Raw genomic sequence first — 126,866 nt, 5'->3', positions numbered from 1 at the left:
TCTCCCAAACCCCACCTCCCTGCCCAACAAATTCCTTTCCTAAGATCGCAGGAATACAGGCCTCTACAATTTCTCCAATTAAGAACACAGCAGTTAAGATCTAGCCCCCTTCTCCCTTAGATCCAGGAGTCTGGGTCCCAGACATTTTTCTCAGGACCACAGACAAAGCCCACAGTCCTTTTCACTAAGACCCAGGAGTCTAGGCCGTCTACTCTGCTCCCCAAAGATCCTAGGTCTGGACCTTTAATTCCTAGGTTAAGGATCCATGAACCAAAGCCTTCAGACCCCTTGTTTAAGGATAACCTGAATCAGACCCCATACTCACTCTAAGGACCTACCCTTAACCTCTGTCTCCCTGCCTTCTCTTCAGGACTCATTGCTTTGTCTCCTCTAATGACAGTGTAGAATTCTGTCCTCCCCAAGCTGAATGGGGCGGCCCTGTCCTGTGTGTGCATCCATAGGTGTATGTTTGTGTAGATGCGTATTAAAGAGCCTGAAGCTCTGAACAAGTAGCCAGGGGCTGGGAGGTGGCTTACAGTTTTGCTCCTACAGCCACTTCATAGCCTAGGGTTAGAAGAAGGGCCCTGGGGCAGGTTCAGTGGATACTTTCCTTGATGTAGAGTAATAATGTGAGGAGAATCCTTAAAACACATTCACTGCTCCACTTTTTTTTATTAAACATAAATATTTTCATCCCCAGATTCCACCCCAACACACACACCTGTGACAGTTCTCACCCTATTTTTACTCCTTGAGCCCAATTCTTCCAGGGCCTTTAGGAGGTTGGAAGGAATCAAGATTGTAACTTGCCCTCTTGACTTCACTTCCATTGGCCAAGCAAATTGCACCTCAGGGAGAACAGGATAGGACCTGGTCTAGCTTCCACCTTCATCTGCCCTATGCTGCCTCTCTTATTAATGCAGGTGGTGATCCTGAAATATCTTCTTTCAGTGTCTGAAAACAACTTCCATTCCTGCCCCTAACACCCATCACCCCATGTCCCCATCCCTCTGCAAAAAGCTCATTTGTCATCTTGAATATCTTTTGCATAGGAGAATAGGTGGGCACAGTGGCCATCTTGCTCCCACTTGGGGCATCCCCTTAGCTGAGCTCACTGTAAATCAAGGATCCAGACAGTTGTAACGATCTTTCCCTCCCCTCAATGTTCAGTTTTGGAGAAATAAGGTTACCAACTTGTTCTGGTTCCTCAGAAATCAGGACAGTCCATTATGGCAAGCTGAAGATCTCAGGACTCTTCAGTCACACATGAGTCTGGAGACGTGGGTGGCCGGATGTGGGGAAGGCAGTATATGGGAAGGGGGGAGTCCTGGGGGCTAGATCTGGGGGCCCAAAGGATGTGGGTTTCATGTAGCTGGTAAAAGCTCGAGGATGAGGTGTGGTGAGATAACCTGCCCGGGCTCTATACAGTCTGCAAGGGGGGACCATGCCCAGGTGTGGGTTGAAGTCATAGAAGGTAGGGGTCCCTGGAGGTCCAAGAGGGGAGGAAGGGGGCAAGAAGAGGCCTCCTCCAGGGGCTTCACCAAGGCTCAAGCTCACACTGACTCCTCGGACCTTGTAGTAACCATTGGTTGGGTCCTGAGGGGACAAATGGGACATGTTAAGGAATGTGGAGAACATGGGGAGTGAGGGTCACTGATAGAGAGACACACTGAGATAAAGTCAGACCTAGAGAGAGATTAAAAGACATAAACAGGAGCAGGCAGAAACCCAGAGGTAGAGAGACAGACATATAGACTGGTAGGAAGACAAAGTGGGACAGAAAAATGAGAGACAAAGGGCCAGAAGGAGATGGGCAGAGAAAGGCAATAACAGAGGGATACAGGCCTGCTGAGGGGTGGTGGTGTAGAAGGAGATGCAGAGGGAAGAAGAGAGAGATTCTTCTTGAGACTAAGACATTCATTCATCTTCACAACAGTCCTGGGGCTTTGATTCTGTGTCATGTCCTGTGCAGTTGCTGAAGGCATCTGTCACTAGAAGACACTGGCCCTGTCCTCACGGAGCCCAGATTCTCAGAGTGAAAATGGCAAATCACCTGAGCCCAGAAGGGTCAGGTTGTGATGGAGAAGCACAGGCAGGATTTCAGGCTGTGACAGGGGAGCCCAGGTCAGAGTGGTGCTGGCTGTGACAGGGGAAACTGATAATTAGGGCTGTGAGGAGGGAAGCATGGGATTTCTAGAACAAGAAATGATAGAGCTGAGACCAGGGGGTGAAGAGAAATAGGTAGGTATGGGAAGGAATGTGGAAGTATTTCAGGTCAAGAGAATAGCATGTGCCAGCTACAGAGGAGGGATAAGGGATCTGGACTGGGGACTGGGGTCAGTGGGGCCCAAAAGAGATGGAACCCCAAAGAAGCAGCAAATCTGGAGAGGTGCGAGGCCAGTGTGGGATCTGGTAGGTGGCCTGGCCATGGGGGAGGCAGCAAGGGAGAGGCATCCTGGGATGCGACTGTGATGGGGAAGGCACAGGCAGAGCTAAGCCTGGTCTGGAGCTCAAGAGGGAGGCCAAGGCTGGGACAGATAAGTGGGAAGAGTCACTGAGTATGCACCCAGGCAATGGAGGTGGGTGAAGCAACCCAGAAGGCAGGGAGAAGAGGTAGAGAGGGCTAGGTCCCAGCTGTGGGGCAGCAGAGTGAAGAAAAGGGGTGGGGGACAGAAGCAGGGAGAGAGTTGGAGACAGTGAAGGGAGCCCTTCCCAACACTCACCTTGGTCTCCAGAGCCTCCTCCTCATCCAGAACCAGGTCACTGTGGTCCGTGTGTACGATGGGTCCCTGGGGTAGGGTGCTTAGTCAGAGGGAGTGGTCAGAGGGTCCTCCTGCCCCAGTGCTGGACCCTAAGGACCCTCAGCTGGACAACTGATGCAGGCAGGGGGGATCAAGAGCACTGAGTAGCTGGATTCAGGAGAGTAAGGGCCCTAGGGACACATTTGGTCTAGGGAATAATTCAGTCAGGAGCATATTTGAACTTGGGAGACATTTGGGTCTGGGGTCACTGTTGGGACTTGGGTTTTATATGAGTTTGGGGGCCCTGATGGGAGCGTAGTTGGGACCAGGTTACAATCTGGGGTCTAGAAGCAAAGTCAGGTATGGGGACCCTGACATCCTACCTGGTCCTTGCCACTGCCGGTCTCCTCCTCCTCTGGGCCCCGTGAACTGGAGCCATTGCTGCTGCCTGGGATTCGCACCAGGTTCTTTTGCTTGGAGAAAGTAGCTGAGGCCAAGGACAGTGAGGGGATAGGGGTAAGTGATGGGGCAGGATCACAGTGTGGAAACCAATAAGCAGGAAGAGAGAGGGCTGGGCAGGACAGGATCAGGAGCCTGGGACCCAGTGGGAATGCAGGAGTGTGACCCTGAGAAGGTGCATTAGGGCATGAGGGAGCAACCAGGGCCTTCGGGTGAGCCCAGCCTCTTGGGGCCAGAAAGGTGAGACTGTGCCAGGTCCAGGCCAGGCCAGTCAGAAGTGGGCAGTGAGAGTGTGGGGTGCATGTGGAGGGCCTTAGGCACTGACCCTTGCCATGGCGCCAACAGCAGAGAGCCACCCCTGTGATGACCATAAGGAGAGTTATGGCTGCAGAGGCCACTCCAGCCATAATCCGCAGTGTGGGCAGCAGGTCTGCAGGGAAAAGAGGGGACATTCTGAAGAACTGGGGAATGGGATCTCAAGGTTTGGGTTGAGGTCTCTGGGTTCAAAAGGTCACCAAGTTTGTAGTCCCCTGGCTTGGGGTCCCTGGGTTTAAGGGCTCATTAATTTAAAGTTCCACAAGTTTAAACTCTCTGGCTTTAGGCAGCCTTAAAGCTTGAGGGGTTTTTAACTTTGCAATTCCCCGTGTGTGGAGATTCTCTTCTTTGGGGGTGCCTAAGTGTGAGGGGGAGGGTCTCTCAGTTTAGGATTGTGTACTTGAGGGAATTTATTGTTTCAGGATCTCAGGATTCAAGGGACTCATGGGTCTGAGACTCCCGAGGTTTGAGGATCCCTACATTTGGGAGTCCACGGGTTTAGGGATTGCGGCGTTCTGGGGATTTGGGATCCTCAGATTGGAGGTCTTCAGGACCAGGGTCTCACCTCTACGGCCCAGGCTGACCCGGGTGCCTCCCTCACCCAACCGGTTCCGGGCACTGCAGTTGAAGCCCCGGCTAAAGTCGGACTCCTGGGTCCCCGAAATGTGTAGCACAGAGATCACGCCCGGGCCCTGTTCCCCGAGGTCCTCCGGGGCTGGGAACGTCTCCACCAGGAACCGACCCCGCGATCCGGCCGCCAGGAAGCCCTCATCCCAAGACCAGACCTGGGGGTACAAAAGAGGGAGGACACTGAGGAGACTGGAGAGGGAGGGAAGGGGCGGGCAGGGTGTCAGAGGTGGCCATAGCTGTTTTGCGGGTCCGGCTGAGAGCCGCGACGTTTCCTTACCACGGCTTCAGGGGCGGGGGAGGCGAAGACTAGACACTGGAGGCGGGCGGGGCCCCTCAGGAAGGCGGGAGCAGAGTGCAGGGCGGTCACTCTCGGGGGAGCTGTTTCGGAGATTGTGGGCCAATCAGAGGAGAGGCCCCGCCCCCTCAGGACCGCCCTCACTGGGTCCGGGTCCCACCCGCAAGGCCAGCCATGTGAAGGCCACGCCTACTCGCATTTGGACCTCGCCACCCCTGCCCCGTAGTATCCCAGCACCTGCCCGATCCTCCAGGAAGCACTGCTTTCTCACCGTTCACAGTCAACCTGGCCTCCGCAGCGCCGCCCCCCAGGCCCGAGAGCCCCGGCTCTGCCCTGCACACATAGTCGCCTGCATCCTCTGGCTCCACCGACAGAAGACGCAGCGTGCTCCCGGAGCCCAGCACCTGGGATAGGGAAAGGGGGTCAGGGGTAGGGCCTTGAGAGGAAGACAGGTCCACCGCCAGCCACCGCCACAGGCCCCAAACTCCGCCTCACCTGAGCGCCTCCGCGGCGGGTCCAGGTTACCCGTGGGGTCGGGTTCCCGCGCCAGGCACAGCTGAAGGAGGCATCTTCTCCGACGTCAACTGACACGGGTTCAGGTCTCGCCTGCAGAATCGGCCCGACTGGAGGAGAAAGAGGAGAGGTCCCATGACAATGGAGAAACGCATCTTCTGACCCAGGATCAGTCACTCAGAAACGACACCTTCCAGGGTCCCAGAACAGGCTCGCAGCCACACATCCCGTCCCCGCCCTCGCTCCGCCCCTGCCCTCGCCCCTCCCCTGCCCCGCTTTGGCACAGGCCCAGCACAGCCAAACCCTGCCTACCTCCGATTCCCGTCCCACCTCCTTCCACAGCCCGTTTCAGCCACGCCCCATTTCAGCCCGCCCCAATTTGGCCACGCCCCGGCTCACACTGCACGTCCAGCGCGGTGCTGCGGTTGGCGCTCCCCACCGCGTTGCTGACCTCGCAGGACACTGGTTCAGTCAGGAATGAGGCGTCCGCCACGACCTCCAACACTGGCCCGCGGGCGCCGAGCACCGGGGAGCCCCCCTTTGCCCACCTGCGGAGGTGGTGGGGCTGTTAGGTGTTGTCCCAGCCTGATACTTCCCCAAGCCTGTGCACCCGGCTGGGGAGAGGTGACCTTCGTCCTCACCTATAGCCGGTGACAGGAGGTTGGGCCGTGGCCTTACACAAGAAAGTGACTTTCTCTCCCTTCTGCACAGTCTGTGGTTCTGCAGACAGTGTAACCACTGGGGGGTCTGTAGAGGTGGGGCAATTGTTAGTGGTGGGCAAGGAAGGACCTGGAACACTTCCACTGATGAGCTAAGATTCTAGTTCCCAGCCCCTTCACCCCAGGAGTCTGGATCCCCAGTCTCCTCTTCGCTTTGAGCTCAGAGTCCAGGCCTCCAGTTTCCAATTCCCCCAGAGCTTTGGGTCCACAGTCCCCCACTTCCTCATGCCCTGGAGTTTAGACATCAGCTCCCCTCTTTCTCCAAGGATCTCAGGCTTAAGGGCCAGTGTCCAACTGCACTCACACTGCAGGTTTAGTGTGACAGCTGTATCCTTTCCCGAGGGCAAGGCCTGGCTTCGGGCCCGGCAGACCAAGGTGGCTCCATCATCGTGGCTGAAAGGGGTCAAGAATAAGATGCTCTCCACTGAACCAGTGGTTCCTTCCTTCAGCAGGGTCTGGAATGAATAATAATGATGATTTTGTCTGCCCCTTATATAGCACTTACTGTGTGTCAGGCACTTCTGGGTATTTATAGGTATTACTGTATTTAATCCTCACAATTACTCTAGGAAGTGCATACTACTCTCGTCTTCATTGTACAGATAAGCAAACTGAGGGACATAGAGTTTAAGGTATTAGCTCAACATCAATCAACTAGTGAGTGACTGAAATAGGATTTGAACCCGAGTAGTTTGGCCCCGGAGTCCTTATCCTTAATCACACACCAAGGGTCCCAACCCTTAAATTCCTACCTTCCCATATCCTTTTCTCCTCTGGATGAGAGTGTTGTCTGAGTGGACCCCAAATTTTGCTGAATGGGCAAGGCTGTCACAGAGACTAGGACCTGACCTGGTGGAAGGTGGCTCCATCCAGCCGGACCCCATCTCGTAACCACAGCAACTCAGGGGTCGGGTGGGCATCCCCACGGCTTCGGCAGGTCAGATTTGCAGGAACTCCAACAACCAGAGACACAGAGGGAGCACCCAGCACCTGGGGGGCTTCTGGGGGCACTGTGGGGTGGATGGGGGTCAGAGCTGGACCCTGGACCCAGAGACCCTGATCTTCCTAGTTCTAATTGACCACCCCTCTGGGCTCTGTGGACTCTGATACTCTCAGATAACACTGGCTACCCCTGGGCTCTCTGGGGGAAAATGGACTGGATCCTCACCCAGCACATGAAGTTGGGCTGGTCGAGAGCGGAGGCCTGCTTGTGTAGCCTGACATTCATAAGATGCTTGATCCTCTAGCTCCACAGGTCTAATGTGGAGGTTATGCTGGCCACTGGCTGCATTCCCTGATATCCAGTACCGAGACCACCCTGGAGTCAGGGAAGATTCAGACACATCATAGTTCTGAGTTCCTGGCCCCAGGCCTCCATCCCCAGATATCCCACACCAGAAAGACACTAAAAAGTGGGTGCTGGGCCAGAGAAACTCTAACCACCTCTCAATCCAGAGTTGCAGGAAACATGGGGGTAATCAAAGTCAGAAAAAGCAAGAAAACAATTGCCATAAAAGTCAGATTAGAAATACCTGTGGGGTGTGGAGGAGAGGGCTATGTTAGGGGAAGGGGATACAGAGGGCTTCTGGGGAGCTGGCAATCACCCTAGGGAGTGGTTACATGGGTACCTACTTTATAATTATTTGGCAAATCTTCCATCTATGTTTTGTGTGCATTTCTGCATTTATGTGATATTTTACAATAAAAATTAAAATCCCCAAACCCTATGGGTCAAACCCCAATAAGACGCTAAAAATTCAGGATTCCCAAATGTCTGAGTCCATCATATTCCCAAAAGTTGAAAAATATCAAAATAGGAACTTCAGGTACAGACTAAGCCCAGCACCCCCACCTTGAGCCAGCCCCTCCCTGAGTAGAGAGAACAGACTCACCTGGCAGGTCCCTTTCACCCCCTAAAGCCAGCCCATCCTTAGTCCACTGAACCAGCCCCCTGTACGCTCCCAGTGCACAGGGTAGCCGAGCCTCATCCCCCAGCAGTACCACCAGGTCTTCGGGCTGTTGCAGGAAATGGGGCGACAGGCCTAGGACAATGGGGGCGGGAGGCAGCACAGCAGAGCTTAGCACATTCAAGAACTCCCCCATTCAGGATCCAGGAGTCCAAGCCCCAGGTCTTCTTTCCTGAGACCAGAAGCCCAGGCTCCCAGAGTTTTCTTTCCACAGACCCAGGAGTCTGAGTCCCCAGTTCCATCCATTCTAGTACAGTGGCAGCTGGCAAACAAACCTCCCCCACATTTATTTATCCCCACCCTCGCCCTTCCAGGTACCTGCACGCCCTCTGAAGCAGAAGAGGAGGACGAGAACGGCGGGGACCAGCATCCTTAGTGTGTGTCCCCCAAGATCTCGCAGACTTTTTGCAATGGCTTCTCTGCCAACTCCTTCCTCAGCAGCACACCTCCCACCACCCTGGCCAGAGTCCCCTTAGCGCCCGACTTTTCGTCCCAAGCTAGAGGTCTCCCTGTCTCTGGGCTGGAGTTCCCCAAGTCTGCCAGACGCAGGCTCGGACTCTGAAACGCTGGCCAGTTCTGCGCCTTTGGTCTTGGAGAGACCCGGGGAGGGCTAGATCCCACTCGCCCCGCCCCGCTCCGCCCCGTTCCCTCAGAGACCTGCCCTCTTCCCATTCAGAAACTCCCGCGGCCTCGGTGCTGATGAGTGGGGGCGCACTAGGCGGGGTTCCCTCTCCAGCCGGCGTCCCAGCCCAACTGGGGTCTGGGAGCCGAAACACCTGGGTCAAAGGAGGGGGTCTCGGCTGGGTTGGACACCTGCGTCCTGCCGGGGTTGGTGGGAGGCATGGGGAAGAGGAGGAGGGACGGGAGTGAGTGGAAGAAACTTGCTCAGCTCAGGTCCTGGAGGGACCGCGCTGGGTGGAAACCGAGCTATTAATGGGAGCCCCTGAGGCCTCGCTAGTTTCCGCGCCCTGGGGAGGCGGGGCCCAGGGCTCCCCTGGGCCTACGGGTCAGAAAGGGGGCACCTGGGTTCCGGGGGTGGGGGCGCCTGAGCCCCGAGAAGAGGGGGTTCATTTCTCCCCTCCTCAGTATCCTCTGCCGCCTTGTAGCCGCTGCAAGCCGTAGCTCGTCCTAAGATCCAGGAATCCAGGCTCCCAGCCTCTCCTTTCCCAAGACCCCTCAGTCTGGGCTCAGCCCCTCGGCCCCCCTGGCTGCGGTTGCCGGGCGACGGCTGGGAGGCGGCTGTGCCCGGGCTGGGGCAGGCAGGGAGGCTGGGAACCGCGCAGCTTGTCCTGAAGGCTGCATGCCACCCAGCTGGGGCGTTCCCACGCTGCAGGCCGGCCGGTGCGTTGCGCAGCTGGCTGGCAGGTGGGCGGGACCCCGAGCAGACTGAGGGAGGCCTTGGTCTGACATTCCTGAGCCTGTGGGGACTGGGGGTCCACACTCAGGCTCCCCGTTGTTCCTGAGCTCAGATTCTTGTATCCCTAAATAGTAAGGGCTTGGACTCCCAGTATGCTGAGACTGGGAATTCAGACTTCTGTTGACAGAAGCTAACTGCCTGAACTCTGAGTTTCTGAGGAGTTGGGGGCTCAACTAGGTCCCCCGCCTGCAGCAGGGTACAATTGAGAGAGAATAACATGGGGTCAGAAAATCTCTTCTTAAGTCCTAGAGTCAGTGGATTTAACTACCAATCTCTCTCCCACCCCCCCACAGGCCCAGGAGGATTTGAAAATCAACAGACAATAAACATCTGTCCTAAGTCCTGTGTGTGTGTGTGTGGCCAGGGGTGGGGGGGCTCCTGAACTCCTGGGTCCTTGGGGAGAAGGAACTTTGGGCCTGGACTCCTGAGTCTGAGAGGGGTGGGTCCTGGGGCCCCAGACTCTTAGGTCTGAGAGCCTGAACTCCTAGCTTCTGTTTTGGGGACCTGATGCCTGGATTTTGAAATAGGATGAGACTGGGGGAACTCTTGTCTTGTGAGAAGAAGTCAGATTTGTATCTTGGAGAGGAAGTCAGGTAGTAAGGCTGTTTTTCTGGACACCTGACACAGCTTCCCTTTCCTGGATCTCTGGGGCCACATGCATGGAAAGATAGAGAACCTGCGGTCCCAGGAGCATCCAGAGAAGGAAAACAGCCAAGGTGGAGGGTGGAAGGTTTATGCTATTTAAAGGTCCCTGCAATTGACAGCTCTACCTCCTGCCCTGAGGGACACCAGCTGGTGAGGTCCTCTATGGCAGAACTTCCAGCCCATTCCCCAGGGAGTGTGGGGGCAGTTGTCAGAGGGAATGGGGGAGGAGGACAAGGAGTCAATAATGGGAAGGAAGGGGAAAGACTGGGGGAACATCTAGGTGGAGCTGCAGGGGCTCAAGCCAGATGCCTGTGCTTGTTCCTAGAGGAGGACTAGGTGGAGGGGCCATAGGGGGAGAGACAGAGAAAACGAGCAGTTTCAACTCCTGCAGGAGATAAGCAGGCAGAAGAAGCTTATCCCATGGAATCCCATGTGTATGCACACACTGGGGGCGGGGAGGGCAGACCAACAAGCATATGGTTATAAAATTCAAAGACGTGACAATCGAGAGGACTCAGGGATGGAGAAATAAATAAGACAAAGAGGCGTAATCAAAGGTCGACTGAGAGCAAATATTTATCGAGTTCCTGGTGTGTGTGAGAGACAGAGTATGGGGTTGGAGGGAGAGATGGAGATGAGAACAGAAACAGAAAGACAGAGAAGCAGAGACATGTAGAAGCATACGGAGAGAGAGATGGTGAATAGGTAAAGGCTGACTGAGATGTAACTGTCTAATGGAGAGAGAGAGGGAGAAAGACAGTGAAACAGGGAGAGTCTCAAAGGGATGGAAATTAAAACGGAGATTCAAGGTATAAAGATTAAATGGAGATGGAGAGATGGAAGGAGAGAGACAGAGACACAGAGGAGGAAAGAGGAGATGGGGGTTGGAGCTGCATGAACCAGAACTCCCAAGGGCCTGGCCTAAGGGTTCCCGTGCTGGGCTGATTGCTATTCACACACAAAGCACTGGTGGTGTGGGACCTGGCCTTTCCCTCCCACCCACTCTGACTGCCCAGCACCCTGCACACTTACACCTTAGATGCTCTTACAAACTCACACACTCTGCACACACCCTCACAGGTCACAATTCATTCTCACCTTCCCCATGCTACCAAGCACGCTCTCACACACACACATCCGCACCGGCATCTGCACTCTCTCAGGCTCTCGCATGCTCTCTTGTACACTCCCCAGCAGAGATCCCTGAGGTCACTGAGGGAGTGCTGTCTACTTAGGGAAGGAAGGGACCTGCCAAGTTCATGTACCAGGGCAGGGGAGGAGCTGGGGAGTCCTACCCCCACCCTGGACTCAGCTCTTTGCTCTCCATGCTGGGCTGGGACTGCGTGGGACTGACCTGCTCCCCCTCATCCCTGACCCAAGCCGGGCCCTTGGGATCACAGGGGCTTGGGAGGCACTGAGGAATGTGCCTGGCATGTGCTGACAGGGGATTTCATGCTTCAGCAGGGGTGGGAGGAGCCTGCTAAGCAAAGGCCGGGAGCTGGACTCTCAGGAGTGTGCCTGGGGGAGGAAGCATATGTGAGGACAAGATCAGGCTTGGTCCCAGAGGGGGCCCAACTCTGCCACTGACCAGTTGGCCTCATGGCTCTCTTGGGCTCCTGGGGCCTATGGGACTCTGAGCAGCGGGTCCTCCCTCAGTAGCTGTGAGTGGTGGTGAAGGAGAGCAGGGCTGGAAGCAGCTGGGGAAAAGAAAAAGAAATAGAGACTGCCTAAGAGGGAGATAGAGACTCAGAGAGGGAGTGCGCCTTAGACTGGGAGAGAGAGATTGACAGGGAGACAGAGGGAGGAAGGGAGGGGCGGAGGGTGGGGGAGAGGGAGAAAGACTGGGTAGGAGGGGCAGGAGGAGGGAGGGTGGGGAGAACTTAGAGCAGGAGCAGAGACAGAAAGACAGACGGAGGGAGAGGGGGAGAGGGAGAGACTGACTCACGGGAAGAGAGGAAAACAGAGAAAGAGAAGGGAACAAATAGAAAAAGAGAGGCAAAGAGAAAAGAAAGAGTCAGAGATATATAGAGAGAGACACAGGAGGACAGAAGCACACGCAGGAGGCAGGCAGGGGCACTGCACTAGCCACAGGCAGAGGCTGGGGGATGGCCTTGGGGATCCCCATCAGGGCTTCCCTGCTCTTCATGAGGCTGCTGACCACAGGTGAGTGGGGTCCTGGCCTTGGGACCCAGAGCCAAGTGACCCTCATTTTCCATCCACCTCCAGAAAGAGCCTTTCTGCCCTCTGCTGCTGCCCTCTCCTCTCCTACTCTCTCTCTCCCTGTGTCTCAGGCCTGGCCCAGTTGCCTATTCCTGCCTCAGCCCCCCGAGGCTTCTGGGCTCTGCCAGAAAATGTGACAGTGGTGGAGGGCGCTGCTGCTGAGCTGCGGTGTGGGGTCCGGGCCCCTGACAGTGTGGTGCAATGGGCCAAAGATGGGCTACTCCTAGGTCCTGATCCTAGGATCCCCAGCTTCCCAAGGTACCACCTTGAAGGCGACCCCACTAGAGGTAAGAGATCAGAGCCTGAGACTCCGAGCCACCAGCAGAGGCTGACTGTGGCTCTGACCTTGGGTCCCACCCACAGGTGAATTCCACTTACATATTGAAGCCAGTGACCTCAGCGATGATGCAGAGTATGAATGCCAGGTCGGCCGCTCAGAGACAGGCCCAGAGCTGGTGTCCCCCAGAGTGGCCCTGTCCATCCTGGGTAAGAACCCATAATCTGGGCTTCTGGGCCTCTCCTACCCCAGGGCCCAGGGTTCCAAGCCCCCAGGCCCTCCTTCCTCAGACCCAGAGCACAGAACTCATTTCATGAACAATGAGACTCAAAGCCCAAAGCCTCATACTTTCTGGGTGGCGGTAGCTTACCCCGCACCCTTTCTCACCAGTCCCCCCTAGGGTGCTTCAGCTGACCCCTGAGGTAGGGAGCACAGTCACGTGGGTAGCTGGGCAGCAGTACGTGGTCAGCTGTGTGTCCGGGGACTCAAAGCCAGCACCTGATATCACCTTCCTCCAGAGTAAGTGTGGGGCAGCTGGTGGGGCAGTGTGAAGCCCCAGTGCTCTCCTAGGGACCCCAGAAAATGACAATCCTGAGATGGGGCAGAAGCAGGCTTGGGGAGATGCTGAGGCCAGTGTGGGATCAGCAATGGGAGAGGACATCCAGGGAAAGGCGCCAAGGAGATCATAAGACTGCTAGCCTGGGACGCAGGGAGAGGCTGAGGCCCCAGACAAAGACATGGGTGTCATCATCAGTGCAGAAGCCAGAAGCTGAGGTGATAGTGGGGCGTGGGGGTGGAGGTTGTGACACAAAGACCCAGCAAGAAAGGGATGGGAGGGGAGAGGCCCAGGACCCAGCCCTGAGGGCTCCAGGATTCAGGGAGGCTTGAATGTTGAAGGGACGGAGCTCGTCTTTTCCTCCAGAACCAGGAGGGTGGGGGCAGTACGTACACCCTGAGGACTTCCAGGCCATGCTCCCCAGGATCTGTGCTGGGGAAACCTGGCACCCCTCCAGCCCTCTTGTTGTCCCAAGGTGGACAAACAATTTCTGACATCTCAGCCAGTGTGAACGCAGGGTCCCAGGAGAAACTCTTCACCACAGAGGCCACAGCCAGGTATGGAATTTGAGATGCCTTCCCTCAGCCTCATGCCCCCATACTTCTCCACAAAACCCCATATCCCAGGGATTCAAACATGGAAACCCTGGGTCAGGTATGAAGATCGGGGACCCAGTTCTTCAATCTGACACTCCAAAACTCCTTCATGGGAACCCCTGTTCCAGAATATCAAGTACAAAGATTTCAGCCATTTGTGGGCCTCTGGGACCCCCAATTCTCACTACTGACCCTCCAAATCTCTTCCATGGAACTCTAGATCCTAGAGGAAATCAGCAGAGAACCTTAGACCAGGTGTGGGAATCTGGGATCCCCACTTCTTCACCTTGACTCCACAAATTTCAGATGATGACTCTGACTCCAGAACCCCAACTTCTCACCCCAGGGTGACACCTCAGAGCTCAGACAATGGGCAGTTACTGGTCTGTGAGGCATCCAGCCCGGCGTTGAACACCCCCATCAAGGTTTCAGTCACCATGAATGTTCTGTGTAAGTGGGGAGCTGAGTCAGCAGGAATTGGGCTTCCTGGAGGAGCACAGGGATAATGGAAGGTTTGGGCTCTCAGGGATAAACATGGGGGTTCAGAGGCAGTTGTGGGGCCTGGAAAGAGTGGATGCCCCCCAGGCCCAGTGAGTGATTGCTGCTCCCCAGTTCCCCCAGGACCCCCTGTCATTCAGTGGCCAGGCCTGGACGAGGGGCACGTGCGGGCAGGGCAGAGCTTGGAGCTGCCATGCACCGCCCGAGGTGGGAATCCGCCAGCCACGCTGCAGTGGCTAAAGGTGAGGGCAGAGGCAGGCATGGGGGTGGGGGAAGGGGGCATTGGAAGCTCTCCCTGAGCTGGCTCAGGCCTGTCCCTGTCTCCAGAATGGCCAGCCCATGTCCACAGCATGGGGCACGGAGCATACTGAGGCAGTGGCCAGCAGCATGCTAGTGATGGTGGTGCGGCCAGAAGACCATGGGGCAAGGCTCAGCTGTGAGGCCCACAACAGTGTGTCCACAGGGACCCAGGAACGTGGGGTCACGCTGCAGGTCACCTGTGAGTCCTAGTGCCGACTGCCCATCTGTCAGCCCATGCTCCAGAGACCCATCTTGTTTGTGCCTCTGAATCATGCCTGTCTGATACCAAACACCCAGTCATCTGTCCCCAGTCCCTTGTCTATCTGGGCTGGTCTGCAAGACATCCAGCCAAGCTTAGTGTCTCCCCTCTGTCCATCATCCCTGCAGTTCCCCCCAGTGCCCTTACCATCCTGGGATCTGCATCGCAGTCTGAGAACAAGAATGTGACGCTCTCCTGCATCACCAAGTCTAGTCGCCCGCGGGTCCTGCTGCGATGGTGGCTGGGCTGGCGGCAGCTGCTGCCCACAGAGGAGACTGTCATGGATGTGAGGCGGGGGCCAGGCTCCTGGATCTGGGAGAGGAGGGTTCTTGCAGCCTGGACACTCTGGTCCTTGGGGAGCATGAACAGGGCCCCAGACCTCCTGGGTCTGACAGAGGAGCGGGTGGAGATGTTTCATGGGTCCCCGCTAGGGTCTGGGGTGGGCCCAGGCCTCTGGTACCATGGATGGGGGTGCTCTAGTCCCCAAGTCTGAAGCTCACTTCCTGTCAGGGCCTGCATGGTGGCCACATCTCCATGTCCAACCTGACGTTCCTGGCACGACGAGAAGACAATGGTCTGACTCTCACGTGTGAAGCCTTTAGTGAGGCCTTCACCAAGGAAACCTTCAAGAAGTCGCTCACCCTGAATGTGAAATGTGAGCCTCCACCCTCACCTGGGGGTGCCTCATGCTTTAGAGACCCCGCCCTCAGGCCCCAGCGCAGAGAGAACAGCCACGTTTTCTGGCTCTTCCTTCAGATCCTGCCCAGAAGCTGTGGATAGAAGGCCCTCAAAAGGGGCAGCACCTCCGGGCTGGGACCCGGGTGAGGTTGGTGTGTTTGGCCATTGGAGGCAACCCAGATCCTCCCCTCACCTGGTACAAGGTCGGTGCCAAGCAAGGATTGCAGGAATATGGTGGGAGGATGGAGCCCCTTCTCTCTTCCAGAGTCTTGGGAAATCTTGGAAAAACAAGAGTTTTTGGAAAAACACAGGAGATTTTAAGTTATGGCAGGGAATTGGAAAAGACACAAGAGGTATGAGAATTAAATGGAATCCTAGGAAAATTCTGCGAAAATGAAGAATTCTAGGATGAAAGAAGGAATTGTGGATCAGCATTGGGAATTCTAGAGAAAAGGCAATTTCATTAAAAGTAAAGGAAATTCTGGTGAAATCTCAGAATTCAGGTGAATTGGCAGAAATTTTAGGGAAAGTTTAAGAATTCCAGGAACAAATACAATGATGGGCAAAATTTGCTAGACATTCTAGGGAAAAAACTAGTAATTCTACAGAACATTTGAAAATCCGTTCATATTAAACTGAATTCTTGGGATTTGGGAGTAAGAAATAAAATTCCTTTAAAATTAAAAGAAATTCTGACAGAATTCTAGGAAAATCCTGAGAAGTTAGGGAGTTAGTGGAAGTTCCTGGGGGGAAAACTAGGAATTATGGGAATGAAATAGAATACCATTTAACTGGAACGAATTCTAGGGAAATGCCAAGAATTTGGGCAATATGAAGAATTCTAGTAAAAGACTAGGATAATAAGAGAATATTGGGAAAGGATTAAAAAATGTGTGGAAAAACAATGGATTTAAGGGAAAGAGCAAAGGAAATCTTTGGGGAAAGTGGGAATTTTAAGAAAAAGAACTAAGGATAAGAAAAAATGAAGGGATTTCAAGGGAGTTTTCTGGCATATAGTGTTTGTTAAATGTAGCTGGCATGGATTGTGAGGAATGGGGCTGAGGGTCTGCAGGCCTCCAGAGGAATGGGACAGAGAAGGCTGGGTGGGGGGCAGCGTGGGACTGGCCAAGCGATCAGGCAGCCAAACCGCCTGGGCGCAAGGGGCGCCGGGTAGGCGGGAGAGACGCCAGCGGGGGAGGGGCGGGTGGATGCTCAGTTATAGTTCCCACTCCTCCACCTGGCCGGGTGTCCGCAGGAGGGAGCGCCTTTTGCTCTTCATACAGAGGCTTTATCTGGGCGGGCTTCAGCCAACCCGATAGGGGCGTCTCAGAGGGGAATGGCAAGGCGACCCGCGACCCCCCAGTCTGTCTCTGCCCTCAGGACTCGCGCACTGTGACCGAACCGCGGCCGCCCCAGGAGCCGCGGCGGGTGCAGCTGGGAAGTCTGGAGAAGTCGGGAAACACCTTCTCCCGCGAACTGGTGCTGGTCACGGGTCCGTCGGACAACCAGGCCAAGTTCACGTGCAAGGCGGGCCAGCTTAGCGCGTTCACGCAGCTGGTGGTGCAGTGTGAGGGCGCGCACGGCGGGGGCCTGGGGAGGGCTTGGCGGCGTCTTGGGGGACAGTGGATGCCGCAGAGCTGGGACGCGGGGCCGGGCGGGGCCTGGGGTCAAGGCTGGGCGGAAGGAGCCCGGATCTCCTCTTCATCTCTGAGCCTCCTTCCTCTGACCTGTTCTCGAAGTTCCCCCAACTAACGTGACGATCCTGACCAACGCGTCGGCTCTGCGCCCCGGGGATGCCTTAAACTTGACTTGCGTGAGCGTTAGCAGCAACCCTCCTGTCAACTTGTCGTGGGACAAGGAGGGGGAGGGGTGAGTGGTTCTGGTGGCGCCCCCTTGCCGTGCGAGTCCCGTCTCATGCCCCCTGCCATCCTGCCAGTTTCTAGCCCCCTCTGGCTCTGGTACCACCCTCGCGGCAGCCCAGACCTGACCCCACCACGCTCTGCGGGTCCACAGGCTGGAAGGCATGCCTGCCCCGCTCCGCAGCGCCCCATTCAAAGGCTCCTACGCCGCCAGGAGCGTCCTTCTGAGAATGTCATCCCGCGACCACGGCCACCGAGTGACCTGCCGCGCCCACAGCACCGAGCTACAGGAAACCGTGAGCGCCTTCTACCGCCTCAACGTGCTATGTATGTCCACAGGCCGAGAACCCCTCTTAATCCCTCCTGACCCTTTACTACTTGGTTCTTCACCTTGATACTGTCCTTGAACTGCATCCTAAATCTTGAAACTTTCCTGACCTTTATCCTGACCCCAGGCCCTGCACCAACTCCCATCCTGCCCAATCTTGCCTTTGTCCTCTACCTTAACCCCTGACCTTGACCCTCATCCTGAACCCTCTATCCACTCGTAGACCTGACGCTGGTCTCTTTTTCCTAAACTGGATCCTAACTTCTATACTGAACTTAACCCCCACCTCGGCTCTGATCCTGTTACCTTGCTGCTTAAATCTAGTCGTGACCTTGACCTTAAACCCTTTATAACTATTGGATCTCAAATCCATCCCGGACCCCAAACTTAGCAATCATCTTGACTCCTGGTGGCGCCCCCTCCGCAGACCCTCCAGAGTTCTTGGGGGAGCAGGCGCTTGTGGTGACCGCAGTGGAGCAGGGCGAGGCACTACTGCCCGTTTCGGTGTCTGCCAACCCCGCCCCAGAGGCCTTCAACTGGACCTTCCGCGGCTACCGCCTCAGCCCAGGTGTACGGAGTGGGCATGGAAGGGGATGCAGGTCTCTGGGGACAGGGGGGCCTGACTGACCCCTCACCCTTACCTCCCCCAGCTGGTGGCCCCCGGCATCGCATCCTGTCTGGTGGAGCTCTGCAGCTATGGAATGTGACCCGCGCTGACGATGGCCTCTATCAGCTGCACTGCCAGAACTCGGAGGGCACCGCTGAAGCGCTACTGAGGCTGGATGTACACTGTGAGTTGCATCCCCTCACCTCCTCATTACCCTAAGAAACTAGGGAGTGCTGGAGGTCCCACACACCCAGGGAAACTTGACCACTGTGGAGTCCCCTTGTTGCGGAAGCTCTGCCCACTCAGGATTATCCACCCATCCCACTCTGGGAGCCCAGACTGTGGTGGAGCCACGCCCACTTTGGGAACCATGCCCACTAGAGAGACCCAATGGGATCTCTGACCATTTAGGGAGTCCACCTCCATAAAAATTACTCCCATCAGAAAACCAAGCCTGCTGTGGAAAACCCCACGTCCACACAATTCTGGATGTCCGCTGGACCTACTTTTGTCATCACATAGGCACAGTAGAGGGTTCGAGAACTTTACTCCAAGTGCTCTGAATAAGTGACAAACAGTATTATACCTATAACTTTCCCTGGTCACCTCTAAGACACCTCTCCCACCTCTCTGACCGTGGACTGTCTGGGCCCAAATGCCTTCCCCAATCCCTGCCTTCTCCAGATGCTCCCACTATCCGAGCGCTCCAGGACCCCACTGAGGTGAATATTGGGGGTTCTGTGGACATAGTCTGCACTGTCGATGCCAATCCCATCCTTCCAGGGATGTTCAATTGGGAGAAGCTGGTAAGGAACTGTCTTTGGCAAATGAAAGTGCAGGCTGGGGATTTGGTTTCTTGACTGTGAGGTCCTTGGGAGGAAGGGTCACATCTATATGACCCTGCATAAATACATACTTGTCTGGGTATGCTCCAAGGACTGACTGCTGAATGGCAGATGGGTGGTTGGATAAGTGGTTAGATAACCAGGTGAGTGGATGGGTAGGTGGTTGGACATATGTGTTGATAGGTAGAAGAGTGGCTGAACAGGTGGATAGATGAATGAGTGGATGGAAAAGCAGATGGACAAATGGACAAGTAAATAAATGGATGGATGGAAAATGGATGAAAAGATGTGTAGCTAGATGATTTAATGGGAGAAATTAGTAGATAAATGGCTACAGTAGATGAATGGATACATATGGCATCAGTGGGAAGATGTCTGTAGAAGGATGATGGATGGGTGGATGGATAGGTGCATAGGTCAATGGAGAAATGGAAAAATAGGTATCTGGATAACTTGATGAACAGATGTGTTTATGTATGGGTATGTGCATGTCTGAGTGAACATATGGGGTAGATGGGTGGAGAGATGAAAGGGTAAATACAGGGTTAGAAGGAAGACAAATGGTTGGATGAATGAATGGGTGAATGGATGAATAAATGAAGGAGAAGTAGATGGATGGATGGATGGATACATGGATGAATTAGTGAACAGATGGGTGGTTAAACAGAAGGATGGATGAGTGGATAGATGGTTAAAAGCATGAATGGCTAGAAAAATAGATGGGTGGATGGATGAAGGGAAGAATTTTTTCTTTGCTAGCCCTGTATAGGGTGATTGTGGTTGGGAGAATGAAACTACAGAAGGGACCCAGTTTGGGGGATAATGGAGCTGGGGCCAGACATAAATCCTGAATCTTGGGCCTCTAGGGAGAAGAGGAGGAGGACCAGAGCCTGGATGACATGGAGAGGATGTCAAAGGGGTCCACTGGGTACCTTCGAATTCACCATGCCAAGCTGACCCAGGCTGGTGCTTATCAGTGCATTGTGGACAATGGGGTGGCACCTCCAGCCCGAGGGCTGGTCCGTCTTGTTGTCAGATGTGAGTAACATCCAAACCCCTGACTTCAAGTCCTGCCACTACACCCACCTCTCTCATCTCCTTCCTCGTACCTCATATTGACCCCCAACCCTTCCTAGTTGCCCCCCAGGTGGATCACCCCACTCCCTTAACTAAAGTGGCTGCAGCTGGAGACAGCACCAGTTCTGCCACTCTCCACTGTCGTGCCCGAGGTGTTCCGAACATCGCCTTCACTTGGACCAAAAATGGGGTCCCTCTGGATCTCCAAGATCCCAGGTGAGCCAAGGCCCAGCCAGGTAGCACTCCAGTGTGGTTCCCCAACCACAATACCTCCCATACCTCCTTTCCAGGTACACAGAGCACACATACCACCAGGGTGTGGTCCACAGCAGTCTCCTGACCATTGCCAACGTATCTGCAGCCCAGGATTACGCCCTTTTCACGTGCACAGCCACCAACCCCCTTGGCTCGGACCACACCAACATTCAACTCGTCAGCATCAGTATGGTGGGAGGGGACTCTGAGGGTGCTGGGAGGGTGCTCCCTGGGTCAGCTCCAAGTATCTGGTTGGCCCAGAATGGCAGTGTTCCTGAAACCTGAGAAATATTTACGAGTGAGTTTGGAGTTTTTGCCTGACCTGAAAATCCTTATGGAAACTGGATCTTCAGGGAAACCCACAACAAAGGAAAAAGGTGGGAGGTGGGGGAGGTAACAGTGACTCAAATACCTGAAAAGTAGACTTTCAGGAGTCACTGGAACTCTGATGGGAGAGTCCTCAAGACATTCAGCTGCATCAAGAACTCTCTGTTTCTCAAATCTGCTTTTCTCTGTGTTGGGTTTATTCTAAGGCTCCTCATAGTGGGCTGTTAGTCTTCTCAGGGGAAAAGAATTTTTCCAGTTCCTAACAGCAGTATGAAGTTCCTAGAGTTAAGATTCATTGGCTCTACTCAGCATCCAGCCCGTTCCTGAACCAAGCATGTGGTCAGGGGCAGGTGACACTCTGGTTGGCCAGGCTCAGTTACACGTCCATCCTAAAAGAAGCAAGAAGCTATTTAAAATGGTTCCCAAGCATAGTGCTGGAGTGCTGTCTAGTGTTCCTAAGTGTTCTGTGATGTGCCTTATGGAGAGAATACTTCTGTTGGACAAGCTTTGTCGAGGGTTATATGAGTTATAGTACTGTTAGCTGTGAGTTTAGTGTTAATGAATCAATAAGATATATTAAATAAGGTGTATTTAAACAAACACATAAAACAAAATCAGGTATTGATTGATTGATGAAAATGTGAATAGAAGCTCATGGGAATCTACCCCTGCATTTCCCCTATGAGCTAAAGTTTGGTATCTGCTAACTCAGTGTTCATGGTGACTTTATAGAACATAGCCACCACCAATAACATGAATCGATCATATATTTAAAATCATTCTTAGGAAAAGTGTGGAAGGAATCTTCCAGAACCCTTCGTATCCTCTGACTACTTCCCCCATCCTTTTCCTCAAAGGCCGCCCTGATCCCCCATCAGGATTAAAGGTCGTGAGCATGACCCCATACTCAGTGGGGCTGGAGTGGAAGCCTGGCTTTGATGGTGGCTTGCCACAGCGGTTCCAAATCAGGTGGGCCTCTGTCAAATCAAAAAGGATGGCAGCCAAAAGGGCTGGCCATCTGTCTAAATGACTGGTCTCCCTCTCATGCAGGTATGAGGCTTTGGGGACTCCAGGGTTCCTCTACATGGATGTGCTACCTCCCCAGGCCACTACCTTCACACTGACTGGGCTGCAGCCTTCTACACGATACAGGGTCTGGCTGCTGGCCAGCAATGCCCTGGGGGACAGCGAACTAGCTGACAAGGGATCCCAGATCCCTATCACCACCCCAGGTGGGAAGAAACAGTTTTGGCCAGGTGGCAGAGTTGCCCAGAGGGTTTATAGGGTGATAAAGTGAAGTAGATACTATTATTCCCCTTTTACAGATGAAGGAAATGAGGCCCAGAGAGGTTAAGCAAATTGTTGAAGCTCACACAGCTAGAAGGAGGCAGAGATGAGATTGAAACTCAGACAGGTGTACTCCAGATACCAATTTTTAGCCTCTAAACTATACTGTCTGAATATGCTTAAAGACACAAGAGAAATTAGAAGAGAGTTGGAACTGAATGAAAATGAAAACATGAAAATTTTTGGGTGTAGCTAAAGCAGCACTTAGCAGGAAATTCATAGCATTAAATGTTCATATTAGATAAAAAAGGCCTCAAACTGATGCTCTAAATTTCCATCTTAAGAAGCTAGAAAAAAAGAGCAAATTAAACCCAAAGTAAACAGAAGGAAGAAAATAATAAATGTAAGAGCAGAAATTGATGAACCAGAAAATAAAAACAATAGAGTAAAATCAATGAAACAAAAAACTACTTCTTTAAAAAGATAAATAACATTTATAAAGCTAATCAAGGCAAATGAGAAAAGACACAACTTAGCCAATATTGGGAATGAAAAGGGATATTACTAGTGAAAGGGGATCCTCCAGACATTAAGGGGAAATTAGGCAATACTATGAACAATTTTATGCCAACAAATTCCACAACTTTGGTGAAATGGACAAATTCCTTGACTAATGAGAACATTTTGACTCTAACAGACACTGCAGTGCAATGGTTAATCACACAGAAACTGGTTCAGACAAGGCTGCATTCAAGTACTAGCCCTGCCACTTCCTAGTTGTAGGATCTTAGGCAAGTTACTTAACATCTCTGAGCCTCAGTTTCTAAAAATAAAGTATATCTCAGATCTCTGTGCCTCAGTTTCTGAAAGTAAGATCATTCCAGACAGTTGTGAGAATTAAATAAAGTGATGTATCTAAAGTGCTTAGAACAGAGCCCCGTGCAAAGTGCTATGTAAACTAAATTAAAGAAATGACCCTTCTCACCTTCTGTTTACTTCACCCTCTGAATGCTCCCTCTTCTTGTCTTGCCCTTCCTGACAGAGCAGCCATTTTCCTCGTGGAAGTAAGGACCCTTTCCCATCCTTACAATCTTCCTTCCTCCTTTCCCCCTACCATTCCTGCTTTCCCTTTAAGCACTAAAGCATAAAGTACTATATTTACTTCCTTGCTCTAGAACTTACACTTCTATTAAGGCATCCTGAGAGCCCATCATTTTTTCTGATTAACCAAAACATTGACAATTCAGGTTAAAAAGACCTTGTACACAAAGCTCTCATTACTAATTTGTTGTTATTATTGGCATTAGAACAGCTGTTAATAACATTGCTATCATTATCAGCAATTTCCAGCTCTCTGAAATATTCCCAACAAGCCATAAATCAGCCCCTATGAGTCTCCAAATGGGTTGAAAAAATTAATAGGAGACTGAGAAGTATTTAGGGCTTATCCAGGATTCTTGATGCTAATCACAATTTCTATATCCACCACCCAGGTCTTGATCAGCCTTCTGGAGAACCTGACTACCAGCTGCCCACAGAGCAGCCTTCAGGCAAGTTCTCAATCCCCTGAAGACCCTTCTCTCTCCTGAGAACAGAAATTTCTGTTCTCTAACCCTGCTTCCTCTGTCTTGTGGACAGCCAAGATGGCTCTGTCTCTGTGGGCTCTCACCCATATCCTTAGGTCTTTCTCTTGCCTGGATTTGATAAATTTTCTCTCTTCCTAATTCTGTTTAATTTGGAAAGAATGAACTGATCCCATGCTCTGTGCAGAGCCTGTATCACTTGGCTTTTGCTTCCTGACAAACCACTCCAAACACGGGCATTTAGAGCAACAAATCATTTCTCATGATTCTATTATGAGGGGCTGAACAGTTCTGGTCCAGGCTACAGTCAGCTGGCAGCTCAGCTGGGACAGGCTGGTCTGGGATGGTCTTCTCATGTGTCTGACCATCTGCGTCTTGGTTGGGACAGTGGAGGTAACTGGGCCACATGTCTCTCCTTGGCTTGTTCACATGGAGATGGTCACAGGAGTCCCAAGAGCAGCAAGACAGAGCCAGCTCCAATTTACAAGCGCCCTTCAAGCTTCTGATTCTGTTGCATTTGCTCTTGTTTCATTGGCTGAAGCAAATGGCAAGGCTCCACTCAGAGTCAGTGTGGATGGGTGGGGAGACAGGGAGATAATTATGACCATTTTGCAAACAATCCCCTTACAGAGTCTGAGAAGGTTGCAAGTGACAGAAATTCAGCTGTCATTGGCACTAAAAAGACTTGTTTGGTTTGTGAGACTGAAAATTCAGGCACTCATAATTTTCACCCGGAAACTATTTCTTGCTCTCTCAACTTTGTTGCCTTCATCTCTGATGGCTACCTTCTCAGGTTCTTCTACCAAGAGGGCAAAGAACCCCCTTCCCCCGCCTTTCACTTCACTTCTTAGGAACCAGCTGAGGAGTATCCTAAATATTCTGGTCACATGCCAGTCTCTGAATTGATCCACTGTGGAAAGAGGGATGCCTGAGCTTATTGGCCAGGCTGGGCCTCCATGGAGTCCTGCCCACTCATTCAGACTGAGAGCAGGGGAGGGACTATTTCTTCAAAGGAAAAGAGTGCTGTTAGCAGAGACCAGGAAAGGAAGGCTGAGCAGACGTCTACTTAAAGGGACTTAGTCTCTGGGATATAGCACAGGAGTCTGATACCGTCTGATGTGGAAATCTGTGCAAAGAGGAAATCATATGAGATGGAGTTGGAAAAGTGAATAGAAGTAGAGAAAAAAGGAAGAACATTTAAAGATGAACACTTGACAATTCCAAGGCTGAGGGGTGTGGGTTTGCCTCGTGATTCTTGAAACAGCCAATAGATAGTTTGTGTGCCTGGAGAATCCAATACCAAGGTATATAATTGGTGGGCAAGGCTGGAGATGTGGGAAAAGGCCAGATCACAGAATGTCTTGGATGCCCAGCTGAGGAGCTAAAGCTCCCACCTGACTCCATACACAGGTTTCAGGCAAAAGTAGGACCCACTGCGGGTGGCTTATCTTGAGAAAGGAGCTACTTACCCTGGAGTGGCAAGAAAGAATGGACATGGAAACCCCTGTCCATCTGCTTCCCTGACCTGGGAGGAGGGAATGGGCTCCCTCATAAAACTCCATTTCAGGCCTAGAGCCAGTTGTTTGGGCTCACTGAGGGGCACCTTCTGCCTCCAGGACCCTCGGGGCTGCCCCAGCTGCCTGTGCTGTTTGCCATTGGAGGTCTCCTGCTGCTTTCTAACGCCTCCTGTGTTGGGGGATTCCTCTGGCAGCGGAGACTGAAACGTCTTGCTGCAGGTGAGGAGAGACCCTTCTCCTGCCAGGATGGAGGCCGGAGGCCAAGGGTGACTGGGAGCCCTGGGACTGCTGCTGGTTGAAGGTCTCTGAGAACCAGGTGGACTCGAGGTGGAGTGCCTATGACCCTTTTTTCCTACTCCCCTTAGGCATCTCAGAAAAGACAGAATTAGGGTAAGTGGAGATATTTTTCTGAGGGAAAATAAAGAAGGCTCTGAGGGAGGAGGTTTGGGGGTGACAGGTGTCAGAGGGTCAAACGTAACTGCCCTCCATACTCCATCCTGGAAGGTCGGAGGAGGACAGAGTCAGGAACGAATATGAGGAAAGCCAGTGGACTGAAGACCGGGACACTCGAAGCTCCACAGTGAGTAGGGTGCTCCTGTCAACCCTACTGACAGGGAGCTGATGGCGACTAAAATGCCACTGTTAGCTTTAGGTTAATCACTGCCCTTTTCAGGAACTACAGAGTCAGAGGTCGGAAAAGACTATACACTTTTCTTGTTGGGGGGGATGGTATTTGACAGGTTAGCACAGCAGATGTAGAACCATATTACCACTCCATGAGGGACTTCAGCCCCCAGCTGCCACCGACGCTGGAGGAAGTGTCGTATCCCCACGGTGAGTCAGGCCCATATCAGAACTCCCACCCATAGATACCCTGACACCTGGGCCCAGTTCCCTGATCATCCTTTCCTTCTGCTCCAACTCCAGGGTTCAGAGGTCTTGAAGAGGAGGATATGGACCCTCCTGGGCACTTGTATGATGAGGTGGAAAGACTGTATGCGCCATCCGGAGCCTGGGGACCCCTCTATGATGAAGTGCAGATGGTGAGGAGATTTGTATCAGCAGAAGTCTTTCCTGGCTAGTGCTAGAGACCCACCTTCTACTGCTTGTATTAGTTAGGGTAAACTAGCTGCTATAAGAAAAAGGCTTGGCCATAGTCTAGTAGTCCAAAGAAGTCTTCTTCTTTCTCACATAACAGTCAGAGGTGAGTGGCCCTGCTGCACCTGATTATTCAGAACCCAACTTCTCTCCATTGCATTCCTCTGCCATTCCCTAGTGCTTTGTCCAAGTTTGCATGCATAAGTCAGGTCACTGGGGGTTTCAACCACTGGGAGAGGGAAAAAGGTAGTGTGTGGAGGCACAACCCTGCCTGTTGTCCAGGCCCAGAAATGGTATTCTCTACTCGTTCCCCTGGTGAGGACATGGCTACACTGAACTTCAAAGGAGACTGAGAAATGTAGTCTAACTTGTCTGCTATATGCCTCACTACAGCTTTATTATTATGGAAGAAGGAAGGTATGCATTTTGGGGGATAATTAGTCATTTCCACTACACTGGTTAAGCAGAGAAATATAGAGAGAGAAACAAGTTTTTGGCCTACTCAATTGAAAATTCAAGGGATAGAACTGTCTTCAAGCCCACCAACCTAGACCCAGAATTTCCTCTCTAACGGTGCCCCTAGAAAATCCAGGTTAATGTACTAGTAGCACAGACAATTTCAAAGAAAGAGAATGCCTATTCCGATAGTTCCAATGCCCCAGTGCTGACACTTACTCATCTTGTTTGGGTCACACTCATCGATGAACCACTGAGGCAGGGGATAGAATATGCTATACATGACATCAGGGAGCAGAGACCAGTCCCACTCAAGACTGAGAGAGAGAAGGGAACAGAACACAGAGGGAAGTGAAGATGGTGTCTGGGCAGGCAGAAACTACAGACAGGCACTTTGATCATCAGCTAATCCCACCTACTGCCCCACAGCAAGGGAGGTGGGTGGTGGGGGCAGAACCTTTGACTTTCTGTGTGGCTTTGGCTAATGCTCTGGCCCCTCTGAACCAAGGATTTCCCTCTGTAACATATCTCAGATAGGGTAATATTCTGTCTCACCATCTGCATGACAATAACCGGCATAAAAAATGCTGTCCATGGTGCTGAACCATATGTGCCCTCTGAAACACAGATACAAACTTTTTTGTAAAGTGCTAGACAGCAAATATTTGGGCTTTGCAGGACATACTGTCTGTCTCACAAGTCCTCAACTCTGCCATTTTTTTTATTTTGGTATCATTAATCTACAATTACATGAAAGACATTATGTTTACTATCTGCCATTGTCATGTAAAAGCAGCCATAGAAAATACATAAATGAACGAGTGTGGGTAAGTTCCAAAAAACTTTATTTTTGGACATTGAATTTGAATTTCATACATATTTCATATGTCACAGATAATATTCTTCTTTTGATATATCACAGCAGTTAAAAAATACAAAACTTTTTTTTAGCTCTTGAGCCATACAAAAACAGGTAGGAGGCCATCTTTGGCCAATGGACAAATCTGCTTTGCTTTAAGAGTTGTTGAGTGAAAACAACCATTTTCTCCCAAATTTAGGGCAAAGCACATCCCTAGTAAGGACCACCCTACATGGTCTCTTTTCTCTTCTATTTTGATGAGAAAATGTTTGGAAATTCATAGGACTAACAGGATCATGACTCACATTCCATTGTAATCATAGTTGATGTCATGGACTTTTAAGTTTCCTATTTCTGACATTTAAATTATTTTTCTGACACGAAATCATGCAATATCTTGGACTTGATTAAAAATAATACAGTTAGTGGGGGTTGAGAGAGAGAAGATAGAAATACAGACAAATCAAGATTGACCAATGATTGATATGGTTGGAGCTAGGTGATGGGTACATTGGGGTTCATGGTGGGAGTTCATTATAATCACTCTTGTCTTTGTACATGTTGAAATTTTTTTCACAATTAGAAGTAAAAGCATTTTTTCCCGGGAAGTTGAGTGCAAGTGTGAATCTCCCAGAGCTGCAATGATGACCCACTGGGCATCTCTCTATGGTTCTAACTCCACCTTTGCTTGTCAGAGTCCCTATGACCTCCACTGGCCTGAGACAAAGTATGAGGATCCAGGAAGAATCTATGATCAGGGGGCAGGAGAATTGGACCCTGTGGAACCTGATGTTCTACCTTTTGAGCTGAGGGGACACCTGGTGTGAGAGCCTTCTCAACACCCTCTTCCTACACTTACAGGACATAATATACAATGGTCCTCTTCATTTCAGCCTGGGCTGAGCTTGTTAGGTGAGTTCCATGAGATACAAAGGGATTGGGTTTTTTCAGGAAAGGACACAGAGGAGTGTGTACGTGACCAAGGATGATTCAAGCTGGTGTCAACAACTCCTCCTGGAATTGGCTTTAGAAACTAAACTTCCCCAAAGGGACACAATAAATTGTAAAGGACATCTCAATAACTAAAAGCTTTTCTGAGGGTCTTTATGCTCAATATTTCGAGCTATGAGTCTATGCTGTATTTTTTAAAGTAAAATTTTTCAGAAGTAGGAAAAGACATCTTAAAAAACTCAGTTCATTTTGAATTCAACTACATTTTGATTTCAACTACATCTCAATAGTAAGTTGAACTTTTGAACTATTATTATGTCCTCTTTATTATTTTTGACAGTTATCTAAAACATGACGTATAGACTATGACATATGTAAACATAAGTAGATTCTATAGAAAATAAAATAAATTCTATTATAACAAGGTAAATGCAAAAGAATAGATACTGTATGAGTTCACTGATAGAAATTGTAGAACAGGCAAAGCTTATCTATGGTGGCAGAGCAGATCCATGGTTGCCTGGAGCCATGAGAAGGGAACGGACTGCAGAAGGGCATGAGAGAACTCTTTGGGGGGTGATGGAAATGTTCTAAGTCATGATTGTAATGGTGGTAACATGGGTGTATAGATTTGTCAAAACTCATTGAACTGTACAATTAAAATGGGTGCATTTTGTGGTATACAAATTATACCTCAATAAAGGTGATTTGTAAAACAGGCTTTATAATAAAGCAGCCCAGCAAGAGAATTCTTATTTCTTATATTGAATATCAGGAAAAGACAACTGAGGAATCTGCCTATTTCCATGGAGAACATAATATAGTTAAGTATAATCTTTATTTAGGCCTCCACTTCTACTTGATTAATCATATTATCAAAACTGTTTAGTTCAATGAAGGATTTATCTTGGCTGTGCTTTTCTCTGTGTTGACTTCATTCTCAAGTAGACTGCTCATTTAAGAAGCAAAGATGACCATTTACCATTCTAGGCTTGCATTCCACAAGCTCAGCACCCAGAGTGCCTCTTTTGCCAATAGTTCTGGGAAGTTCTGGGACTGTTTTCATCAGCTCATCTTCGGTCTTATGCCCATCCCTGAACCAACCACTGTGGTAGCCAGAATATGTTGATAATTCAGGTCCTGGGTGGCTCAGCAGCACATGAACCACTTGGGTAAGACTCTCCAGAAGAACCCCAGGCTGTGGTTGGATCTCTTCATGCCCTTCCTCCTTCCTCCTTGCCATTGTGTGAATCAATCAGATATCTCTTACTGATGATTGCCCAGGACCTGGTCCTTTTTAATTTATATAGATATGGATGAATGAGACAAGTTCCTGATTACACCAAGCCCCTGGATACAGCTGTGCCCAAAGTCAGCTGCTCCTGGACTAGAAATTCCCCTCCCCTTTTAGGTCAGTCTGGATGGGGTCTTCAGTTAGTTACAACCATAAATTCCCCTCTACCTTAAGCCAGTTTGAAAGGGTGGTTAACTGATCTGTAGTTAACTGATACAGAAATCGATAATTTGCAAGGGGTAGAAAGTCACTCAAGGTAGTAGAGCTATGAAGGGGAAATAGTAATTTCATGGAGGAGAAAACCTGACAGATGCTACCTGAACCAAATGATGAAAGTTAACACCACCAGTCATGAGATGCAATGGCATCATGGGTCTCCTGATGTGAGATACTGGAGATTCAACAGTATGTCAATGATATCACTGCTAAAATGCATAACCTGAATCTAATCATGAGGAAAATGCAGTTGAAACTGAACTAGAAAGTTTATTGCTACCAGAAACTGGAGACAACTCAAGTGTCCATCAAAGCAGAATAGACAACTAAGTTGTGTGGTCATCCAACGGATACTATGGCAATGAGGATAAATGAACTAACTACTGATACAACAACGTGGACAATCTCACAAACATAATATTGAATCAAAGAAGTAAGACCCAAAAGAGAACATACTGATTTCATTTGCTTAAAGTTAAAAAACCAATTAAGAGTAAAATTAATTTGTGGCATTAGAAGTCAAGTGGTCATTTTTGGGGAAGAGAGAGATCATGACTGGAATGGGGCATAAGGAGGGTTTCTAGAAGGATGATAAAGTTCCTTGACCTGGGTGCTAGTTACAAGTGTTGTCACTTTCTGCAAACTTTCCATACTGAACACTTGTGATATGAGCACATTTCTTTCTATGTTATGTGTACATCATTAAATTTTTTACATTAGATCTCATAGGTGGCATTATGGTTGGAATTGTGATTTCCCTATACAGTGAACAAACAACACTTGTGCCGTTCTGAACAAAAAAAATTAGTCTTCACTCCATATGCATCATAGCTTCAGTTCAGAAAAAGCATATTTCAAACCATACCAAAAATTGTCATACCTTTGTATATGTGTTATGTTAATAATTTCAGATAATTTAAAACTATTCTTTCCCACATAAATGCCTTTAAGGACATTTTCAATTTGTTCAGGAAGCGGAAGTAGTGTCCACCACCATTCTTGGTCCCTGACCTTAATAAGTCTGTAATGCCCGCCCACCAACTGGCCAAAATGTCTGAGCAAAATTTCAAAACGCCCACCAGGGGGCCGTACCGTCCCGTTTGAGAAGAACCAATTCAGGCCGAAAATCTAAATTAGCGGTTATATATTGGGTATTGGAGATAAAAGCTTGGTGGTGGTGGGAGTGTCCTCTGTGTGTTAAGCGGTCACGGAGCCCCAATATTACAGGCTAAGTGGGTGTGCAGGGCATCAAGGCATACGTAGAGCAGCGCAGAGTGGGAGGGATTTTCTTAAAATTGTTCCTGGAGAATTGTCAAGGCAAGGACTGATAGGAATTAAGACTAGTGAGATGGGCTAGGACAAATCACGAAGGTCGTCTTACGGTGTTATTCATAAGGGTGAGAGGAAGCCATTGAATAGTTGAAATATCAGCTACAGACAGCATTTCTGGGCTGTTTCCACATGCCAATCCCTATTCTAAATTTTTTAAATGTGTTCTCTCCTGGAGCGACCAGAGCCACTCATGAGCCCAACTGTTCTGTCATCTAGTGCCCATTCACACTTTTCCATGGTGTCTCTAGGGAAGCGCTTCAGGTAAAAGCGCTTTTTGCATTTTATCTAGCTCACTCCACCAGGGGCTCCAGCCTTATGTGTATCACTCAGATCTGGCCAATCAAAGTAGCTTATTCTCTACCCCCAGTGATTGGCTTAGGGTCATCAGTGACCCAATCTGAACCAATGAGAATACTCTGTTCTTGCGCTTGGAACTTTGCCTCTGCGCTAATATTAAAGACCTTTTCTTCTCACCACAAAATGGGTAACTACCTTCAGAAGGGTCATCTGGGAATTTCATCCAAGAACCTTCCATGGCTACTCTTGAGCAGACCATTGTGTTCTGCCTTTTCTGCCAAGCACTAAGATTCCCCACCTAGTCTCTCACCATCCCACACTGTTGTTTCAACTTCACTTTCCCCCAATCCTAGATTTACGCTTTGGATAGGTCAAAAGAAACGCTTTCTTCTCTATGTACCATAGCTGTCTTTACCTCCTTGCCTTTAGGCTGTCTGTGCCTTGACTTGGGATGCTCCTTCTTTCTGTTCAATAAGAATTTGTGGAGCGTCCAGCCCATGCTATACTATGGAGGATGCAGAGATTATTATATATAATAAATCTGGTTATCTTCAATGTTGTGAAATCAATTTCATTTTGATGTGCTTAGGTATGAGGAAATGGGATTTTCTGACCAGGATTTTCGCCTGACTTATTAGCATTGTGTATATATTAAAAGCCCATTTGCACATTTATTGGACGTTTACCAGGAACAGAGCTGCTGGTCAGTCATGGGAGCGCTGGCCCAGGGGAGGTGTGGAAAGGAAACACCCATTCTCTCCTCTCCCTGTGTTCCAGGTAGTTAATTGGCCAGGTCTCTGCCTGTCTCCAGAGACTGCCCACAGAGTTGCTCCCTAAGTGTGGGAGCAGGGAGCCTAGTGCAGCCAGGCAGAAGGGAGAGAGAGCCTGGTGCTCCTGTAGAATCAAGCCTGAGCATGGAAGCAGGGAGTGGAGGGAGAGGAGAGATGTAGACCTACTGTCCAGAGGATTAACCTTGTGCCGGGGAGCAGTACCTGTAGCTGGCCTGGGGAGCGCATTTGAGCCAGCCCCTAGTACTGAGTGCCCTTGCTTTATTCGGCCTGATCAAATTCATAGCGAACCTGCCCAGGGCAGGGAACCCCTCCTCCTCGAACTTAATTAGGCAAGAATTTATTTTTACTTATCTAGTTTAGGATATGCTGAATCTGAGGTGGCTTTGGGGGTACCCAAACGCAGGGGTGATTAATGGTATATACCTCATCAGGGGCACAAGCACCAATGAGACTGTGCATATACAGACCTTAATGATCACAGCCAGTACTCAATGAACACATATTGTGTACCAGGCTGTGTGTGGCCGTGAACTCATTGGACCCTCATAACAATGCCCTGATACTGATACTATCATTAAATTTTTACTTTTATTTTATTGTGAATTGTACATTCAGGGGTATAAAATAGAGATGTATGGCTTTAAAAAATATTTATAATGTGAACAACTGTGAATCATCAGCAGGTTAAGAAAAAACACAGAGCTCCCATGAACCCCTATCCAGATACAACTCCTCCCATCCCCTGAGGGAACTGCCTCTCTGACTTCTGTGACACTAATTTCCTTGCTTGTCTTTTCTTTATAGTTTGGCCTCTCATGTATGTATCACCAACACTTTATTATAATTTCATTTTCCCTGCTTTCAAGTTTATTGAATAGAATAATACTGTGTGTCTTGTTTTCTGTCTGGCTTCTTTCATTCAACATTGTGTGTGTGAGATTTATCCATGTGGTTGTATGTATCAATAGTTCATTTCTTTTTCATTGCTATATAGTATTCTGTTTTATAAACATACTACAGTGTATTTATCCATTCTCCAGCTGATGGAAATTTGAGTGGTTCTCATTTGGGGTTATTACAAACAAGGCTTTTATGAACTTTCCTACTTGTACATGTTTCCTGATGCCCATGTTCAAGTTCTCTAGGGTACTTAGTTTGGAACAGCTGGATTATAGATTATGTGCACTTTCAAATTTATTCAGTAACACTACACTTTCCCATTTTAAGATGAAGCAATTGCAACGAAAGGTTAAGTAATTTTCCCAAGATCAGACAGCCAAACTACATTGAACCCAGAGCTCCTTGCTCCAGAACTTGAGCTTTCACTTAGCACCCACTGGCACATGGTGAGCATGTAATAATTGAGAACTCTTATACTGAGGGCTGTTGGGAGATGTTATTGGGGGTTTCCTTTCTTGTCTCCCGTTATTTTGAACTCTGGTCCCATCCATTAATGATTAACTGCCCCCCAAGGAGCCTGTGATCCTGAAGATCTGCCTTTCCCTGGCTGCTGTCTGGTTAATCAGTCACTGCCCCTGGCCAGGCAAGGGACACTTTGGTAGATCTGCTGCCCCCAAAGCCCCTCTACTGGGTACAGAAGTGGCAAAAGGGGTTCATGATGCTCCGGACTTGTCATGTGCTCTGTTCCCAAGCCAGACCCTCCGCTGGTGGTTGGAAGCCCCTGAGCTTTGATGGTGGGGCCTTTCATCTCAAGGGCACAGGAGAACTGACACGGGCTTTGCTGGTGCTACGGCTGTGTGCCTGGCCCCCTTTGGTCACACATGGCCTGGCGGTGAGCAGTGACCCCAGGGACTGGCCTAGGGGATTCCCAGGGCTGGGCGCTGAGCCCTCACTCCCTTTCACCACAGCTCCAGGCCTGGTCTCAGCGACTCCTGGGCTCCTGGCTCTCGGGGGCACTTCTCCGAGCATCTGTCTATGGGCAGTTTGTGGCTGGTGAGACAGCAGAGGAGGTGAGGGGCTGTGTCCAACAGCTCCAGACCCTAGGCCTCCGGCCCCTGCTGGCAGTGCCTACTGAGGAGGAGCCGGACTCGGCTGTCAGGACTGGGTGAGTAGGGGCTCAGGGCCCAGGGCAGCTGGGAGGGTGGCAGGACGGGCGTGAGTGGGCTCCAGGACCTAATACCTGCTGGCTGCGCAGTGAGGCCTGGTATGAGGGGAACCTCAGGGCTATGCTGCGGTGTGTGGACTTGTCACGAAGCCTCACGGAGACCCCCGTCCCGACTGGGAACATCCTCATGCAGCTGAAGGTGACAGCGTTGGCCAGCACCCGGCTCTGTGTAAGGGACTGGTAAGGTGGGGTGGAGGAAGGGGTGGCCGCCCACCAGGTCCCCTCACCACTCAACCCATCACTCCACTGCAGAAGGAGCTAACCTCGTGGGTCAGAAGGCCAGAGGCTCCCTTGGAGCTGAGCCCTGAGAGACTGGCAGAAGCCATGGACTCGGGGCAGGTAAGGACCTCAGGCTGGGGGAGATGAATGGTGGGTGGGGAATGTGGAGGGAGCAGAGTCCTCTGAACTTGGGTGTAGGAGGCACCTGCGAACGGGATGTTTAAACGGTTTCCTGCTGCTTCCCAGGCTTAGGAAAATCAGAATAAATGAGGCTACATCCCTGGGGCATGGTCAGGACGGACGGAACATGGCTCATTCGGGGGGTCTAGGGGAGAGGACTCCGGGCTGCAGCTCTCACAGGACTGAGTGGGGTAGTAGTTCTATGCTAACTAGAAGAAGCTAATCAACATTTTCTCAACCGACTCAGCTGTGCTCGTGTTGCTGGCTGGCTGGAAGTCCCAGTTAGACCAATGGGATTTTGATTCTTTCACTCCTTCACTCCTTCATTCCTTCATTCCTTCATTTCTTTTTACTTCCATATACTATTTCTACCCTCCCTGTCATTGGCAACCACTCCATCCTGTAAAACTTGTATCTGTCTTTGTTATTGTGATTTTATTTTGTGGTGCTATGTGGCATGTTTTTCCATTTCATTATGAAAAATTTCAAACATACAGAGAAGTTGGAAGAATTTTACAGTGAACTTCCACATACCTGCCACTGTTAACATTTACTTACTTGCTTTTAAATCACATAATATCTGTTTCTTTATCTGTCCATCAGTCCATTTCTTTTTTATGCATTTTCAAAGTTGCAGACATCCCCCCAAATGCCTCAGGTTGCATATCATTCATTAGAGCTCTGTAGCTATTACAGTATTTTATTTCTTTTGAGGTAAAATTTCCATACAATTAAATGTATAAATTGTAAATGTATCTATTGATATGAATTTTGACAAATACACACACCTGAGCAGTCAAATCAAGATATTGAACATTATTATTGCAGAAAGTACCCTTCTTTATCAATCTGGGGGTGTCTTTTTAAATGTACACAAATAGCATCATTATCTTTCTCATTCTGTGTCTTACTTTTTGTGCTGAGTACTGATTATAGGGTGCATCCAGGTTTCTTTGTGTACCTCTAATCCATTGCTGCTAATTGCTGCCTCTAGCCTGATGATTTACCTCACCCAGGATGGACACCGGAGGCCTCTGAGTCACCCCAAACAATGCTGCAGGAGACATGCTGTTGTTTATTTTCTTAATTTTAATTTTTTCTGAATTTCTAATTTAAAAACTTACAGAACACACAGAAGCAGGATTTAATGTTTCAGAGGATTGGCCTGGGAGGATAATAAGTTTCACATCTTTATGAGCTTTAGCTTTCTCATGTGGGGAACAGTGATAGCAGGGCAGGTCCCTGCTGGGCTGTCATTTGACATCAAGGTGGACAGAGGGCCCTTCCTCTTTCTTATGTCTCGTGCTTCCTTTGGCATCCCCAACACCACCACATCTGGTTTTGGTTTTCCATCTCTGCTGGCTCACTCTCGTCTTTGTTAGGCTCTTCTCTGCTTGTCTCTTAAATATAGAGGTTCTCCCTATTTATGGTCCTGGCTTGCTCCCCCTCACTCCTTACTTCCCCGGAAGGGGCCTACTTGCCTACCCTATAGACTCTGTTTCCCCACTCAGTACTAGGAAGGTCCAGTTTCTGTCTCTAGCCCCAGATTTTCCCTGAGCCTCTGGACATCCCCCAGTCCTCTCACACCCACTGGCTTCCACACTGGCTGCAGCATCTTCTCCAACCTTCCCCTCCTTCCTGTCCCCATCTCAGAGGCAGCACTACCATCTTTGTCTCAGATTTGAGCCCCCACCCATCCTTGGTTTCCACAGCACAATTCATAAATGTTCTATTCATTGCCATATTGCCAGCCCCTAGGACCTACACAAGATATGATCAATCTTATATTAAATGGTGAGTGAATGAAGCAAGTGATTTTTAAACAGTAAGTTAATAGTGGAGAACTTACTGATCACTTACAACATGTGTTGTCCTAAGTGGTTCATATATGGAGAATTTACTGATCACTTACAACATGCGTTGTCCTAAGTGGTTCATATATGGTTGACAGAAACATTTACTTTTTGCCTGTGAGTGGAAATGTAGAGTGACGGATAAGAACTCAGGGTTTGTAGAAGCTGAGGTTCAAATCCCAGGTCAAGCTGTGTGACTTTGGACAAGTGACTTTACCTCTCTGTACCTCATTTTCCCTCTCTGTAAAATAGGGATGATAACAGTTCCTGCCTCAGAGGATGGTGAAGATTAAATGGGTTGAATATTTAGTACCTGAAATAGCACCTGGCACTGAGTAGGCCATCTATGAGGGTGGCCGTCATGTATGGGGGCTCCACCATCTGCTAACACCCTAAAACTCCCCTGAGACTATGCCCCAAGCCAAGGGGAGACAATTCTCTGGGGGTAAAGGTAACTGGGCAGGTGCCCCCAGCTCTGCCCCTTCCTGGAGAGAGCTTTCCCCCAAGAGTGGAGGGATGGGGCTTGCCGGTTCAGACCAACCTGCCTCCAGGGGCAGGTCCATTAGCAGGTCTAGGCCTGCCTTGTCCATATCAACCCTGTTAGATGTAATGGAACTAAGTCCTACACATTCCTCTTTCTTGAACTCCCTGGATTCCTTGATCACCAGCAGCTCATATTCACCTTTGAATCCCCATAACAGACTGTGAGTCAGGAAAGTTTATTATTTCCTTATTACAAACGTATTAATTCCTTAAATGTCTACTGACCACCTACAGTGCATTAGGGGTGGAGGAGAGACCATGACCGAGACAGACCAACTCCCTGCCCTCGAAGCACTTCCTTGCTGGTTCCGTAGGAATAAGCCTCATAGGGAAACATAAGGCTGGTGAAAGGGAAGGGAAAGGCCCAGACAGAAAGTTGCAAACTGAAACCAGGGAAAAGCTCATTGAGGTGACATTGGAGGAAAGACCCAGAGGAAAGGCAGGAGTGAGGTAAGTGGACATCTGGGGAAAGAGCATTCCAGGCAGAAGGAACAGCCAGAGCAAAGGCCCGGGTGGGGAAGGTGGCTGGCATGTTGACAAAATAGAGAGGCCAGTGTGGCTGTAAGGCAGTGAGTGAGGCTGAGAGTGGCCCCGAGGAGGTGAGAACAGGGAGGCAAGACAGGCAGAGCCACGTGGGCTGCAGTGAGGACCCTGGCATTTCATGAGAAATTGAGGTGCTAAGACACTAAAGTGAGGTGACATCTATAGCGATTAGCATGAGCTAGCTACTGTTCTAAGCACTCTTTGCATGTTAATTCCTAGTCCCTTCACTCACTGAGGTTCAGTCTTCTCACTGGAACATGGAGTTTGGAATAACTCCTGCCATCGAGGATCATTGTGAAGATTAAATAAATAAGAGTATGCGCAGTCTCCTATTATTATAATAATGACAACATGTATTGAGTGCTTACAATGTGCTGGCACTGTCCTGTCCTTATTATGTCCAGGCATATTTCACATTTGACCCAATTTTATCCACACAGCAACTCCATGAGTAGATACTATTATCACCTAGTAGTTGAAAAATTAGAGAAACTTGAGGCCCAAAGAGGTTGGTTATATGACTTGTTTAAGGCCACACAGGAAGTGATGGAGTCAGGATTTGAACCCAGATTCTGGGGTCTTAACTACGGCATTATACCTCAGTAAAGAGTATCTATGTGATATAGCCAATTTTCATACTTCTAACACTTCCTAAACTTATTTTCCCTCCCTGGTGGTGGGGGAGAGGAGACATAGCCCTGGAATGATCCAGTAGCGTTGAGTTGTTCTTGCCTCCCCTGCTACACCCCCAGGATCCCCAGGTCTCCTGCCTCAGTGCTGAGCAAAACCGGCATCTCCAGGCCTCTCTGAGCCGCTTGCACCAGGTGGTACAGGTAATAAACACCTTCTGCCACGGTCTGGTTCCTCTGCACGTGCTGGGCACCCTGGGGCCTGACCAAGTCTCTCACCTCAGCATGCCCGGGCCCGGCACGTGAGGCTCCTTGTGGATGCTGAGTACACCTCGCTGAACCCTGCTCTCTCTCTGCTGGTGGATGCCCTGGCCATGCGCTGGAACAGCCCTCAGGAAGGCGGGCCCTGGGTGTGGAACACTTACCAGGCCTATCTGAAGGTGTGTGGTGCACCCTGGGACACTCTGGCCTGGTATCCCAGTGCCCTGACCCAAAGCTGCCTGTGTGCTCTGCCAGGACACGCATGAGCGGCTGAAGCGGGATGCTGAGGCTGCAGACAGGGCTGGCCTGGCCTTCGGAGTGAAGCTGGTACGGGGGGCGTATCTGGACAAGGAGAGAGAGGTGGCCCGTGTCCAAGGGACTGAAGATCCCACTCAGCCTGACTATGAGGCTACTAGCTGGAGGTAGGACTGCACCAGGCCAGCCTTTGAGATGAATACAATAACATCCAACCTTTAATTAGAGTTTGCTACCCATGTTTTTGAGCATCCTATGTGTGTCTACATATTACTCTCTCTCCCTGGTCCTGGACACCATCACTTCCCAACTGAACAGCAGCCTCCTCGGACTCTCTGTTCCCGCCTCTGTCCCCACTGCCCAGTCTGTCCCCAGCACGCAGCCAGAGGGAGCCTGTTAATACCTAAGTCAAATGGTGCCCCTACACAGTTCAAAATTGGTCCATCACTTTCATTGCACCTCCACGAAACCCCCATTCCTTACAGCAGCCCAGAGACCCGACATGATCTATTCCTGTAGCCCTTCTATGCTCTCCCCTTCCTGCACTCCAGGCACACTGGCCTCCTTGATGATCCCCAGTGCCTTTGCACTTCCTGTCCCCACTGCCTAGAATGTTCTTCCTCCAGACAGCTGCATGGCTCAATCCCTCACTTCCTTAGGTCTTTATTTACTGGTACCTTCTCAGGGGACCTTCCCTGCCCTCCCTATCAAAAACTAGAACACCCACACCCACTCTTCCTGGGTTTATCTTTCTCTTTAGCTCTTAGGGCATCTGCAGTTCGGTACAGCTTTGTATTCAACTGTGCACTGTGTATCTCCTTAGTTACTAGCATGTGGGCCCAGGAGGGTAGGGCTTCTGATTTGTCCACTGCTGAACCCCCAGTGCTTAAAATGGTTTCTGTCACAAGGCAGGTGCTCAGTGAAGATCTGTTGAATGAATGAATAAATATCCAAACTGGCAGATACTATTATTATCATCCCCATTTCACAGAGGAAGAAACCCAGGCACAGAGAAGTAGAATCACTTACCCAAGGTCACATAGCTAGTAAGTAGTAGGGCCAAGATTTGAGCCCCAGCACACAGGCTCTAGAATCCCCATTCTTACCCACCTCAAATTACCCATTCTGGGGGAAAAGTATGGGTGAGCCCCTTGGAGTCCCATTCCATGGCTCTGGAAAGAAGGAATCAATTCCTTCACCACATCCCTTCTGACCACCTGATTCAGGTCAGACCCTGGTCCCAGGAGCAGCCAAGGTGGACCCTAGGCCCTGTCCTCAAGGAGCTTGCAAAGGCCACCTCCATTTCATGGTGGGCCAAGGAGAGGTTTGCAGAGGTGCAGGGACTTACCTAAGCTTGCAGGCAGGGCAAGTGGCCAAGCCATCGTTAGAATCCGGGCTTGCATCCAAGACCCATGCGGGCTCCTAGGCATGTTGGTGTTGTATTGCTTAATCACTGGAACCATTACTTTAAAAAAATTTTTTTTTTACTGAGATATAATTCACATACCATAAAATTCACATTTTAAAGTGTACAACTCACGAGTTTAGTGTAGTCACAAAGTTGTGCAGCCATCACCACTGATTCCAGAACATTTTCATCACCTCAGAAAGAAACCCCACATCCATTAACAGTCCCACCCCCTTCCCCGACTCAGTCCCTGACAGCCACTCACCTACTCTCTTATCTGTGTGGCCTGGGAACGAGAGAGTGAGCTCTTGCAGCGTCAGTCTTTCCCTCTGTAAAATGGGGAGAGCCAGACCATGTAACTCACAGAGCTGATTTGAGAATTAGATGAGTGAATGTATGTGTGTCAGGCAGGGTCCCAGATGAAAGAGAATTCCATGCAAAGGGGTTTGACCAAAGTAAATCTAGTGCAGTGTACTCCATTTCTAGAGTGTGGGCAAGGTTAGGGGAAGCCACAAGGGACGTGGAGGCCCCCAGGAACCCACAGGAGCAGGAAGCTGTTATGACCCTGCACTGCAGCTGAGGAGGATGGGGAGGAGGTGTGGCCACACACAGAAGTCAGGGTAGGCCAGGGAGGGGGCTGAGGGGCAAAATACCCTGAGCTGTCTCTTCTTCTGCCCTCTGTTCTCCTGCCCATGACTCCATGGGCATTGCAGGATGTAAGTCATCTTTCTGAGGGACCAAGAAGGGCAGAGAACAGATCTAGGGGGCGATGGAGAAGAGCCAGTGTAGCCTGTGAAATCAATAGGGTGACACCCGGCCTATGGCAAGCGGGGAAAGCACTGGCCAGTCCGTTTGCCTGTCGGTGTCAGCACCCAGAGAGCGTCCTCTGTTCATTTCTCCAGCGGTACGGCATGCCCCTGCATGCCATCGCCCACTTAGGTAGTCCCCACTGCTGGGCATTTGGGTTGTTGCTGATCATGTTCTGTAGACAGAGCTGCATTGAATGATCTTGGGTAGATGTTGTCTGTGCATGTCATGTGGCCCTTGGCTGGGAGACTACCATTACGCCAAAGGTTTCATGTACACTGTCATCTCTCTCCCTCCCCAAAAGCACTGTTAGGTGAACTTGCATTGTTACAAGAGAGGAAAAAGGCTCTGAGAAGGGCTATTCCTTGAACCTGTGCAGATGGAATGGGGGTACTTTTTGACGCCAGAGTAGTTGCCTTCAGGAGCCCCCTAGGGACAGGAATCCCCTGTCTCCTGGCCTGACCTTCACTCACCAGGTGCCATAAGGTGAACGGGACCTTTCCCTTCAGTTACAGTCGCTGTCTGGAGCTGATGCTGACTCGTGTGTCCTACAGTGGCACCAGGTGCCATCTCATGGTGGCTTCTCATAATGAGGAATCTATTCGTCAGGCAACTAAGCGGTATGAGGTGGGGGAATGGGAGGCAGGTGCCCACAGGAAGACCCCCTCTTTTCCTCTCTATTGCTTACATGCCAGAGATGGGCAGAGGGTGGTGGAGGAACAATGTGGGGCCAGTAGTTTCAGAGGGTTCTATGGAAGATATCCAAAATATTTAACCCCTCCTACATCTATAGGTCCTGTAGGCCCCAGCTGAACAAGGCATAGCTGAGGCATGAGGAGGTCCGAGGGCTCTAGGGAAAGAGCTGAGACTCACTGAGAAGCTTTTCGGGGGCTGAGAGCACAGGTTATTTATTATTGAGTTTGGAAGTACTTCAATATTTGAATAACTGGAACAGCTATATGGGTATATGGGTATGTAATGGCTGGAACAGCTATATGGGTATGTAATGGCTGACCTTCAGCTGTGGATCCAGCCACTTTTAGAGTGATGATGAGGCCTTTTCTGCAGCATGTGGGAGCTGGGCATTCCTCTGGATGGGCCAGTCTGTTTTGGACAGCTTCTGGGGATGTGTGACCACGTCTCCTTGGCACTGGGTATGTGAATGGCCCCTTCTCCCATCTCCAGGCCCCATGCAGGTCCCACCCAGCCCCAGGACTCCCTCCCTCCCAGCCAGAGCCTTTCTCCTAGTCCCAGCCAATGCCTGGCCAGGCTCCCACCCAGAGCCTGCAGCTGGTGTAGCTGCAGTACCCTTCCGGATGGATCCGCTGTTCCTGGATCTGAAGGCCCTGCAGGTCTGTGTCTCTGGGCCTGTTGCCTGTTGTTTTTTGCTGCTTCTTGATCATGGTGTCTTGTTTTATGTGAGCTTTGTTACCTTATTGCATTGCTTCTCAGGGTGTGAAACCAGAAGATTTATGTTTTATTCTGCCAGGTGCTAAGGGGTACAGAGCCACTTTACCCTAAATTTACAGCGTGCAGTTTCTTGAGCTATGCCAGTGTGCAGATTTGGGCTACACTATGTGAGGGCGTGAACCCATGGCCTCAAACTCTCAGAGACAGATTTCTGTTTTCTTCCCTGATCTCCTTATCGTCAAGGCCATTCCTCACGCACAGGGGAAGGTGGGAGGGTAGACTTCTTGATAATTCTTACTCCGAGGATACGGATTTTTGGGTTCCAGCTTAACTTGGCGGAAGTTCTCCTTTACAACTCTCACTCGTCCAGACTTTGGGCCTTGATTTCCGTATCCCCTTAACTCTCTGAAGTCATCAAAGAGCAGCTCAATTTTGCCTTCAAGGCAGAAGTGCTTCCTTTGCATCCCTTCCCTCTTTGGGTTCTCACTGTCTCTTAGTTCTTGGATAAGTACATTCCTTATTCTCTGTAGCATTTTAATAACTTTAAGAAGATTTTTAAAATGCTTACTGCAGGAGTTTTAGTTTTTTTAAGTGGGAAATTTTGTCCCACTCACCTAGTCTGCCATGTTTTAGAAATGAAAGCCTCTGATCCAGGTGGAGTCCTGGGGGAGTCTGTCCCAAACATGAGCCACACCCTGCCAACACTCTCCCCACAGGGCAGGCTGGCTATGCTGTGTATAAGTCCATCCCCTACGGCTCCCTGGAAGAGGTGATCCCCTACCTGATCCGGAGGGCCCAGGAGAACCGGAGCGTGCTGCAGGGTTCCCGCAGGGAACAAGAGCTGCTCAGGCAAGAACTTCGGAGGAGGCTGCTGGGACGGGGCCTGAGGGTACCCCATTAGCACCTGCAGGGGTCATGTGGTCAATAAAGATCCTGAACCTTTGCTCTGGTTGCTGCCCTGACCACACTGAAGCCACTCCCTTTGGGAAGGGCTAATCTCAACCTCAGCCTGCCTAAGTTAGGGGCCTCTGCAGCTCAAGAGAGACCTTTAGATGACTGCAGAGCATATAGCAAGGGCATTCATCAAAGACTAATGAGGCCTCCCTTCAACTCTGAGGCAGTCTATCCCGCAATAGCCCTGGGGTCAGCTCTACTCAGCCGGTCAGTGGCTGACGCGGGAACTTCACTTCAGTGGACGCCCAGATGAAGAGCAGACACTGAGGCACTGAGGACAAGAGGTGCGCTAAGGCCGCCATGGAGAGAGGGGCAGAGGGAAGGGGCACACAGTCTCTCATTTAATAAGAATTGACAGAGGCCACCTTCTGAGCTAGGAGCCAAGCTGGGAACCCAGGGAAGCAGGGCAGGAGATCCCGCCAGGCAGCGGGAGCAGCGTGCGGCTACAGTGAAGGGTGTTGGTGGAAAGGACAGTCAGGAGGTCGAGTGGATGGACATTGGGGCCGGTAGGCTGGATGGGAGGGGGACATTTAGGAGAAACCCAGGGGTCTGGCTGGAAGAGGACAGTGGGGCCAACCCTGAGATGGGGATCTGGGAGGAAATATGGTTTGGGGGAGATGCTGAAGTCAGTATGGGAGCCAGTGGGTGTAAAGGTCCCAGGGGACGTCCAGGGGGAGGTGTCGAGGACACTGGGGGTGCCCAGGTCTGGGGCAAAGAGGAGACGATGGGGTAGAAACAGTCCTTGGCATTGGAAGAAAAGCATGGGGAGATAGCCAAGGAGAGGGATCAGGGTCCTGCCACCTCAAACAAGTCCTGGGATTGGGGGTAAAAAAGGGGTGACAAGTAGGGCACAGTCGACAGCTCTGTGGCAGACTTCTGGGTCTCTCCTCTCCGGTCATGTCAGGGACTGACTGACTCTCAAAAAGAGAGGCTACTGCACAAGTGCAAATCTGGCGGGATGCCACTGATGCGCATGTGCCTAGGCTTCCTGCCCAGACCTGCAGGGCTAGTCACGCCTCGGGGTCACGTGGCAGCCACACAGTCCTCACTGTGCGAGACCAGTGGTAGGTGCGAAACTTCCCAGACTGGTGTCTGGGACCGAGAACCTTCCTAGAGCTTACTGGGCCCAAAGCTCACTCCCAGAACCCACCCTCAGACCTTCCCCTCCCTCATATTCCCTTCGCACCCCTCCTACCCCTCAGACCCCACCCGGTTATCAGCCATTCACTCAGTCCCACAGACCCTTGCCCCAGCCCACAGATCCAGTGCCCAGGAGCCTTTCAGTCTCTCTAGCCTAGCTCACATACGCTCCCTGTTCCTTAGTCCGCACCCTGACCCTCAGACACGATTATGGCCTGGAGACCCAAAGTCTTCCCTTTCCCTAGACCGCAGACCCTGCCCCCAGGCTGTCCTCCTCTCTTGGATCCCCTTGCACACCCTGGAACCCCCATCCCCTCTCAGGTCCTAAGCCTGCAGCCTCTGTAACTCCAGCCCCTCTTCCTGCAGACTCCGTTCCCCGGGCCCAGATCCTATCCCTGTAGCCACAACACCCACTCCCACAGACAGAATGCCCAGCCCTCAGATTTCCTTAGATTCCCAGTCTTACGGTATGTCAAACTCCCAGAATCCACCATTTTGCTCATTTACCCACTTTCCAACAAATCAGATCCCTCTTGAATCCCTGTCCTTTCTCAGACTGCACCTGGGACTTCCAGCCAGCTCTGTTTTTATTGGTCTGTTTTTAGAGGTCCCATCTTTCATTTTCTCCTGCCATCATGAGACCTCCTAGCTGATCTCTGCCCAGGAGCTGCCTAAATCCGGACCCACAGGTGCCCTCGCTGTGCTCCCACTTCCCGGTGGAGCTGGGTTCCGTGGGGGGGTTCAGAAGCCCAGGTGCGCCATCTGCACTGCCTGGCTACGGCTGGGCGCCCACACTGTAGCCTCATCTGGCTCCTGCGGAGAGGTGAGAGTTTGGCTGCTGGAACTGCCTATGAGGGCAAGATCAGGGGCTAGTATGGTGTGACTATGAAGGTGTGACTTCACTTGGCCAGTCAACAGCTGTGTGCCAGGCTCTGTTGTCTGTGATGGGTATTCAGGGGTGAACATGACTGAGCCATTGTGAATGAAATCTATTATGGGAATTTGAGAGAGTGATGAAGAGGAAGTAGGCATACTGAAAAGGTTGGCCTTTTGGATGGGTTGATATTTGAGCCCCACAGGGTAAGAGCCAATCATGCAAAAACCTTTGGGAAGAGCACTTCAGAAAGATGGAACAGCCAGTGCGGAGACCCTGAGGTCAAAACAAACTGCGTATGTGTAAGCAGCAAGGAGACTCAGGGAAAGGACCGAAGCTGAAGAGGCAGCAGGTGCAGACAAGAAAGGGACTCAAAAGGAGTGTGAGCTTGTTGGATTTTGTTCTGTGCGTGATGGGAAACTATTGGAGGTGTAAGTAGAGAGTTAACATCCAATTTACAATTTCCATTTTTCATTGATTTTGGTAAGTTGATTGTGTTTCTGGCCACTTTCTGAACTTAATATAATTGTTGATTCTTTACATGTTTTGTTATTTGCATGTGGTGACAATTGGGTCTCAGACCTTTCATCTTTATACTCTAACTTCTTTTTCTTGTTGTAAGATGTTGGCAGGAACTCTCAGCCTTGTTGATGGACATCTCTTTCCTTGCTGATATTAAGGGGAATGAGTGTGTGTTTCTGCCATAAGCATCATGTATGCTTTTGTGTTTTGGTCTATAATTTTTAAGTAAGGAAGTTCCCATTAATTCTTAGTTTTCTGAGGTTTTTCTTTTTTTCCCTAATCATAAGTGTTGAATTTTATCAGATACTTTTTCTGTATCTACTGAGTTAAATGTGATTTTTGTCCTTTGATCCATGAATGCATTTTACTACAGTGATAGATTTTCTTATGTTGAATCATCTTTTCTTTCTGGGAATAAGTCAATTGGGTTATCCCTTTTGCTTATTTAGAGGTTTTTGCATATATGATCAGAAATGCAATTGATAATTTCATTTCTGATTCTGGAAACTCTTGTCTGGTTTTGGAATTAAGGTCATACTAGCCTCATAAAATCAGCCTTACAATTTTTTTCTATTTTTCTGTTTTTGGAACAATTTGTATAAGATTATCTATACATGAAATGAAATGATTATCATTATAATGAATAGCTATATCATGCAATGATTTAAATTTAAGAAGATCCTCTGCAGGGAAAGACAAGTACAGAAAACCAGGTAAGTTGCCCCTGCAAAAGAGAGTGGGTCACTGAGTAAAATAGAATGCAATAAATGTATGTTCAGAGGTTCCTAAAGGACCATATTTGGAAGGACTTTATGGCAGAGACCAAACTGGGTTGGACCAAGTGCGTGATTAGCCCTGTGTGCCAAGGACATAGGAGTGCAAAGACAAGACTCCATGCGTTTGCCCTCTTAGTGATATGGGCTGGGTTCTGGAGGAGGAGGACACTGGGGATGCTGGGTGCAGAGATGAGGGGTTGGGAAGCAGTATCTGAGTAGGATGACTGTGGGCAGGAGATTGGGATGGACATGGAGGTGGAGGTGAAGAGGAAGTTGCTGCTTGGATTCAGCTCCTAGTGCAGTGTTCAAAAATAACTTGAGAGATTTCCTGATAAAATCCCAAATCTGCTTTTCTTGAAGAACTGGATGATGGCCAGGTGGGACCTGTATACATACACTGAATTAGAGCTGGGTGGAGGCTGCCTGCCCTAGACAGTGCATGAGGCACTGTCCTCATGAAATCCACTTCCTCTTGGCCCCTGGGTGCCTTTCTGTGATCCTGACACCTCTGGGATGGGGGATGGATGTTGGCATGGCAGGCAGATGTCACCCCTTGTTCCAGCTATGGATTTACTGGTGAGCACTGCTTTGAGGCAGAGTTCCCAGCAGCTTGCTGTCAGGGGTGGTGTTCCAGGACAGAGAGATAGAACCTGGAATCAAGAATCACCCAGTCAAGGAGGGATTATAGGTGCAGGGAATTGGCAACGGTGTTGCCCGGCAGCCCCCAAGATCTCTGGGACAGCCCTAAGCCTTTCTGCCCTTCAGTTGTCCAGGTAGATGGTGAGCACTCTGCTGGGCAGACAGGGCTCTTCCTCTTGGTGCTGTTGGGCCACAGCTCTGCTGCAAAGTTCCTGCTGTCCTCTGGCGCCAATCCCAACCAGTGAGTGAATGGGTGGTGAGGCCCCCACATTCCCAGGGCTCCGAGTCTGAGCCCCAGAGAACCTGAGAGCCAGGGCTCTCTTCCAAGGGGCCTCTCCACTTCATGACCCCCTTCCAACCCCTGATAACCGTCCTTCACCAGGGACCCCTCCCCTTGTCCTCTCAGTGAACCTTTCGTCCTCCAATGACTATTCCTGTTCTGCTGGGGCCTCCCATGCGCACAGTGATGTGAGCACCTCTCAAAGACCCCATTGTGACCCCTCCCATCCTGAGATCCACCTCCCATGTTCCCAGTGACCCCTTTCATCCCTTAAGCTCTCATCCTGCCATCTCTTGTCGCTGAAGTGTCCCCTTTGCCATCCATTCCTGTCACTGTCCTGCTGGCGCCCATGGCAGTGCACCTGTGCATGCAGGTGTGTTCTTGGGCCATGGCCTGTGGGTGCTGCAGCTGCCACAGGCAGGGGTGACCTGCGTCTGCATGACCAGCAAGAGCCCATGCTTCAGGGCTCATGGAGCAGGGTGATGCCAGGCAGAGCTGGGAGGTGAGCGCTGGCCCGAGGTAGGGTGGGGACATCAGAGCCAGCACCCCCTCTGGGCCTCACCCAAACATCCCCCATCCAGGTGCTGGAGCTGTTACAGCACTGTCGTGCCCACGCATCAGCACTGGTGCATGGCAGTGTTAGTGCCCACTGTGTCCCTGGGCTAGTTGCAGGCGAGCTGTGGACACAGCGTGGTTCCCTGTCCATGCTCCAGCTGGCTCAGGTGGACAGGTAACTATCCACACCGTGAAGCACCCACCCACCACTCCCAGCTACCCCAGACTTACCTTCAGACTGCCCTTTGCCCCAGGACATGGAAGCCAGAGCATTAGAAGACCCCCACCAATCCCAGCCTTGGGGTTCTGCCAGGTAAGCAGGAGAAGCTGGGGGAGCAGGGACACCCTTGTCCTCTTTGTGCCTCAAAGTCCCACTCCCCACCCCCAGCTAAGCAGCCTGTGGCCACTGGGTCTGGTAACAGGCATACCCCTCGTGGACCCCCAGGAGCTGTTGCTGGCCCAGCGCGAGCCTGACTGCACCTGGGAGAGCAGCTCCCACACCCTCTTGGCCAAGTGAGAGAGAGTTCCCTCCCATGCCCCCTGCCAGGCTGTCAGCAGCCCTCTGGGGAGGATCCAGCTCTCCTGCTGCCCTTACAGGGAAAACCTCCTTGTCTCAGACCTGCACTGCTTCATAGGCCCTCTTGCTGTTCTCCAGCCTCCTGTGGAGGGGCTACCCCATGACTGTGCGGCAGTGGAAGGCCCCTGGAAAGCGGCCTGATGTGCTGTTGGCTGCCCTTGAGCACTGCAAGTATGCCACCCAGCCACCTCCCGGGCAGCCCAGTCCCACGGACTGATCTCCTGCCGCTCTTCTGCCTTAGGCGCTTCATGAGGGTGCAGCAGTGGCCGAGGTTAAAGACTTCGCTTCCAGGCCACACCTGGCATGGAGCCCTCCTACTGGAGTGATGCCCCTCCTTACCCATCCACCCCCTCCACCTCCATACTAACTGGTAACTGGGTCCCAGTGCAGTGTCTTGTAGGCCCCAGAGAGGAGGGTACAGGATACCATGGATGGGGTGTGAACTGGGCTCTATCACTGCCTGGTTCTGTGACCCAGGTCTGTTTCTCCTCTGTCCAGTGGCTGGTGCAGCTCACTGGCACATGCTGGTCTGTGTCCAGGAACAGCCCCCACTGTTGACTGGGAACTCCTTGTGAGTTGCCCGTTCTTCTGCCCAGTGCCCTGCACCACCCCAGCCTGTTGCTGCTGATGGCACTGAGCCCCTTGGCCAACCTATTGGGGCTGTGCCTTCTCCTCAAACCCATGTGGCTGGGCTCCCTGCGCGTAGTGCTGCACCCACAGAGACTGAGGGAGGGAGGGCCCTGTACCACGCCAGGCCTGCTGCCCAACCATCTGCTGCTGCAGGTGCTGGATGCCCTGCCATTCCTGCGGGCCCGCTGGTGTGTTTGCATGGCCTCAGCTCTCATGCTGTGCAGCTGGTGCGGCCAGGCCTGGCCAAGGGAGGCAGCCTGGAGCATGGGCACTTACTGCACCACTGCTGGCTGAGACCCAAGTGAGTCCCTGCTTCACCTACCTGCCTGTGTCCTGTCCAGTGGTCACTGGCTCACCAGGCCCCTTGGCCTCCACAGGGCTCCTCCTGGGGAGGTCCAGGCTCAGGACTGCCCCTGCCACCTCAGACCTCTACAGCTTCTGCATCCTGGTCCAAGTCTTCACTGCTCAGTGCATAACCCCATACCCTACTCCACTGAGGCACCCCTCTCGTTTGGGTCTCTCAGTCATGCTTTCTCACAGGAGGGCTGCCCTGGGCTGAGATGAAAGCTAAACTGGAGGCAGGTGAGAGCCCAGCCCTCAGCCCACTGGTGTCAGCCCCCTACCAGGCCCTGGTTTGAGCTGGGGTAGGCCTAAGGCCCACTGACCATTGGGGCAGCCTGCAAGGTGCTCGGTATCTGCTGCGGGAGGCCATGGCCCAGGTGCAGGATGGGTTAGCGGGGGTGGGTGGTAGCTGCAGAACCTTAGGAAAGGCCCACGTCCCACACCCAGCCTCCTTTCTGCAGGACTCGGCTCCTGAGGAGAGCTCCCTGACAGACGGGACCACACTGTGCCCTGTACTCCAGGGGTCTTCACCAGGTCAGAGAACAAGGAGGGGTGGTGGCAGGTGCTGGGCACAGCTCATCTGTGCCCCTCCCTCTACTCCAGCCAACTGGTCTGTCTCCCCAGACACTGTACTATGAGGTGACTCCCAGAGCCAAGACTACACCCAGGCCGGTGCCCCCTGTGATGTCCCTAGGCTCCCCCCAATCCCAGGTAGGAGCCAGGGTAGGGATGTGAAGAACTAACGGAGCTGTGGGGCACCTGGGCAAGCCATGCCAGCTCTCTGCCATCACTTTCTGCAGGCCCTGGAGACTCCCAAGGTCACAGGCGCCAGCAGAGTCCAGAGGGGCACAGTCTGGGACTCAGGCAGCAGCCTGAATCTCAGCCCTGCCCTCTGCACAGGCCCCAGCCCCACAGCCAGGGTCAGCCTGCACTACTGCCTGGAGCCCAGGTCAACAGTATGGTTACCCCCAGAGCCCTGTGCGGCCATCCAGTCACTAACCTGTGACCTCTCACCACAGTTGTCACCAACCCGTTTCCCTGGCTGCCTCTCTTCTGACCAGGGACACCCCTCCCCACTTCCCGGGACTCCAGCTGTCTCTTCACTTGTGACCTGTGACCAACCCTGCTTTCCCCAGGGCCCTGCCCTGCATTCTAGCCTTCAGGACTCAGCCTCCTTGCTGGGGACCCAGGGCTCTGTGGAGCAGTTTGAAAGGAAGTTCTCAGCCAAGATCCAAACCCTGCAGGAGAATGCGGTGGCACACACGCAGGGCTGCCCTGCTGGACCCCCAGCCCTGTGAGCCCAACCCCTGCCTGCTGACCCACAGGGAGGCTTCCCTCACTCTGGGGGCTCTTGGCAGAGAAGGCCATGTAGGCAGGTGAAGCAGAGGACCCTGAACCCCTCCACTGCCCCATCCCACCCTCCCAGGCCTATCCTGGGCCCCATGGCTACAGGGAGGCAGCTCCAGCCTTTGTCTCCAGCAGGCACCCAGCCCTGAGCTAATCAGAGGCCTCTCCTCCGGCCTGCAGAAGTGAGAAGTGGGCCCCGGCGGGAGTCCTCTGGGCACCTTCCTCCCTGCTGAGGTAAGTCTGTGTCCACTTCTACCCTACTGCTTCCCAGGATGATCTGCTAGAGGAGATCTTAGCAGAGCTGCAGGGTGGATGCCAGCGCAGACAGACCCAGCCTCGACCCCACTCCTAACACATCAGATTCTTAGGGTGCCCATGGCCCCCTCTCTGCAGATATTACCCCTTAGAGTGACTCCCCACTCAGCACCTGCTGAATGATAAAATGAAATAAGATGATAAAGCAACCCATCTGGCTCCACTTCTTCATTCACCGAGCCTGGTCCCAGCATGACACTAGCGGCCACATTTTCACCATTTTTATTCATTAATTTTGCCAGGTGGTTTAGTCGGGTGTGTAGGGCAAGATGGGCAGCAGCTGTCCCCCCACCCCCTGTGCACAGGTCAGGACATGCTGGGGGCTCCTGGAAGGAGAGGGAGGACAGGGTGTCAGCCTAGCCCTCATATTTGTGCGAGAGCCCCCAGGATGGAGGATGGTGGGAGGATGGGTGTGCCCTTCACCCCGGGGTAGGGAAGCTATGATAACAGGTTAGGGACCCACATCAGAAGCAAGTTACAAAGTTAGAAACCTGGGGTAGGGGTCAGGAGTTCAAGAAAATACAAAACAAGGGATTGGGTTGGGCCACAATCAGTAAGGGTGAGGAACGGGTGAAAGTTTCTCACAGCTCTGGCTCAACAGTAGCTTTGAGTCTGACCCTCAGAGTGGAGGGACCAGCTGGGAGTGGGGTAGGGAGGAGGGGGACCAGCCCCCTCTCTTCCTTGCCCCCCATTCCTGTACAAGGACCCTCGGGGGTGCTCGCCCCCCCTCCTGTAAGCTGGCGGGGCTGCCCTGTAGAGCAGGAGAGGCTCAGGAGGGCCCCAGGGCCCGGGCACCCTGTGAGGGGTGTGGGGACCCCAGGGAGCCCGCTGTTTCTGAGGGAGGCGGGGGGCTGGGGGGCCAGGATCTGACCGGCTACGGGGATGGGCAGGAGGAGAGGAGGAGCTGGAAGAGGCAGGTGAGGGACCTCTGGGCCCTAGAGCTAGATTGACATACAGGGGCTCAGGCCGGGTGGGGTGTCGGGCAGGGTGCTGGGGGACAGAATAGCCAAGGTGGTCATGGGGAAAGCAGGAGGGAGGTGGTGGATAGCTGAGCAGGAAATCAGGGGACCTGTGCAGTGGTGGCGATTGGCCAAGCATGCCATACGAGGCATTGAGCCTATCTGGGGGCATGGAGCGAAAGGGACTCCAGGACTGAGTGGGACCAGAGTAGGGGGACCCCTCCCCAGCCTCGATCTCATAGTACAGGTTCTCTCCCCTGTCAAGTGGTGCAGGGGGACCGAGGGGACTCCTCCAGATTGGGGCTGGGGAGCTGGGCTGGAAGGATGGGGAGCCCAGTGGGTATAAGCCTGGTTTGGGGACCCCAAGGAAGGACGGCAGGCATTCCCGGGGGGCTGAGGAGAAGCCAGCAGTATGAATCTGTGGGGGGACAGAACGCGGGAACTGGGCTGCTGTTTCTGATGCATCCCTGCACCCTACACCTGTCCTGAGCTGGGCACTGACCTGGGCAGGGCCTCTGAGTCCCCTCCTTGAAGTCCCCATGGGCCGCTGGCTTCTCACCAGGCTCCCATCATTTTGTTGCCTTGGTAGAGAGGGTGGGGGTCCTGAAACCCAGGCACTGGGATGGGCTAGGGGGTGGGGAGGTGGCCCACTCCCTGGGGTACCTGGCGGGTCACCGCCCACCTCCAGTGACAGGGAGTGGTGGAAAGGGGAGTGGGGAGCAGATGGGGTGGCCCCTTGCCCCTGTTGGCTCTGTCTCTGAGCCACCTGCTGAGCCCGCTCAGCCAGCGCCAGGGCCATGAGGCGTGCTGGGTTCTTGGGGGGTGGGGGTGGGGCTCCCCCAGGGCGCAGGAGGGACAGGGGTGGGGGCAGCGGTGAATCCATACCAGGACCTACATAGAGAAGAATGGGAAGGGGAGTCAGCTGGGTCTTGTGTGCAGCCTCGGGCTGTGAGACTGGGGTAGGCTGAGCGGGACTCACCAGGCTGGCCTTGAGCTCCCCGGGGACCAGGCAGTGCCAGCTTGTTGCAGATCTCCTGTTGGCAGGTGTCACTCAGCTGGGCCTCAGCTCCACACAGCAGCAGGGGGATGAGATGGGGGCGCAGCCCTGGGGTAGGGCTGAGGGCTGGTGTTGGGGTAACTGAGGCAGGTGCTCCCCCAGCCCCCAGCAGCTCCAGAACTGCAGGTGGCACTGATACGGCCAAGGGCTCTGAGATGTCCAGGGCGGAGGGTGAGGCAGGGCTGGTGGGCCCACGGGGTGAGAGGGCCTGGGGGGTCATCCTGGGTGGGAAGGCTGAGGCGGGGGCTGGGGGTGCTGGGCTGGCTGGAGGTGCAGGGTCCCCAGGGGTAGGGCTGCTGCAGCGAAAGGTAAGGGGGTCAAAGTCGAGCCCCCGGAGCCCCTCCAGGCAGCGAGGTGGGCTGAAGTCCAGCTCATCACCATCGTCTAGCCAGGCTGAGGTTCGGTGCGAGGGGGAACCGGAGAGTGCTGCCAGCCCAGCTGCGGAGGAGGAGGAGGAGGAGGAGGAAGAGGAGGAGGATGAGGAGGAGGAGGAGGAGGAGGAGGACAGGCTCTCGCAGGAGCCAGCAGGTGCCGGGCCCACAGGGAAAGCATCACTGCTGGAGTGGGGTCGCCGCAGCCTGTGTAGCCTCTGGAGGCCTAGAAGGGCGGTGGAGGGGTGGGCAGTTAGGGATTAGGAGTCAAAACTTCCCACATGCAAACATCAGTGAACTAGGGCACACAAACCAGAGGGCTGGGGGGGACAACATGAAGAGGTGCTTCCCTAGATAAGGTGACAATGGCTGTGAATCCAGGGGGAGCCGTTCAGGCTCATGGGGGTGATAAAGGAAATGAATGGCAAGTCCCTGAAGAGGAAGAACTATTCTAGACCCAAAGGCAAGAATGAAGTCTGATACCCCACGGGCTGTGAGCATGAGGCCCCCAGAATCTCAGGCATGGCTGCTGGGAGTGCAGACTGGGGTAGCCACTTTTGGGCCTTGCCCAGATGAACATGAGCATGCCCCATAGTATACACCTCCACTCCCGGGTACAGGTAGAGCTCACTAAGGAGTTTGGGTACAGCTGGGGCTGCTCATCAGAACCCCCAAAACCCATCGGGAGTAGGATGGACAACAACTCGCAATGGGCTATCCACACATAGATACCAGAGGGCAATGGAGAGGAATGAGCCTGAGTCACGTGCAGCCATGCAGATGGCATTGCACATAGTCAATACACCCTTAGGATCTCCTTTAATTAAAGTTTCAAAACAACTAGAACTGTGCAATCTGTTATTTACACAGATGCCTGTGCATGACCAAGGGATGGTGAAGTGAGGGGATGACCACCGAATCTGGAGGATGCCTCTGGTGGGGAGGCAGCGGTTGGGAGCGGGGGGCGGTCTGCAGGTCAGCTAGTGGACTCTTTTGGCTCTGCCCAGTGGGTTTGTGGGTGTTCATTATATTATTAATTTTTTTTTCAAAAGGAATGAATAAAAGACTGTTTGAAAGGACACTGCATGGACCAATGCTCACAGTGCGTCATGAACTGAGGATGATGCTTTATCTAACTCATTGCACCTAATGTCCAGATGAAAAACAAAAAAATCCATGACCCCCAAATTTGAAGTGTAACATTTGGGAACCAGCTCAGGGCCCCAGCCCTTCCCAGCTTCCCACGGGCACAGGCATGGTGCTCACCAGCCCCGCTGGCCTGCGATGACAGGGACTCCTCGCTCTTGGCAGATCGCAGTGTGACTGTGTCAGGCCGGTTGCCTGCCAGGAGAGGCAGAAGGGTCACGGGGCACTCCAGAGTGCCTCCCCCACCGCCATGCCCACTGCCTGGCCTCTGACCTGAAGGCTGTGTTGGAGCGCGGGTGCCCCCCAGCCAGGGCAGAGGCTTCTTTCGGGGGATGCTGGGGCCTCGACCCAGTGCAAAAAAGGTCTTCCAGCTGCTACCCCCAGGCTTTCGCTGTTTCTCACCTCTCTCCCCTTTCCTCCTGGGGTTTGGGCGAGACACAGGAGGCAGTTTGAGGAAATGAGCCTTCAGGCGGGTCCCGGGCTACCCTGGCATCCCACTCACCTTCCCACAGGTGAAGCTGGGGCCTTGGGAGCTGTGGGCTCAGTGGGTGCTCCCAGCCGGCCCTGGGTGCGAGCCTGGGCTTCCTCCAGCGTCAGCAGGCGAGTGGAGGGGCCGCTGCCCGCAAGGGACTTGGGCCTGGGGAGGAGGCAGCGGCCTGGGAAGTTGGGAAAGGGGGCAGCTGTCAGCTCCGGGGTCATTCAAGGCCAAAGGCAAAGCCAAGCGCTACAGCCCAAGCCGCAGCCCCGCAGCGTGCCCACCCGGGCTGGCAAGGGAGGGGGCCAGGGCGGGAGGGTCAGGCAGGATGGGCAGGCGGCAGGCAAGTGAGGAGGAGGAGTGAGGCAGAACGAGCTGATGGGGAGGTAGCTCCCAGCAGCCAGCGAGGCCAGCGGCTCTGGCTGCAGTTACCTCGGGCCGAGGGCCCTCCGACGTGCTGGATCCTGACTGGGCTGGGGTCCGGGGCAGGGCGGGGAATCTGGGTGGGGTCGGGGCGGGATCAAATCTGGGGACCTCCCACCTCCTCCCAGTTGGACCCATGGCCCCAAGCGCCCCTAGGAGCTACAAGGGGTGAAGGAAGAACGATGTCCGGGCCAAGAAGTGGGGATCCTGAGCGTAGGAGCTGAAATGAGAAGGGCGGGGAGGGGAGGGAGAGGCCGGGGCGGGGTCCTCAAGGAGCCAGGAGGGAGGTCCAGCTTCAGTCCGGCAGGGACAGGGTGTGAGCCCACTGCCCTCCCACAGCAGCCCTGACAATGAGGGGGTGATAGCCAGGACATCAGGCCATGGGATGGGCATACCTGCAGGGTCAAGGCCAGCAGAGGTGAAGGTGTCACTGAACAGGACATCCACGTGGGTGAGCAGGAATTCCACCACCACCGACTGCACCCGAACTTCTCGGAAGGCTGCTGCCCCACCCAGCCCCACTGACTCCAGCTCCATGGACCTGGATGGAGGGGGAGGAGGGAGGCCAGGTGCCATGAGCCCCGGCTAGTGGAGTCTGTCTAGGCCAGGTGGGGAGCCAATGGAAGCAATGACTGTCATTCAACACCTCTAACTTTATCAAACTGATCGCATCTAGAGCTGGGTTCTCCACCTTTTCCCAAATCTGCTTCCTCTCCACCTTCCCCATCTCAGCTAATGCAGTTCTTCTAGTGGCTCAGGCCAAACCACCACCTTTGGGTGGTCCTGACCCCTTTTTACCCCTCACACCCACATCTAATCGCTCAGTGATCCCTGTCAGTTCCTCCTAAAAAAATCTATCCCAAATCCAAACTCTCTACCCCCACCCTGGCTGGGCTCCTCAAGGACATCACAGGTCACTCTGTCTCCCTGTACTGTCCCACCCTCTACAGTCTGCTCCCCAGCCACAGCCAGTGGGAGCCTGCAGACCCCAGGGTCAGGTCAGGGCCCTCCTGGCTCAGAGCCCTCCCCTGGATGCATCTCACTCCTGGTAAAAGCAAAGTCCTCACCATGACCCATGACTCATAAGTCACTCCTTTATGTGGTCCCTGTCACCTCTCTGACCTTATCATCTCCTCTCCGTCAAGCCTTCATTCATTTGCTCACTCAGCTAAAGCCACACTGGCCTCCCTGTTTCTTTAATACACTAGGCACTGACTCAGCCCCGGGACCTTGGCACTTGCTGTTCCCTCTGCCTGGTTTGCTCCTCTCCAGATTGCCACATGGGTCCCTCCCTCACCTTCCGCAGGTCTTGACTCAAACGTTACCTTCTCAATGGAGTCTTCCCTCACCTAATTTAAAACTGTAAACCTCCTTCTCCAGGTCTTTGTTTCTTTTCCCTCATAGTTCTTATACTACCATCTGATGTACAACCTACGTTATTTAGAACAGAGAACTTGTTTGTCTTGATCACTATCAGATCCTCTGGGGCTTACTGGGCTGCTGGCCATAGAAGACTTCTTACTGAAGCCTTCCCTGCCATTTTATCTAAAAGTTTCAAAATGCCCCTGATCCTATGCATCTCCCTTCTCTGCCTGGTCAGCCTTCTCCTTGGCACTCATCACCATCAGACCATGCTCTGTGTTTTTCCTGTTATTTGGTCATTGTCCATCTCCCCCGTGAGATTGTGAGCCAGGGGCCCAGGATCTTGCTCATTGCTGTGTCCCCAGTGCTGAGAAAAGGAGCTGGCACACACGGTTACCTAATGACTATGTACTGAATGAAAAGAACAAAAGAGCAAAAGCTGGGTGGGTTACTGGGGGGGTGGGTAGTGGTTGGGGGAGACTTGAGGCCCAGTCCCTGGAGGACAGCTGAGGGAGGCAGCCTGGTGATCAGCCAGCTTACCGCAGCAGGTTGGGTGCCCAGACGATGGCCAGGTTGCGGGCATGCATGCTGGTGTTGGCACTGTGTCTTGCCATGCGGGCCAAGTGCCTCAACAGGTACTCCAGAGTCCTGGGAGTGCAGTGGAGGGGGAACATACTGCTCACTTACTGAAGCCTTGGGACCCCACCACAGGCCTTCCCATCCCCGACTGGTTTACCTGTAGTGTGGTGGAGGCAGTTGCTGGATGACATCATGGACACACACCAGGCGTTCCTCCTCCCCAGGCACAGACATGGCTTCCTGAGATTGTGCACAAGCATGAGGCGGCTAGGCCCGATGCTTCCCAGGAGCCTCCAACCTTGCCAGCTCCCTTACTCACGCTGAACTTCCCGTACAGCTGGTATGTGAGCAAGGGGTTTGGCAGCTCTCGGAAGTAGAGCTTGCAGAGGGAGGACACACTGTGGATGTCCTGCAGGAAGGCTGGGCCAGATAGTTCAGGAATCCTCTCACTGTCAAACTCGTGCCTGAGGCCACAAAGTGGAGGAGGAGGAAGAGTACCCTCAGAGCTGGCTCACCCAGCCTTGTCCTGCCCCACCTCCCAAGGTGTCCACAGATGGGTGCCTCTTCAGAAGCAGAGCCTTACTGAACCCCCAACAGCCATGTGAGCCAAATACGAGCATGCCCAATTGTTCAGAGGAGGACGCTGGGCTTAGGGGAAGATGACCTTGCATGTAGCTACCCAAGACTCAAGGCTGTCTGACTCCAGAGCATGACCATGCTTCCAGGAAGCTGTGCCAGTCTCCTGGCTTCAAGAGGCCACTGGAAAATGCAGCTGAAATCCCAGAAGCCCCTGCTCACAACTCTCTGGGGCAGTCCCACTGCTCTTGTGTAAAAGCTCTCCACATGTGACCTCATGCTGTGTCTCTCACTGCCTCCAGGCTCAGCGCTCTCACCTCATGGCCTCCTGGTAGCCTTGCTCTGCCTCACTGCTGTCCCCCTTAGACTGTTATGCATGCTGTCCCTCCGTGGCTCAGAACCCTCCTGTGGTGGACCCCTCACTCTGAGTAAAAGCCAAAATTCAAACAGTCGTCAAAGAGGCCTTGCATGCTCTGCCCCTGATGACTTCTGCCACAGCACCTCTGCCGCTTTGCCCTGCACTGGCTGCCCCTCTACCTGAATGCTCTTCCCAGGATATTCACAGCTCACCCCCTTACCTCCTCCAGAGTGTGCCCTCCCCAGAAGGCTTCTCTGCCCACCCTATTTAAAGACGCAGTACCACTCCCTGACTTGTTATTAGGGTCCTTCTCACCCCAATCTACTGTTCTCCACAGCACTTGTCACCTACCAGTAAGTGCTCTCATTTCCTTGTTTGTCGCCCTCTAGCATGTGAGCCCCATAAGGGTAGGAGGCTCTGGTTGTTGCACATACCGTATGTCCCCTGTGCCTAGTGCTTGGCATGTGGCAGGTACACAGTGAAGGGGAGTCTCTCCACTTGCCATGCTCATTCTGCTCTGCCTTTCAGGCCTCAGCTGGAGTGTCACTTCCTCAAAGAAGCCCTCCTTGCCCCCAGCCCTGGTCCAACCCTGCTCTAAGACCTCCTAACTCCCAATAACTCTGTGTCCCCAACACATGGCACAGAGCCTGGAATAGAGACAATGCTCAGTAAGTGTTTAAAGAAGGAAGGGGATTGGTGGAGGGCCCTCACCGTAGCCTCTGGATGTTGGATGACACGCCTGAGAGCCGGTAGATTCCATCCACCACCCCGTAGGCCTCAATAAACTCAGAGCAGCAGCGAAGCACCTGGGGCACTAGGAGAAGGCAGTGGAGTCAGGGTTGGGTAGGCTGCATCCTGGGTGGGAGGAGTGGGCTGGGCAGGTAGGTTGAGGCCTCACCATCCTGGCCAGAGTTGCTCAGGTGTTCTCCAAGGTCACAGCCAAACACCCTCTGCCGCAGGATGCCCTGCTGCCGCAGCCGCTGCCGAGAAGGGCGGGAACGCATGAAGGTGCGGAGGAGGCCAGCCAGCTTCCCACGTGGCCGAGGCACAGCTGTGGGGGTAAAGGCAGGCCACACAGGGTCAGTGCAGCCACTGGTCTTGTGGAGCAGGAGGCAGGGGCCTGGGCCCTTGTTTCTATTACCTGAGGTCAGAGAGGAGATACCCTGGGGAGTTGGGACACCACATGGGGGGCTGTCGGCATCTGTGGGACGAACAATGGGTGGAAAGGATGGATGGCAGGCAAAGGATCCAGAAAGCTCTCCCACCCCCCACTTTGCCCCTGGCACTTACCCCCCTTTAGTCCTGGACCAGGCCGCTCTGTGAACAGTTCCACACACTCACTGGGGAAGAAACCAACCTAGGGAGGGGTCAAGGTCAGTGCCTGGGCCACCCTAGCTGGCACAGTGCTCTGGCACCACCTGTCTACCCCAAGCCAGGCTCACCTGGAAACCTCGCTTGCCCCGCCACCAGCTCCGATCCTCTGTGGGTGGCATGTCAATCACTGAGACAATGTCTCCCACCTGGAAGCAGCAGGTAAGAACAGGGAGGCTCAGAAGGAGCAGGGGAAGTGGGGAGCCCAGTTGGAATCTGTGTCCCCACAGCCTCACCTCAAAGGACAGCTCATCTGGTGCCTGGGCCGTGTACCGTTTTATCACGTGGGCAGCGGCCACAGCAGGGATATTGAGTGAGGCCTCCTCACTGAGAAGCAGTCGCCGGCCATGGTTGTCCAGCTGAGATGGAGGGAGGATGTGGCAGGGAGAGGCCAGAAGAAGGCGGTAATAAAGGCAGAGGTTCCTCTTTTCCCAGTGGCCACCACCTGCTCCCCATCTAAGAGCCTCTGTCACTCAGAGCTCTTGGTCAAACAGCTAAATTCTTGCCCTTCCAAAACAAAGCCCCTTCCTTCTTGTCACATGTTCCAGGACTCCCCTGCCCCAAAGTCCTCCTGATACTCAGCTCCTGCACCTTCATCCCCCACAGCAGATGCTGTGCATTTTCTACCTAAAAATCCACTGGTTTAAGCCACTGTTAGCCCGGCGTTCTGTGAGTTACAGCCAGACCTCTTTCTAATATGCCCTGAAATCCTCACATCCCTACAGCCCAATGCCTGCTCACTCTCTTGCTTGCTCTTTCTCTCTCTCTCTCTCTAATACACATGGTCTCTCTCTCAGGCATGTGCCCACACATACACTGAAATACCAGCATCCCCTCCACCCTGGCTTGTTTCCTTCCCATGCCCACACACAGGCTGGTTCTTGCTCCTCAGACACCCTTCACTCACTCCCGACTCCAAGCCCCCCTGCCAGGGCCCACCTCCATCCAGGTGAGCACAGGCCCACAGTTGAGGTTACTGTCCACCAGTCCTGACAGAGTCTCCAGGTACTGCAGCAGCAGGGGTACCAGCATCTGGGGGCAGAGTGTCAGGCTTTTGTGAGGAGACCCTGAGAGAGCCCACTGCCCTCTGCACAGGGCTGAAATTCAGCCTGAATGCATGGGCCACTCTTTGTTAAGTACTGAAATATTGTCATATCGGTTGGTAAACAGGTTATGCTGAGGTCCTGTATGCCCCATTGGTCTGGCCATGTTGACTTCCATGGAACCCATGGAACCCCTGGAACTCCCATGAGCCTAAAACTAAAGCAAGCCTGCAGAACCCTGCTGCATTCCAGAGCCTTTCCATTCTGACTGGTTGGGACTCTGGCCATACCAGTGTTCAAATATTTATCTATCCACCTGCCTTGAAGGTTTCACACATCACTGACAAGGACATACCATGGCTGAGGCAAGGCCTGGGACAAAAAGCAGTTTACCTGGGCAGCCCTGGCACCCTCTGGGGGTGGGGGAAGCTCTGGGAGGCAGGAAAACCTCCGGTCAAATATGCAGCGGTGGAGGTGGGCATCCAGGGAACGGAAGTCATCATAACTGCGGAGAACTGGCCAGGTACGGCCCTGGGGGAGCAAGAGACAGAAGGGAGCAGTAGTCCCATTACACTGAGCTGAGGGCCATGGTGACCAGTTCATAAGGCTAGATGAGAGGCAGGGGTGGCCTCACCTGACAGGTCACCTGTACCCCAAACACCAGCTCATTCTCTCCAGAGAAACTGGGGCCTTCACGGTCTGGAGACAGCAGGAGCTGTTGAGGGAAACAAAGGCCCAGGTGAGGGCCTCACTTTTGTCCCAGTCCTGATCTCTCCAGGTTGGCACTGTCTAGGGATGGGTCTGTGTCTCCTTCTTGGACCTCCCCAAGGGCAGAGCCTGGTGATGTCTCAGGGTACAGGGTCCTGGCACAAAGTATACACCTAACAAAAAGTTGTTGCTGAATGATAAAAGAACAAATGAATGAATAAATGAACAGCTGTCCCCTTCTACCCTGCAACTCCTTCCACAACTGCTCAGGTAGGTGGAACAGCCAGTCCCAGGGAGAGGTCTCAGGGGCAAGGTGGTTGAGAATGCTTCAGGGATGGGTGGGATCTCACCCTCCCACCTGGTTGCAAAGCTCCCCTACCTGAATGTGGCCAAAGTCAACATTCTCGTAGTGGAAATGGGCACAGTCGGCCAGCCGAGGGAAGGGACCTCGAGGAGCTGAGAGCCTAGGGGACAGGTCATAGATCACTAGAGGCTCCTGTGCTTGGTCTCCCTCCTAAACTTGGTCTCTTCCTCACCCCTCACCTCTTTCCTGGCTTCCCCTTCACATTGGGCCCCCCAGTAGAGGGCAGGGGCTGCACTGAGCCCTCCCCTGGGCCATCCAGGCTGTCAGTGCTGCGAGCCTGTAGAGCAGAAAGAAGAATCAGAGGCTCCCAGGGATGGGAGCGGAGAGACAACGGGAGCATTGTTATCTGCCAGCCTGGGCCTTGAGGCCCAAATTGCTCCACACACTGCCCTGAGCATGGAGTAGAAGGGTAGGTCAGGGGGAAGTGAAGGCTGGGCTAGACCTGCTTCTTTGTGTGGGGTCTGGGGTTGGGGCTGGAAGAGCAGGGGCCAAGGGTGAGGCAGGGAGCGTGCATGCTGGTACCACCTCTCCCTGTTTGAAACCCTCCTGCAGTCCCTGCAGAGTAAAGCCATCTTCCCTATGTGCCCCTTCGTACCTTTCATTAATGTCTGGACAATCACAGCTCCCACCTTATCAGTCCTCCTGCTTCTAACCTCTCCCTTTCTGCCAGCTTCTTCACAGTAAGCACCAGTATAATTTTCACACCACACAGATCTGCCTCTGTCTCTCCATAGATCATGAACCTTCAATAGCTAGCTCCCTGTTATCTTCAAGATAAAATCTGCATTCTTGGGTCTCTGCTAACCTCTCCAGTCCAATCTTTTCCCATTAACTCCACCCTCAGAGTCTTGAACTTCAAGGAGTCCAACAAAAGCACCATCTTCTCATTTCCTTCTAGGCCTCTGCAATGGCTGTTCCCTCTGCATGAAACACTCCTCCCAGGCCTTTCACTAGGGCTACTCCTCACCCCTCAGGTCTCAACTCTCATGTTTCCTCCTCTCAGAAGTTCTTCCTGACCCTTCAGACTGTGTTAGGCACCTCTTCCGGACTCTTCCATCCCTGAGATTCCCCCATCCAGGGTTGACAACTCTGCCTGAGCTTCCTCATGGCCCTGAGTACTCAGATGTCACTGTCTGATGACAAGTTCATCTCCTCCACTGGACTGTGCTCTCCCCAGGATCAGGGCCTGCAGCTGAGTTCCCTGCCCCTCAGCATTGCCCAGCACAAAGCTGGTGCAGAATTGGTGCTCCTCACATGTAGGTTGTACCTGATTCCTCCCTGGGTCCCCATACCCAGTGCCAGCCCAGTCAAAGAGCCAGGTAAAATCTGATGAGTAAATTTACCAGCTGCCAGATGGGGATTCCTAGACTGAGTTCTAGCCTCTTCATCCTTTATATCCCTGCAAACTGGAGTTCATACTTGGGTCTCACCCCCAGGTCTGGCCCCACCCAGCCCATGAAGCTCCCCAAGGCAGGATGGGATCCGACTCTCTCTATACCTGGAACATGGGGTCTGCACAGAGGCCTCAGTGCATGTCTGTTAAGTGAGCGGATGAAAGAATGAGTGGATGAATGAGCAGGAGCAGCATGGTGGGAGAGGAGAAGGTGGGGGAAGGAGGATGAGGACAAGAAGATGGAGAGGACCCAAGATCAAGAGCTAGGTACCATGCTGGCTTGGGGCTGGGGAGGAGCGAGTAGGAGGGGAGCAGCTGGAGAGGCTGAAGTAAAGGTTCAGGCTGATGTGCCTTGGGGGAGGGTTGGCTGAAAGGGTTGGGATGAGGACGATGAGAAGAAAAGGGTCAGGCCGAGGATGGAGCCGGGTGAGGGTGGGGCTCAAGAACGGGAAAGGGGCCGGTGGTCGGAGGAGGAGGATGCCAGGCCAGGAAGGGGTGGAGGCTGGGAATGGGGACGTGAGGACGGCCCTGGGACGGGGACTGGGGAAGGATCCAGGGAGCTTCCGCAGGCTCCTGCGGGGACCACTTGGGGGGTGCGGGTCTTCCCTAGGCAGGCCCCTCCTTCTCCCAAGCCTGGGTCCTCGGCCACGGTCACCCCAACCCAGGGCGTGGAAGGGGGTGCGCGCTGAGGGGGCGGGGCCGGGGTCAGGACTCGGCCGGAGACCTGAAGGGGGAACCAGCGGGACCTCAACAAGGGGTGAGGGGCGGCGCAGGCCGCGGGCTCGGGCGGGGCCGGGGGCGGAGCGCGCGGGGCGGGGCCGCGCGCGGACAGACTGACGCCCGGACCGATTGACGGCCGCGTGGACCCCTCACCACCATGGTCGCGTAGCCTCCTCAGGCGCCGGCCGCGCTCGACACCCTGTTCGTCGTCCTCGTCGCCGCTGCTGCCGCCATGGCGACACAAAGGGGTGGGCGCGGGCCGCGCGCGAGCGGCTGCAGGCCCCGCCCCTAACGGCTGCCCCTGGTTCTGGCGCGCGCCCCCGCAAGGGCGGGGCAGTGGGGACCTGGCGCCGCTTCTCATTGGCTCCTTCCTTGGCCGACGGCACCCCGCCCACCTAGCAGCTTTTCATTGGCTTCGGATTGGGTCCCATCCTCGGTCTCTTCGGTCCCGCCCCACCAAGTTTGACAGCGCCACGCCCACGACTGCTTTTCATTGGCTGTTATTGCCCTCCTGAGACACACCCCCAGGTTCTTTCTGCTTTGCTTCCAACACTTTCTAAAGCTAAGCAATGGGTCCTCCCCTTGATCCACTCTCAGTCACCGCTTCTCTGACACTCTTAATTGGATTCTTCCGTGGCCTCAGGGCTTTTCTGTGTCCCCAAGAAGCTTTCCAAAGTCTCAAACGTCTAGTCCCACCTTGTCAGTCCTGACCCTGACCTCACCCACAGAATACTGAGAGGGCATTCGCCCATGGTTTTCAGTAGCTCAGATGCCCTGCCTGGGACATAACCCTAAGCACTCTGCGACGTGGCCTTACCCTACCCACTGGATATTTTCCTTGCCTCCTCGTCCTTACTACAGGCCGGCCTCCAGCCTTAACTTTTTTTTCCTAGGACGGACTGAGTCCAAAATGCCAGAACAACACCACACCTCCCACAAAGCCAATCCCAATCATTCCCACCACTGATGAGCAAGGCCCAGAAAACGCTCTGTAACAGTCCCCTTCCCAAGAAGACTCTCTCATTGGTTATGCTTTCAACAGGGACCTCCCCTCCGAAGGTACAGCCTTGATCCATTCACTTATTCACTCAGAAACTCTGATCACTTAATTTGTAGATACATCACTAGCCAAAATAGGGAAATATATACCCTATCCACATGGAGCTCAAAAGTTGTTGGAAGAAGACAATGAAGAAAATATTTAAAAATACAGAAAATTAGAAAGTGTTAAATTCTATAAATAAAAAAAGGTAAGCAGAGATTGGAAGGGAGTGCTGAGACGGGGTCAATTTATAATTACTTATTTCAACTTACTGAACTTGCTGACCTCACTCACATTGCCCAGATTCTCCCCACTCCCATCAGCCTCAGTGGAAGGTATGACACCTGACTGCAAATTCTTTGAAACTCCTCTCATGAAAAGGCGGAGTCTATGTCCCCACCCTGTCAGATCTGGGCAGGACTGTGACAACTTCAACCAACAGAAAATAGTGGAATTGACACTCTATCATATCCAAGGCTAGGTGGTAAAAAGCAATGCAGCTTCTTCACAGCCTTGAGGTGTCATGTGAGAAGTGTGAGTAGGCTGAGAAGCCATGCTTTGAGGAAGCCCAAGCCACATGGAGAGACCATGTGTAGGCACTAGAGTCCACAGTTCCAGGGGAGCCGTCCTGGAGTCAAATGAGCCCTGGTGCCAGACTTGTGAGTGAAGAAAGCTCCAGAGATTCTACCCCTGGCTATCAAGACACCTTTGAGTCTTCCCAGTTTAAACTCTATAGACATCATGGAGCAGAGACAAACTGTCCCAACTGTGCCCTGTCCAAATTTCTGACTCAGAATCCAATAGCATCATAAATGATTGTTTTATGACACTGTTTTGTGGGTTGTTTGTAACCCAGTAATTGAATTAGGATGGCCCTTTGCCAACTAGTTAATTCCTACCTGTCTCAGCTTAAATGTAATTTCCTTAGGAATCCTTCTAGGCCCCAGTAGGCCCCCACTCTACCCCCAACTGGATCAGGTGCTGCTACTATAAACATCTATTCCTCTTTATATCTTAACAGCTATTTCCTTCTTGTTGACTTCATCTAAATGTATGGTTTGTTCAAAAAGGTTGAAAACAAATGTTCACCATGTCTGTGACCTACAGAAGCTACCTTTAACAGAAATTCTCCTCCTCTTAAAATAAAGATATCAAAATAACCCCGATCATATATTCTCCAACATATTATGCAGTTTCTAACACACAACAAAGTGAACAATTTTACAGTAGACACCCATATGCCCACCACTTAGATCATATCACTAACATTTTGCTACATTTGCTTTACCTCACATCTACCTATTACTGTATTCATCTATTAATTTTTGGATGCACTTCAAAATAAATTAGACATTGGTATACTGTCCCCTAAATATTTGAGCATGCGTATCTTTCACTAGAGTTCAATGTTTATTTTTCTTTTGTGGTAAAGCTATATACAACGAAATACAGAAATTTCACTGAATTTTGACAAATGCATACACCTGTGTAACCCAAATTCCTACCCAGCTTAGCAACTGGATTCCAAAGTAAGAAAGAGAGGAAAACAAGTGGAAATTGTATAATCTTTTCTAATCTAGTTTAGAAAGTTAAAGTAGTTATCACTTCCTCTGCATTCTATTTGTTGAGGCAGTCACAAAGTTCTACCCAGTTCAAGAAGGGGCACAGACTACTTTTTGATGGTAAGTGTGTCAAAGAATTTGCCAACAAAACAGTAAGTTTTCCAATAGACCAGACAGGTGATGATAGCCTAGACTGGGGTGAGGGCAATGTAAGGGGGAGAAGGGATTAAATTCTGGAGGGATTTTTAAAGGACTTGCTAGTCAACTGTGGGGGTGAGGAAAAGAGAGGAGTTAAGAACAACTTCGAGGCTTGGCCTGAGCAACTAGAAAGATGGAGCTGAGGGAAGCTGGAGAAGAACAGGTTTAGGAGAAAAATGGGGAGTTCAGTTTAGGACCTGTGAGGTTTGAGACACCTCTTAGACCTTTGAGTGGAGATGGTGAGTGGGTAGCAAGATATAGAAGCCTGAGGCTCAGTGGCCAGGTAGATAGCAAGTTGGGGACTGTCAGAATAGAGACGGGCTTTGGAGTCATGAAGCTGGATGAGAACACCTGGGGATGAGTATAGAGAAGTCAAGGCCAATACCTTAGGACACACCAGGATGACAGGTTGGGTCAGTAAAGGCACAGCCAGAGAGGTGAGGAGAGGTGTGGGGTTTTGCAAACCAGGCAAGGAAGCACTTCAAGGAGGGAGGGAGCACATCAAATGCTGCTGCTGGCTTGAGCAGGATGTGGACCCAAGACTAACCGCTGCCCAACACTCTGATGACACCATTAGCTTCATGCCCAGAAGTCAGTTACTTTGATCTCATCTGAGATAGGGAGAGACCCACTCCTGAGCTCAGAATCAGGTAAGGTGAATCCCAGTCTTAGCTGAAATCTTTCCTGGAATCCCTTTCCTGTCCTGATGTTGGAGAGGATGAAACCAGAAGATATTTTCCACCACTGGTCAGGAACTAGAGTGGGGGTATAGCAGGGCACAACCACAGTGGGGAGGGGAGGAGGGGAGCCACTTCCCTTAAACATGATCTTTGGTCTTTCCAGAATAACCCTTTTCTCAGTGACAGCCAGTAACCTGGAAAAAAATATTTTATTGGGAAAAATGGAATTTATACAATTCACAGTTGTCTAGCCTTAAGATAGGCTCCTTCCCTCCGCAGCTGCCTCCCTGAGGACCTGGAGGGTGACCTGGCTGGAGGAGACCAAGACCCTGGGTCTTCAGTGTGGTCCAGCAGATGGGATAATTGGGCATCCACTTGCCTGGAAAAAAGCCAGGGGAGCAGAGGCAGTGGTATGTGCTCATATTGGAGTCTGGGGCTCTGGATGGTTCCAGGAAAAGAGTTCAGGAGGGGTGAGCACCCAGTGGGGATCTCAGGGGATTCAGGGGCCCAGCGTTGTAGATCCTGGTGATGGTCACCTTTTCTGCTGCCGCAGCTCCGTCCGTTGAACCCTTAGCACCTGCAGTACAGGGTCATCCTGGAACTCGCTGCCGTCAGAGTCTGATGGAAAAAGAGCAAGCTACAGGGAGCAGGAGTCACAGGGTGCTGTACCACCACGCAGCTCCGGGCAGCCCCACGCATCACCTCACCTTCGGCAGTCTGCAGAAGCCAGATGGCCTGGGACAGCAGGTCCCCTGAGGGGGCAGGATCAGTGGGGGATGAAGGCTTGGCCAAGGCCTCAAGAGACCCTGCCTTGAGCGAAGATGGCGGGGCCTTGACCCAAGTGGCCACCTCCTCAGCTGGAGGGGGCGGGACCCCGGGCTGCAGATACCCAGCTTCAGCTGAGGGAGGGTCTTTTTTTTTGTCCTTCCTAGGCACTGAGGACACTAGGGGGAGTGCGGCCTTGACATTCCTAGGCTGTGTAGTAGACAGACCTGGAGGGGTCTCTGCCCATGGAAACCGTGATTCAGACGGAGGGGGCATTACTTCTGAGGGGCGGGACATAACCTTGGCATGGTGGTGTGTGGACTTGACTTTCGGAGATTCAGTCTCCAGTGGAGGTGGACCCTCAAGGCGAGGGGGCGAGTCCTCCAAGAGGTCTGGGAACAGCCGAGCCTTTACTACCTGGCCCAGCGCACCTCTGAGCTGCGGGCCAGGCCCCTGCTCAGCAGCCGTGACTCTCCCAGCAGACTCCTGGCGGAGGCCTCTGCTCTTGCGGGGCTTCGGGCCCTTCCTCTCGGACTGGGCGGGGCTGCTTGGCACAGGGGTGGGCGGGCCCTGGGGGGCGGCTGAGGGGGCGGGAGTGGAGGCCGGAGGCACCTGGGCAGAGGCTGAGGGCGTGGGAGGAATGGCCCCAAGAGATACCCAGGGACCGGACTGTGGGGCCCAGAAGAACCCATGGGGATTGGGACCCCAAAAGATGTGTGGAGAGAATCCTGTGAGAATAGGAGGCCTTTCCACATGGAAGGTCCCCTGGGGAGCAGGCCAGGGCACGTTGCCCCAAAGAGGAAGGCAGGTAGGCTGAGTTCCCAGGGAACCAACTGTCTCTGCAGGAGCCGGAGAGCTCTGTAGACAGATAGGGACAGGAAACTGAGAGGGAGAGAAAGGGCAGAGGGTCTTCAGTCCCCCTTAGGCCTCCCCCTTCCAACTTCCCTTAGGATCCCTCCTCATCTCACTGCAGTGGTGAGGGCAGGGGTCTGGGGCAACATCCAGGTTCCATCACCCTGGCCTCCTGGAGCCTGTTCAAACTTCCGAGCCTGTTCAAGCTTCCGACGCTGCCGCCACTGGTACAGAATGTCATCCTCTGGCCGCAGGGGTGCCCGGGAGGAGACAGGGGCTGAAGCAGGGATGGGGGCAGGTGCTGGGGCTCCTGTGGGAGTAAATCAGGGTAAGACAGGGCTGGGGTGATGAGCAAACCAGTGACAGCCTGTGCACACACTCTTCAACCACACCAACAGCTCATTCAAACAGGCTCTCAGATGATATCCCAACTTCTCTCCAAAGTGGAAAGTGGGAAAGGGGCAGTCAGAGTCATGGACTTCTTTCTTGACCTCTTATCATTCAATTCTTCATTCATCAATGAATACTTATTGAGCTCTTACTGTGTACCAGGCACTGTTCTGGACATTGGGGTTAAAGCAGTGAACAAGAGATCCCCCAGAATCTTCTCACTTCTACCCCCTCTACTGCCCTAACCTGGGGCCAAACCCTTAACAGCCTCCTCCACGGTTTCCCAATTCGCCTGTCCTTCCAGCCTGTTCCATCTGCAGCCAGAAGGAGCCTGTGAACACCTAAGCTAGCTCAGGACCCACCTGTCACAGAACCCTCCCCAGGCTGCCCCTCTCTACTGGCAAAAAGCAAAGCCTTTGCATTTGTGTGTTCTTCTGTCTGGAATGCTTTTCCCCTTTTCCCTCTTGTATCCACAGGGTTCACTCCCTCAAATCCCTCAGATATTTGCCCAAATACCATCTGCTTTGTGAGGCCTTCCCTGGCTACCCTATTCAAAACTGCAATAATCCCTAACTTTTCCACTTCTCTTCCCTGTTCCATTTTTCTTCTTAGCACTTATCACCTTCTAATATACTAAATGTAGTACTTCTTTGCTCATTTATTATTCATCTCTCACTCCGCAACGGCAGCTACACAAGAGCAGGGATTTTTGTCTGTCTGGCCATTACTTATCCCCAGTGTTGAAAACAGGGCCTGGTGCAATCAGGATTTGTGGCATAAATGCAAAATGTACTGTTTACTGTACTCCATCCAGTGCCCAGCCCTGTGCTGGGGATACAGCAGTGATGAAGGGCAGGGCCACTGGCTGTCTCAGTCCAGGGGGGCAAACAGACATCAATAACATCACACAGAGCAGCATTTCATCAGTCATGATCAGTACGGCTACCATTCTCTCTCAGAAGCCCTACCATCTGATGCTGCAAAGTGGGAGTGGGAGGAACATCACCTCTGACCTTTCTCCTCTCCCCTCTACATCCTGTGATTCTATTTCCAAACCTGGCCATTTCCCTCTTCTCTGCTCCTCAGACTGATACAAGTCAAGCTACAAGCATCTCTCACTGGGGGTTGATGGCAGCCAGAAGGAATCTGTTAACACCCAAGAAAGTTCACATCCCCTCCTTGCTCAGAACAAACTCCCCCGGGGCTCCCCAGTCCTAAGATAATGACCAAGTGCTTCACATACCTACATGGCTCAATGTAATTTGAGCCCTGACAATCTCCCCCACCTGGTACCACATTACTCTCACCCCTGGCTCTTGCCTTTTCTAGTCTACTGTATGCACCGAGCTCTCCCCACCTCAGGTCCCTTGTAGATGCCAGAGGGCTACTGTCCCTACCTTCATCATTCAGGTCTCCACTTTGAAAGCATCTCTCCCAGGAAGGCCTTCTCTGAATTCCCAGTTTCACAATCCTCTCCTGCATGGCCCTCATTTCTGTTTACATTTCACATTTACATGTGGGGTTATGTAGTTATTCTCTGCCCCACTGTGACTATGCTGTGAAGACCATGAAGGTGGGACCATGGATGGGTTGATTCACTGTGGAATCCCCAGTCCCACTTATGGGGCCTCATACACAAAAGGTATTCAATGTTTGTTAAATGAAGGAATGAATAAATTTAATTTGCAAAACAATTCATGAAGTAGGTATTAGTTTTATCCCCACTTTATGGATGAGAAAACTGAAGCTCAGGAAGGCGAGGTGAATAAAACATGAAGCTTAGGAGAGAAGAATCAGGCAAGTGCTTGGGCAGGATCACACGACATGTGAGAACTCCCCTCTTTTATTGTTCTTGCCTAGCCCCACTCATGGGAGCCCTGTGAGACACGGAGAGCATCTATTTGTGTACCATTGCATCCCACACCTGGGAACAGAGTAATAGTAGCAATAATGATAACAGTAATAGTAACCCAGGTCCTTTGTCCCAGCTCTGAAATCTTGGGGGAAGAAACTTGAGAATTCAACAGTTTGCACATTTTAGCAAAGTCACATATGTACGACAGGGGTCTAGGTCAGTACATCAGACTCAAATAATTGGTATTTGGTTGAACATTATGAAATTGTCAATATTCAAACATTTTTTACTTACAAAGACAAAAGCTCCATACGGTTCAATGTAATATATCCATAGCAAAAAGTAGGGCTATTCACCCTAAGTGAGATATATAGAGATTATAAGTAGACTTCATATTTTTTAGGTCTGATTTTGCCATCAAATCAGGAGTGGTGCCAAATTTGCAATAAGCCTTCTGATTTTGGAGCTTTGCAGACTGCAGACAGGATGCAGAGAGGATGTCATATTAATGTTACTGCTAACAGAGCTCTGCTAAGTGCTCCATGTATTCACCAGCTCATCAAATCTTCACAATACCCAAAGGAGAGGAGAACAATTATTATCCTTGTTTTAAAATTTGGGAAAAGGCCCAGAGAGGCCCCAGGTCACACAGCTGGTAAATGGTGGAGTTGGGATTCACATGAAGACTGTCCTGAGTCCTTGCCTCCCAGAACTTACTGTGCTCCTTGTGGTCAGAGCCCTGGCCAGAGTCAGGGGTGAAGGTCATGGAGCAGGGAGACAGGTCATCAGAGCTGATAGGGAATGAGGAGCTGCTGGTACCGCTGGGGCTGAGGGAGGAGGATGAGACAGAAGCCTTGCTGTAGGGAAAAGGCAGAAGTGAGGCAACAGGGGTCTCAGAGGCAGTGAGCTGGTCCTGGAGCTGTAGGAGTGGGTTGGATGATGGGGGCAGGAGAGGCACCTGCGTTTCAGCAGCATGGCGGCTCTGCTTTGCAGACTCAGTGTCTCCAGGTCCAGCAGGGATGAGTTCCATGTGCTGAGGCTCTGCGAGGTGAGAGGGGTCATAGGCCAATGCCTATGCCAAAGGCTGCTGGGAAAGGGGCTCTGGACAGAGAGCTGAAGTGAAAGGCTGTACTCTACCTGGTACCCTCACATGCTGGCTTAGAATCTGCTTACTCCTCACGGCTTGGAGGCTAAGCCTGGCGGAACCGGTTTATATATCCAATTTTCCTTCATGGATCCACACCCTTCAGTTCAGTCATCATTGTGGGAAAAGGGCTGACACTACATTCCTGACCAGGTCTGGCTAATCACAACACTCTGTCCTCTGATTCACAGTGACTGGCTTAAAGATAAGCGAATGAAAGTAAGTGTTGGGGCCTTGGATGAAGCTATTAGAAAAACCTCCTTTTTCCACTGGAATAACTATGTAAGTTTGAAGTCTAGAGCTATTGGGGCTTTCTTAGCTACTTCAAGGGGAAAGCTTGCCTGAGACTGAGCCCAACAAAGGAACAGAGAGACAAGTAAGTTGAGTTCCTTCCAATACTGTTAAAACACCTGAATCCAGCCATGCCTGAAAATATCACCTTATGGATTTCTTGATTGCATTAGTCAACAAGCCTCCTAGTTTTGCTTTAAGCTTCCTTGAAATGGGATTGATTCTAATTCTACCAGGACTGGTGCTGTCAGTTCAGGCACATAGGGAAGGGAATAGATGAGGATGTCACCTGCTTTATTTCCTGAAGGGGGGCCATAGCCTTAACTTGTGATGCACTGACAACCTTGGCAAGAGTTGGCACTTCATTGTTGGGTCTTCCTTCTGGTTCACTGGTTTCTGTTGAGAAACCAGAATTAGGGGACCAGAAGAAGTGGCTGTTGGGGGCGTCGATCAGGAAAGGTTTTAGGCTGGGAGTGGATGGGACTGAGGCAAGTACCTGCTGCAAATTGACTGCTGGGGTCTGGAGAGTCAGGCCGAAGCCACCAAAAGTCAGCTGGGGTTGGGCCTGCAGGCTGGCGTTCTTCACGGCTTGTGGGCTGAGCCTGGCGGAATCGGTTTATATACCTGTGAGCATCAGAGAATGGGAGGTGGGTGGGATGAGAGCCAAATAATATTAGTAATAATAATCAAAATAGCCCATGTTTATTAAGCACCATGGCAGCAGCTGGTAGTTGTCCCCCAAAATCTGTTCTCCTTTCTTATATAGTAATGCCATATTATAAGACTTACAATACTGGGCATATAGCCACTCTTCTATAGATACATTTATCAGGTGCTCTTGTAGATTTATGGTCATGTAACTAGGTTCCTGACTAACAAAGTGGATGTAGTTGGGAGCCATTTTGGTCCATGAAGGACACAGCAACAGCCTAGGGATAGGAGAGCAAGAAGATAGAAGGAAACTATGTCTCTGATACCTCACCTAGGGGCTGCTGTATAAGCTCTGGTTGCTTCCACCTGGACTGTTAGAGTTGAGGGAGAAATAAATGCTATCTTGTTTAAGTCACAATTAATTTGGGATTCTTTGTTACAGCAGCTGAACTTGTATCCTACAAACCCAAGTTCTCACTATTGACAGGCATTGTTACAGATGCTTTACCACAGTAACTCCCTGAAAGTATAAAACAGTCCTAAGGGTTATGTGCTATTACTACGTCCAATTTACAGTTGAAGAAACTGAGGCCAAGATCATAGAGAGAGTGACAGAGCTGGGATCTGAACCCAAGCAGCCTAGCCCTAGAGCTCTTAATAACACACATGAAATGTGATCCTAAAAGTGCTGCACGAACAGCTCTTGCTGTGATGATTTTTATGAGATGCCTGCTCCCTTCCCCTGACCTGAACACATCTTTCCCCCAGGGCTGCTGTTACTTACTTGGCCACTACAGAGTCCCCACTGTCAATCAGGGTGGGTGGTGGGGAGGCTCCCATCTGTCCCTCAGTGGTGCTGGGTGGAGAAGAGGTCCCTGAGCTGGATGGCCAGGACTCCTCAGACACTGAGGAGTTGGGGTCTTTATCCAAAGCCTTGGGAGCTTCTGGGAGCCTGGATCTCTGGGACCTGGATGAGCTCAGGGTCTAAGATGGGGGGGTGGGAGAAGAAAATGTGAGGCCTTGAGGAGTAATCCCCTAGAGGAATCAAAACACATGAAGTCTCAGTCCAGAGAGGAGGAAACATCCCACAATGGTAATAACTCAGAGTGATAGGGGATCCAGGTGGTAGAGGACTGGCTAAGAGCAGGGCCATGGGGAGGGGAATGTCTCCTAATAGCTCACCCTCATCTCTCATCACACAGCTTCCTTCCCTCTTGTTGTCACTCCCTGGTCACTGGGCTGGCACAAAGCACTCTCTGTGTCTTCACCTTGGGATGCCAGGTCTGATTTGGGGATGGCCAGTAGTAGCTTCAACCCAGGGGAGCATCCCACAGGGGTTATCTGATGGAGAAAACTGGCAAGCTGTAAGGGGAGAGTGGAGTTGCCAGGCAGAGCATGGTCACTGCACCCCTGGCAGGGTGGGAAGTAGAGTCAGGGGTGGGAGGTGGGGAGGATGGGAAGAGGAGGGCAGAACGAGATGATTCTTATGGATTCCTGGAAAAGACAGACCATAATTCCCATGAAGCACCACTGCACATTCAAGATAATGATACTGGAGGCACAGTTCCCACCAGCTCTTGGAGCAGTCTCAAGAGAAGAACTCAGGAGTTCTTAACCCTGTTGGTGCTTCTTAACCCTGGATCCCGTCTAGAAGGAGTCTTTTAAAAAATACAGATGCGCCGTCCTCACCCCCAGACCAATTGGAATGGAGGTAGTGGGTGGGGGGAGAGGACGAACATCTGTATCTTTTTCGCAGCGTCCCAGGAGATTTTTAAGTGGAGCACGGGTCAAGAACCTCAACTAAACCCTATCACTGTGCATTTCCCGTTAAGTCCTTGGTACACTTAGGAGAAAAGGGTAGATGGACTACAACTCCCATCAGTCACTGGGCTTCGCCTAAGCAAGAGAGGTAAAAAAGAACACGCATAGGAGTCTGAGGCAATCTCGAAACTAAGAAACTTGATTCCCAAGATGCCCCTGGACACCTAGAGGAAAAGAAGCCCTTGGGGCGACTTAGAGAAACGTAAGACGCTATGGGACCCCCGGAATGGTGAAGTCCAAGGTTGAAGCAGCCGAAGGCTGTGTGTGGAGCATCTTGGGAACTGTAGTTCCAGTTGGGTTGAGACTGAGAGACTCGGATTCCAGCAAACCTTACCCTGGGCTGTGTTGCTTTCACCCTTGGTCCTCTCCAGGCTTCCTGTGCTCCCCGGGAAAAGAAACCGCCTCACCTGTGGCCCGTGCCGCAGGTACCTCGATGCGTCCGTCTGCTCCGCTCCTTCACCGGACTGGCTCCGAGCGCATCTTTGTCGCTTAGCAATGCCGTGTCAGCCCCGTCCCCCTTTGGCAGTACCCGCGCGGGAAGAGAGCTGCCTCCAAGGCGACCAATGATAGAGTGGAAAATAAAAGTAATTGGAAAGTGGCCAAAGGAAGATGTGTCACAACTGGCTGTAACGCTGACCTGAATGAGAGAGCATTTTTGATTGGAGAACCATAGCGTGCAGCAGTAATTGGCAAGCTTGTGGACCAATGGAAACGATCTGAGGCTGGGCTCCTGGTCCGGAGGGGTTCTAAACTACACTCGATTTCCTGAGGTAGCGTCTTCTAGCCACGCCCCCTCTTGCTGCAGAAATCACATCCAGACTCCAGTCTATCGTTTTTTCTGTTGCTGGGGCAGTCAGGGGATCTGTCCCCTCTCTAACTGCAGTCCCTCCTTCAGTGGGAACAGCCAACCTGGCCCTCCGGGTATTCTACCCACTTCGTCTTGCTGCAGGAGCAGCTGGTTGCGCCAGGTGCCAGGTCCGGGCTCCTGGCCGAGGTGGCAGGATCAAAATGAGCTATTTCGGGCCCCGGCACACGGCCCTCGGGGAGCCAGCCTGGACTGTCCGTGTCCGCGCCCTCTGGCCATTGCTCACCTGGCAGACCCCGCTACCCTACGCACCCGAGGCTGAGTCAGATGCACAGAATTAGGCCCGTCCTGCGGGGGGGTTGGGCTGAGAAGGGAGTAGGATCTGTTTTCTGTCCTTCTGACAGCCTGGCCCGGCTACCGCATTCCCTATACCCGGGAATCTGCTCCTAAGGCCGCCATCTGCGTCATCCCCAGAACTGCCTGCGGGGCGGGGGAGGATTTAAGTGACTGGGAACTCTGCAGTGGGCTAATCAGGCCCTGGATCCGAAACGATGGGCTGTGCTTCCCACACCAGCAGGCTTCGCCTCTTCAGCCTTAGTTTCCCCTTCGGGAGATTGAGGGACCTTAATGACATCTCTCTGACATCCAGCAGGCGCTTAATAAATGGCCAAGTCATTGTTGGGTTTTCTAAATAAGGCTCTATTAATGGCCGGGTATGGCCGCGGTCCCAGTGTCCCCGGGCGGCCCGCCGAGGGGCGGACACAGGGCATACTATAAAGCGGCGGCGGCTCACGCAGGGTCACTGCGGTGCCTAGGGCGGCGGTGGCGGCAGCAGCGGCGGAGCAGGATGGAGATCCCGGTGCCTGTGCAGCCCTCTTGGCTGCGCCGCGCCTCTGCCCCGTTGCCTGGCCTTTCGGCGCCTGGGCGCCTCTTCGACCAGCGCTTCGGCGAGGGGCTGCTGGAAGCGGAGCTGGCTGCGCTCTGCCCCGCGACACTAGCCCCCTACTACCTGCGCGCACCCAGCGTGGCGCTGCCTGCCGCCCAGGTGCCAGGCTTGCAGGAGGGGCGGTAACCCGGCCTCCCTGGATTTTGAGCGGGGTGGAGTTTCACTGCTCCGTGGGGCTTCCAAAGTTCGGAATCTCAGGCCGGGTTACCGAAAGGGGTGGAAGGTCCCAGTGGATCTGAGGAGGGTCTCAGTTCTGAGGGGAGTGGAAGAGCTGGGACACTTACAGGGTTGGGGTGGTCACTCTGAGGGGTCTTGGTGACTGAAGGAGGTTGGTGACCTAGGGAATATGGGACAAAGGGGGAGCCCAGTCTTTCTAAAGGGCGTGGAGATTCCCAGTGACTGGGGCGGGGTGGTGAGGTGGGGTTGGGGAATGTTTTGTTATTCTTGGGGAAGAGTTTGGCAACTCCATGTGGTGACCCTTTGTCTCCCGGAGAGGTAGAGGGGAGGAAGGATCCTGTGACTTGAGAAAGGGGGTCCGGCCACTCTGAGAAATGGGGGAGGAGTACTAGTAACTGCTGAGGGTGCAATCGGTCCCGTAATACGAGTGGGAGGGTAGAAAGAAGACTGGAGACTTGGGGAAAAGGCATCATGCAATTTCTGGCAGGGGAGGTCCTGAGAGGAAGGGGGCTAGGGAGTCAGTGTCCAGGAAGACACGCTAAGAGTCGTTGACACGGGGTGGGGGTAAGAGGGGAGCCTTAGCTTGTGGGACCGTAGGTCTTGCAAGGGGAAGGCGGCTTCACTACTCTGGGTGAGAAGGGAATCCTCGTGATTACAGGGGGACGGGTGATCGCAGTTATTCTGGGTGAAGCGGTCCTCACCCGCTACGAGTAGGAAAGGAGACTTTCCAGTTCTGAAGGCCAGGGTCAAGCTGCAGCACCGGAACAGGCAGGGGAGGGGCCTTGATGACCACCTGGGTGTGTGCAGGTGCCAACAGACCCAGGGCAATTCTCCGTGTTGCTGGATGTGAAGCACTTCTCGCCAGAGGAAATCACCGTCAAGGTGGTTGGCGAACACGTTGAGGTGCATGCGCGCCATGAGGAGCGCCCGGTGAGCCGGCTTGCAGGGGCGGGGCCAGAACGCGTAGGCGGGACCCGCAGGTCGGAGGGGCGGGGCTGCTCAAGCTTTTCTCTCCCTCCAGGATGAGCACGGATACATCGCGCGCGAGTTTCACCGCCGCTACCGCTTGCCCCCTGGCGTGGACCCTGCTGCTGTGACGTCTGCGCTGTCTCCCGAGGGCGTCCTGTCCATCCAGGCCGCATCTGCGCCGGCCCAGGCCCCACTGCCGCCCACTTCTGCCAAGTAGAGGTCTGGACACTCCTGACCCGCGGTATGCCGCAGGCCCCCTTTTAAAGCCGACCTGACTCCGCCCAGCCAGATGTCCTGAGCGCGCCAAGACCACCCGCTCATCCAATTTGGGATACTGTCCCGACTCTTCCAATCTAGATTCAGCCCGGATAACCTACCGCTTTCCACCGACACTCCCTCTCACCCTCTTCAGCTTGCAAACCCTCCCCCACCTCCTCTTTAGCTTCCAGACTCTACAAGCACATTCCCTCAGCCTAGTCTCCCATAGCCGGTGACCCCATTTTATTGGCGTATAACCCCACTGAAAACACTTATTTCTTCTTACTCATCTATAAAAACATCTCCAAATCCTATTTGATCCCCTCCCCACTCTGACATCAGACTGTGGTATGGACAGCCCTGCTGCCACCTTAGACCAGTCAAGCATAATCCCCCCACCCCTCAAATATCCCAGACAGCACAGACCTCCCATGTCAGACCATTCAGATGTGGTCCCAAGACCCTATCTTTCTCATTCCAACTAAACACTCTACTCCCTGCCACCCCCACCCATTTTCTGACTTGAAATCCCAGCCAGTCACCCCAAGACTCTTCTGAATCCCACTCTTGAACACCTATTCCAGGCCAACCAGGACGTTCAACCTCAAACTGTACAGACACCCACCCCATCTGCCCAGACTCTGCACAGATATCCTAGGCTCCCATCCCCAACTGGAACTGGAGTCCCCAGTCACTTTGTCTTGAGCCACAAGTCTCTAACCACATATCCCAGGCAATCTACCGTCCACAGCCCTGCCCTTATTCTCCAAGCCCCAACTAGGCAGCCACTTTCTTTGACTCCCCACAATCTTTCTCACTCCTTAAACTACCTGTTGTCCCATCCCCTCATTCCTACCTAGGCCCACTCCCCCAATAAATGTGCTAGAGCTGTGCCAACCACTTTATGTCTTGGGCTGGGAAGGATGGGCTTGGAGCAACCAGAGGCCAGTGTGGAGGGGAATGTTTATTAGGATTGAGGGACTACGAAATATCACTGTCGTTCATACATCTCCCGTAGGATCTTCATGCTTTCTGAATAACGAAGCTGGTTCCGATGAGATGCCTCCTTCCACCTGCAGTGAGGGTGGGAAAGCAGAGGAGGACTCAGGGTTGTGGCAGTGGCCGGAAGGAGGCAAGCAGTTTGGGAGACGCTCACCTCTGGCGGATGCATTTCCAGCGCTGCATGTTGCGGTAGATGAGTGTGGAGGGTGAGGGCTCAGGCTCAGAGGGCTGCACGGTCAGAGAGGCGAGGCTGGGTGGCCATGCCCAAGCCCCACAACCTATGCCCCAGAGTCCCAGGCCAGTGTTCCATACCCACCTCGTCATCAGAGGTACCCTGGGTCTCAGGCTGCAATGGGGATGGAATTCGGGACCTGCAGGCATCTCCAGTTGGCCCAGGGGCTGTGGGCGGAGGCAACTTGTACACATCACGACACTTGCTGTTGGTCACCTCTGAACCCTGGACACAAGGGCCCATATGAGGCCCAAGAGAGTCAGAGAAGAGGGCAAGGGGCACACATTCCACCCCGTCTGCCTTTCCCAGTCACAATGGACATGAGGGTCTCGCCAAGGACCTGTCCTTAGGAGTCATATCTGAAGGGTGAGGACCTTACCCAGCTTGGGGGTCAGGTCTGACTATGGCAGGGATCCCTGTCTTCTGTCTAACCCAGGAACCCCCAATCACTCCTGCCCAGTCCAGAGACCTGCCCAGCCCAAGGGGTTCCCACCAGCTCCCCTAGGCCAGGTGGCTACACCTGTTTGCCTCTCTAGCTCTTGAGGACCTCTGATCTTAGAGGTCACATCTGCCCAGGGAAACCCTGTCCTCTTTCCCTCCCAGACAAGGTAGCCACGTCTCCTTGCTCTAGGGAGTTCCATCCATACCCTCTGCCTAAGTGTTCATATCTATGTGCTTCACCAGATCCAGGAGTTATTTGAGAACCCAGAGAACTGTGCCTGTTTATTCCACTAGCCTGGGGATGAAGGTACCTTATGACGATTTACCCACTGCCCTCCCTGGCTGCTGGGTGAGGGCCCACCATCCATCTCACCTCCTCATCCTCAAGCAGTGGGGGTAGCGGTGAGCTGGGTGAGCGTTCATGTTCACGGACCAAGGGGCTGTTGCGCATCCAGGCTCGGCAGATTGGGTACAGCGGTGTGTTTTCACTGAACTGAGCCAAATCCACACTCCGGTCAAACAGCTTGATCACATATGCGTCTAGGAGGGTGGGAATGGGAGGCATGTGACGATCCTCACAGAGCCCCCATCACTGCCCGCCCTTGAGGGCCATGGCCTACTTACTGGATCGCTGTGGCCCTCCCTCAGCCAGCCCGTCATCCATCTCCCTCCTCTTCTTCCTCCGCTGGTGAGGGAAGCGGGCAGATGGCCTGTGTGGGGAGGGAGAATGTCGGGACTGGGGTGAGGACTGGGGACCTCTCGACAGCTGGCTGGGGCCCCTGCCACCTTACCGTTTGCCAGTGGCCATGATGGAGCAATCCCTGTGGGGAGAGACAGGGTGTCAGCAGGCTGACCCTTGAACAAATGCCTGCTCAAACCCCCCAGAGAGCACCCTGGGGATACTGAGATCAAGACTGAGACGCTCACATGGACCCCACTAACCTAAGGTCTTGTGTTCCACCCACTCCCCGGGGGCTCCAGTTGCAACCATGAGGGGACCTAAGCTTCTACTGCCCCAGGGTCTTTGTACATGTAGACTCTGGTGGAGGGAGCACGGAGCAGAGTGGTTGGGGGCTTGAAGGAAGAAAGAAGTTACCCACCACAAACCCTCAGATATAAATCCCATCAACAAAACTTACTTGTTGTGGGTGTCTGAGGGGGTCTTCCCGGTTTCTTCATCTAGACGCTCCCTGGTAGAAGAAGAGAACTGAGGGCTCAGGGTTCCCAGGGCCCAGAGTGGGAAGGCACTGAGTGGCCTCTCCATTGGGGCCCTTCTTCCTTAAGCCAGCCTCTGAGGTCTACCCACATCCACCCAGGACCAGAAGGTCCAACCTGCCAGGGCTCCCAACTCCCTATGACCCCATGATGGGCCAGGTCCCAACCTGTCCATGTGACTCTTCTCTAGCAAACACTGCAGGACGGCGTCCAGTTGGTTCCGGGCCTTGGCCATCTCCAACTCTGCGGAAGAGGGTACCGAGCAGGAGTCAGTTCCCAGACTAATGGGCAGCCAGCTGGGTCAGGGAAGGGCATGGTGTTCAATTGTAATGTCAGGCCCACGTATGCTGAGAGGGTGCAGTGGACAGAGACGACTGGAAGTGATGAGCATGAGCTCTGGGTTCCAGGACTGTCCCACCTGCTCATGTGTGACCTAAGGCAAGTCCCCTCATTATATTGAGCATGTTCTTCATCTTGAAAATGGGGTGCTAGGACTGTTTTGAGATTTAAATAGACCTATGTTGCACATGAATCTCTTAGCAGGATGCAATGATAGTAAGTGACACACACAGAGTGCTATTATGTGCCAAGCATTGTTCCAAGCACATCACACATATTAAATCATTAAATTCTTGTAATACTGCTGGTAGGTAAATATGATTCTTATCCCCATGTTATAGATGATGAAACAGGCACAGAAATGTTAGCTACTTGCCCAAAGTAATACAGTTAGGAAATTGCAAGGCTGAGGATTTGCACCCAGGCCATCTGGCTCTGCAACTGAAATTGTAAGACAGAATCCCAAACTGGGTTCAGAATCTAGTCCCCAGATCTTTGTGTGGCTGAGACAGTGGTGTTATTTTAAGTCTGAATTAAATCTAAATGGGCTGACTTTTAATAGTTGGGAGATTTCATCTGAAATACAAATTTGTGGCTTCTTTCTTCTAGGAAATGACATCTAGACCCACCTTTCTGCCCTGTCAGCCTGTGTGTTTGCCCCCCTTCATCACAGAACTTAAGGGGGTGATGATGTTATAAAAATATTCTCCTCCCACTCTTGTTGTTTACATTCCTCTTAAAACTTCTAAGAGCTCTAGAGGCGCAGTGCTCAGAGCCTGGAAGGACACATGGGGACATGCTTTGCCAGCCCTGGGACTTGCTGAGGAGCCCAGGAGACACAGGGATTCCTGACATCACTCAGAGGAGAGAGATAGGTGTGTGTGGGGTGGGTGGGAGAGGAGTCAGGACAGCTCAGATTCTAGCGAAGAGCCTTGGTAGGAGCCAAGGTATGCATTATGGCCACATCTCTTTCTCTAGCTCCTGCTTCTCCTGAACCTCAGACCTTGGGATCCCATGGACTCCTGGACGCCTCCTTCTGAACATCTCCAAGGCTCCTTCCATCCCCTGGGTCCCACAGTGGCCTGTGTGTCTCTAAACTTACCTCTTTTTCTGGGCCCCCATCTCATGGGTAGCCCCACCATCCCCCAGTACTTCTCTGGATCTGAACATGGACACCTCTCGCCCTCTACCACCCCAGCCCACCAACCCCATGGCCTGTCCACTTGACCTCAAAAGTCTCTCTCCCACCTACCTCTTCTTCATCCCTAACTCTGGTCCTTTCTCTTCCTCCCCCTGGGCTCCCAGCCTCAGTCTCTCCTTCTGATCCACCCTCTACAAAGTGGCTTGAGGAATCTTCCTCAAACCAAACCTGACCCTGATCCTCCCGTTAAGAAGCCCCCATGATTCTACAGTGCCAGGACAGAGTCTGAGCTTTTCCACCTGGTGTTCACAGGCCTCCAAGACCCTGCCTACCCCTTCCTCCCACCATCATTTGTGCTCATTCACCCCTCACTTTTCTACCCATGATCTTTCTGGGGGCACTTTTATTAACTCACTCCTAGGTTCAAAACCCTCCCTTGGCTCCCCATTTCCCTCAGAACAAAAGCCAAAGTCCTAACAAAAAAGCCTGGGCTCTCAAGATGTTTCCATTCTCCTCCTCTTGGCCTTCATCTCCTTACATCCTCTACCTCACTCACTCTGCATGGTGGCCTCCAAACCAGACAAGGCTTCCATCTTGGGGCCTTTTCAAGGTGATTTCCTTTGTCTGATTTGCTGTTCCCTCACATATCCTCACAGCTTTCTCCTTCCCCTGATCTTCTGTCCTTCTCCTGTTTCGTTTCCTTAACACTTATACCATCTAACATCCTACATCATTTTACTATTACTTTTTTGGTCTGGATTCTGTGCCTCTCCCACCACCCTTAACATGCCAGTCCTGGGTTCCCATCAGCTCAGTCCCAATCCCACATGATTTCCCCTCTCTCAGCTTCCGTTTCCCCATCTATCTTATTTCCTACTTTCTAGGATTACTGGGAGACAGTGACAGCAGGATTAAAAGCTTCCCTGTACTTCAGGCGCTCGGCACAAAGCTTGACTCATGACCATTGGTGGAAAAGGGGAAACTAAGGCAGAGCCAAAGAAAGAGTCCTCAGAGTCATACGGCTCGGGATCCCCACGCCTTACCGCACCACACTGCCTGAGCCACCCATTCGCTCTCAGAGGTATCTTGAGCACAGACCGGGAGGGTATTACGGTGGCAGGAATCGCTCGATGCCTGACAGCCACAGTAAGGCGGGCTGCAGGGAGAAGTTGCGTACTCCGTGTTATCGCGATAATCCTGTCTACCCGGACTCCCATACCCTGCTGCGTCGGTGCTCCCGTAGGCCCCCGACCTCGGGGTCCTCACCTGATTTCTCCACTTTCACCTTCACCGGGAACATGCTTTGGGTCTGGGCTCTGGCTAGCTGGGTCAGAGGAGCCCCAAAAGGTCTAGGGTCACAAGTCAAGGCCGGAGGCAGACGGGGAGAGGTCAAAGGTAAGCTTCGTGTGTTGCCAATCCTACGCTCTGAGCTGTGTCCGGCCGCGACAGCCGAGACTGCCGCCACCTTCTCTAGTTTCCTTTTTGTGGGCGGGCTCCTTTCACAGTTGCTTGTCCCCATTAGTCAGTGCAACCGTCGACCTCAAACTCTGACCAATTGACAACCGTCGCGGTCGGCTCCCAACTGTAAGTCCCACCTTTCTGGGGGAGCGGGGGCCTGTTTCCTGAAACAAACCAACAACATCCCCGGGCGCTTTCTGGGAGGAGTAGTTCCAGCTCCCCAGACTTAGCCAGAATAACGGCGCCTGCGCCGCGCGAGGTATGGTGGGAGGTGTAGGATCAGGGCTTCGCCAGGCTTCTTGGATCTTGTGTTAGATTTAAGGAGCAGCAATTTAGCTATTGACCGTATTTATTTAACCGTGGGAGTCCCTCTTGTCCCCAGGAGGAAGGCAAATCTGGAGTCAGGCTGGGTTCCCTCTTACTGAGCACTCGTTGCTTGCCAGCTACCTGTTACTGTCTTTTCAGGTACAACCTCATTCATTTAGCAGATACTAGTGTGCCAGGCACTCTTGTAGGCACTCAGGGACACTGCAGATAACAAAACAGACAACCCTTGCCCTAATAGAACTTATATTTTACAGTCTGTAAGATGAACAATAAGCAAAACTATTTTAAATGAAATGTAATAGATGAGAGAATATAGGCTGAAAGAGACATAGGGAGTACCAAAGGGAGGATTGAAACGCTAAATAGGATGGTCAAGGAAGTCTTGATAAAGCTCTTGAATATGTTTACTGTTGCAGACATCTCCTTGAAAGAATGGGAAACTTCCATTTATCACATGTGTGTTGGCTCAGATAAATTCTAGGAGGTAACATTATGATCCATACTTCTGATGAGAATATGGAAGCTGAGTGGGAAAGTACTCTTTTCAAATCCACACACCACCAGTACAGAATAGCAGCCCCTCCTAATGGAAGCATTATTCCTTTCTTGGTTCCATATCTGTAAAAAATATGGTTCCTAAGCAGGAAAGTTCCTATATCAGAAGATTATGAGTAGTATTTTGTGGAAGAAAAAAAAAAAAAAAAAAAAGCACATGATGTATGCAGCACTCAATAAATGTTCCTGAATAGTAAATATCATTTTATGCTGCAACCTCCAAAAGACTCCAGGACATCAATATAGGGAATTAGGGTCCTTTATTGGGAGATGTCAGCAGAGAACATAGGAGATGGAAACAAGTTTTAGGGGTTTGAAGAGTGGGCTTGGTGTAGATGAGTCCATTCTCGAAGAATGAGCAGGTCCCAAGCCTGTGCAGAGGGAGTTGTCAGGGGGTACCCAGGGGTATGGTGAAGGAGAGGTAGTCCCCAAGGGCGCCCCAACGGGGCCGGTAGATCTGGAAGATGGTGATCCAGGTGGTGAGTATAATCACCCAGAAGAGGAAGCCCACAGCTGAGCGCCAGACATCTGTTGGAAGGAACAGGAGTGGGGACAGTTGGCCTTACCTGCTCTTCAGCATCCCCTAGACTAGCCCTGTCTTCTCTTCCACAAAGCCCCAGAATTCTGGAACCTCCATCATCCCCTCCCACCAAGGGTCCTTGATTCACCCCACACACACACCCGATGGCCTCCCTTCATGTGTACCCTGGACTCACAGCCTTTGATTTGGCTCTGCTCTGTGTATGCTGGGACAAGGAAGGCCTCTCGGAAGAACCAGAAGATGTTGACCAACCAGAGAAAAGGCAGGAAAGCAAACCCACCTGGAGAGAGAGAGAAAAACATACACGCTCACACACACGCACACGAATACAAGGCAATGAAGATTTTCTCAACCCTCACCTAGAGGATTTATTTTTATTTGGAAGGCCCTCTTCCATACCCAAGTTCAAATGGAGATCTCTGCTCTTAGGGTCTCAGAAATCCTGGCTCCTCCCTGGAATCCGAGAATCTGATCCTTCGACCATCTCTTCCTCAGGCACCAGGAGTCCAGCCCCGCAACTCCCCTCCTCTCTTGAGACCAAGAAGTTGAGGCCCCAGACGACTCCTTCTTCAGGACCCTCGCCCTCCCCTCAGACCCAGGAGTCCGCGTCCCCAGTCGCTTTATCCCATAGACCCGAGAATCCAGGCCCCCTGACCCTCTTCTCTCAGGCGTTCTAGTCGTCCCCTCTTCTCCTGGGACGCCAGGAGACCGGCCCTTACCCAGATAGTACTTTCGGCACAGGTTCAACTTCTCCTCGTTGGATATCCTCTCCAAGTTCATAGCTGCGCTGGGGCAGGGTCGTTCCGAGGGTCTGCACGGCAAGACCCAAGCCTTGACCCTTAGGGACAGATGCAAGAATCGCGAACAACCACGCCCCTATTACGACAAAACGGAGATAAACTGAAAGGTGGGTTTGCTGAAGAAAGGGCACTCCTGCTCCCACCAGCAAGCTGACTGAGTTGGGACGCTCTTTATATTTATTGGGATGCACGAAACGACCCCCAACTTACCAGCGGAGTCTACTTCCTCCGGCTTGGACGCCTTTGCCACTTTCAACTATGGCCGTTCGCGCAAGATGCCGCAAGTACCTCTGGAGTTCGTAGTCTTTTTTGGTGAGGCACTGCTGCACGCATGCGCTTTCAGGGAACTCCAGCCGGTGAGTCCTTGGGGGGTAGGGCGCTGGCCTCCAATACGCAAGCGCATTCGCGAGTTTCTGAGCGCGCGGTAAGCGTGCGGGGGTAGCGACAAACTACACTTCCCAGAGTCTTATGCAACGGAAGTGACGCAAAGAGCAGACAGAGTTGGAGGGCTCGGGTAAAAATGGCTGAATATTTAGCCTCGATATTCGGGACTGAGAAGGACAAGTGAGAACGGGCGCGGGGAGTGGCCTCTTGGGGGACCGGGGACAGGGCATTTGGTTTCCCGGTGGCTGGGCGGCATGGGGCGGTGTTTCTGGGGTGTCCGGCCTCCCGGGCCCTCGGTTCACCTCTGTCTTTGCACCTCTTCCAGGGTTAACTGCTCTTTTTACTTTAAGATCGGGGCCTGCCGGCACGGGGACCGGTGCTCCCGGCTTCACAACAAGCCGACTTTCAGCCAGGTGAGATCCAGCACGGAGCCTAGCAGGGTTAACGTTTCCCGGCTATTCTCCTTCTGTTGTCCATCATAGAGAGGTCCCGCCTTTTCCGGATTTCTAAGGCCCACCCTACCGCCCAGCATTTTTCTTGTTGGACCTCTGCAGGTTCCTCCCCCAACCTCCAGGAGTTTGGCCACGCTCCCGTACGTACAGACAACACCCTTGGACTGCCCCTCACTGCTAGTTGTCCCCTTTTCAGGTTTCATTAGGGGCAAACATCGCTGACACGCTCAGTGTGCTTAGGCTTCTTTGGTGCAAGGTCCCACCCACAATCTTCGAACCCAACCTTTTTGCATGTAGCCCCGCCCTCCGAGCTCAGGCCCCGCCCCTCTTAAATTCTGTTCAGACCATAGTGCTGCTCAACCTGTACCGGAATCCACAGAACACCGCCCAAACCGCAGACGGATCTCACTGTGAGTTTGGGATGGGTCTTGGGGGCAGGGCGGACAGTCCCCAGCAGGCTACCTTCTGATTCCACCCTGCTCCCTCCTCTAGGTCACGTGAGCGACGTGGAGGTGCAAGAACACTATGACAACTTCTTCGAGGTGAGTGTTGGCAGGGGTGGGTTGGGTTTCCGGTGGGTCAGGAACTCAGCTGAATTCCTCCTGGTTTTCTGCAGGAAGTGTTTACGGAACTGCAGGAGAAGTACGGGGAGATTGAAGAGATGAATGTGTGCGACAACCTGGGGGACCACCTCGTGGGCAATGTCTATGTCAAGGTGCTTGCTATTCTCCCATTAGAGCCCAGAGGTGGAGGCATTTTAATGTCTAATGCCCACCACTGAAGCCTCACAGCTGGAGGTCCATCACTAAATCAGATACAGTCCAGCCCCAGAACTGCTTAACAAATCTGAAGATTTTTGAGTTTGCTTGCTGACCCTGACTGACTTTCCCCGCAGTTTCGGAGAGAGGAGGATGCAGAGCGGGCAGTGGCTGAACTCAACAACCGCTGGTTCAACGGGCAGGCTGTGCATGCAGAGCTGTCTCCTGTCACTGACTTCCGGGAGTCATGCTGTCGGCAGTATGAGATGGGGTATGATAGTACAAGGGTGGGATGGGCACCTGGAGTCCCAGACTCCTATGTGCTGGGGAGGCTGTCACTGGCAATGGTCTCTTCCATCTGGGCATCCTCTACCCAGGGAATGTACCCGTGGTGGCTTCTGCAACTTCATGCATCTGCGACCCATCTCCCGGAACCTCCGGCGGCAGCTCTATGGTCGGGGACCCAGGCGCAGGTACTGCAGTACCAGACTACCAAGACTTTTCATGCCCTGCGGCTGCTATACCAAATGAACCTGAGCTTATTGCCTGATAACAGGGTCTCAAGTGTTTTGTACCCTAAAACCAGCTCAGGGCCCCATCCTAACACCAGCACCTAAGTCCCAACCCCAAAACCAGCTGGAACCCCAAACTCAAATCCAAGACTAGCCTGGATCTCTAATCCTGATATCAGCCCCTGAGCACCTATCTGGAGACCATCCCCAGGAATTCCAGTTACTTCATCACCTACCCTGCCCCATCCCAGAGCACAGAGACAGACCTGGGGGATCTTCACACCACTTCCCATGGCTCTAAACCTTCTCTTGCCACTCCTGTTGCCAGGTCACCCCCGAGACCCCATATTGGCCACCGTCCCCGAGAAAGAAACCGACGACGTTCCCCAGACCACCGGCATGGCCGCTTCTGAGACCCTGGCTCCCTTGCCCTTCATCTCTGACAGGCATGGATGTTCCTGGCCAGAACCCTTCCTCAACGCTTCCTTAACTCCCCAGCACCATCTTCCCCAGGCTGTGGGGCTCCATAATGTAATCCAGTCAACACAGGGACCTTCTTCTACTGCCCCTCCCCTAATAAAGTTCTGTATTGAGGGTTTAGAGCTTCATTGTTAGCTTGAGCCCAGCTATGGGCTGGAGTTTCCTTCCATCCCCGCATCTCCTGATGAAAAGGGGAAGTGGGGCTAGGCTTTGGTTATAACCTCAGCTGAGGAACTTCGAACAACAGGTGGGAAAGCAGTGGGCTCAGGGCCCAAGGCCCTAGAAAACCCTAAGTGGGACTATTTGGGGAACTTCAGCATATCCATCTGAGGCTTCTCAAGGGAGAGACGCATGGCTGTGGCAGGTTGGAGGATTCCCAGCCCGGAGAAGATTGGGGTTAGGAGTTAAGGTAAGTTTGTTGGGAGTTGAGTGGGAGTCTCCAGTGGGTGAGGGCTGGGTCGTTCATGCCAGCTGTTTTGAAATGGGAATCGGTAATACCTAATAAGCTTACCTAAGCCAGGTGCCGTTCTAAGTAAGCACTTCTAGTAACAGTTTTAACTCTTGACGGTAAACTTTGAAACAGGTGCTATTACAATCCAGTTTTAGGGATGGGGAAAAAAGACAGTAGGAAGGTGGAAGGGGTGGGATATGAATCCACGCATTCTGGCCCCTGAGTCCTCATTCTAGCCATCTTGAGGTCTTGTGGCCTCTCTGGTAACGGGCCAGAAGCTGGACTAAGGGCTGGAGGTAGATTCCCGCCTTCCGAAGGAGCTTGGGGGATCTCATGCCTGTACACCCACTGCTTTCTTCTTCTGCCCCGGTTTCCTGGAAAGTGCGGCAGAGGCGCTGTGGCCGGAAGTCCTGCGGTCACGGCCCCCCAGGCCGCAAGCCCCGCCTGGATGGGCCCCTCAGCCTCTTCCCGACTGCGGCACTGCTCCGGCGCAGCTGGAGGCTTCTCTGCCCTGCGGCCACCTCGAGTACAGGAACCCTGGCAACCAGTGCTGTGGCAGCTGCCTGCAGCGTTTCGGGCCGCCCCCTGCCCGGGTGAGGAGCAAGGACAGGGAGTATGCTTACGTCCGAGCAGAGCTAGGGGGTGATAGGGAACCGGGGGAAGGGGCGAGGTCTGTAGGGTATGGCCCGTGAGGCTTGCTTCGGGGGTAGGAGCGGTGAGCCTTACGCAGGTAAGACGGATTGGGGGTCTGAGCCAGTGAAGAAGGGAATAGTGTGGGTTGGACACTAGGGCCACGGCGAAGGGGTGCGGACGGTTGGGCGAGATCGGGGCGGTGAGGAAGGGATGGGCTGTGGTTAAAGCCGTGTGTGGGCGGAGATCCGTGCCGAGGCGGGAGGGCAATGAGAGGGGCGGGGCCTGTGTAGAGAGAGGGTTCGGAGCCCGGCGGAGCTAGTGCGGGGTAGAGGGGCGGGCACGTCCGCTGATAGGTTGGGTGAGTAGAGTGCAAGGGGAGGAGCCTACCGGGATAGGGCAAAGGAGAAAGGGGGCGTCTCCAGCGCAGATGAGGTGGGGCCTGGCGGCTACACATGAAACCCTGTTTCCGATAAGATTTGAGTTTTCAGAAAATTGTGGGCTCAATGACTTTGGCGATCACGTAACATACCTCCTTCAGTGAGTGACTTCCTGGGCAGTGAACCCCAATAACGCGGAATTATGTAGCCTCTGTGGCGGTGGAGCCACGACTCCCACTCCCGCGGGGAGCTGCGACGGAACCCGGTGGCTCTGCAGAGAGGCGCTGCTGGTCGGGCTCTGGAGGGCCCGGGCAAGGGTGCCGCTTGCGGGAGGTGGGGCGGAGGTTGGAGTGCGTGGTTTGGGATCGGATTGGCGAGGTCTGGATCAAGGGAAAGAGTGTGGCCCCACTGAAGAGGATAGGGGTGGGGGCAAAGTAGTATCAAGAGGTGACCTGCCTAAGTTAAAAGTAGTCGCACTTGGGTCGGGGGGCTAGATCAGGTGGCACTGTGGCCCCATTGAGGGGTATAGGATGGGAGGTTTGGGCTGAGGTGCTTTACTCCAACCCCTTATTCCCAGAAGTAGGTCTCAGAAGACCAAGGAGACCTGCCTCCTTACATCTGGAAAACCAAGCATCCTTACTTAGCCCCCAGAAGTCCATCTCACTGATGATTTCCCGTTTCTCCAGTTTCCCGTGGACATCCGTGCCTGACGTCCGTCAGCAGGCTTCACGGAGTTCTGCCATGCTGAGTTTTGCCCTGCCAGTGGTGTGCTGGTTCTGCTCCTGACCTTAGGAGCGATCCTCCTGCTCGCCCCGCAAGGGCACCACGACCAGCAGGAGAAAGCCGTCCCTCCACCCCTATAATGGCTTGGTTTGCAGTGACCCCAAAACACATGACTTCTTCTCCCACTTGCCCTCTCCGGGCTCCCTCGAGGCAAGGGACTCACAGGAAGTCTCTCTGCTTTCTCTCCTGGGCAAGGATTAGTAGGGGACACACCAAGCAAGGGGAAGGTGGACTGTAAGCACACTATTTCTCCTTCCCACCCCTCCATCTTGTTTTCCAGAGCTGCTGAGTCTGGCACTGCAGCCCCTTTTCTCCTGGATGAGCTGGAGGTGCTGATTGTACTTCTGGACCCTGAGCCTGGGCCAGCTGCGGGTACTGCCTGTGGCACCACTTGACACCTGGCTCCTTTGTCCACCTTCGCCTACTCACTATGACCCATTCACTCACCTCTGCAGGCCCTGATCAAGATGGTAGTGGCAAGGGAGTCCTCTGCCTTTCTGGGCCAGCTTCGCACACAGCTGGCCCTGCGAGGGTGGGCTGATACACTGCAGGTGCTACTCAAGCTTGGCTGGTCTGCGGCTTGCTTGCCTGGTACTAAGAAAGCTTCCCTTGAAGTAAATTCCTGCTCTCTCTGGGCCTCATTTATGGGACCTCTTGAAATATAGTCTGAATTGGGCCAAGACCCAACATTCCCTTCATTCTCCTCCCACAAGAGAAGGGCCTCTTCTACCACACACAGAAGACCAGATGTGGGAGAGCTGACCTTAGGTGCCTCTGGGCAAACAGGGACCCTCTGAGAAGCGGCCTTGCTACCCCCAGGACAGCTCACCCACAGGGACCCAGCTGCATTCTAATCTGGAATATGTAGAACATGTGTCACTCTGAAGTCCAACAATGGCTGCACCTACCTACGGATGCTGACAGGCTTCCTTGGCATGGGAAAACGGGAGCTCTTACCTGTCCCAGCACGACACAAATGGCAAGACCACCTCTCCAAACATTGACAGACTTTATTGTGGGGAGGTTCCCACCTGGGATCCCACCCTCTTAAATAAAAAAGTGCATAGAAAAGAAGGGATTTAGAAACTTTTGTACAGTATCTACATCCAGGGCCCCCAGGACAGAAAGGGGCAATTGCTGGGTGGGCTGGAGGGATGGATGCAGGGCCCTTGTCACCTGCATGCCCACATCCACCCTGAACATGAGGGTGGGGGTGAGATACTCTGGGAGGGACTAGGGAGCAAGGGGCAAGATGGCAGCAGGGACGGGTATGGTGGGCAGCCACGGCTTCAGTTAAGAAACCGCCGGCAGCGCTTGGCGCCACAGTTGCAGGGCAGCTTGTTGCTGGCATCCTCAATTGGGAACTTGTAGTCATAGGTGAGCTCCTCACCACGCAGGATGCGGCGCAGGGCAAAGATAACTATGTGCTTCTGGCCCTCCACGTGAATGACTCGAGAGAAGCAGTTGGGCTCACACGAGTGGTTGATGAAGCGGGCAGCATTGCCATGCATGGTGGCATCCACTACGTCGAAGTCATCCATGCGGAACATGTAGCACCCAATGCCCTATAGGGACATGGTGGGGGCCGTCAGGTGCTGTTGCCAAAGACCAGCCCCATTTCACCCACCTCATTCCCATGGCCTGGTGGAGCCCACCTTCCCATCGTAGAACTTCTCCCGCTTGTCAGTCAGCACAGAGCGAATGACAATACCAGAGTACTCAATGACCATCTCGCCCGCATCGATGTTGCGCTTACAGAACAGGCCCCGCCCGTGGATGGCAGATCTGCAAGGTAGGATGGGCAAGGGGGAGCTGAGGGGGCCGGGGAACAGAACCGAAAGAGCTGTCCCACACCAGTGTGTCTGTCCATCCACCCAAGGGGCATCCTCCCCCCGACCCCACTAACCTGTAGACACCCACAGCCTCTTTGGACGTCTTCTTGAGGTGGCGAAAACGCATGGCCATGGGCAGCTCTAGGCTGGTGGCACGTCTGGGGAGGGAGAGCAGTGTCACAAGAGTTGGTCACCTTCTTTAGGACCCTTCCAGACCAGCCCCAGCACCCTGGCCTGCCCTCCACACCTGGTTGACCTGAGCTGCACCTCGTCTTCTTCCTCATCACAGGTGGCTCCCTCAGGGAGCACCCGGTGCTGGGAGGCCAGGAAGTTGAACATGTCAAAGGTGCACTTCCTGCAGACGGCAGGGAGGAGAGGAGGGAGGCTCAGCCATTCCTTCAAGGAGATATTACCTACCTACCTATTCTTTGGCCTGGACTGCTGCTGGCAGGGTAGAAGGAATACTGCGTCTCCTGAAGACACAGCAAAAGGGGAAAGGATGGGATTCATTCTTCCGATGTGAACTCTATAAGAATTCCTGGAGTGGCCTAGTGTCTTTTCCCCAGCCTCAGTTTCTAATCTGTGCAGATTGATTAATTCCCACCCTTGGGAACTCCAACATGCTGCCCTGACCCAGGCACAACACCCAGACCTCTCACCGGAGATAGACTTCAGCGCGGGCCGCCCCATGAGGATTCAGGGGCGGTTCCTCCTGGCCCTCTCCCTGCTGGTGATAGCGGAACTTATAGTGCTGGCAGCGCTGGGCCCCAGGCAGCTGCTCTGCCAGGAAGATGACAGCGTCGTGGTGAATGCCCAGGAGCCTTGCCCCACTCATTCCTGGGCAGTCAGAGGGGAAGACACCCAAATGATGTTGGAGGCCCATCTTGTCCTCGGGGAATCATCCTAGTACCCAGCATCCCTGTGGACCCCCCACTTACCACTAAAGGAGAGATGTCTGAGCCGGGCATGCCCTCGGGCCTCTTGCACCTTCTCAATCAGAGTTCTCCATGCTCCTGAGAAGAGGTTGGGCCAGAGCACTCAGGAAGGTGTTCTCTTGGACACCTCTTCCTCTGATTGCTACTCCTGACTCACCTTCCAAGCTCTCTGCCTCCACGCTGAACCCATCTTCACTGCTGATCTCGAAGCGCAGATGTGGGCCAGCCCGTTTTGGGGCCTGGTTCTCTTTGTCCTCTGGGGATGGAGGTTCTTCCTCAGAGCTTGAAGCCTCACCTGGTCCCAAGGAGCCAGTCAGTGTAGGTGAGAATCACTCCTCTTGGACTCAAAGCCCCCTGTTCCCATCACCCTCTCTTCCTCCCTGGACACAAGCAGATACCGGGTCTGATGGCCCTCTTCCTGATCTAACTGCCCAGTGAATCCTACAGGATAGACATTGTATTTTTTAAAGGGCCTGTGGTCCCTTTTCTGTAGCACAATTTTGCTGGATGAAGTTCCACAGGACCTTTAAGTATTGTGGTTCTGCAGGATACACATATGGTTCACTCAAACCAACTCTGCCATAGATGCTCATCTACCCCTCATTCCTCTGTCTCGCATGGAGAAGTGAAAATACTGGAGTTGTATTTTGCATGTGTATTTTTTTAATAGGTAGCATATTTCTGTAAATATTACAAATACATTATTACACAGGCCCATAGACACAGAATCAAGTACATGCACATTATGAGCTATTTAAGGGATTTTCAGGGGTTAAAGATTTTAAAGAAAAGGAGATACAACTTGTTGATGTAGATGTAGATGTGAGAGAATGAGAGGGCTCAAAGACACCTCTGAGGTTTAGGGCCTGAACAACTAGAAGGTTAAAACTGCCACTGACTGAGATGGTGAGGATTGGGGAGGAACACGTTAGGAGTGAAGGTGGAGAGCTCAGTCTGGGACATGTTGAATCTGAGATTCCTCTCAGAAAAGCCCCCCTTGCAACTTGCTGGTGGAGATGGTGAGCAGGCAGCAGGATACAGGAGCCTGGCTAGCAACTGACTATTGGAATAGAGAGATGGGTTAGAGCCATGAAGCAAGATGAGAGCACCTGGTAAGTAGATAGAGAAGTCAAGGACACGGCCCTGGAACAATTGTAAGTTGACAGATCAGGACAATGAGGCAGCATGACTCAGAGGTGAAGAGAGGGGAGAGGCTGTGTTTGGGTGGAGTTGGGGCGAACAGAGAAGTTTGAGTGGAACATGCTTTAGGAGAGGGGCAGGATTTACATGGCCATGCTTTCTCCCCATGGCACTTGTCTGGGCCAACCCGCCCATATGCCCTCCCATCCCCAAGCAAGACTCCAAACCTGACTCTTGCTCTGTGCCCACATAATCTCGAGGCTTCAGTGCCCCCAGGTCCACCTCTGACTTCTACCACTTCCTCTTAGCCCTCTCCCCATCCTCACCTCCATTCTGCTCCCTGAAGCTAACAGGCTGGTTCCAGGGGCCTCGCCCAGGCGCTCGTGCTGCCTTCCTTCTCTTGGGGCTCGTGCTCAGCTGCAGTGCACTTGCTAACGTGTGTCTGTTTCCTCGACTACATTGTGGAATGGTCCCTGAGGGCAGGGACCTGTCTGTCATGGTCATTGCCTTTTCCTCATGCCGTCTCTGAGCCCCATCAGTAGACTTTTCGGTTAAACAGTCTGTCTACCTCATTCCACTTCCATGCTCAGCAGCTGAGGACCACGTAATGAGAAAAATCCACACATCTGATAGGACTGGGGCCACGGAATTATGAGTCTCAGGCTGCTCGATTACCTGCGTGCTGGCTGCAGCCCACTCCCTCTCCCACTGTCCCGTGACCGACACAGCACTTCCCTTCAGCTTCAGTGAGCCCACCACCCAAAGCCATTCCACGTGCACTGATGTCTGTAAGTACAGTGATACCTTTCCTGTCTCAAGAGGTCTCCTATTCAGACCTGACTGCCATGCCTCCCGCTCACCTCCTTGTCCAACCATGAGTCCTCTTCATCCTCCTCGGCCTTATGGTCTCAGCCCTCACACCAAACTCCTCTGAGATGCTATCTCACCTGCTCCTCCCAGATCCTTAGCTGAGCTTTTTGGCAAGGTGCCTGGCTGTTGTTCTGGCTCCCTCATCAACCACTGTCTTCAGTTCTGTACTCTGACATATCCTGTCCCCACCTTGTGCCACCTGCCCATATGCCATACCAACCCTAGACCCAACATGCCTGGGGTCCTCTCTGGAAGTTGGGACTGCTGACTACTCCCTTCCCGGGGCCTCTAGAACACCACTCTCTGATCTCCTTCCTACCGTTCCTGCCCCGGCTCTGGGCCAGAACGTTATCTTTGGCTTCACGAGGTTCCTAAACCTCTGACCCTAGCAGACTAGGATCTGAAGCCGTCCCTGGGCTCTTGGGAACACCACACAAGCACTCTCAGAGGACCTCTTGCATTGAGCTCAAACTTCATCTCTGTGTCTATTTCTCCCACAGGCCATAAGCTCCCTGAGGGCCTCTCTAACGCCAGCACCTAGCCTCAGGCTCGTATCTAGGTGGGTGTGCAATGTACAACGTGCAGTGGCTGTTTTTTAAAGTGGACCAATTCTGTATCTGTCAGTCTCCCAGCAGAGGCAAGCGCAGGGCAGGTGGCAGTGAGGGAAAGGTTGGTCCCTACCTGAGTAATGGTGCCACTGGGACTCAAGCAGCAGGTCAGGGGGACCATCAGGGGCTCGGGGAGGATCACTTTCTGGAAATGACAGCAGAGGGGACCGGTCCTGGAGGGGCCTGTGAGGAGAGACCTGTCAGAAAGGGGAAAAGGACAGAGGTCCCAGAACCTCCAGAGAAAGGAACTGACCACTCACCTTGGGCTTTCCTCCCCAGTGGGCTCCCCAGGATCATCCAGGTCGAGAACTCCACGCACCGTGGGGGTTTTCATCCTCACTCGGCTACACCTGGAGTGGGGGGAAGCACACAGCTGTGCTGCCTTTTCCTGCTCCTCCCTCTTGCCCACCTCCGCAGCCTCACCACATTCACTCACCCGCTGCCACTAAGCCCCAGCCCCTGAGAGGCATCCTCCAAGGACTCTCTGTCTGCCTCCAGCCGGGGGGTCTTGCTTGGGGGAGGCGCTGGTGGGGAACGGCCAGAGAAGGTGGACACCCTCTTGACGCGGATGGCTTGATGGGGCGGGCTGGGGGGCCCACTGCTCAATACCAGTGTCAGTGGAGGGGGAACAGGTGGGGGGGCAGGGCGGACCACCCCTACCACCGGCAGTACACCCAGCAGCGGTCCTGGGGGCAGAGTCCAGGAAGCAGGGGCTGCTGGGGGGATGGGAGGGGGCAGAGGTGGCTGCTTCACTGGGGGGGAGACAGGTTCACCCTCTCCAGCCATCTTCACAAACACTTGCCCCAATTTGTTGACAAGGATGATTTTGGATGTGGCAGGTTTGGGGGGCTCAGGGGCAGGACCCAGGCTCAACACCCGGACTCCTGGGGCCCCAGGGAGCCAGGCAAACGTCCGGGTAGGGTCAGCTGGGTTAGGGGGCAAGCCCTGGTGGGGCTGGTTGCCATTGGCCAGGGGAGGTGCTGGAGGGAGTGGCTCCTCTCTGGGCCCAGCACCCCCATCCCCAGATCCCCCTAGGTTCTTCAACACAAAATCCACAATTTCTGATGGCAAGTCCTCAGGAGGTCGGGCCCTGTCCCCTACAGACCCAATGACCCCAGCCCGGCCCACTCCTGGTCCTGACGGAGGAGTCCCCTGGCCCCGAGGCTGCTGGACTGCCTCAGCCTCGCTGTCTGTGCCATCATCCACTCCGTCCAGCTGTTCAATGCGGGGGGCTCCAGGAAGGGCGCTGGGGGCCAGGGCAGGGCCAGACACCACAGTCACAGGGAAGTGCATGTAGCGGGGGCTGGGGCTGGCCTCCTCCTCAGAGCTGTCTCCTGGGCCCCCGCGGCTGCTCCCCACTGCCCCTGCAGCCACAATCTCTTCCTGGAAGGGCTCAGTCCCCAGCAGGCTGGCCGCAAAGTCCAGGTCAGCAGCACTCAGTCCTGACACCACCTCCATGTCCTCAAAGTCTGGGCCCAAATCTTCAGGGGGTGGCGGAGGAGACGGGGCCAGGCCAGGGGGAGCCAGCTCCCCTGAGGTAGGTGTGAGGGCTCTAACGACTGAGGTAGGAGGGGGCACCCTGAGCTGAGGGGAGGTTCTGAGAGGGGAAGAGGCCCGCCGTGATGGTGGCAGCCTGGGGGCCAGAGGGCTGGGACGACGCGAGCGTCTTGGGGGAGCTGGGAAGTCCAGATCTCCCACTGTAGGGATGTGGTGGGTCAGAGAAGATGGACTTCCTGTGGGGGGAAGGGTCATTGTCAGCCAGGAGCTCCTGCCTCACCTGATCCCACCGCTCCCAGACACGCCCAGGTACTCACCAGGGGAGGGGAGAGGTCCGAAGGAGACACCCCCTAAGGGCCTCCGGGATGGTGAGTAGTTGGGCACTTTGATACGAGCCCCCAAGAAGGAGCGAGGGACTGGAGGAGGGGCACTGCTTGGATCCATTCGAAGTGGGGTGTCCAGGTTCTGAATGGGTGAGTGGTGCTCAGGAGCTCCAGGGATAAGGGCATCAGTATCTGGTAGGGGGTCCACATGATCTGGGGGCACTAAAGAAGCAGAAGATGGTATCGGGCTCTTTGTTAAAACCTCTCCTCATATAACATCCCTTCTTTTGAGCCAACTGTGCCTTTTCTGCTCCACCCCCCCCACCCCGTCCAACCCAGTTCTCAGTCATCACCCAGGCCCCAAACCCATCTGTGGCTTCTGCAAAACCTCCACACGCACCTGGCTCAGGGTCCCTTTGTGACCCCTCCTCACCCATCTGTTGCCATCTCCCCACCTCCTGGCTGTCTACTGCTCTCTCTGATTCAGGCCCCACAGGCCACAAGGAGTAATGCCTGTGCGGCCAGCCCTACCATTTTCTGCAGGTTCCTGCCACATCAAACCCAGCAGCCCCATCGTGGCTCGTGAGGCTCCCATTACCTGGCTCCACCCAACCTGTGCAAGCCGATCTCTGCCTCCTCCTCCCACTAGTCCCTTGTCTCCAGCCAGGACAGCTGCACCCTCCTCCCACCTACCTCATGTCATGCTCCGAGTTGGAACAAACCCTTTGCCCACAAACACAATCCAAATCTCTTCCTTGTCCCATTCAGCCTACCTCTCCCTTTACCAAGCTCCAAGTCCATTCTTCACTCTGTGCCATCCAACTCTCAGGTACATCCCTCAGTGCCAGCAGGGCCATGAGGAGCCAGTGTGGGAACTAAGCACATCTAGGCTGGCATCTGGGCGCCACCACATTGCTGTGGTGGGCGGCTGCCCCTTCTGAACTGCAGGACAGTGGAGCTTGTACTTCCTCAGAGGGCTTTACCCCAAGTCAAGTGGCCGTAACACTTCCTATGTCTATCCAGAAAAGTTGCCACCCCCAGCAAGCAGAGAGCATGGTGCTCTCCCCTTACTTCCTGTGAAATGCCAAGCACCGCCCTGGCACCTAACACATAGACCTTACTGCCATTACAACAAATGCAAAAATGGCCAGCATCTGGGGTTTCTTTGGGGAAAAGGGGAACAAGGGTGGTGGGTAACCGCTTGGGGAGGGTGACATTCAGAGAAGAAAATGAGGGTGTTCCAAGGCCATACCTGAGGAAGGGGCGGGGCTGTGCACAATGGTCTGGTTCTCTTCTGCTGCCTCCAGGTGAACCGGCGCTTCCCTTGGCCCCCATGGCCGATACTCCAGAATTCGGCACCGATACCAGCAGCGTCGCCGAGCATCCACCGTGCTCCAGTAGAGACGGGAGCATCTGTCAGGAGGGTGTGTGGGACAAGAGGGTCAGGGCAACTAGGGAAATGGGACCTAGTCCCATATTCCCCCTACCCCACAATGCCCTCTGAGCTGCTCACTGGTAGCCAATGGGGAAGAGCCGTCCCTCACAGTCTGAGAGATCAGACAGGGTACCCAAGGAGTCAATTCGGATGGAGCCTATGGTGCAAAGGAGAGGTCAGGAGGTTGGGGTCGGGCAGGGTCAGGAAGACCAGGACAGAGCGCAAGTGGCTTACCGATAAGCACATTGATGGCATCAGGTTCGAGCCCTGTCAAGAACTTGCGCTTGAAGTTGATGCCTTCGAAGTCCACATAGACTCGTCGGAGAACATCAAACCCATCCGGGGTCACGATCTCCTGGGGGATGGGTGGCAAATGGCGCTGCTATATTGGTGGAGGATAAGAGGGGTGCAAGGGAAGGCTCTGGAAGCAGGGACTAGACAGTTGGGGGCTTGGGTAAAGGACTTGGGGAGAACAAGGAGAAAACCCCAAAAAGCATCTGGGGCCAAGCCTGAGGGACCACCGGGGTCCATGGGTGAAGGAGTTAGAGGAGAAGGGGGACGGCCTACCTTGCCGTCCAGCAGGTCTGTGTGTTTCTGGCAGAACACTTTCTTGTCATCCTGGAAGATGCAGTAGCTGGCCCGGGCGCACATGAAGTGGAAGTTGCTGAGGCAGGAGGAGAGGCAGCAGCCCACCGTGGCTCCAGGCTTCAGGCAGAGCTCACAGCGCTGCGGGTGGAAGAGGCTGCTGAGGGGAGAAGTCAGTGACCGCGGCCAGGCTCGGACACTCAGCACTGCTGTTCTTGAGACTCTGCGCGGGCCCATCTTAGCCCAGCACCTCACACGGCAAAGGCACTCACCAAACATAACCTCTCCCCTAGCTGCATCCAGGGCCAGGTGCACATCAAAACTATTTCAGATTTTCTGAAGCAGAGTATAGGCGGTGGGGAGAAAAATAACAGCTGACACTTACTGAGCAGCACTGACCGTTTTCTCACACCATGCTACCCCAAAACCTCTATCATTTCATTTAATCCTCATAGCTGTCCCCCTGAGCTATCGCTTACGTCCCACTTCCTGCTAGAGAGCCTGAGGCAGTCCACAGCAGCTGACCCAGGCCCCACACTGCTGAGAGGGGAGTGTGACCCAGGCAGCACCTCACCTCACAAGGACGGAGTAAGAGCTAGATGCCCTGTTATACGGAAAGCATCCAGCACAGGCTCAAACAACGGAGTTCTTCAAACTTTTAGTCTCCCAGGATTCAGGCCCACATTATGGCCACAGGACACAAACAGGAGAAAACCTGGTATCACTGCAGCACCAGGGTCCTGGGACAACCAAAAAACGTACCCAGGACCAGCAGTGAAAGAACACACTGGGTAGAGACTGTGAAATGAGCTGTCTCCCCTGGAGAGGGCCCTACCCGAGACCCCAGGGCTGCCCACCTCTCCTGGCCCGGGCCCTCACCATCTGTCTCCCTCGAGCCACAGCAGCGTGCACATTCTTGAGGGAGCCATCATTTTCTTCAAACACTTCAGCTGACCAAATGGCACAGTTGACGTGTGTCCATTCATTCTGCCCGATGTACAGGAGCCGCCCTGCCTCCTGGGGGCAGAGCAGCATCATGAGGGGAGGCTGTAGGGACCAGGCCACACAACCTGGACCTTCACACAGCGGCCCTCACCTTAGAGTCTGCATCCCCATATTTGAGGCAAAGTGCACACTGACGGGGGTCCTCCAGGTGTGAGAAAGCAGCTGGATCCTTGCCCTGGAGAGCTGGAAGGGGTGTGGGAAGGGAGGCCCAAGAATCAGGACCTAGAGCCTGGCCCACCAACTCAGGGGCTCTGGCTTCCAGCCCCCACTTCCCAGTACCTGCTGAAGGGTCCCCTGGAGGCTGCCCTGATTCTGGGGTCTCTGGTTCCTGCTGCCTCCACTGAGCGTAGACATGGTCCAAGGATGGGGGCAACACGGCATTGGGAAGGACTCCGCTGTGGACAGGCAGGGCCAGCATCTGACATGTCTAACAAGGGTGGCTGGGCTAGCGCCCACCCACAGCCTAAACACACTATGACACCCTCTGTCCTCTCTCCAATAGTATTTCTCTCAGTCTCGTTAACAAGCCAGACCCTCTCATGCCACCTTGGACAAATGAAGTGCTGTTCCTCATGCCTGGAATACTCTTCCTTGGTATCTCAGCTCAGACATTCTCTTTTCTGGAAAGCCTATGGCCTGGACTCCAGCAGGCACCTCCTCTGGTCTCCCACAGCCCCCTGAGCTTCCCCATCATCGCCCTTACGGGGCATCAGTGGCTGCCCAAACTCCTAAACACAGCTCATTCCTTGTTGTTCCCAATACTGCCTTGCACAAAATAGAAACAATGTGAGAGCTAACTATACAACCTGAGTCTTTGCTACTCTAGAACCACCGGGGACTCTCCTCCTGGTTCCACCATCCTCTAGACCCTAACTCCACTCCTGGTCTATTCTCAGCCTGGCTTAACCTTGGATTCCCAGGAGCCCTTGCCTTAGCCCTCGCTCCCTGGTTCCCCTCCTGCCACCCAGACTTGCTCACTTTGGCAGCCGGGTACTCCGTCGCCAGTACTTGGGGTCGTGGGCGTCGAACCAGCCGAACGCAGACTCTAGCAGCTGGGGAGCGGGTTAACAGCATGAGAAGAACTGGCTTCCCCAGGAGAGCTGGTGGGAGCAGGGTCTGAAGGACCCACTCTCTCCTCCCCGCTACCACTCAGGCCATCTACAGGCAAACCTCAGAGAGCTCACCTTCAGTAGGAGCCCCTTCATCTGGCCTCCAGCCCGGCGCTCTGGGGTCTCTCCTTCCGAGTGCCTCATCAGGATGCCCACCACGTCCTCCATGAAGCTGTGCTGTAAGGGGGCTTGTCAGGATCTGAGCTCCCACCCCAACCGCAGCCCTCTCCTCCTGGCACCCACCTAATCCTCTTAGTGTCCCACTCACCACTGACTTGTAGTGGCCTTCCTCGAAGCGCTGACTCACAACTTGCAGATCACAGGGCCCTGGGTGCAGCTGCTTTCCATCCTGCCCACACTGCGAAGAAGGGAAGTCAGCAGGGCTGGTGATGGGCCTGGCCCCATCCCATCCTGCCTCCCGAGCCCCCCAGACCTGGGTGCACAGCAGCAGTGGGCCTGCCACCTTGGAGCTCAGCAGGCCCTGGAGCACCCGGCGCAGCCCCTCCTGCAGGGCTCCACTCAGGGCCTCTCGCCAGCGGGGGTGCGTGGCCCCAGCACACGGTCCACAGGTGTACAGCACCGAGTCTGGTAGCCCTGAAAGGATCTCATAATCTTCATCTAAAACAGCCAGGGCAGGAAAGAAGAAAATGGTTCAGGAAGATGTGAGGGCTCTCGGCCCCAAGGCTGCCAAGGCTATTTAATCCACCTGTCCTCTGAGGGCTGGTGGCAGCAGGTAGGAGAGGGACCCCCACAGGACTGAGGCTGCAGCCCGAGTCCTCCACCCACTCACCTGAGAGTCCCTCGCACTTGGCATGCACCCAGTGGTCACACTGTGCGCACTGCATCATCTTGCTCTCATAGTCGTTATCTTCGTAGCAGCGTGTGCAGATTGGGCAGTAGTTTCCTAGAGGAAGAGAAAAGGAGATGGCAAGTCAGAGGGGCCACTACCTGCCCTTCAGAGTCCCTGTGTGGGGACCCACCCTCTCCTGACTGCTGCACGGGCTGCCTCCAGTATACCCCTTTAGTCCCTACTGCCCCCAAAAAGCTGGCTGAGAATAAGGCTTCTTTTCTAACTCTGGAGCCCCAACGCCTCACAAAGACTGGGGCCTTGATGAACATGCTGCCTGACTAAAAGAGGAAAGCCCAGGTTTGGGCTTGAGGTTCCAAGTGGCATCTCCAGGGCGACCATCAGAGTGGGGTACAAGCCCTCCACTCCCACTGCCCTCAGAGGGGCTGCATTCCTCTACTTTATGTACTAGGTGGTCTTCCGCAGAAGACTACCCTGAGCCAAAGGAGAAGTTCCACAACTAGGAGTTGAGTGGAAAGCCATTAGAAAGAGCATGTTCTGACTGCCTGTCTAGGAGCCTGGCACAACTGCCCGGTGGCCCCCCAGGGCCCCAGTCCCCTGCCAGGTCCCCACCTTTCTCATAGAGCTGGGTGCACCTGGGGCAGAGGCTGTAATCTCCAGACCACTCGACGTCCCAGTTCTTGCCTGGAGTCGCCCCACAGCTTTTACAGCGCACGCAGGCTGAGCAGATCTGGGGGGCAGGGCGACGTTAGGGGGACAGCCAGACACCAACTGGAGCAGTGCGGGGTGGGGACAGGCAAAAAAGGGTGGACAGTAGGCAGGAGACAAATGAGGAAGGACAGCTAAGAGAAAAGGTGTACAGGAGAGGAAAGGAAGAGGAGGAAGGGGGAGGAAGAGAAGCGGGGCAGGAGAGAAATGAAGCGGGGAGACTGGCAGAGGGGGATGGGAGGAGTGGAGGGGAGGCTAGAACAGGACATTCTAAGCCCCCAGCTATGGAATCCATGAGCCCTTGCAACCGTTAAGTACAAATTCTGCACATGAATCTTGTTTGTGAAACTTTTTTGAAGAGAAAAGTATACCAAGCTCTGAAAAGAAACCTCCAACCTTCCCCTCCTCTTAACCTAGAGCAGCATTAATCAGAACTCCAAAGCAAGGGGTGTGGGCCTCATCTCTCACCCAGTGGCGCCGTTTGCGTGTGGCCCGGGTTGGGTAGCTGGGCCCCAGGCAGGCTGGGTGATAAGCATGGCGGCAGCGCTCACACTCCAGGAGGTGCTGTTGGAGGGTGGAGAATGACAGCAATGATAGAACCTACCAGCACAGGGTCATCCCTTCTCCTCTGTGCCTCCCCTCACCCCCATGGCCCATGCTCAAACCTTAGATCCCCGGCCCTTGCGCCCACAGACATGGCAGAACTTGCAACGGCGGCAGCACCAGGTGTCATGATGTTGGGGCAGGGGCCGCTCAGCCTCTTCCAGGCAGAATGGGTGGAAAGGGTCACAGCAGACTTGGCAGAACACCAGCTGGGGGCAGGGACAGTGAACGATGGACACAGTGAGAGGCCAGAGGATGAGATCCTAAGGGCCCAAGAATCAGGCAGTAAGGGCCACTGGGGACTTGTGGCTATGGAAAAAGGTGGGGATCCAACCTCATGCAGGCCTTTGCTGGCACACAGTAAGCACACCATCGGCGGCCCGCCTGGCACAGAGGTGAGCACACTCAGGCCACCCATCAGCCACACGTTCTCCAGATCACAATCCTCCTGAGGGAAGAGAAGACATGGGATGAGAGAGCAGTCAGGAACACAAGCCAGATCCACCATTTAAGACCTGCATCTCAGACCCAATCAATAAGTTTCTTCCAACCAGTCTTAAGACCCTCACCCTTAATGCCATACCTTAAAATCCACACGGACCCGGTGCACACCATCGGGGGACTTCTGTTTTCCAGTCCAGCCATTGGGAAAAGAAGCATAGGGACCAGGGGCCAAAGCATCCTAGGGAGGACGGTAGTGGTCAGAAGGCTGCCAGCCCCCCACTTTGCAGACTTCTTTCCTCTCTGCCCTGTTCCCTAGCCCTCCCAGCCCTGGCTTTTGCCCAGATCCTACTTTACTTTCCAGGACGGGCTGCCCCACCCCCCAGGGCCTGTCCTCTGGTGTGGACACAACATGGCACTCAGGTGAGCAGTTACCCTGACTTCCCAGGAAACTCCTGGAGGGCGGGAAACATGCCTTCCATGGGGCTCGGGGTTCTTGGTGTGGGGCTGTGCTGACCTTGTCTGGGCGCCTTCGGGCCTTGAGCTGCAACACAGGCTGCAGGGTGGGTTTGCGGGGCCGGCTCTGCTCCTCAGGTTCTAGCATTGGCAGCTCTAGGCAGGATACACAAGCAGTGAGGTTCCCCTGCTTCCCTTTCTCTATAACCTCCAAAGGTTTCCTAGATACCCAGAGCCTTTAACTAATCAAGGTCCACCAGGATGACTGGCGGGCTTTGCTCAAAGAGCTACTGAACACATCACGCAGCAATTCTTTCTGTCCTCCTAAACTCCCTCCTTCCTTGCACTCAGATACTTTATCATATGACAGCTCTGGGTCCAGGAACTCCACCCCTTCCACACATAAGACACAAGTCTGACTGACAGAGGAAGCAACAAGCAATGCGCACCATTCTCTCGGGGGTTCCGACGCCGGGGAGCAGGAGGACCCCCAGGCTCTGAGTCATCCGAGTCCTCGAAGATATCATAGGAGGGTCGCTGTTTGACGCAGCGCCGGGCTGACTTGCGCTGCAGGAGGGAGTCCTGCTCCTCGGTCCCTGGGGAGGCCACCACCTCCTCCCGGGGCCCCCCAGCTCCCGCCCCCCGGCGTGGGCCTGGAGGACCAGGGGAGGCCTCAGGAGATTCATCGGAATCCCAGGGCAACAGCGTCTTCACTATCGTCCGGCCTGTGGGAACAGGGGACTTAGTAGGATCTGAACTGAGCCAGCGACACGAGACACTGGGATGGAGAAAAGACAGAGGATGTGGGGCAGAAGAGAATACAGGAGACAAAGGCACACGATGGAAAAGACAACAAAGATGTGGACCACAAAGTAGGGGGAGAGCGAAGAAAACATGGTCCCCTCCGTACCATGAACCTAAATAGGACTGTGCAAAGAAATGCTCCTCAAACTCCATTACCTTTTTTAGCCAGCCGTTCCATCTTCCGAGCCTCTATCTTGTCGCACTTCCGGTATCTGGGGAGGGGAGCAGCACGTCACCAGGGTAGGGGACTGGTGGTCTGGGGGAAGAGAGGAAGCTCTCCACAAGGATGCCAATCCCACTGCTCTGCCGGGGCAGGAGGCCTGGGAGACTGACAACCATGGCTGGGAATGGAGGCTGTGCCCCAGCTACTCACACACAGCACTGCTTCTTGGTGTTGGGGCCCCCAAACTTGGGCTTGTCCAGACAGTTGACACAGGACCCACAGTCCTGCACACGCAGGCAGCCCCGACAGTGTCCACACCGTGCCATCCGCATCTTCTTGCCATGATGGGAAGGCATGGAGCGCCGGGGTGTATGTGCCAGGGACCCTCCAGACCCAGCAGGCTCTGAGTCTCCCCCAGGCCCTGAGGACTCCACCTTTCCCTGCTGGGACTGTGACGGGACACTCTCAGTCTCAGATGCTGATGACGTATCTAGTGCAGTGGATGGGAGGAGAGAGAGCCACAAAGCCACCAGGTCTTCTACTTCATTTGTTTCCTGCCAGATCCTATTCAATTGGCCCCTTGGCCCCCAAATCAACTAAGGTTCCAGATGCTCCTAAGACCTAGCGCTCCGACCCACTTGTTATCTAGCACCAAGCACCCAACCAGTTCCTGGTCTCCTAGGCTCTTGGTGCATCTGCTTACCCTAAACTTGACACAGCTGTCCAATTCCCCCACAACACACCCGTCCCTACCCTCCGTGGCGAGATCCTGCCGATCCCGAAGCGGGAGAGCACTGAGGCGGGGGACATCTTCAGGCACCATGGCTCGGGCCTGACCCAGGGCCACAGCAGCATGGCGGCAGACATGTTTGATGCGGGGGCCTTGCACAGGGGACTCGGGGCCCTGGTGGAGGAGAAACCAGGAATATGTGTGGGGAGTTCCCCCTTGTGCTCCGGCAACCAGCCTTCTTCAAAGGGCCCCCCTCCCAGTCCATACCGACGGTCTCTCTCTCTTCGTTTCCATCGACTCATCTTCAGACCTGACAGAACCTCTATCTGGGATCTGCTTGACAGCCCCCACGACCTCCTCCATTTGCCCCCCAGGGCTGGGCTGGTGGGGGAATAAACAGGGTCAGAGGCTGGGAAGTGAGGACAGACGGGGCCGGGGAGGGAGGCGCCGAAGAGTCCTGGGAGGCTGGGGCAGGGCTGCGGGACGCTCACCGGCATGGTGGACGCCACCTTCTGCTGCTGCTGCTGGTCAATCTTGAACAGCTGCACCTTGGCTCTCTTGAGAAGGCTGAACATCTTCTCTTCCACACCAGACAGTGGCAAGGAGCCCAGGCTTGTGATCCGGGCCCTTTCCTGGGGTGGCGACTGTGGCTGCTGTGGCGGCAGTGCCTGGGGTAGCGGCTGGGTGTGTAAGGCTTGCAGGGGCTGCTGAAGCTGAGCCTGAGGCTGCTGCTGCCCACTGTTTGGGGCTGGGGCCCCAGGAGGGGGCACCTCAGCCTTAACAGGAGTGACGACCACGGGGGCAAATCGAGGCAGGCTGAGGTGGTTGGTGCGGCCTGCTGCCCGTGGCTCAGGCTCAGCTGGAGAGTCATCGGTGGGAGGCGGCTCTGGCTCAGGGGCTTCAGGAGCCCCGAGAGGAGGAGTAGTAAGCACCGATTCGTAGATCTTCAGGTGGGCCTCACTTGGGGTAAACTGTGGGGCCCGAAGGAGCAGAGGCCTCCGGGATGGAGTGACAGGGATAGGGGGTGGGGGTGGGGCTGGCGGAGGGGCAGGCGGAGGAGGGGGCAGTTCCCGTGTCAGTGAGGTCCAGCGAAACGTGGGTTCCCTTAGGATAGATCGTCTCTTCTCAGGGAGTGGAATTGGGGTAGAAGGAGGGGTTGGGGCACGTGGCGGAGAAGGGGCTGGTGCTGGTTCCTGAGGAGCAAGTGGGGAGGTGGCAACAGGAGGCCGCAGAATAGGTGAGACCTCTACCTTTGGGGGCTTGGGGGTGTCTTCATCCATAAATCGCCGGGGGGTCTTGATGACACGGGAGGAGCGGGCACTCACCACAGGCATAATAAACTGCCGGATATTCTTCAGAAAGGTGGTGCTTTTGGGGACCATAGTGGGGCTGTCTTCCAGAGGACCACCCATGGTGGTGCTGGGGGTTGGAGTGGGAGGAGAGGTGCCCTCTGGCACTGCCCGAGCAGCTTCCCGCTCTGCCCGCTGGCTGGGAGTCAGGGGAGGCCGGCCCCTCTTCCTGGAGCATGTAGCTGGGACCACGGGAGGAAGGGATTCTTCCTGCTCCTCTGGAGCAGGAGGGGGTGGAGGAGATGGTAGGGGCAGAGGGGACACTGGAGGTGGTGGAGGGCAGAGTGGGGGTGGAGGAGATGTTGAGGGGGGTGGGGGAGGTGAAGGGGTCAGAGGGGGTGGAGGGCCTGGAGGAGTCAGGGGTGGGGATGGCAGCTTTGTCTCTTGCTTTTCCTCAGCTAGCATTGTCTCTTCCTTGGCTACAGCTTTCTCTTGCTTCTCTTCATCCTCCTCCTCCTTGTCTTTCTCTTCTTCCTCTTCCTCCTCTCCCTCTTCCTCCAGCTTCTGTTCCTTCCTCCAGCAGGGGCCCTCTCCCTGTCCAGATCCAACTCTTCCTTGGGAAGCATCCTGCCAGCTTTCCTCATGTTGCTCTTGACCCTGACCTGATTCAAATCCCAAGGACAACTGTTCCATCTTCACTCTTTTGGCCTTTGAAACAAACTTGATCATGATGGGAAGACCGCCGCGGCCTCGGCCTCTGCCTCCACGGCCTCCTCGCCCAGACTGTCCTCCACGCTTGGGAGTCCCAGGTCCTGGGCCAGGCCCCTCCTTGCACTTCCAGCTGCCAGTTCGATGTTTTACTGGAACCACAGGAGGTGGGGGCTCGGATTTGGGGATTGTCACAGCTGCTTCTGCCACCACTATTGCTTGTTGCTTCTTCCTGCAGGGGCCTGCTGGCCTTCCCGGGGGCCGTCCCCGAGACCGACGGGGGGTAGAGGGTTCACATGCTCGGCTCCGGGGGGCTGGGGGTGCCTGGGCCCGCCGGAGAAGTTCTGTTAGTGCCTGCACCATCCGTTCTGTGCCCTCCTCACCCCGTTTCCGGGCAGGAGTCTTTGAGGGGGTAGGAGCCACATCTGCTAGGCGAGGAGGTGGAATGGGGGTCGTCTTATGCTTGCGGCCCCGACCTCGGGGGGCTCGACCTAAAAGGAGAATAGGCGTGGGGAGATGGGTCAAGCTAACCCTGCAAACTGAGAAAGGCACTCCGGGAGGGCAGGGACTAAGTCTTACTTGTCTGTTTCCCCCATAGCCCAGCCTAGCTCGGGCTTTGAACACAGAACACACTTGATAACTGATGGAGACTCTAGTTGAACAGGGAAGAGCTGACACAAAAAGCAAGAATAACATTCCTGTAAAGCTATAGAGGTAGAGTTTCCCCATCACTCACCTCGCTGGGATCGGAGCGCAGAGCGCAGGGAACTGGGGGCCACATCTTCATCTGAATGAAAACCCTGAAACTCCTGATTTAGGGGACCAGGGGTGGAGGGGAGAAACAGCAGTCAGTGCCAAAGCCCTCGTTTCACCTGAGACTCAGGTATCAAGGGAATAGCCCCAGTTTCCCCTCAATGTACCCCTGCCTATTTTAAAAAAACCAAAAAGACTGTAAGGTGAGGGAAGTAGGAAACAGTCTCTTCCTTGGAATGGAAGCATGGGGTATTCTGAACCCCCATTCCCTATTCCAGACCACGCCAGCACAACCATTGGTGGTTTGCTGGCGCACAAGAGAACAGAACCGGGTCTTTTCAGACCAGGAAGTAGGCACTATTCTCAGATTCCCTCATACTCCCAACTCAGAAGAAATGGAACCTCTGTTTACATGCTCTGAGGCCATAGTTTCCTCCTGAATTGAAGATGGGAATAGGGCACCCAAGTGGGGAGTGTGGGTGTCTCTCAAAGAGTTTATCATATTAAGGTCCACCATGAGCCCTCAAGTGGCTACAAACTGTCCAAAGTAACAGCCCACACCTTCCTGCCTTTTCCGATAGACTAGGGATAAATCCTGAGCTGAATTCAGACCTGCTAGAGTGCCGGGTCTCAGCCTTCTTTTTATTTCTCTTTCACCTGTGCCCCCAAGAGGACGCCTTCCACCATTCTACCCTCTCTCCACTTTAGGTCAGAAGAGGAACTGGAGCACTGGGGAAACCAGGGATGTGTCAGGATTATGAGGCCGGGCGGGGCAGCCTACAGGTAAGATCCCAGAAAGCCATACCCTGGGTCCCCTAACGCCACCCTGCTGCTGTCAACCCCCACGGGTTGGGCATGCAGTCCCTACAGCCTCCTCCGCCAAACCTCTACTGCCCTAGCTTTGCCAACCATCAAGAGGGATCAGCCCGGGACCTTTCAGCAGGACCTGCCTCAGCCCCAGTGCCCGGCTGCAGCCCGGGCTTCCCTATCCACTTCAGAGGCCTCTTCCACCGACAGCTCTATGCAGCCTACCTCCTTCCATGCCCATGTCCAGGGGCCCTTCCCTCCCCAGGGGCCCTGAGGACTCCTGCTTCCCCACGCCACCCCTCCGGGCCACCTAGACCCCGGGAAGCACCCGGCCTCCGCCCCGCCCGGCGATGGGGACGCTTCCGACTGCCTCACCTCATCGTCGGATTCCCCGTCACTGCTCTCTTCCTGTGGCACGGAGCCCCGGCAGGGGCCCCAGCCCCGGCCCCGGCCCCGGCCCCGGCCCCGCTGAACGCGCGGGCCGGCCCACAGGCGGCGGAGACGGCGCAGGCCCCGGCGGAGCCCCAGCAAACGGAGCAGGGCCGTGTCCTCCCCGGGCTCGGCTCCACCCGGCCCCGCCGCGCTGCCGCCGCGCCGCAGAGCTACCCGCACTCTCTCGGCCCCGCTGCCCCGTCCGCCGCGGCCCCCGCCCCCGCCGGAGCCTCGCGGCCGGCCTGGGAAGCGGCCTCGCGCGGAGCCAGGCCCGGGGCAACTACCGCCGCCCGCCGCCGCCGCCATCTTGGCACCGTGAGAGGGGCCGGGGAGGCGGGGGGAGGGGTGGCCCGTGCGCAGGCCGGGGGGAGGGGAAGGAGAGGAGGGGCGGGGCGGCTGCGGCTCACGACAACAACCAGCGCCGCCGTGCGGCTGCGGGGAGTCTAGGGCTGGGCTGGCTGCGCGCGGGGCACCACGGGAGCGGGAGTCCGAAGACGGTCGGCGGTCACCCTCAGATCGCGCCTCTAGAGCACAAACCCCTACGAGCTGCCCGAGAAGGGTGAGGCGCAGGGGTATCAGGGAAATGTAGTCCATAGCCTGCTCCTTCCGCCGGGAGCTAGGGCCGCGAGAGCTGGGGCTATAGGGTCCCGACAGGACCCGAAGGCCACCTCTGGGGCCGCCGGGAGGTGTGGTTCTCGTCCCGGATTCCTCCTATTGTTCCTGTCTAGGCTAGTGGCTCATATGAACTACCACTCCCAAGGAGCAGTGGCCTTTGTACCCTGGGAACCCCCTGAGACCCTGGGAAATGAAGTTGGCCACTGCAGGAGGCGTTGGCTGGGGAAGGGGCAGCGGCAGAGGGTTAGACTTAGTTCGAGGCACGACCTGGCAGCTCTTCCGCACAGCGTGGAGGGAAGGTGCCCAGGAGGCCGCAGCCTTTCGGCTCTTGTGCTCAAGGAGAAGAGACAGGTGGCCGAAAGAGGGGCAGGGCATGCGTTCCTCTTGAGCCCTGGGCCGCGGGGCCGGGACTCAGACCCCGTGCCCCTTTACTTGCTGTGATGAGGGACGAGCAGCTTGGGTTCTCACAGCCTCCCACCACAACCAAGGCTGGACACCACTAAGTCAGCGTGGATACCGAGCCCTCACAGCCTCCGGGGGAGGCCGGAGAGCCACGGGAGACGCATGTGGCTGCCGCGCTGAACAGCAGAAGAAAGGCCACTAGGGGCCGCTACAGGACAAGGGGCAAGACTGTCCGCACCCCTGCTACCCCCAGCCCGCGCAGACTGAAATCTGGACTAGGCTTTCTTTCCTTAGAGGAGGGCACAGGAAACTTTATTTTGGTGATGAAATCGCCAGTCCCCGCATAGTTAACTTTCTGTCGTGGAAAAGTCACTGCCCTCCCCACACGAGAACTGGCCCAGGCTTCTGCTGACCGCGGTCATCTGGGAGAGCGTTCTCGGCACCCTACCTGCGGCCCTTCTTGGAGCTTGAATTTGCTAGGCTGTTGTAGCCGTGCTGCGGGATCAGAAGCCTAGCCAACTCGTCGGCCCGTCTTCTTTCATTCTTTAATTTTACTCCTGGCTGAAGCCAAAGAAGCTACCGACACCCCATCAGGTGGTGGAGGAAGGGGGCCTACAGGGAGAGGTCGAGGCCCGAGAAGGCTCAGGGGAGGAGGAGTAGAGGAAAGTGGAACGAATGGTCCATCCTGGCGGGAGCTGGCTGGGCGAGTGGCCTCGCATGTGTGCCTGCATGGAGGCCAGGCTGGGGCAGCCGGCCTGGCACAGAGAGCAGCGGTAGGGTGCGGCCCCGTGCGTCCGCAGATGCTTGGCCATGGCAGAGAAGTCCCGGGAGCGCTGGGAACAGAGGCTACAGGAGAAGGGCTTCTCTCCTAGGGCGGGTGGAGGGGGAGGCCAGTGAAGTCAGGAAGGGGCAAAGGCTGGCCCAGGGGTAGATCGGGGTGACTGGGCAACGGAATTGTGGTGGGAGCAAGGCACACAGAGAGCCAGGTATGCACTCAGGAGCGGGCCAACTGGAGTTTGGAAGGAAACAAGACGATTCACTTTGTTCAGTGTGCCCATACCTGTGTGGACTCGGTAGTGCGTCTCCATCTGATGCTTGAGTGAAAACCTCTTTCCACAGACAGAGCAAGAGTAAGGCCGAGACCGAGCAGGAGCTGGTGGGGGAGGATGTTGGCAGGTTGAGCGGTCTGCTGTGCCCACATAACCCACACAGGTTGCAAGTGCACCTGTAGGGACAGAAGGCAAACGAGGGCAGGGCTGGGAATCCCAGAGCTGGATCACTGGAACACCCAAGCAGAACATCAGGGACTATAGTGGGGCTGAGGCAAAAACACCCTCACCTTACTCACCTGTGTGCCTCTGACAAGACTCTTCCATCTCCCCAGGGCTGAGCTGAGAAGGGCCCTGGGGGAGAGAACCTGGAGGGAGCAGAGTGAAGTAGGTTGCCTTGCTCGGGGGAACTCCTGGAGCCCCAGCCCCAGCAGAGAGACCATGCTGTGCAGGGCAGTGAGGGGCTTACCTGGGGTGGGGCTGGGGGAGGCTAACTGGTTTTGGCTCCAGAGACCTTCATGGGGGTTCAGGGACAGTGGGATCCTGAAGGTGGGGTGGGAAAGAGTTAGCCTTGACAAAACCTAGGATCCTGGCCTTCCCCTTCCTGGGGAGGAGAGGTGTCATGAGTCTTCCTCGGGGGCTGGGCTTCGGCTTCCCCTGTGGTGGAAGCTTGTTCTATCCCATGCTCAAGAAATGCAGAGATACGAGATGTGGTGCACCTCCACCCATCACCGGCACTGTTGCCTCTCTTGAGCCACTCCCTCCCAGCCAGGGAGGTTTCCAATGGGCTCTTCACTCACCTGTGGTCCTGAGGCCAGACCTCCTGCCAGGCTCCCGGGATGGGAGTGCTATGGGAGAAGGGAGTGCCGTATCTGGGCGGCAACAGCAGGATGCTCCACAGAGCAGGCTGGTCCTTCCCCAACCAAGGGGCCTCAGCCCACCAGGGGCTGGGGATGATGCTGGTTTGGAGGGAACCTGGTGGGGGCAGGGGACCAGGGAACTCCCGCAGACTTTCTTCAGATCCCCCTGAACTCTCCCTCACCCACATAATTGCTTCTTGCTTCCCATCTGTTCCTCCATGGCCAATGGCAGATTGGTTGAGTTTCTCCCTTGATCTCGTCTGCTCCCCCTGATCCTCCCGCATTGCCTCTGCCATCTCAGGGTTCTCTCCTGGTGGCTTGTGCCCATGCACTGCCTCTGCCTCCCGTTCTCTCCTATCAGCTCTAACAGACTTCTCTGGCCTCTGGTTCTCTCCAAGGTCCCCGAGGTCTCTCTCAGAATCCCTTATGGGTTTCTCTGGCTCCTCCTGATGTTCTTTCAGTCCTGGACCCAGTTCTTCTCTAGCCCTGTGCCTTCGAGCCCTCCTGCATGCCTCTTCCAGGGACTGCACCCCCAGGGCCCTGGCTGCCTCCTCAAGGGGCCCCAGCTCCCCAGGCTGCAGCTCTATGCTTTCCCCATAAACAAAGTACAGAAGCTGGGCAAAGGTGGAAGGGCTGATGCCTTTCACTAGAGTCCAGCGGCCTCTGCGGCCCAGCTGCTGGCTCACACCTGCCAGCACCAGGCTGTGGGCAGGGAACTCCTGGCTCCCCACAGTGATCAGGGTATCACAGAGTGCTGGCCGGAGCCTGGCTGCTAGCCGTACCAGCCGGTCAGAGCCGTAGGGGCTAGGCAGTCTTGTCGGGAACAGTGGCATTGTGCCTTGCCTGGTACCAGTCTCAGAGGTTCTGAGAAAGGGGCCACAGTGTGGGGTCCGTGGTGGAAAGGGGAGGGAGGAACAGCATATTCTCAAGCCTGTGGAGGTGAGGGAAGAAAGAGTGAGTTGCTGGGTTTGGGTCATAGCTCTTTGTCCTGAATGGAACAAATAAACTAACCCAAGAGAGGACCTGAACTTAACCAGAATCATAATGGGGCTGGGGGGTGGGGTGGCAGGAGAATGGAAATTAGAACAAATTCAGAACAAGGACCAGGCAGGTAACAACTATATCAAGTAGTGGACTTAAAACTAGTATAGATGGGTCCTGCCAGTTGGCAGTCTGACTTAAAAGATAGCAAACATTGATATTTCTGCTTTTCCAAGCCTCTCTGCAGGGAAAGACCTCTGGGCAGGCCAGGCTTTCCTCATCAATAGAGCAAGATACGGCTTTGTGGGAGAGTTTAGAAAGCTAGTGTGTCCTCTGCCCACAAGCCCCTCACATTGAGCAGAGGGTCCTGGGATGCAGAAAGGAAGATGGGTCCTAGCTGCAGGAGGGTAACCTCTAAAGCAGCAATCGATTCTTTCCCTGGGGCTGAAATTTCCAGAACACATCCTTTGAGAAGGAACTGGAAGAGACCAGAGACTCCCATCCAGTGATTTAAGAGAGGAAGTGAGAAGCCACAGGAGACAAGGTTCCCAACCCACGGATGGAGAGGGCTTTTGGAGAAGACTTTGACCCCTGAGGAGGCAGGAGAAAAGAAAACGGGAACTGTAGAGGGGGAAGCTATTTCCTCTCGATATTAGAATAAGGAGGTGGTTTAATTTTGTTTTTCGTAGGCCAAAAGCAAAGAACAGAAAGATAGAGCCCAACAAGGCAGAATTTTATCACCCATCCAAACCACCACATGGGCTTTTAGGAAGAGAACTGGGAACCTAGAAACTAAGAGGCAGACCTAAATGTCTCAGCCCCCAGCAGGCATATATTCCTTGGTGTAAGGAGCCCTGTGAGAGGGAGGGTGCTGCCTGGCCATCTCAGGGAGAGGGCCACAGGTTGGCAGGAAGTGGACAGAAAGGGGAGGAAAGTCTCTATTGGGGAGAAGCAACCACTCACCGGTTGTAGCTTCCTCCTGGACACCACATGCTCTGAACTGCTGTTGGGGCTCCTGGGCCCCCCCTGGAGCTAGCCCCGCCCCTGACCTCACAGTCTTCCACTGGGTGTCCCAGTCTGCCAGAGTTCCCCAAGGGGGTGTGGTTTTATACCCCTGGCTGTGCTTCACAGGAGAGACCACCCCTTCTACTTCCAGAACTAAGACATTCTGCCTCCCAACCTGTCTCCTTATTAAATTTGTGAACTTCTAGAGTCAAAGAGTGTGTCTGAGGCAACAAGAACTTTGGAATAATCAGACCTGCATTTGAGTCATATCTCTGCCATTTACTAGTTGAGTCACCCCTGGGCAAGTTACCTCTCTGAGCCTCAGTTACCTCATCTATGAAATAGGGCTAACCTTTGCTTACCTCATTTGGAAGCAAGGGTGTAGATAAGAGGACATGATGAATGGGAAAATGGTCTGGCAGGACAGAGCATCATTCAGATAGGATTAATTCTCTTTTTGACCGGTGTCAGTAGAGCTCTAGCATCTGGAAGCCATTTCTACTACCTCAGAAGCAAAAAGGACTAAAACATCTGGATTCCAAGGAGAGTAGGGGAAGACTAAAAGCATGCCGCCGCCTCCTCCCTTTACCGGACTTGGTATGAGGAAGTCTTAATTGCTGTGTGGGAATGACCCCTATCTTCTGGGCCACCACTGGGGACTGGGTGTGTGGGTGACTCAGATCCTCCTCTCAAGCTCTGAAGGGGGCCACCCCAGGAAGGGCCTGTGGTGGTCTTCGAAGAGAAAAACTCCTTTTCTTGGGTTGATGACAAATGACATTTCTCTGAAATCAGGACTCTGGGGTTTCTTTCACTTCCTGCCCAAGGGGTCAAGGTCCTCAAGAGATTTCCCCTCTTTTCACACTGTAGCACTCTTTAACCTGAGGAAAGGATGAGGTCTGAGAGGCTCAAATTTCTTTTTCTGTTTCTTATTATTCCAAATCTCTCAATCCTGTGCAAATTGTTCATTCAACCGGCACACTTATGATATGTGCCTGGCAGAACGTATCTGCCCAATAAATCACTGGAAGATAAACAAGTCAAGTCCTGGTCACTGCTCTGGTGACAGGACACAGTCTAGTTCCCCCTCCGTTTCTCCTGTAGATCTGGTCCCCTTCTAGACTCAAATATGTCTCAAAACTCTTGTTTCTTTATTTGGTTCCAGGACCCCAAAATGTTCAGACCAGCCTTCTACTGTCTGCCTCCAGACCCAACATGATTTTCCTCTACCACTCTAGCTTGGGTACAGGCAGATGTTAACCCTTCCTAGGTTAGACAGGGTGTGTCAGTGGGTGGGGCTGGTCGAGGGGCAATAATAGGGTGGGGAGAGGGGAAGATGAGTCAGAATGAAAGGGAAAATGCAAATGGCAAGCTGTATTCATTTGCTACTCTGAACCGTTAAATTTATTTTCCATTTCTGAGCTTTCTAACTCTTCATACCACCACACCCAGGGACTCATTAGATACCCATATAAAAGATACTTGGCTTGGACACACAAAACCACCAATCCCTGATAGGTAGGTTTACAAACATCCTTCTTCTGACACAGAAATACACAATCCCTGAAGAAATGGAATAAGTGGGGCAAAGCAATGAGGGTAAAACCCAAGTGTAGAAGGAAAGATACAAGGGGTCTGGAAGAGTATATCATCCTCCAGTGGAGCTTGGTCCCCTTCACCTCCTAACCCTGTATCATGTGCCTGTGACTCAGCTCCCCCACTGGCGTTTGCCCACTGACAGAGTTGGAGATTGTACTCAAAGGGCAGTATTCTCTGTAAGCTAAATGTAGTTGCCGAAGAGTGTCAATGGGCTTTCAGGAAACCTAAAAGGGAGGAGGAAGGGCAAGGGGACTCCCCATTCAGTGAACAAAAGCCCCCAAGAATGGGGAACCCCATCTTGCCTCCCACTTGGTGTCTACCCACCTAAGGATATCCCTTTCAAGACTGCCTCCTTAGAGGTATCTCTAGGGTCCTCTACACCTCAGCCCTTGGGCTGGTGACGCTCTAGGTCCTCTCTCCCTACAGCCTTGACTGCACAGCCCAGGCCATCGGGCACTGAGCAGCGACAGCAGAAGCAGAAGCAAATAGCCCTCTGACTTGGAGGGCTGGAGACACTGCTCTTTTCTCTCCTCCCCAGTCTCAGAAACCTTGTCCACCTTGCACCTCCCAGGCTGACTTGGTAGGAATCACCTGCAGCTCTCTCCCTGTAGTGGAGCCAGGAAACCACCCGTTCTGCGGACACAAGCCTGCATCCTGGGAGAGGGTGGAATGGGTAGGACAGATTGGGTAGGGCATAACTGGAAGAGAAGTATGCAGGAAAAGGAGATATGATTTTGGCTTCTCTGTCCTTTCTAATACTCATATTACTAAGTAAGTTTGAAGTCTAATGTTTTTTATTCTTACTAATAGGTTGGACCATAAGCCCCTTCATAGCCCCTTCAGACACAACCCAACTTGATGTACAAATGTTAACACAGCAATACAAGCATAGATTCTCTTTAAATATTACAATTAAAATCAAACCATCAGAATAGGCTAATTAGAAGGATGATGATTTGTTTATGAAGAATGTTCTCTTTTTATCTCACTTATTTTAAATATTGAGCACCCCCAGAGTCCAGTTAAGCAAGATTATATTTAGAAAAATTCTATGAACTTTCCACTCTTCCCAGGAGCACATCTCTTTCTGTAAATTAACATGTTTAAACTTCCCACAGCATTTTACATAGATAAGACCCATTATCCAAATCTTACATAAACTTTCAAATGTTCACTCTTCTAGTTAAGCACATCAACACATAGTAGAGACACAACAGTGAATTAGTTTCTTTCTTTCCTTAAATCTATGTTCTACTTTACCCAAGAACCAGATATAGTCATAGTCAGATGAACTGAAGAGAGGTCATAGAGACCCTACCGCAGTATATGTTTTGTGGATTAAGTGGAAAAAGAACTAGATTAGAAGTGGAAAAATATAGGTTACACTGCATCTTCACAGTAGATGGCCTTTTTCTTCAGCCCTAACTCTTCTGAGGCATTCAACTTCCTAACAGAGGCTGTTTTCAAGACCAGTACTGAATACCAATATTGCCTTGAACCCAGTCAGAGGGTCCCACTCTGACTCCCTCTGTTTGTATCCCTCCCTGTGGGCTGAGCACTTGGATGCCCTCCAGGGGCATCTAAGAAGTGCCCACCTGGAACCTGGGCCCCCAATTCTAGACCGTGCTCTGGGAACTTGAAACCCTGGATCTTCTGGCCCAGATGGTCTACCTCTAGGGTCTACATGTGCCTCAACCCATGAGAAAGGACTGTATGACTGATGTGCACATCCTAGGCCCTGATTGTGTGTGAGGGCATATTGACTGAGCTTGGACATGGAGGCTAGTATGCAAGACACCTTGACATGTGTGCCAACACCAGGTATAGGAAGAAAGGGGGGAATTCCATTTCTAGTCTTGCCTAGGCCCCATAAATAATATGGGTGCCTGCTTTACTTCAGTGATTCTTAACTTCTCAGGGGGTCACCATCCCTTTTAAAATTATAAGCTGTGGAATGAGATCTTTACATCAGGAAATTGAAAATATGCATACCATTTTGCATGTGAGTGACAAGGGATTCAGACTGCTCAGAAGCCCATCCTTGAGCAGGTTAAATACTCCTTGCTTATCCTTGTGGTTGCTTTCCCCCTCCAAAATATACAACATGCACACAATTTTTCTTATGATTTCCAGATGCTCACAGACCCTTGAAATCCACTCATAGACCACCCCCTGTGTCCCCCACTCCTGGTTTAAGAACTCTGGGTATACATGAAAGCACTGAAAGCTTTCATACCATGTAGAGCTTGAATTGCTGAATGAAATTAGATATCAATATCCTGCCCCATAAAATATAAGAATATCTTTGGTAAAGACAACCTGGGTGATTTTCCAAACAACTCAGACACCTCTTCCTGTGCTCCAGAGCAACATCCATCTTCCCCAGGCACCTGCTCCATGCTTACAGCCTGACATCTGGGAATGACTAGAAAGGGTTTGGGGAGAAGATGGGGACAGGGACTGAAAAGCCCTAGACACAATCCAATTCTAGTTCTGTCTAAAACCACCACAAGTCTAAAATACTTCATAGGGGGCAAACAACCTGGCTGGGATTTGGAGACTCCCTCCCCAGTACCTTCAGAAGCCCACAGGCCTAACCTCCTGGCCATGTTATCCAACCTGGACCCCAAAATGGCAAATCTACCAAAAGCACTTCAACCTGGAGTCCAGAGACCCCCAAAAGCCTTGTAGCCACATGTTCCCAGCACCTAGACGCAAAGATGCTTGACAACTTCCCACTGGGCTTTCAACCTCATCACCACTCACTCTCAGTCCAGACTGGATCCAAAGACTCCAGGAAACTTTCATCTAGTTTCACTAGCATACTAGTTCCATCTCTTGGTCGTTGACTCCCAATAAACTCTGGAGAAGTCACAGGCCTTTCTTTCCAGTCACCAGATCCAGACTCAGTCCAGAGACCCCAGGCAACCACTCACAGTTCAGAGGCCATATCTCATGGCCAATGACCTGCCCCCAGAGCTCCAAGGATATCCAATCGCCACTCCACACATTTCCAATTCAGGCTGGCCTCAGGGACCATGGACCAACCCTTATGGCATACTGGCCTGGCCTCTGCCTAGCCTGGGCCCAAAGGTGCCCAGGAGGCCTTATTTTCAGCTTCTCCTGGGCAAGGAGAGGCCCCAAGGCGGAAAGCCCTCAGCCTTCATTTCCTGACCCTCATGGTGACCACTCCATACCCCAACTTGGCCAGGGTCAGGCCCAAGCCCGAAGACTAAGAAAAACCTTGGCACTCACCGATTCAGCCCCTGTTCCTTCCTCTCCCCACTTGGCCTCACATACACTCAAGGCAGCACAAGCCCGAGAGGGGAGCGGCGGTAGGCCACATGCTCAGCTCGCTTTTGGCGCCTCGAACCTGAAGTGGACACTGATTGGCAGCAGCGCTGGCCGCACCCCCTTTGGTTCCCTCCTGCTGACCACGCTCAACCACCTGGGTGGCACCTGGGACAGCTCCACTTCCTCCCTAACACTCCTGCTGTGAAGGAGCCAGGCCTTGAGTCTGATTGGTCCGCGGACTTAGGCCTTTAGGGCTGAGATCTCCTCCTCCAGTCCGCCGCCAAGGATTGGCTGGGGAGTTTGCCCTTTCCCACCCTCCCCAAGAGCCTGGTCCCTGCACCCCTTTGGCCTGAATAGCCTTGGAGGCACCCCTGTCAAGTGCTCAGGGATACCATCATTTTCTTGCTTCTGTCTTGCCACCCTGAGTAGCTCACGTTGCAAACCCTTTCATGTTTCTCTCAACCCCTTATAATCGGGGGAGAATTGAGTGTGATTGCCTAGGAGGCCCTCAAGAGCCAGCCGGGTTTCAGGTGCCTGTGAGCAGCTCCCCTGTCTCGCCTCTTGCCCTGCCCCTCCACTGTTTGTTTGCAGAACGACCCCTGACTCACCCAGAAGTATAGGAGGACAGAGAAGACACAAAAAGCGGCAGTGTCTTGACCCGTGATTGGCTTAGATATTCGCCCTTCAAATGCTTATTGACACCTCGACTGTCAGCTGAAGCAGGATTAACTGCGTATTTCAAGTACCAGCCTCCCACCACACCGTAGAGAGAATGGCCTATAGCCCTACCCCGCCATTAATTGGCCCAGGCTTAGAGTCCAGCCAGCGGGTTTTCTGCCTAGGCAGGGCTTTGGTGCTAGACAGGCTGGGAGCTCACACTGCTCGCGTCTGAAAACAAGCCCTGCCTCCCTTCCCACGGCCCGGTGGTTGCACCGCTGATTGGCTGTCCCCACTCTCTTCTAAATGGCTTAGCCTTAGACCCACGCTCAGACACACCCAATGAGGTGTGAAGGCGCTTTAAGGAAGGCGGGCATTGCTTCACCGCTTCCACTTGTGATTGGTCCAAAGGCTTACTTCTTCGCTTTTGATTGATCAGAAGGGCCGGGGAGCCCAGTCCCCCCGTTTCAAGCGGAGGTTAGGGCTCAGTCCCCGTACTTTGGCTCAACTCCCTGGGTCGACGGAGTGTAGTCTGACGCCTCCTCTCCTGCGGCTAGCTGAGAACTGGAGTCGGGTGGGGGCAAGAGGTCCCTCCCGAGAAGTACGTGATGTGGAGGGGCCTGGGAGCCGAAAGTCAGGACGGAGTTCGCCTAAGGCGAGTGCCGGCCAGTGGGAGTAAAACCCTAGAAAAGTAGGGGAAAGAAGGGCGCTGTAGCAGTGGTAACAGCAGCTCCCGCCTTTGTGCGTCAGCTCACTGATTCCTTCTAAGTAACCGTATGAGGGAGCCGACTACTATGCAGGGTTAACCTCTGAGGGTCAGAGGTGAAGTCACTTGTCTCAGGTCCCACAGCGAGTACGGGCATTGCTAGGACCCCAACCTTGTTCTTGTGAGAGAGCAGCATTCGAGCTACACTACAATTAAGTAGGGTTTATCTTGTAGTTGTGGGATGGGGTCTGATGTGGTCACATTGACCCTGGTTTACCTCATCTATAAATGAGGGTTTTTTTATTTTGGACTTGAATCTGATCCTGAATCCTTCAGCACTCAGCACATATTTCCAAGTCCTCAAACTTCCGGGCAATTGCGTTTGCATCTTGGTAAAGAATATTTAAAAATCAGCCTCATAATTATTCAGCCATTAGAAGAAAACAAATCCTGCCATATGCAACAACATGGATGGAGCTAGAGGGTATTATGCTCAGTGAAATAAGCCAGGCAGAGAAAGACAAGTGTCAAATGATTTCACTCATCTGTGGAGTATAAGAACAAAGAAAAAACTGAAGGAACAAAACAGCAACAGACTCACAGAACCCAAGAATGGACTAACAGTTACCAGAGGGAAAGGAACTGGGGAAGTTGGGTGGGAAGGGATGGATAAGAGGGAAAAAGGGGTATTACAATTAGCAGACATAATGTAGCAGGGGGTGGGATAGGGGGAAGGCAGTATAACACAGAGAAGACAAGTAGTGATTCTATAGCATCTTACTACGCTGATGGACAGTGACTGTAATGGGGTATGTGGTAGGGACTTGATAATAGGGGAGTCTAGTAACCATAATATTGCTCATGTAATTGTACATTAATAATAGTAAAAAAAAAATCAGCCTCATGGTACCTTTGCCACTTACACTGAACCAGGCCAGTTTTAAGTACATGTATTGTCTGAGTGGATTCTCATAACAATCTTTATCATGTGCAAATTGAGGCTGAGAGAAGAGATTGATTTCTTTAAGATCTCAGCAGGAATAATTGTCAGAGCTGGAATTTGAACTAAGCCTGTTGCAGTCGGACTCCAGAGCCTAAGTTCCTAACTATTTGTGTATACCTCCTCCCATCCTAACAGCCACAGGGGCCAGATTTTGGGCACCCATGGTCCTGGGGAATTCTTACAGCCACCCCAGGGATCAGGAATGATGACAACAACCATTGGAGCAGACAAACAAGGGCACAGAGGTCAAGACACTCACTTCAGTTCTCAGGCTGCTCTGTGGCTGAGCAGGAGTAGAATGAATGACATAATCTTCTGATTCAAAACTCACATAATTAATCACTCCTCACAGTGCTCCCATTCTATTTGACAGATAAAGAAACTGAGGCCCTGAGGAAAAATCAGAGCTGGAATTCAGACCCAAGTCTATCAGATCCAAGAGATCACACCCTGAACCACATTACTTCTAGAGAGCATTTGTCTTACCAGATCCTGGGTTGGATCCAGTGAGGAGTCCTCTCACCCAGCAAGCCTTGTCTGCAAACAGAGAGCTCATCTGGTCCCAGCTTTGGCCCTCACGGTGGTTTGCAGGGTATTTGGCCTCAGAGCCTTTGGAGCTTCTCACGGAGAAGCTGTAATCATAATTCCTGAAATTTATTGAGTCCTTTTATGAGCCAGGCAAGATAGAAAAATTTTGAATGCATCATCTCACTGAATCCCTATAGTAATTCTAGGATATAGGGATTGTTCTTGACTCCATTTTACAGGGAAGGAAACTGAGACCCAGGGAGGAATGTAACATTCTTGTATTTGCAGATCTACTAAATGGTGGAGTCTGTATGGGAACATAGAGAATCTCGTTCCAGAGCCCTCGAATTTAGCTACCCAGCATGTGCAAACTTGAGAAGATAGAGGGAGGGATCCTGGGCTCTGGCAAGATGGAGTAGGGAGGTCTGAGAGGAACAGAGAAACAGTTATTGCTTATTGAGCAAGTACCCCATGCCTGACCCCTGTGTTAACTAAGTTTTAACATATGTTGTGAAACAGCTTTGTGGTTAAGTAGCTAGACACTGGAAACTTCCTGGGTTCATATTCTGGTCCTACTACTTACTAGTTGTAAGACCTTTGGCAAGATTCTTAATATCTTCTGGACCTCAATTTCCTCATCTGTAAAATAGGGATAATGACAGCAAATACCTGTCAGGACTGTGAGGAAGATTAAATGAATTAATAGAACAGTGGCATCTCTTCTCTTCCTCAGTGTCCTGAAACTGAGTTGCTTCCTTGCAATCACCATCACCTTCCTTGACTCTGGTGTAGACCCTGAAAATTCAGGCAGGATGTTTGCCTTTGTAAAGTTTGGAGGAAGTGTGTTTCCAGAAGAGGCAGCAAATGCAAAGGCCCTGAGACAGTAGTGAGCCTGGTATGTTTGAGGTATAGCAAGAAGTCCAGCTAGAGCCAGGCAAATGACTAAGATGCAGGAGCTCAGCTCAACTACAGAGATGTTCATAACAGATGTAAAAATGACCCTGTACCTTCCAGAACATAAGGGACTTTCCCTAAGCTTTGATCTCTGGAGAAACCTAAGGCCATAATTTTGAGGTTCAGTGTCCAAGGTTGCACAGGGGTTTAGAGGTGAAGCTCAGAACTCAAGTCAGTTTGCTCCCCATTTAGGGCTCATGTGTAGGGGTCAGGAGACTTGCAGTCACTCAAAATAGTAAACTGACAGCATCTGTCATCTGTACTGAGCTCTGGAGAAGACTCAGCCCCTTTGAAATTTATTCAAAGATTTAACCTTCTAGAAAAGAATTAGATCTCAAAATACATCCTTCCAGAACCAAGTAGAAAGTATAGCAACTGAAGCCCTGAAGGGACACTTAAGCCAGGGGCTGAGGAGGGAGCAAGGTGAATTAAGACTTTCCAGAGAAGATGTTGATGCCTGAATTTATATTTCTGAAGTATCTGCTATGTGCTAGGCATAGTGCTTGGTACAAAGTATATAATAGCAAGCAAGAAGGGACCAAATGTATTGGTGGGCTAGAGCTATTATGACAAAATACCACAGACTAGTTAGCTTAAAAAATTAACACTTATTTCTCACAGTTCTGGAGGTTGCAAGTCTAAGCTCCAGGTGCCAGCAGGCTCCGTTTCTACTGAGGCCTCTCTCCTTGGCTTGCAGATGGCTGCCTTCTTGCTGTGCCCTTCCATGGCCTTTCTTCTGTGCACACACACTCCTTGTGTCTCATCCTCTTCTTATAAGGTGTCAGTCCTTGGTAGCCAAGGACTGACACCTTCCTCAAAATTCACGTTGAAACCTAATGCCCAATGTGATATTTGGAGATGGGGCATTTGGGAGGTGGTTAGGTCATAGGGGAGGGGTCCTCATGAATGGGATTCGTGCTCCCTTTTATAAGTGCTCCCTTGGCCCTCCGACCATGTGATTTTACAGAGAGAAGACAGCCATCTATGAGCCAGAAAGTGGGTTCTTAGCATATACCAGATCTGCCAGAGCCTTGATCTTGGACTTCCCAGCCTCCAGAACTGTGAGCAATAAATTTCTGTTCTTTATACGCTACCCAGTCTATGTTCTATTATAGCAACCTGGGGACTAAGACATAGGACACCAGTTTTACTGGATTTGGGCCCTACCTTAATGATCTCCTTTAATCTTAAGTGCCTCCTTAAAGACCCTATCTACAAATACAGTTACATTGAGGGTTAGGGTTTCAATGTATGAATCTGGAGGGACACAGTTCAGCCCCTGACACCAAATATTTACCATTGAAGGGCTCCCAGTTGGGTAAGGGGGATGCATATTATTTACTTCAGAAGGAAGAAGCAAAACAGAATGGTTAAGATGTCAGCCTGGAACCAGACAGACAGGGTTTATGTCCTGGCTGTACCCCTTACAACTGCGTGACCTTGAACAAGTTTCTTCCAGTTTCTGCGCTTTGAGAGAATCAAATGAGCAGATGCCCATGAAGTTCTTAGAACAGCCGCTGGCACAGAATAAGTGCTGATTAAATGTTGCTTTTGTTATTAATTGCAAGTGAAATTAAAACTGTGCTAAGTGCTCTGAAGAAAAACCACAAGACAGATACTTTAAGAAAGTAAAACAGGACTCTGACCTGGTCAGGGTTCTCAAGAAAGGCTTCCTAGAGGAAGTGATGTTTGCACTAAGATCTGAGGGATAACTGCTCACTAACCTAACTAGGAG

General features: G+C 53.2%; 12 protein-coding genes and 1 long non-coding RNA gene across 41 annotated transcripts; 6 read left to right on the top strand and 7 right to left on the bottom strand.

Moving 5' to 3' along the window:
- Positions 1–409: 409 nt before the first annotated feature.
- Positions 410–8,208, bottom strand: KIRREL2 (kirre like nephrin family adhesion molecule 2). The gene is made up of 15 exons (XM_057493061.1): positions 7,958–8,208; positions 7,565–7,714; positions 6,841–6,990; positions 6,522–6,682; positions 5,977–6,127; positions 5,595–5,700; positions 5,353–5,501; positions 4,936–5,063; positions 4,712–4,844; positions 4,423–4,523; positions 4,081–4,300; positions 3,526–3,630; positions 3,125–3,228; positions 2,724–2,789; positions 410–1,596 (listed from the first exon to the last, which is right to left on the bottom strand). Exons 1-15 carry the CDS (start codon positions 8,007–8,009, stop codon positions 1,261–1,263), a joined length of 2,112 nt encoding a protein of 703 aa, XP_057349044.1. The 5' UTR covers positions 8,010–8,208; the 3' UTR covers positions 410–1,260.
- A 3,336-nt stretch (positions 8,209–11,544) lies between these two features.
- NPHS1 (NPHS1 adhesion molecule, nephrin) lies at positions 11,545–28,866 on the top strand. Of its 2 annotated transcripts, XM_036929071.2 has the most exons (29): positions 11,546–11,864; positions 11,993–12,208; positions 12,285–12,407; positions 12,589–12,717; positions 13,230–13,311; positions 13,697–13,800; positions 13,963–14,090; positions 14,176–14,347; positions 14,536–14,693; positions 14,918–15,062; positions 15,164–15,288; positions 16,466–16,652; positions 16,825–16,954; positions 17,099–17,271; positions 17,700–17,840; positions 17,923–18,063; positions 18,564–18,685; positions 19,591–19,762; positions 19,861–20,017; positions 20,092–20,243; positions 21,241–21,352; positions 21,434–21,615; positions 23,164–23,220; positions 24,870–24,989; positions 25,136–25,160; positions 25,275–25,350; positions 25,511–25,604; positions 25,698–25,813; positions 27,879–28,866. In XM_036929071.2, exons 1-29 carry the CDS (start codon positions 11,807–11,809, stop codon positions 28,008–28,010), a joined length of 3,729 nt encoding a protein of 1,242 aa, XP_036784966.2. In that variant the 5' UTR covers positions 11,546–11,806; the 3' UTR covers positions 28,011–28,866. The 2 variants fall into 2 exon arrangements, with proteins under 2 accessions (XP_057348998.1, XP_036784966.2); XM_057493015.1 differs by lacking the exons at positions 24,870–24,989; positions 25,136–25,160; positions 25,275–25,350; ... (1 more) ...; positions 25,698–25,813; positions 27,879–28,866 and having other exon boundaries at positions 11,545–11,864; positions 16,466–16,577; positions 23,164–23,257.
- A 4,727-nt stretch (positions 28,867–33,593) lies between these two features.
- On the top strand, positions 33,594–43,544 carry PRODH2 (proline dehydrogenase 2). 4 transcript variants are annotated; one of them, XM_036928999.2, is made up of 11 exons: positions 33,594–33,856; positions 33,933–34,129; positions 34,220–34,358; positions 34,442–34,528; positions 38,280–38,360; positions 38,441–38,596; positions 38,673–38,839; positions 41,397–41,507; positions 41,956–42,041; positions 42,136–42,239; positions 43,014–43,208. In XM_036928999.2, the coding sequence occupies exons 1-11, from the start codon at positions 33,680–33,682 to the stop codon at positions 43,068–43,070; spliced, it is 1,362 nt and encodes a 453-aa protein (XP_036784894.2). In that variant the 5' UTR covers positions 33,594–33,679; the 3' UTR covers positions 43,071–43,208. The 4 variants fall into 4 exon arrangements, with proteins under 4 accessions (XP_036784894.2, XP_036784891.2, XP_036784893.2 ...); XM_036928996.2 differs by lacking the exon at positions 41,956–42,041 and having other exon boundaries at positions 42,073–42,239; positions 43,014–43,544; XM_036928998.2 differs by lacking the exon at positions 42,136–42,239 and having other exon boundaries at positions 43,014–43,544.
- Positions 43,545–47,870: 4,326 nt separating this feature from the next.
- On the top strand, positions 47,871–54,894 carry LOC118933976 (uncharacterized). Of its 4 annotated transcripts, none has more exons than XR_008993993.1 (10): positions 47,871–47,984; positions 48,064–48,212; positions 48,292–48,350; positions 48,483–48,550; positions 48,693–48,785; positions 49,622–49,826; positions 50,048–50,120; positions 50,211–50,297; positions 51,066–51,167; positions 54,688–54,894. It is a non-coding gene; the product is annotated as an uncharacterized LOC118933976 (long non-coding RNA). The 4 variants fall into 4 exon arrangements; XR_008993992.1 differs by lacking the exon at positions 54,688–54,894 and adding an exon at positions 54,506–54,680; XR_008993994.1 differs by lacking the exon at positions 54,688–54,894 and adding an exon at positions 51,327–51,455 and having other exon boundaries at positions 51,069–51,167.
- On the bottom strand, positions 51,092–64,445 carry ARHGAP33 (Rho GTPase activating protein 33). 2 transcript variants are annotated; one of them, XM_036928995.2, is made up of 22 exons: positions 64,307–64,445; positions 62,220–62,317; positions 62,056–62,140; positions 61,603–61,683; positions 61,362–61,499; positions 60,865–60,957; positions 60,162–60,284; positions 59,997–60,074; positions 59,845–59,911; positions 59,696–59,755; positions 59,453–59,605; positions 59,266–59,368; positions 57,940–58,084; positions 57,778–57,860; positions 57,582–57,689; positions 56,075–56,220; positions 55,284–55,437; positions 55,055–55,200; positions 54,902–54,976; positions 53,187–53,861; positions 52,710–53,098; positions 51,092–51,574 (listed from the first exon to the last, which is right to left on the bottom strand). In XM_036928995.2, exons 1-22 carry the CDS (start codon positions 64,310–64,312, stop codon positions 51,290–51,292), a joined length of 3,291 nt encoding a protein of 1,096 aa, XP_036784890.2. In that variant the 5' UTR covers positions 64,313–64,445; the 3' UTR covers positions 51,092–51,289. The 2 variants fall into 2 exon arrangements, with proteins under 2 accessions (XP_036784890.2, XP_036784889.2); XM_036928994.2 differs by having other exon boundaries at positions 51,461–53,098.
- A 3,365-nt stretch (positions 64,446–67,810) lies between these two features.
- Positions 67,811–75,959, bottom strand: PROSER3 (proline and serine rich 3). Of its 5 annotated transcripts, none has more exons than XM_036928983.2 (11): positions 75,812–75,959; positions 74,766–74,945; positions 74,368–74,567; positions 73,429–73,556; positions 73,222–73,328; positions 72,456–72,538; positions 72,215–72,354; positions 69,369–69,562; positions 68,343–69,258; positions 68,172–68,253; positions 67,811–68,014 (listed from the first exon to the last, which is right to left on the bottom strand). In XM_036928983.2, exons 2-11 carry the CDS (start codon positions 74,769–74,771, stop codon positions 67,873–67,875), a joined length of 1,998 nt encoding a protein of 665 aa, XP_036784878.2. In that variant the 5' UTR covers positions 74,772–74,945; positions 75,812–75,959; the 3' UTR covers positions 67,811–67,872. The 5 variants fall into 5 exon arrangements, with proteins under 5 accessions (XP_036784878.2, XP_036784880.2, XP_057349138.1 ...); XM_036928985.2 differs by having other exon boundaries at positions 72,215–72,351; XM_057493155.1 differs by having other exon boundaries at positions 72,215–72,324.
- A 1,034-nt stretch (positions 75,960–76,993) lies between these two features.
- HSPB6 (heat shock protein family B (small) member 6) lies at positions 76,994–79,452 on the top strand. The gene is made up of 3 exons (XM_036928990.2): positions 76,994–77,254; positions 78,140–78,262; positions 78,354–79,452. Exons 1-3 carry the CDS (start codon positions 77,057–77,059, stop codon positions 78,516–78,518), a joined length of 486 nt encoding a protein of 161 aa, XP_036784885.1. The 5' UTR covers positions 76,994–77,056; the 3' UTR covers positions 78,519–79,452.
- A 53-nt stretch (positions 79,453–79,505) lies between these two features.
- Positions 79,506–84,402, bottom strand: LIN37 (lin-37 DREAM MuvB core complex component). 2 transcript variants are annotated; one of them, XM_036928986.2, is made up of 9 exons: positions 84,196–84,402; positions 81,617–81,692; positions 81,374–81,424; positions 81,026–81,055; positions 80,859–80,944; positions 80,608–80,774; positions 79,878–80,018; positions 79,716–79,789; positions 79,506–79,632 (listed from the first exon to the last, which is right to left on the bottom strand). In XM_036928986.2, the coding sequence occupies exons 1-9, from the start codon at positions 84,227–84,229 to the stop codon at positions 79,551–79,553; spliced, it is 741 nt and encodes a 246-aa protein (XP_036784881.2). In that variant the 5' UTR covers positions 84,230–84,402; the 3' UTR covers positions 79,506–79,550. The 2 variants fall into 2 exon arrangements, with proteins under 2 accessions (XP_036784881.2, XP_036784882.2); XM_036928987.2 differs by lacking the exon at positions 84,196–84,402 and adding an exon at positions 83,973–84,116.
- Positions 84,403–85,512: 1,110 nt separating this feature from the next.
- Positions 85,513–86,953, bottom strand: PSENEN (presenilin enhancer, gamma-secretase subunit). 2 transcript variants are annotated; one of them, XM_036928991.2, is made up of 4 exons: positions 86,821–86,953; positions 86,530–86,686; positions 85,986–86,090; positions 85,513–85,797 (listed from the first exon to the last, which is right to left on the bottom strand). In XM_036928991.2, the coding sequence occupies exons 2-4, from the start codon at positions 86,588–86,590 to the stop codon at positions 85,658–85,660; spliced, it is 306 nt and encodes a 101-aa protein (XP_036784886.1). In that variant the 5' UTR covers positions 86,591–86,686; positions 86,821–86,953; the 3' UTR covers positions 85,513–85,657. The 2 variants fall into 2 exon arrangements, with proteins under 2 accessions (XP_036784886.1, XP_036784888.1); XM_036928993.1 differs by having other exon boundaries at positions 86,530–86,648; positions 86,821–86,928.
- Positions 86,954–87,038: 85 nt separating this feature from the next.
- On the top strand, positions 87,039–89,310 carry U2AF1L4 (U2 small nuclear RNA auxiliary factor 1 like 4). The gene is made up of 8 exons (XM_036928989.2): positions 87,039–87,174; positions 87,320–87,407; positions 87,790–87,856; positions 87,939–87,988; positions 88,063–88,161; positions 88,342–88,475; positions 88,582–88,677; positions 89,045–89,310. The coding sequence occupies exons 1-8, from the start codon at positions 87,131–87,133 to the stop codon at positions 89,127–89,129; spliced, it is 663 nt and encodes a 220-aa protein (XP_036784884.1). The 5' UTR covers positions 87,039–87,130; the 3' UTR covers positions 89,130–89,310.
- Positions 89,311–89,547: 237 nt separating this feature from the next.
- IGFLR1 (IGF like family receptor 1) lies at positions 89,548–92,514 on the top strand. Its single transcript, XM_036929098.2, is given in 4 exon segments — positions 89,548–89,560; positions 89,936–90,236; positions 91,716–91,747; positions 91,750–92,514. Coding segments are annotated over 4 exon segments (702 nt in total). The 3' UTR covers positions 92,106–92,514.
- On the bottom strand, positions 92,433–111,808 carry KMT2B (lysine methyltransferase 2B). Of its 9 annotated transcripts, none has more exons than XM_036928974.2 (37): positions 111,425–111,805; positions 110,226–110,298; positions 107,984–109,980; positions 107,760–107,873; positions 107,516–107,666; positions 106,973–107,252; positions 106,756–106,811; positions 106,245–106,520; positions 105,857–105,951; positions 105,482–105,580; positions 105,233–105,346; positions 104,961–105,107; positions 104,764–104,859; positions 104,200–104,317; positions 103,570–103,683; positions 103,213–103,397; positions 103,048–103,137; positions 102,855–102,956; positions 102,649–102,722; positions 101,950–102,097; positions 101,762–101,853; positions 101,545–101,682; positions 100,648–100,822; positions 100,315–100,462; positions 100,159–100,237; positions 99,898–100,058; positions 98,640–98,867; positions 97,262–98,558; positions 97,086–97,175; positions 96,899–97,008; positions 94,365–94,502; positions 94,211–94,285; positions 93,932–94,109; positions 93,520–93,627; positions 93,347–93,430; positions 93,096–93,225; positions 92,433–93,005 (listed from the first exon to the last, which is right to left on the bottom strand). In XM_036928974.2, exons 1-37 carry the CDS (start codon positions 111,785–111,787, stop codon positions 92,730–92,732), a joined length of 8,199 nt encoding a protein of 2,732 aa, XP_036784869.2. In that variant the 5' UTR covers positions 111,788–111,805; the 3' UTR covers positions 92,433–92,729. The 9 variants fall into 9 exon arrangements, with proteins under 9 accessions (XP_036784869.2, XP_057349130.1, XP_057349129.1 ...); XM_057493147.1 differs by having other exon boundaries at positions 100,315–100,435; XM_057493146.1 differs by having other exon boundaries at positions 100,648–100,806; positions 102,855–102,951.
- A 465-nt stretch (positions 111,809–112,273) lies between these two features.
- On the bottom strand, positions 112,274–122,146 carry ZBTB32 (zinc finger and BTB domain containing 32). 7 transcript variants are annotated; one of them, XM_036929065.2, is made up of 7 exons: positions 121,892–122,141; positions 116,352–120,414; positions 114,348–115,338; positions 114,017–114,090; positions 113,847–113,915; positions 113,559–113,723; positions 112,278–113,366 (listed from the first exon to the last, which is right to left on the bottom strand). In XM_036929065.2, exons 3-7 carry the CDS (start codon positions 115,238–115,240, stop codon positions 113,089–113,091), a joined length of 1,479 nt encoding a protein of 492 aa, XP_036784960.1. In that variant the 5' UTR covers positions 115,241–115,338; positions 116,352–120,414; positions 121,892–122,141; the 3' UTR covers positions 112,278–113,088. The 7 variants fall into 7 exon arrangements, with proteins under 7 accessions (XP_036784964.1, XP_036784960.1, XP_057348999.1 ...); XM_057493016.1 differs by having other exon boundaries at positions 114,348–120,414; XM_057493017.1 differs by having other exon boundaries at positions 113,209–113,366; positions 113,847–113,901; positions 114,348–120,414; positions 121,892–122,144.
- Positions 122,147–126,866: the final 4,720 nt, after the last annotated feature.

This window comes from Manis pentadactyla, chromosome 15 (genome assembly GCF_030020395.1).
Source record: "Manis pentadactyla isolate mManPen7 chromosome 15, mManPen7.hap1, whole genome shotgun sequence".
Taxonomy (NCBI): Eukaryota; Metazoa; Chordata; class Mammalia; order Pholidota; family Manidae; genus Manis; species Manis pentadactyla.
The sequence above is the reverse complement of the archived record's forward strand: the minus strand, read 5'-3'. Positions and strand labels throughout refer to the sequence as shown.

What these genes read in the sequence shown, in the direction of transcription:
- KIRREL2 (XM_057493061.1), bottom strand. Translation starts at nt 8,009, where the DNA reads ATGCTGGTCCCCGCCGTTCTCGTCCTCCTCTTCTGCTTCAGAGGGCGT. An exon ending in ATGGAGCCACCTTCCACCAG is followed by an intron (nt 6,128 to 6,521) that starts GTCAGGTCCTAG and finishes TATTCATTCCAG; the next exon opens with ACCCTGCTGAAGGAAGGAAC. An exon ending in CCCCCGCCCCTGAAGCCGTG is followed by an intron (nt 4,301 to 4,422) that starts GTAAGGAAACGT and finishes TTGTACCCCCAG; the next exon opens with GTCTGGTCTTGGGATGAGGG.
- NPHS1 (XM_036929071.2), top strand. Translation starts at nt 11,807, where the DNA reads ATGGCCTTGGGGATCCCCATCAGGGCTTCCCTGCTCTTCATGAGGCTG. An exon ending in TGAAGGCGACCCCACTAGAG is followed by an intron (nt 12,209 to 12,284) that starts GTAAGAGATCAG and finishes TCCCACCCACAG; the next exon opens with GTGAATTCCACTTACATATT. An exon ending in ACCACAGAGGCCACAGCCAG is followed by an intron (nt 13,312 to 13,696) that starts GTATGGAATTTG and finishes TTCTCACCCCAG; the next exon opens with GGTGACACCTCAGAGCTCAG.
- PRODH2 (XM_036928996.2), top strand. Translation starts at nt 33,680, where the DNA reads ATGATGCTCCGGACTTGTCATGTGCTCTGTTCCCAAGCCAGACCCTCC. An exon ending in GACTCGGCTGTCAGGACTGG is followed by an intron (nt 34,130 to 34,219) that starts GTGAGTAGGGGC and finishes CTGGCTGCGCAG; the next exon opens with TGAGGCCTGGTATGAGGGGA. An exon ending in TGGCCAGCACCCGGCTCTGT is followed by an intron (nt 34,359 to 34,441) that starts GTAAGGGACTGG and finishes ACTCCACTGCAG; the next exon opens with AAGGAGCTAACCTCGTGGGT.
- ARHGAP33 (XM_036928994.2), bottom strand. An exon ending in GGGTACAGGTGACCTGTCAG is followed by an intron (nt 61,500 to 61,602) that starts GTGAGGCCACCC and finishes TTGCTCCCCCAG; the next exon opens with GGCCGTACCTGGCCAGTTCT. An exon ending in CCAGCTTCACCTGTGGGAAG is followed by an intron (nt 55,201 to 55,283) that starts GTGAGTGGGATG and finishes CCCAAACCCCAG; the next exon opens with GAGGAAAGGGGAGAGAGGTG.
- PROSER3 (XM_036928983.2), bottom strand. An exon ending in CAGCAGTCAATTTGCAGCAG is followed by an intron (nt 73,329 to 73,428) that starts GTACTTGCCTCA and finishes GTTTCTCAACAG; the next exon opens with AAACCAGTGAACCAGAAGGA. An exon ending in GAGCTGCGGCAGCAGAAAAG is followed by an intron (nt 68,015 to 68,171) that starts GTGACCATCACC and finishes GCTTTTTTCCAG; the next exon opens with GCAAGTGGATGCCCAATTAT.
- HSPB6 (XM_036928990.2), top strand. Translation starts at nt 77,057, where the DNA reads ATGGAGATCCCGGTGCCTGTGCAGCCCTCTTGGCTGCGCCGCGCCTCT. An exon ending in TGGCGCTGCCTGCCGCCCAG is followed by an intron (nt 77,255 to 78,139) that starts GTGCCAGGCTTG and finishes GGGTGTGTGCAG; the next exon opens with GTGCCAACAGACCCAGGGCA. An exon ending in CGCGCCATGAGGAGCGCCCG is followed by an intron (nt 78,263 to 78,353) that starts GTGAGCCGGCTT and finishes CTCTCCCTCCAG; the next exon opens with GATGAGCACGGATACATCGC.
- LIN37 (XM_036928986.2), bottom strand. Translation starts at nt 84,229, where the DNA reads ATGTTCCCGGTGAAGGTGAAAGTGGAGAAATCAG. An exon ending in CCCTCAGACACCCACAACAA is followed by an intron (nt 81,056 to 81,373) that starts GTAAGTTTTGTT and finishes CTCTCCCCACAG; the next exon opens with GGATTGCTCCATCATGGCCA. An exon ending in CACTGCTTGAGGATGAGGAG is followed by an intron (nt 80,019 to 80,607) that starts GTGAGATGGATG and finishes CCTTGTGTCCAG; the next exon opens with GGTTCAGAGGTGACCAACAG.
- PSENEN (XM_036928991.2), bottom strand. Translation starts at nt 86,590, where the DNA reads ATGAACTTGGAGAGGATATCCAACGAGGAGAAGTTGAACCTGTGCCGA. An exon ending in GTGCCGAAAGTACTATCTGG is followed by an intron (nt 86,091 to 86,529) that starts GTAAGGGCCGGT and finishes CTCTCTCTCCAG; the next exon opens with GTGGGTTTGCTTTCCTGCCT. An exon ending in GCAGAGCCAAATCAAAGGCT is followed by an intron (nt 85,798 to 85,985) that starts GTGAGTCCAGGG and finishes TCCTTCCAACAG; the next exon opens with ATGTCTGGCGCTCAGCTGTG.
- U2AF1L4 (XM_036928989.2), top strand. Translation starts at nt 87,131, where the DNA reads ATGGCTGAATATTTAGCCTCGATATTCGGGACTGAGAAGGACAA. An exon ending in TTCGGGACTGAGAAGGACAA is followed by an intron (nt 87,175 to 87,319) that starts GTGAGAACGGGC and finishes CACCTCTTCCAG; the next exon opens with GGTTAACTGCTCTTTTTACT. An exon ending in GGTCGGGGACCCAGGCGCAG is followed by an intron (nt 88,678 to 89,044) that starts GTACTGCAGTAC and finishes TCCTGTTGCCAG; the next exon opens with GTCACCCCCGAGACCCCATA.
- KMT2B (XM_036928974.2), bottom strand. Translation starts at nt 111,787, where the DNA reads ATGGCGGCGGCGGCGGGCGGCGGTAGTTGCCCCGGGCCTGGCTCCGCG. An exon ending in CACGCAAACGGCGCCACTGG is followed by an intron (nt 104,318 to 104,763) that starts GTGAGAGATGAG and finishes CCTGCCCCCCAG; the next exon opens with ATCTGCTCAGCCTGCGTGCG. An exon ending in TGAAGGGGCTCCTACTGAAG is followed by an intron (nt 102,723 to 102,854) that starts GTGAGCTCTCTG and finishes CCCGCTCCCCAG; the next exon opens with CTGCTAGAGTCTGCGTTCGG.
- ZBTB32 (XM_057493016.1), bottom strand. Translation starts at nt 115,450, where the DNA reads ATGATTCTGGTTAAGTTCAGGTCCTCTCTTGGGTTAGTTTATTTGTTC. An exon ending in GTCTGGCCTCAGGACCACAG is followed by an intron (nt 114,091 to 114,347) that starts GTGAGTGAAGAG and finishes CCCCACCTTCAG; the next exon opens with GATCCCACTGTCCCTGAACC. An exon ending in GTCTTGTCAGAGGCACACAG is followed by an intron (nt 113,724 to 113,846) that starts GTGAGTAAGGTG and finishes CTGTCCCTACAG; the next exon opens with GTGCACTTGCAACCTGTGTG.